Source organism: Ambystoma mexicanum, chromosome 9, assembly GCF_040938575.1.
Source record: "Ambystoma mexicanum isolate Mex_15411 chromosome 9, UKY_AmexF1_1, whole genome shotgun sequence".
Taxonomy (NCBI): Eukaryota; Metazoa; Chordata; class Amphibia; order Caudata; family Ambystomatidae; genus Ambystoma; species Ambystoma mexicanum.
Window position 1 is genome coordinate 1,509,000,811 of NC_090931.1, and position 144,179 is coordinate 1,509,144,989.

A 144,179-nucleotide genomic window follows, 5' to 3' on the forward strand; every position below is an offset into this window, starting at 1 on the left:
GATGTAAAGAAGAGAGTAAGCATGGTGATGTGATATGATGGGTTACATGTTCTTCCAAACGTTCCATGCACTCCAAACTATTTCATGTAAGTCGCGCAATTCTATGCGCTCAAATCCGCTCCATGCGCTCAAGTCCGCTGCATGCGCTCCGCTCCAGTCCGCTCCTCACACTCCAGTCCGCTCCACATACTCCAGTCTTCTCTATGCACTACAACCCGCTCAACGCACTCCAATCCGCTCCGGGCACTCCAATCTGCTCCACGCACTCCAATCTGCTCTACGCACTCCAATCCGTTCCATGCATTCGAATCTGTTCCATGAACTCCGATCCGTTTTGTGTATTCTAAGTTGTTTTATGCACTCCACCCACGTATTTCACCTGTACCATCCACATACTTCATCCGTTCCATCCACATATTTCACCCGTTTCATTCACATACGTCACCCGTTCCATCCACATACGTCAGCCGTTCCATCCACATACGTCAGCCGTTCTCTTCACATACATCATCCGTTCCATACACATACGTCACCCGTTCCATCCACATGCGTCATCTGTTCCGTCCATCACTTGTTCTATCCTTATACTTCACCAGTTCCGTTCGCTCTATGCATTCCGCGGCTCTACGCTCTCGTCCGCTCTAGGTACTCATCCGCTCTACATGCACTTCCGCACTCATCCGCTCTACGCACTCATCCGCTCTACGCACCCATCCGCTCCATGCACCCATCCGCTCTATGCACCCATCCGCTCTACGCACCCATCCGCTCTACGCTACTCATCCGCTCTACGCTACTCATACGCTCTAATACGCAACTCATCCGCTCTAGTACGCAACTCATCCGCTCGAATACGCAACTCATCCACTCTACGCAGTCATCAGCTCTACGCAGTCATCAGCTCTATGCATTCATCCGCCTTATGCATTCGTCCACTCTAGGCATTTGTCTGCTCTAGGCACCCATCCGCTTTATGCCCTCGCACGCTCCACGCATTTGTCCGCTTTATGCTCTTGTCCGCTTTATGCCCTTGCATACCCTACGCATTCACTCACTCTACGCACTCACATGCTCTACGCACTTACACACTCTATGCACTCACACGCTCTACGCACTCACACGCTCTTACGCACCCCTCCTCTGCGCATTCTTTCGCTCTTACGCACCCATCCTCCCTGCGCACTCTTCCGCTCTGCGCACCCATCACGTTCTGCGCACCCATCATGCTCTGCGCACCCATCACGCTCTGCACACCCATCACGTTCCCTGCACTCATCCACTCCCCGCACTCATCCACTCCCCGCACTCATCCACTCCCCACACTCATCCGCTCCATGTACTCGTTCTTTCCACGTACTCAACTGCTATATGCACTCATCAGCTCTACAAAGTCGCTCGCTCATACGCACTCATCTGTTCTATACACTCGTCCGCTCTATACACTGATTCGCTCTATACACTCATCCGCTCTGCACATTCATCCGCTGCTGCGTTCTACACAATCCACCGCACTTACACACTCATCCGCTCTACACGCTCGTCTGTTCTACACACTCATCCGCTCTGCACATTCTCCAAGATCTACAAGGTCGTTTGCCCATACGCACTCATCCTCTCTATACTCTCATCTGCTCTATACTCTCATCCGCTCTGCACATTCATCTGCTTTAGCGTTCTTACACACTCTTCTGCACTTCCGCGGTCTTCCAGTCTACACACTCGTCCGCTCTACGCACTTATCCGCTCTCCACTCATCCGTTCTGCATATTCATCTGCTCCCGTATTCTACACACTCCTCTGCCCTTATGCACTCATCCGCACTACACACTCGTCCGCTCTAACCACCCGCCTCACTGCACACTCATCCGCTCAACATATTCATCCGTTCTGTACAGTCGTCTGTTCAACGCATTCATCTTCTAAGCGCCTTCATCTGTTCCGCATGCTTCATCCATTCTAGCGATTTCATCCACTCCATTCATTTTATTCCTTCATCATTCATTACATCCATTTAAATAATTTAAGTCTTGTTACTGTTTTCGTACGATTTATTCTTATCATCCATTTCACTGCTCTTGTCTATTTTACTCGTTCTATTCTGTTTGTCCTTTTAGTCTATATTTTTGTTTATTAGATGTCGATTTCTCACATCTTGCAGTTTGTTGGGTTGGTGTCATTCAGATGCTGTTATTCTGTTTAGGTTACTTTGCGTACGGGTTGGTTTTAGGGGAAGAGCCAGGTTTTTAGTAGTTTGCGGAAGGACATTATATCTTCAGTTAGGCGGATGTGGGATGGGAGTGCGTTCCACAGCGTGGGGGCCAAGGCTGAGAATGATGATCTGCCTAACCTGACAGAGTTTCTCTTAGGCTTGACTAGGAGGCCGGCTGTGCTTGATCTTAGAGTACGTGACGGGTGATAAGGTTTTAGTTTGTCTTGATGGTATTGAGGTCCGGTTTTATGCAATGCTCGAAGGGGGATGCATAAGGTTTTGAAGGTCACCCTTTGGGCTACAGGAAGCCAGTGCAGAGACTTAAGGGCTGGGGAGATGTGGTCTCTTGGTCCGAGCGCGAGTAGCAGTTTGGCTGCGGTGTTTTGTGCCCTTTGAAGTTTGTTCAGTTGGTAAGCGTGGACTCCGAGGTAGAGGGGGTTTGCGTAGTCCAGTCTTGCTATAACAATTGATTGGACCGCTGAGAGTCTGTTGAGAAAGGAGAGATATGGGAAGATGCGCCTTAGGGTTTTAAGGTGGTAGTGGCATGACTTTGAGACGTTGTTGACTTGGCACGAGAGTGTTAGGTCAGAGTCAAGGGTGCATCCAAGGTTTTTCACTGAGTTAGAGGGGGTCGGTGAGTTGCCCATGGCTATGGCCAGGGTAGTGAGTGTGGAAGAAGTTTGGAGTTGCCACTTACCATGATTTCAGTTTTGGAGGGGTTTAACAAGAGGTGGCTTTGGGTCATCCAGAGCTCTATGTCAAGGAGACAGGAGGCGAGGTCAGGTCGGCAGTTGGGTTTTGAGTTCTGGAGTTTCAGAATTAGTTTAGTGTCAACAGCGTTGTTGTAACACAGGATGTTGTGAGAGCGAATTATTGGTGGGAGGGTGATCAAGTAGAGATTGAACAGGAGGGCAGATAGGCATGCTCCTTGTGGGACTCCCGTGTCGACTGGTCGGGCTTGGGAGGAATAGGTGGATAGTATTGTTATTTGGTACCTATCTTTGAGGAATGAAGCTATCCATTTAAGAGCGGTTCCACAAATTCCTAGGGAGTTGAGGCGGTTAAGGAGGATTGAGTGATTGATTGTGTCGAAGGCGGCGGATAAGTCTAGAAGGATTAATGCGGCGCATCCCGCGGAGTCTGCTGGCGTTTTAAGGTCATCCCAGATTGAGGTTAGGGTGGTTTCAGTTCCGTGATGGGCTCGGAAACCTGATTGTGCGGGGTCTAGGAGATTGTTGGCTTTGCCAAAGGCATTTAGTTGAGAGTAGGCGGTTCGGTCAATGAGTTTGGCAAGGAACCTGGTGTTTGAGATGGGGCGGTAGTTTTTGGGCTCGAGGAGGTCGAAAGATGTTTTTTTTATTAGAGGTTTGACATGAACCGTTTTGAATGCGTCGGGAAAGATACCCGAGGAAAGGGAGTCATTTATGATGGATTTTGCGTGTTCTCCTGCGCAGGAGGAAGCAACAATTTCTTTGAGGGTTGTGGCCGGGCAAGGGTCCAGCGGAGAGCTGGATGGTTTGCGGGCAGACAGAAGTTTGAGAAATTTGTCTGGTGATATTGGACTAAAGGATTCGAATGTTGGTTGCATAGTAGTCGCAGGCAGTGGGTTGGCTGGTATGGGGGGAGAGTTACCTGGTTGATGTAAGAGAGCCAGTTTGGTGGCTAGAGCATTAGTTCTTTCGAGAGCGGTGGTGTAAAAGTGGAGAGAGAGTGAGCCGCACAGTGATTGTGAGGGGGTCGGGACGGTCATGGTGCATGTCGGTTTGGTGAATTACAAGATGATTTTGTGAAGTTCTTTGCTGGGGTTTTTGCAGTTTAGGATTCGGGAGTTGTAGTGGGCTTTTTTTGCTTTCCGGATTTCGGCCTTGTACTGATGAAGGTGTCGGGCTAAGGTGGCTCTGCTCTCCTGAGTTTTGTCTTTCTGCCATTTACGTTCTAGGTATTTATATAGCCGTTTAGTGGTCTTCAACTCAGGAGTGAACTATCTAGGGAATAGGCCACAGCGGGATGCTGGTTTGCAAGAGGGTGTGAGCCGCATTAGTGAGGCGTTGAGCCAGGAGTCAAAGGCGTCGGGGGTTAGTTGTTTATTGAGTTGGCAGGTAGGTGGAGGAGACTGGTGGAGTGCATCGGCAAGGTCGGGAGCGATTATTCGTTTTTTCCAGCATTTGTGTAGATTCGGTTCAGATTCGGGTATGGGAAGGGGGTCGGGTGAGCGAATGGTGAAAGCGACAATAAAGTGATCAGACCAGATGATAGGGGTGGGGGGGTTTAAATGAATCCGGTTGTGGGAGCTAAAGATGGCATCAAGAGTGTGTCCTTTATAGTGAGTCGAGCCGTTTATGTGGGGTTGAAGGTTAATTGCGTCTAGACCGTCAACCAGAGAGTGTGTCATAGGGTTGGAGGGGATCTCGAGCCATATGTTGAAGTCTCCAAGAAGTGTGAGGTTGGGATGGTTCAGTTGAAGGGTGCCAATAGAGTCGAAGAGGTTGTTTGAGAATTGTCTATCGTAGCTGGGAGGTCTGTAGATTATTAGGAAGCTGTGTGAGAAGGACGGGGAGAGGGATAGTTTAACGAGGAGTGATTCACAGGAAGGAATGGAAGGTTGGTTGTCAATGATTGAAGCATGGAAGTGAGACTTGAAGATGAATGCTACTCCCCCACCTCTAGAGGGACGGTTCAGTGGGATGAGGGAGTAGTCGGGGGGGAAGGCTTCATTGGCGATTGGACCGAAGCCGTCAGAGAACCAAGTTTCGGTGATGAAAACCAGGTCTGGTTTGTCAGAAGCGAGGAGGTGAAAGATGCAGTGTATGTTTTTTGCTATGGATCGGGCGTTAAATAGGATGCAGTTCACTTCGGCAGGTGAGTTTGGTGTCAAAGCTTGGGCAGAAGGAGGTGGGGGCGGAGAGAGTGAAAACTGGAGAGGGAGAGGGGTAGGGTGGTTGATGATCAATGGGAAAAGTGGGCGAGTCGAAAAGTTGGTGGGTTTCGCGAGGGAATGGATGGATGCGTGTGTTAGGGTGATTGGGTTTTGCCCTGGGGGTTTAGGAGGTGGGGTGTGTGCAGTTAGGAGTATCAGTTGCAGTTGAAGAGAAATCGAGGGAGAGGGGTTTCAGGAACGGTGAGGCGAGGGGGGAAGGAGGTGATTGTGGGAAAGAGGTTGTAGGTCGAGACAGGGGAGGTGAAGAGTGCTGAGAGACTGAGGGGGACCAGGTATGTTTCCTCTTTAGTGTCTTTGTTGCGATTGGAGTGTGAGAGAGGGTAGGGGGTTCAGAGGGGGAGAGGGATGAGGCTTCGGTTATTGCTAAGGCTAAGCGTGCAGTTTTTAGGGAGGGAAAAGGGTGTGGTCGAGGGGGGAAGGTGGAGGGGGTATGTGGGAAAGGCAGGGTGTGGATGATTGCAGGGCGGGGTGTGTCCTGTATGATAGAGAGGGGAGTGGGCAAGATCAACGTAGGCTGGTCGGTGGTGGGGGTCGAGGAATCAGGGTGGTTTGTTCGCCATCGTGCCCCTCTGGTTTGGTGTTTGGAAAGGGCAAGGGTAGGGGATGTGAAGGAGGGTAGTATGATTTGGGAAGGGGGCCGGGAGGGAAGGCAGATTGGGAAGAGGAGGGGGACCACAGTGGTTGTTTTCGGCAAACCCTGGCGGAGCGGGAGCGCTCATGGTTAGTACGAGCAATTAGGTGTAGTTTCAAGTGCAGTTTACACTTTATTGGACTTTATAGGTTTGGCTATTTCACTGGGTGAGGTTAGTCTTGATTTCAGGGTTCCACTAAACTGAGTGATAATTATTCACTTATTCTAGGTTTTAGTGTACTAGTTGAACTGGGTTGTGTAGAGGAGGTCACAGACATGGCCTGCACCCCTGCTCCCCATGTCGAGATACCAGTAAAGTACTCGGCAAGATATGTGACGTACGAGGAGCAGCTGAACCAACAGAGAGCTGCAATGGGCCTCTGCCCTGTGTATGTTAGGAGATCAGTACCTGTTGAAGCGCCCATAACCAGACAGCCCTGGGCAGCACGGTACCCAATCAGACAACCTTACCAGCCATTGGTACGAAATAACGAGTGTTTACAGACAGTCCATGAAGAGACCCAAAGAGCCCTAAAGGAAGGCCAGTGGAAATGACAAGGGCCTGAACAGACTCGTGAATGAACAAAAAGCGGCTATTGAAGGCTAGCACGCCAGAGCAAGTAACTACAAAATAAATGTAATGGACACAGAGAAGAGATAATGTTGAAACGCAAGGGAATGGTGCCATGAGTCAAAATGGAAGCAAACTGCCCTGTTGAATGTATGTAAATAAGCTTGAAATGCAAGATGCTAAGAAATCGATACTGCCTGCAATGCTTAGTAGAAGAGTAGAGCGGCAAGCGCCAACCATATATCTACCTCAACACAGCACAATGTACACGTGCAAACTCCATTTTGTAAAAAGCAGAATTGTACCCAGGTGGCCAGAGGCCTAACAGGCCGAGTTTCGAAACTTAACAGAGAAGGAGCTGAATCGAAACTCAGGCAAAAAGAGGCTCATGCCGGGAAAATCGAGGTCAACCAGAGAAGGGGAGGTGAGCATGAGCTCATGAGACTCCAACTTCGAAGCATGCCAACCCACCCATGAAGGTCAAGATAAGGGAGGCCCATGCAGGTGGCCAAGCGAACACAGAATTAAATACATGAATCGATGGAAAACTAAAGCAGATTCACGGTGAACCAACATGTGACCAGCCAGGCGCGAAGATGTACCACAGGCTGATGTCATCCAGAACCCGAGGATGCCATAACTTTTCCTGATAAGAGACTACAGATCCGAGGCCATACCCAGCCAACTAATTGACACATAGCCCTAAAAGCACTGATTGATGGAGAGGAGGAAGGGTGAAACTTGGTACACCAGATCCTTGGGTGTCTATTCTGCATGCTGCTAATTAAAGTGGAGATTTATGTCTAAGGGTGTAACTTGCCCAATCACAATGGACCATGTAACCTTGGGTCCTATAGGCACTGTAACCAATGAGAAGTCGTACTTACAGTGACGTCATTCATGTGTGTTGTAGAGGGATGGGCGTAGACGCCCACCCGATAAGAGTTATCCAATCCAATTGCTCTATTTCCTATACAGTTATAACACCTATACTTAAGTTACCTTTCCAGACCAATTATATTGCATGAAGATTTTTCGTAAAATTAGACGTCAGTGATGACGAAGTTTGCCCATAAAAGAGGCTGTTGTACTGAAGTTCGGGGAAGTCGGGGTGAGGAAGGTGTTCGGGATGCTGCTGATTTCTATAAGCTGATGTATGTATCATTAAACGGACTTCCCTTTGCCAATTTACTGAGTCCTGATTATTGAACCTAGCTGGAGTATGTGAATCCCGCACTCTGTCCTCGCATGGTGCAGCTATCTTGTATTACTAGTTTTCGAGGGTGAGTACTGACCAATGGGCCCGTCAGTAATTCCCTCTCCTCGTCAACAGTTGTATTGCGCTTTTATGTCCTTTTTAAATTAAGCTTTGCACAGAGAGGATATTTATGGACACTTCTAAATACAGCTTTGGGCGGAGAGGATATTTAGGCACACTTCTAAATTCAAGTTTTGCACAGAGACGCTTTTAGGCACACTTCTAGATTCAGCTTTACATAGAGGTGATATTAGACTGTTAGGTCCTCTTCTAAATACAGCTTTGGGCGGAGAGGATATTTAGGCACACTTCTAAATGCAAGTTTTGCACAGAGACGCTTTTAGGCACACTTCTAGATTCAGCTTTACATAGAGGTGATATTAGACTGTTAGGTGCTCTTCTAAATGCAGCTTTGGGCGGAGAGGATATTTAGGCACACTTCTAAATGCAAGTTTTGCACAGAGACACTTTTAGGCACACTTCTAGATTCAGCTTTACATAGAGGTGATATTAGACTGTTAGGTGCTCTTCTAAAAACAACTGTACACATAGATGATATTAGACTATTAGGTACACTTCTAAAATCAACTGTACAGAGAGATGATATTAGCCCCACTTCTAGATTCAGCTTTACATAGGGGGGATATTAGACTATTAGGCACAGTTCTAAATTCCACATTACCCGGATATGTTATTAGGTATACTTCTAAGTTAGATTTTGCACAGACCGGATGTTAGGAACGCTTCTAACTTCAAGTTCAGTGAGGCTTTGGGACACTTTAGTTTCAGCTTTAGACAGAGCGGAAATTGGGCACTGTTCTAACTTCAGCCAGGGTGGACCATTGAGTGCCCTTTTAATTCAACCAGGGCACGCTATTAGGCACATTTTTAGTTTCAACTTTGAACACGGAGGTTATTAGGCATATTGGGCGCACTTCTAAATTCAATTTTCACAGAGAGGCTGTTGGGCGCATTTCTAGATTCAACTTTCGCAAAGAGTCTATTAGGCACACTTCTAAATTCAACTTTTCACATAGAAGCTATTGGGCGGACTTCTAAATTCAACTTTCACAGAGAGGCTGTTGGGCACACTTCTAAATTCAACTTTCACAGGGAGGCTATTGGGTGCACCTCTAAATTTAACTTTCACAGAGAGGATATTGGGCACACTTCTAATTCAACTTTTCACAGAGAGGCTATTGGGTGCATCTCTAAATTTAACTTTCACAGAGAGGATATTGGGCACACTTCTAATTCAACTTTTCACAGAGAGGCTATTGGGTGCACCTCTAAATTTAACTTTCACAGAGAGGATATTGGGCACACTTCTAATTCAACTTTCACAGAGAGGCTGTTGGGCGCACTTCTAATTCAACTTTTCACAGAGAGGCTATTGGGTGCACCTCTAAATTTAACTTTCACAGAGAGGATATTGGGCACACTTCTAATTCAACTTTCACAGAGAGGCTGTTGGGCGCACCTCTAAATTTAACTTTCACAGCGAGGATATTGGGCACACTTCTACTTCAACTTTCACAGAGAGGCTATTGGGCGCTCTTCTAAATTCAACTTCTAGATGCACTTCTAAATTTAACTTTCACAGAGAGGATATTGGGCGCACTTCTAAATTCAACTTTTCACATAGAAGCTATTGGGTGCACTTCTAAATTCAACTTTTACAGAGAGGCTATTGGGTGCACCTCTAAATTTAACTTTCACAGAGAGGATATTGGGCACACTTCTAATTCAACTTTTCACAGAGAGGCTATTGGGTGCACCTCTAAATTTAACTTTCACAGAGAGGATATTGGGCACACCTCTAATTCAACTTTCACAGAGAGGCTGTTGGGCGCACTTCTAATTCAACTTTCACAGAGAGGCTATTGGGTGCACCTCTAAATTTAACTTTCACAGCGAGGATATTGGGCACACTTCTAATTCAACTTTTCACAGAGAGTCTATTGGGCGCACCTCTAAATTTAACTTTCACAGCGAGGATATTGGGCACACTTCTACTTCAACTTTCACAGAGAGGCTATTGGGCACACTTCTAAATTCAACTTCTAGATGCACTTCTAAATTTAACTTTCACAGAGAGGATATTGGGTGCACTTCTAAATTAAACTTCTAAATGCACTTCTAAATTCAACTTTCACATAGAAGCTATTGAGCGTACTTTTTTTAAAAAAAATTTGATTTTATTGGTTTTAACAAAGGAACAAAAACAAGATGGAATACATATTACATACTTTGCCATAGTAAGCATGTGGTTGCGGAACTCGGAAGGTACACATAATGTCAACTAGTAAGAGAAAAGCTTCGTAGCACATGTTACATTGGTTGTATCAGAGTATATCCATCTTAGCCTCGCAATGTCCACCCTCCCCCCACCCCCTCCCTATCATGATTGAGCACGCGTCCATTGAATGTCGTTAAAGTGTGGGAACTTCGAAAGAGTTTATTCAGATATTCGTTGTTTGGTCGGTCTGGAACCACCTGTTGCAAGGTTTACCCTATTGTTTTCTGTCAGTTTTTGCCTTTTCCTCAGAACCCAGCAGGCACCTTCAATCAGCGCTCAGAGTCTGTTGTGAGATGTTTACTTCTAAAGTCCATCCATAGGGCTTCACATTGGGCAGCTTTGCCATGGAGAGAGGCGGTTATCGTCTCCATCAAGTAAATGTTTGTGGCTAGAGTGATCCATTCCTTTTTACTAGGCACTATTGTGGATTTCTATTTAATCACCCGGAGGGCCCTGGCCGCTAGGAGTAAGTGGGGTGTCAAGCCTTTCACTCTGGTCCATTCATCCTCATCTTCTTCTAGGCCAAATAGTATTAGGTAGGGGTCGGAGTCTCTTTCAATGCCTTCTATTTCTTTATCCACCCCAGGACCTCGTTCCAAAACACTTTGATGTGCTGGCAGCCCCACCACATGTGCCAATAGGTGGCTATTTCTCCACATTTCCTCCAGCATGTTGGACTCATCGTTTGGGACATTTTAGAAAGTCTAAAGGGGTTGTATTGCCATCTGTGTAAGAGTTTGATAGCATGAAGCTTATATTGGCTGGATACGGATGTTTTGGAGGCTGCTCTGCACATTGTTTCCCATTGGTCGGGGTGTATTTCCTCTCCAAAATCTTTTTCCCATCTCATTCGGAGGGGTTCCGTTGATCCGTCTCCCGCCGCTATTAGTTCTTGTTACATCGCAGATATGAGGCCTTTCATCTCGGTTTTAGAGTCTAGAAGTTTCTCAAATGAGGTGAGGTCTCTGTTTAGTTTGTCTCTCCATTCTGCCTTTGTTAAGACCCATTTTAGTTGGATGTACTGAAATGTGGAAAGGGTGCCTATACCTAAGGCCTCCGTCAGGTCCGGTAGAGTGATATATACGTCCTTCTTTAGCAGCTGCCCTACCTTCTCCAAGCCTGCCTCATACCATGCTTGGAACCTGCCCACATCTGCTATGTGGTTGTTCATGCCGGGTGACCATAAGTGGCTGAGCGGGGACGGCCAGGTGGTGATTCTGCGCATTTCTTTGCCTGAGCGCCAAATACTGGTTTATAGTCATTATATCGAAAACAATAAAGTCGAAAGTCAAAATATAGAAAAAATAATGCCGAAAAAAAAGGTCGAATTTTTCTTCAATACGATTTTTATTCAAAAAGGGGGGTTCCCCCCAACCCCCCTTTTTTCTATTTTTTTTATTTTACCCTTTTTGTTTACTTACTAAACCCAAAAAATACATATAAATAAAAAAATAAAACATTTGACTTTTTTTTAGGACATTTTGTTTTTAGACATTTTTGTCATTCGACTTTATTTTTTTCGACCTTTTGACTGCACACCCCAAATACTCCATATAGTGCTCAAGATGGGGTGGCCTTTAATTTTCCGTTGTACCCTTTTGTGCGGGGTCCATAACCATTCCCCCTTGGGCAATGTCCCCCTTGTTAGCGGCGGCTCCTGCTTCCGCAGCGTCTGTTGACATTGTCGTTTTCTGTTCAGGGGCCGGGGAGGACGGGGCATAGGTATATTTGGCAAGCTTACTTTTTGCGTTCATAGGGTGGCTCCTTGGTCAGAGGAGGCACACGCCCCGTAGTCAGGGGCCTTACCCTCTTTGTAGGAGCGTAGGTTGGCGGGAGCAGTGCTGGTCCCTGCGTTCAGGCCTTTGCGTGGTTCGTGACGGGGCCGGAGAGGCCCCTGCGGGGTTCAATAGGTGATCTGGTGTGGAGGAGGATATGTCTCCAGGGGGGCTCATCCGAGGTTGTGTCTCTCAGGGAGGGCGGGTGTACCAATTCGCCGTTCTGTATAAAGTCTATTCGTGGTTCAGTTTTCACTGGTTGTTAGTGCTCGTGGGTTGTAGTGGACAGCAGGTAGTCTGGGGTAGCACCACCGATGGAGGCTATTTGGTTGCTGGGGCTGGGAACACTCCTTAGTGCCTCTGATTCGGGGTAAGTCGTATCCACGTCCTTCTAGCAGGTCACTCTCCATAATGCAAGGGTCGTGGGACAGCTCATTAGAGTAAGGTAGCTCGCGTTAATTTTGTTCTGTAGAGCATGGGCTAGGTGCAGTGCCTCTGAGCGAGTCCTGGGTGGGGGATCCCCCAACAAAGTGCCCCATCTGGTGTAGATGTTATTGTGGGGTTACGTGCAGATGCTGCCTTCTAGAAGTAAAGATGCACTAGGGAGGGTGTCAGGAAGTATGGTAGTGCAATACTAGGGCTCATATAGTCACTGTTTGCCCTGACGCGCAGTGTCTTGTAAGCAAGGTAGGTGCCCAAATGGTAGTGTTTAGGGCCCCGGAGATTGAGGCCTATGCCCTCTGTTGCCTCTGTTTGTAAACAAGGTAGGTACTCGAGTGGTAGCGTTCAGGGCCCCAGAGATTGGGGTCTATGCTCTCTGTTGCCTCTGTTTCTTTCTCTGTCCTTTCCCTTCTCTCTATTCTCCCCCTCCCTCCCCTTTCATTTCTTGACTTCTGCCTACTTGGGCAGTATTCAGAGCAATCGCACATTTCGGGGAGTCTTGGAGGGAGGATGGGTCCTCTGCTCACATGCAGGTCTCCTCCTGCTCCTCGGACTCTCCCTCAAGTGCAGGCCCCCGGCGCCGCGCCTGCAGGTCCACCTGCATATAACGCGATCCTCCGGTGGAGGGGGGGGGGGACTGGCATGCGGGTGCCCTGTTCAGCAGGCGCCGGGGTAGCTGGGAGGTCGGGTGGTGGCGCAGGGTGATCCTGTGGTGCTGCTAGTGGTGATGGGGGAGGGGGGGCGCTGTGTACCTTCTCCCTGTGGGCCAGCGCTCCCTGTGCTCCAGTCGGCTCCTACGTCAGCGAGAGCAAGGTGGATGCAGCGCCGGATACAGCAACGGTGATTCCACCGGTCCCTCCACAGCAGGAGGCGGATGCCTCGGGGGGAGAGGCAGGGCAGGCCTCACGAACTCCGCAGGACCAGTGTTTATTGCCGGCCGCCTCCGACGTATCACAGGATTACGGAGCGCCACTGGGCAGTCACGCGTAGGCTCCGCTGGAAAGGCAGTTTTCTCAGCCTTCCACGCTCCGTTTTGTGTCGGATTCTCCACGGTTGTTGAGCGTACTTTTAGAATCAAAAGATTTACAGAGAGGCTATTGGGTACACTTCTAGATTCAACTTCTAAAATGCACTTCTAAATTCAAAATTCATAGAGAGGCTATTGGGCGCGCTTCTAATTTCAACTTTTCACAGAGAGGCTATTGGGCACCCTTCTAAATTCAACTTTTCATAGAGAGGCTATTGGGCACAATTCTAAATTCAACTTTCACATAGAGGCTATTGGGCCCACTTCTAAATTCAAAGATTCACGGAGAGGATATTGGGCGCACTTCTAAATTCAGCTTTTCACAGAGAGGCTATTGGGCACACTTCAGAATTCAGTTTTGACAGAGATACAATTGGGCATAATTCTAAATTCCACTTTCACATAGAGTTTATTGGGCACACTTCTAAATTCAACTTTTGCATAGGGTCTATTGGGCACACTTCTAAATTCAATTTTTACAGAGAGGCTATTGGGCGCACCTCTAAATTTAACTTTCAAAGAGAGGATATTGGGCACACTTCTAATTCAACTTTTCACAGAGAGTCTATTGGGCGGAGCTCTAAATTTAACTTTCACAGCGAGGATATTGGGCACACTTCTACTTCAACTTTCACAGAGAGGCTATTGGGCGCACTTCTAAATTCAACTTCTAGATGCACTTCTAAATTTAACTTTCACAGAGAGTATATTGGGCACCCTTCTAACTCGACTTTGTCAGCTAGGCTATTGGGTGCACTTCTAAATTCAACTTCTAAATGCACTTCTAAATTCAACTTTCACATAGAAGCTATTGGGCACACTTCTAAATTCAACTTTTACAGAGAGGGTATTGGGCAAACTTCTAATTCAACTTTCTCATAGAGGCTATTGGGCACACTTCTAAATTCAACTTTCACATAGAAGCTATAGGGGGCACTTCTAGATTCAACTTCAAAATGCACATCTAAATTCAAAAAATCACAGAGAGGCTATTAGGTGCACTTCTAAAAGCAGCTTTTCACAGGAATGCAGCTATAACACAGACCTGTTCGTAAATGCACACTTCTAAATGTAATGCTAGCTCAATATGAGGATGTCTAGGTTGAGTGGTAGGGTAGTATGGTCAGAAGTAATTGTTTCTGACCCTGCGCTTGCCACACTTACTTGTTGTTGGCTTCTTGCTCTTCTCCTGCGGATACCTGCAGATACAACCTGGAGCCGTCACTGAAGGGGCCGTCCTTTGCCTCTGGTCCTTAGCCGATGGGGCTGCCGGGCAGAGGGCTGCCCTGGGCGGATTGGCAATGAATGGGAGTCCTCTTGTCAGGACCAACAGGTGCTGGATGGGATGGTGCAGGGACGGGAGGAGAGCGACCAGGAAGCTGAGAGCGAGCTGGGTCTGATGGGAGGGGAATCAGGGGCTGCAGGCAGTGGGGAGCGTGGTTAGGGCCTCAGGTGGGCTAAAAATGGGCAATTTACTTTAAATTCACTCACCAGGATAGCGGGAACAAGTGAGGGCCTCACGGGTGCAGCGGGTCTATGTACCCAAATACACACAGAGAATTAGCCAATCAGGTGCTGGAGGGGGCGGTGCAGATTTGACACCATTCAACAACCTATCTGATCAGAAAGGGAAGAACAAAGCAGCAGGTTCCACTGAGACACAAGAAGAACAACCTAAGATAACAAGAAGAAAGAGGGACAGTGTCAGGATTTCTCCTGTGGCTAATGTGGGTTTGGGACATTTGGTGCACACTACGCATAATGGGCAACAGTCTGGACTTGGAAAAAGCAGGCTGTGGTCCAAGCGTCCGTATTTCAGGACCTTGTTGTGTCCCTATTGTAGGAAGCAGACCTGGAGGCAGCAGAATGCAGCATTCGGCATTAGAACTGGAAGGGACTTCATCTCCCAGCATGCGCGCGTGCTCGCGAGCAAAAGAACTACTTCAGGACAACGCCCGAAGATCAGCGCATGCGTGCTATGCGCGCAAGGATCCCTGCTTGTGCTAAAAGCTTTGGACCGGAGAAGACGTGCGGATAGAGGGCTCCTGCAGGCAGCGACCCGCGGGGCCACACCCCGCCTGCGGAAAACTGCAGGCCCCGCGCACCGTGACAGATAAGTGCATTTTATTTTGTGGGCAAAGCAAACTAATGCGAACAGGCGTTCGCTTGTAGTGAAATACAAATACTTTCAGCGTGTGCAGGAACACGCCGATTGGAGTCCGACGCTGTATGTACACGTCGGAAGTGGGGGGAGCCCCGACAACCTTGGGTGGGATTCTAAAGGCTGAATTGATTGATTACTTACCCAATGCCAAAAAGTAGTGTGAAGTAACACAACTTGTCTGACTTGACACGGAACGCATGAACGTGTGATTGTGCCGTGTGAGGAAACACGGTTGTAGACATAAACTCACATTTGTCTTTGGTTTTCTTGTAGCGGCGCTCCACTGTAGTGTACAGCAAGAACTTGTATCGGCGCCGTTAGTGTTACGGCAAGAACTGGGGTACAGCTCGCATACCTTCTAGCAGCATCACATGAAGCTAAGTGCCTTTTGGGTTATTCCAATTGTTGTGTTTGTTATTACTTGTTCCAGGGGGCATCTGTGTGGGAGGATAGAGGGTTGAGACTGCGAACAGCCCAGGAAGAGTAAAGGGAACGCTTCCACCAAACAGTAAAGTGTTATGTGCATGTACCATTATCATGATAGATTGAGACGAAGCAGGTCTCGGAGGTCATTGTTTGCTGAATGTAAGAGTGAGTGTCAGGGCGGAGTACTAGACGAATCTATCCTAAAACCCCCTTACCTACCCATTATCTCTCCCTTACCCTTTTCCCGGTTACCCTAATTCCCCCTACCTATCCACTCCAACGGACCCTAACCCTCTTTCCTGAGTTATTACCAAGCCAGGCACCAAAACCCAACGGAGAGGCAGGTGTACGTGCTACCTCCGCGCAAGGTTGAGTGTCTGACAGACAGTAACATCTACTCAGAGTTTGGAAGGTATCCCACCACATTTGAGACTCTTCAGCAAGGTGTATGTGTTTTTCCCCTCCCTCATGCTTCCTGGGGTGCAAACGGCAGCTAACACGAAATGGATCCAGATTACGCGTTATGAGCTGCTTCAATTGGCTAAGGCAATTGAAAATGGATTAAATGCCGTCTTAGAGGAGCTTAGAGCTTTGGATTTAAAGGCCATCCGGAACTATTTTATATTGGACCCTATGACTGCTATGGAAGGGGGCGTGTGCCATAAAATTGGTAGCACATGCTGCACAGCGACACCCACAAATGATGCAGCTAACAGAACCCTTACAGATGCTGTCGAGGAGATACGAGCAATACATGAAAGAATTACAAGGGAAACACAAGACATCACGTCAAAGAACTGGATGGACACCCTGTTTGCCTGGGACCTGGACTGGCTGGCAGCAATATTCAAAATAACTGTCCTTTTGCTTATCAGGATGCTTGTCACCACTGCATTGGCTGGTGGGTCATCAGCTGGTGTAAGTGCCAGCAAAGAAGAAATTGTTATATTATGTCTGTAAACAAAATAGAACTCAGTAAAGTGGTAGGTGAGGAACCCCCAAGTGCAAGTGAGAGTGAAGATGAAGTGGAGGTAATGTTTACATCACCCCCACAGGACTTACAAAAATACAAGGCTCTATGGAGCGAGTGCTCACACCAATGGGATGAAAATACTGGTACTTGGAAAATATCTGAAAGAGTATGAAGAGCAAGGGGACATAAAGAGGGTCACAGGGCTGTCGGTACAGAAGGAAATGAGTGGAAAAGAGATGTCAATCAAAAGATCGATCGAAGGGGGAATGTATTGAAGGTGCTGATCCAGCGCCAGATAGGGGTCGGACCTACCACCTGCGAGATTAAGCAAGGAAAACGAGGCACCATCTATGGGGTAAAACACAGGCATACAAACAAACTGCAGTCACACCATCGGAGAAGGACATGCAGGGAATTGCAGGAGTAGGGATGCATTGGGTGTACCATTGGCCCAAGGAACCTATGTATAATTAGCACATGATAGGGAAGAACTATAGAGGGAGGTCTGATACAGGTGCTGCAGCTGCACCCTTAATATTGTCTAAGAGACCCTCAATCTCATATATGTACAAGTTTACCTCTGTTAAGAGTGCAACCAGGCAGGCCACTTTGTGTGAGCCACTGACAGGTGAAATGTGTGGTGAAACTTAATGATTCAACATCCTCTTTGAAGTAAGATGTAAAGAGTATCATAAAATATGGAACCTAGTCAGTGTGGCACGCCCGACGGGCTTAAGGGGCAGCTTTAGTATTTCTCTCCCTGTGCTGCTCCTAATGATGTCAAATCTTTATATAAAAGCAGATGCACACCATAGGCCAGTCCCACTGAAGTCGAGATGGGAAAGATATGATAACATGATTGTACTGCAAATTCACATATATATTACAAGTTAAAAGTCAGTTGTGATTGATGGAGCAGGTCTCAGATCACACTATAAATCTGTAGCTGGGTCAAGATGGCAAGAAGAATAGTTAAAACATTTATTTTACTTCAGAGTACTTTTAACGGTATGTATAGAAAACATACAGGCTCACAGGCGTTCAGCCCTTCACACTGTGAAGCAGACCGCATCACCCTTGTTTCACTGATATCTAGCGTCTTTTGGTGCAGGGTGGATTTGGCCAAAAGAATAGCAAAGTGGTCGCACAGGATCCTGTGGAGGCGGCAGACTGCCTTACCCCTGTCCCCGGGCTTCACCAATGGCTTGATATGCAGTGTTCTTTGGAGCAGGTTGGGCAAGGCCAACAGAACAGCAAAGCAGCAGGACGGGTTAAAGTGGAGGCGGACTGCCTAACCCTTGTCCCTGGGGTTCGCCAAAGGCTCGATAGCTAGCATCTTTGAAGCAGGGTGAGCAGGGCCAACAAACAGGAAAGCGGCAGTACAGGATGCTGTTGAGGTGGCGGACTCCCGCAGACTGCCTTGCCCTTGACCCCAAGCTTTGGCATGGGCTCGATATCCGGCATCTAAATTTCGGCAGCAGTCGGGCAACCTGCTGAGCTATCATAATGGGAATGGTGCATGAACCATCCAGGTTATAAGTAGACATTCTCTGTGGGTGCTTAACCTATGAACTCTTTCTATGCAACATATTTATAATATGCAACATTCACCCAAAAGGTACCCTGGCGCTGAGTGCTTGGACAACAGGAGAGCGCAGCAGCGCTGCTTATGCAGAAATTCCAAGATTCCCAAAAGATCAGATTATCATCAGGAAATGAACAGTAGTTGGATGGGAATTCCACTTTTTGGCCTCCATATAACCCGTAGCCTTCAGATGGAGCACTTGCAGAACTCTTAGGAATATACACATTTCTTTTTGCAAAATATATCTTGATTTTATTTCCAATAAATAATGCACTGTTGTCATGGAAGTCCTTGTCCGACATGCACATGGCTTTTAATGATATGAATGAAGATTCTCTCGCTCTGTAGTTTAGTAATGCCGGTCTCTAGTATGTCACCTCAGTTGCCTTTAAAGACATGTATTCTGAGTAAAGCTCTTCTCATACTCTGTACACTGTTAGGGTTTCCCTCCGATGTGGGATCTCTGATGAGTCATCAGGTTTGATGCACAATTAAAGTGCTTACTACATGCTGCTATTTTTACCCACTTAGCAAGCCCTGCCCACCTGGTGCCTTCTTGGTTGCAGCTCTTTTTCCCTAGTTAAGGAGCCGTCCAGCCTCTTTCCCTTTGCAGATGGGGAGCAGGTGCCAGTGGGTCTAGGTCACCTGGCCTAAGCCCTGCCACCTTCTTAGCCCTGCCTCTTCCTTTCTGCTCTTAACTCTTAGATCAAGGGCGTCTCTTGCCCGGGCATCCAAAGCAAAGGGCAGATGAAGACAAGGGCAGATGAAGAAAAGGGCAATTCCGCTTTGGGCCTGTTTGGACCAGGAGGACTCAGGGCCCAAACCCCTGCTCACACAGCAGGTAAGCATGCACCAACATGTGTTCTCTCCCTCTGGTGACACAAGCCATCCCCACCCCCTCTGCTGCCCCCTATGATGTTCCCTTGTGCCCCCTTCTACCACACAGGTGTTGCCTGTTGTGCTTGATTCTTCTACCCTGCTACCCCTTCCCCACCTCCAGCCTACTTCTGCAGGAGTCTGTCCTGATATTTTCTGGTTTCACCATCACCGTCTTGTGGCCAATGCTGCATTTGACTTTTATGGACTTCATTCATTCATGGTGCGTCACCCTTTCTCAACTCTCATGCTGGATTTCCTTTGAATCTTGTACTCACGGTGGCCCTGAATCATGCTGTCCAATCTTCATCTTGTATCCTGGCTTGCAACATGATGTGTCACTACTGACTTCTGCAATTGTTTTCACTCTCACCTCTTGCTTCTCCACTCTTTGTGACTGCTTACTCTCTGTTCTCTCATCCTCTCCCTTTTCCTATCTCCTCCCCTCCTTCCCTTACTTTATTCTATGCACTTACTCTATCAGAATTGTCCCTGGACCTAGTATGATAGCAACCTTGTCTGTCTACCCCCATACCCTTGCTTGTTCCCCCCCAACACTGTCTGAAATGTCATCAGGCCTAGTACGATAGTCACTTGTTTTGTTCCTCCCCTCCCTTTCTGCACCCCTCTCCCTCACCTTTTGTTTTTCTCCAGCTCTACCAGAAATGTCATCAGGCCTAGTACGATAGTCACTTGTTTTGTTCCTCCCCTCCCTTTCTGCACCCCTCTCCCTCACCTTTTGTTTTTCTCCAGCTCTACCAGAAATGTCGTCAGGCCTAGTACGATAGTCGCTTGTTTTGTTCCTCCCCTCCCTTTCTGCACCCCTCTCCCTCACTTTTTGTTTTTCTCCAGCTCTACCAGAAATGTCATCAGGCCTAGTACGATAGTCACTTGTTTTGTTCCTCCCCTCCCTTTCTGCACCCCTCTCCCTCACCTTTTGTTTTTCTCCAGCTCTACCAGAAATGTCGTCAGGCCGAGTACGATAGTTAATTTCACATCCTTACTGTTCATGGCCTGTAAGAATGTCATTGAATCTCATTACAAGTTTGGCGCCAAACTTGCACATTGTTATGGCACCTGGCAATGAAGAAATACAGGGCCATTACAACCCTGGCAGACCCTGTATTTCCCCATTGCCAGGAGCCGGAATGCATTGCTCCCCATTCCCATTGAGCCCCTTAGGGCCTTAGCCCTTAGGGCTCAATGGGAATGGGGAGGTCGGATGCACCGGCACCATTCGTGAATGCTGCTGGTGCATCTGACATGCTCTGCTCGCGGGTGCCGGTACGCCCGCCGGGTCAAACATTGCGGGCGCAAAGGAACCCGCGAGAAGAACTCGTAGTTTGCCGGTCTGGTAACTACAGTACCAGCAAGCTTACGGGTACCGTAGTTACCGGACCGGCAAACTTGTAATGAGACCCATTGTATTTTCCCTTATTCCCTCCCTTGCCTTGAAGCGCATTGAAACACATAGTGAATAGGCGCTATATAAACTATCATAACATATCACTATCATATCCTGTCCACCCATAGGGCTTCTCCCCAGTATGTATCGTTTGATCATGCTCAAGGCTGAGTAGTCATTGGCGCTTTTCTTGCACTCTGTGCACTCATACGGCTTCCCTCCTGTATGGATCCTCTGATGCCGGATCAGAATCGATCTATGAGTGAAGTTTTTCACACATTCTGAGCACTGGTATGGACGCTTCCCAGTATGTACCTTAGTATGGCTAGTCAGAGGTAATTGGCGAGTGAAGCTCCTCTGACACTCTGTACACTGTTATGGTTTCAGTCCAGTGTGGGATCTCTTATGATTCATTAGGCTTGATGCAAGTTTAAAGTGCTTACCACATTATGTGCACCCATAGGGCTTCACTTCGGTATGGATCCTCTGATGCTGGATCAGAATCGATCTATGAGTGAAGTTTTTCACACATTCTGAGCACTGGTATGGACGCTTCCCAGTATGTACCTTAGTATGGCTAGTCAGAGGTAATTGGCGAGTGAAGCTCCTCTGACACTCTGTACACTGTTATGGTTTCAGTCCAGTGTGGGATCTCTTATGATTCATTAGGCTTGATGCAAGTTTAAAGTGCTTACCACATTATGTGCACCCATAGGGCTTCACTTCGGTATGGATCCTCTGATGACTGCTCAGGGCTGAGGGGTCACTGAAGCTTTTCTTGCATTCTGTGCATTGATAGGGCTTCTCTCCTGTATGGATCCTCTGATGACTGCTCAGGGCTGAGGGGCCACTGAAGCTTTTCTTGCATTCTGTGCATTGATAGGGCTTCTCTCCTGTATGGATCCTCTGATGACTGCTCAGGGCTGAGGGGCCACTGAAGCTTTTCTTGCATTCTGTGCATTGATAGGGCTTCTCTCCTGTATGGATCCTCTGATGACTGCTCAGGGCTGAGGGGCCACTGAAGCTTTTCTTGCATTCTGTGCATTGATAGGGCTTCTCTCCTGTATGAATCCTTTGATGAATGAAGTGAAGCTTTTCACAGACTCTGCACACACTCTGTACACTGGTATGGTCGCCCTCCAGTATGGATCCTCTGATGCTGCTGCAGATATTTTTTTTTTTATTGATTGATATACTTATAGCACAAGCTTTGTATAACATTTCATATAACACAGATTAAAATTCCATACATCAGCAAGAGGAAAATAAAAACATATACACATTCAAATTTTATTCAGATATTGGCACATAGAACATGGTACCTGTTATAAAAAACAATTAAAAATCTGTACAAGATGCATGTAGAATCTAACAAAGAAATATATTAAGTTAATATCATCACCTTGTAAAAATTCTTCCCATAATTTAGGGATGTCTGTCACCTTAATAGCATTATTGTAAGATTTAAAATAATTCATTCGTAAATAGTTAAGACTTTCACATTCTATGAATAAGTGCAGTAATGTTTCTTCAATGAAATTACGACATAGTCGACAGTATTTGTGGTCGTATACTCCTTTGTTCATCCAACTTTTTGGTGAAAGTGCAACTGATACGTTAAATTTAAGCAGGAGGTACGTGTGAAAAACATTTGGACTAGGGTATGCCAGAATGTATTTCGGCATGAATTGACGATGCCATCTCTGCTGGCAGTATTCAGTGGCAGACGTTAGACTTTCAAGATGGCGCATATTTGATAAAAAGGCAGACTCAGTTATTTTCTTTTTGAGCCAATATTTAATGTCGCCTGAGACATATGGGATGCTGCTTTCATACAGCCACTTAGTGTGGGTACGCTTCAAGGTCTCAATAGTGCCTATCAGAGAGATAACCTCAAGATTTAAGTAAGCATGTGTAAATGGGGTGATTATCGTATCAGTTGGCACCGTAATCAATCGTTGGTAGAACATTACACACTGGGTTATGTATACATTCCAGATGCCCTTTATATTGAACTCAAGGTATAAATATTCTATGCTTATGCATGAAGGGAGTCGAAACAAATGCCTTAATAATTTTGCTTCAAATCTTATTAGCACTTTTTGGAATGTATGGCTCCAGATGGCAAATGCGTATGACAGCATTGATGTAATCTTTGAATTGTATATAGATAGAACTGCAGAAGCACTATAGCCATTGTTCCGACCAATGAATGCACTTGGTGCATTTACCGAAGTCTCACATTTCAGTTTTACCTCTGACCAATGCAGGTCCCATTTAAGCTTATCATCAACGATAACACCCAAATATTTGTAGAATGAGACTTGTTCTATTGGTGCATTCGATAGAGACCATTGAAAACATCTCAGCCTCGATTTCTTAGTGAAAACCATGATTTTGCTTTTGGAATTATTTATCGAAAGGCCATTTAAGGATGCATATGTGGCTAATGCATTCAACATCAGTTGTAAACCAGCAGGCGTATAGTCGAAAAGTAGAAGGTCGTCGGCGTAAGCAAGCCGACCTATAGCCACACTCTTGATCGTAATAGGGTTGGCAGCATGGATGTTAAACGAAGCAATCATGTCGGCCAAATATAAATTGAAGAGTGTGGCGGCTATCATACATCCCTGCTTAACGGCACGTTTGGTAGACATTGATTGCGAAAGTTTACCCAGTGCGTTAAGACGGCCACTAACTGATGTGTCTGCGTGAAGAAGCATAAGCATTCGGAGCAAACCTGGAGGGATCCCCCATTCAGCTAATCTGCACCATAATTTATTCCTACATACGGTATCAAAAGCGGTGGAAAAATCAATGAAAGCACAGTAAACATCTAAGTTCCGCCGCGCCCACGAATGTTCAATTGATGAGCTTAAAATAAGGAGATTGTGTAGTGTGGGAGGAAGAATCTTATTAGTGTCAATCCATAAATTCAATTCATGGAGGAAGACTTTAGTGAATATTTTTGAAGTGGAGTCGAGCATGGCCAGCATGCGAAAATTTGATGGAGCGTCCCAGGCCCCCTTCTTATGAACTGTCAAAATGTTACTGGCTTTCCAGGATGGTGGTAAAATTCCATGTGGGCCAATAAGACAATATAATAAGTGCAGGGCAGCGCCCCATAATGATGGGTCCCTTTTTATGACTAGGTTGGAAATGCCATCAGGGCCAGCAGCACGGGAAGATTTCAAGTGTTCGATGATGCATATCCAAGATAGAGGCTTTACATACCCACGGTATCTCTGGAATCGGCAGGGCTAAAGAAACAGAATCGTCACTACCAAGTGTCATAGCTATATGTTTTGCCCATGACTCCTCATTAATGCAATTTATTTTTAATAATATATGCAGATGTGAGCTCAGAGTAAAGCTTTTATCACACTCTGTACACTTGTATGGTCTCTCCACAGCATGGATCTTCTGATGCTGGTGCAGAAATGAGCTCAGAGTGAAGCTTTAATCACACTATGTACACTGGTATGGCCGCCCCCTAGTATGGATCTTCTGATGCTGCTTTAAATTTGAGCTCTGAGTGAAGCTTTTATCGCACTCCATACACTGGTATGGCTGCACCCCACTACGGATCGTCTGATGCTTCTGCAGATCTGAGATCTGAGATCTGATTGAAGCTTTTCTCACACTCTGAACACTGGTATGGACGCCCCCCAGTATGGATCCTCTGATGCTGCTGCAGATGTGAGCTCACAGTAAACCTTTTCTCACACTCTGTACACTGGTATGGTCATACCCCAGTATGGATCCTCTGATGCTTGGACAGAGTTGATCTCTGAGTGAAGCTTTTCCCACACTCTGAGCACTGGTAGGGTCACTCCCAGTATGGATCTTCTGATGCTGGTGCAGATTTGATCTGTCAGTGAAACTTTTCTCACACTCTGTACACTGGTATGGTCGCAACCCAGTATGGATCCTCTGATTCTGCTGCAGATTTGAACTATAAGGGAAATCTTTCTCACACTCTGACCACTCGACAGATCTTTCCCCTGTGTGGGATCTCTGATGCATTCTCAGCTTTGATGTCGGATTAAAGTGCTTATCACATTCCGTGCACTCGTAGAACTTCTCCCCAGCATGCATCCTCTGATGGCTGCTCATTCTCTGTTGAAAGAAGCAGAGGTACCCTTTATTATTTATACTTTTTTAATTTTTTACCATTTAGTTTATGCACCAGAGTAGTACAATTGAAAGGACAAGCCACTGTTAATTATAAACAGACACTCTAAAACAATCCAAGAAGGGGAAAGCAGAAAGAAATGAAAATAAGAGAAAGAGAGAGAAATCTAAAGTAATGAAGTAAGGGAAAAAAGATAAAAAGAGAGATGGGAAATATATACTTTAAAATACTGTGAAAGTTAACATACGAATACATTCTATATTACATTATACTTCATATATAACCTTTTCACAAAACAAAATGTAAAAACACTTCAGCTTAAGAAATCCCTCTCTGATTAAGGTCTCATTGATTTAAAACAATTTAAATATTTCTTTGATAAACTTTGTTAATGCAAAGATCAGTTTAACATTTTTCCCCCAGCACAAATGATCCCACAATTCTGATGTGCTTCTAGAGGGTATTTCTTGTACAAACTCCCCCAAGAAGTGTGTTCTCAGTTTTGTTATTGCAGGGCAGTTCTCCCCTGATGCCACAGCATGGATTACCGCCTTCCTACAAGGCAGAACCATGCAAGTATTCTCTGACTTAGCCTCCGCCTCACCCACCATCATACTCTGTGGTGTGCCCCAAGGCTCCTGCCTCTCCCCCACCCTCTACAACATCTTCACATGACCCCTCTTCCTCATCCTCGACGCAATGGGTATCTCCTACACCACCTACGTGGACGATACTCAGATCCTCCTCACCCTCACTGGCAACTATGACACTGACTCCCTGACCCTTAACAACCTCTACAACACCATCCAAGCCTGGATGGCAGACAATGGACTAGGCCTCAACTCTGACAAGACCAAATTCCTCCTGGTAGGTTGCCCCGACACGCTATAAAATCTAGACTCCCAATTTAGTCACTTCACCATCGATGCCATCAAAATTCCTGTCTCAGACTCAGTCAAAACTCTTGGAGTCTATTTGGATTCCAACCTATCCATGGACAGACAAGTCAACGCAATTGCCTCCTCAGCCGCATATCATGTTAAACTGATCAACGCAGACAGGCCCTTTCTCTCCAAAAAGAACTGCACAAACACAGCCAGAGCCATCACTGGCTCCAGGCTAGACTACTGCAATGTACTCTTTCTAGGAACATCCAATAAAAACCTGGAGAGGCTACAGGTCATCCAGAACAGTGCTCTCCGTGCAGCACAAGGCATCGCTAAAAGGGAACACATCTCGGAGGCTAGAAAACTAGCCCACTGGCTCCCAATAAAGGAAAGAATCGTCTTCTAAGCTCTGACACTGACCCACAAGTGCATTCACCTCACTATTCCTGATTACCTCTCTCAAAGGATCCACCCCGTCTCCTCTACAAGACCAATCATATCACCCTATACCAACATGCTCTGTGTGCCACTAGTAAAAAGAGCCAGAGCGGGCGGATCCAGCTTCCCATATCTCGCACCCACGCACTGGAATGCCCTACCTCCCACAATCCAAGGTGAGGCCTCCCTCTTCGCTTTCCGTAAAGCAATGAAAACCATCCTCTTCTCATAAGGTCCCTTGTATCAGCATGAATACTATACATATGACCCACTGCATAAGCTGTAAAGACCAATTGCATAAACTGTAATGATAACTATGGGCCTCATTACGAGGCTGGCGGTATCCTTTTTTTCCACATTACCGGGTCATGCCGAGTTTGGTGGACCCGGTAATTGCCCATTCGTGGGTGCCGGTAGTAAGGGACTCCCCATCCCCATTCGGCCCCATAGGGCTCAATGGGAATGGGGAGGGTGGTAGCACCGGTACCGTTAATAACGGTACCAGTATTACCATCAAGTTCTGCTCGCGGGTGGCGGTATGGCCACCTGGTCAGACCAGGTGTCTGCAAGGGCCCCCTCGAGCAGAACTCGTAGTATGGTGGTATGGTAACAACAGTGCCGGTAGCGATACCGGCACCGTTTTTGCCTTTGCCACCATACTCGTAATGAGGCCCAATGTCTGTATTGATTTATAATGTGCCAACGACTGCTACCATGCCAGTACCTCTGTAACTAAGCTCTTGCAAGTAACAGCGCCTCAATGCCCTTGGGCTGTTTGCGCGCTATATAAATATAAATAAATAAATAAATAAAGTAGAGTGTCAAATGTGTCAGTGTTTCTTTGTGGGGTTTAAAAAGTCTACATTTCTGCACATTTCTCTCAGCGCGATTATGAGTTTTGAGGATCTCTTGCGTGTGTATTAAATTCATCCTAAATCTCATATAAATGGCACACTGGGGGTCAATATGTCCCTGGCAGTAGCCATGCCTGTAGTACAGGCACGGCTACCAGCAGTATCATTTTTTTTTCCGGCGCCCAGGAATGGGCAATTACCGGGTCATTACGCCCTTGCCGGACCCGGTAATCACCCATTCCGGGGGGCCGGAAAATATTCTTCTCCAGTCCCATTTGAGCCCCTTAGAGCTCAATGGGAATGGGGAAGCTGGATGCACCGGCACCATTCGTGAATGGTGCCGGTGCATCCTACATGCTCTGCTCGCGGGTGCCAGTACTCCCACCAGATCCGACCTGGTGGGTGAAAAGGCACCCGCGAGCAGAACTCGTAGTTTGCCGTTCCGGTAACTATGGTACCGGCAAGCTAACTGGTACAGTAGTTACCGGACCGGCAAACTTGTAATGAGGCCCAATGTTTCGGACTGGGACAAAGTAGGTATCTATGCAGTGTGTTCAGAGCCTTTGGTTCCTTGCCAAGATGCGCAAAGAGCTTAAACCTGGATTTGAGCGCTTCAGTAGAGATGCAATCCCACTCCCATATTTTATTTTTAGCTGCGTCCAGGTTGGACCACAGCAGTGCTTCATTGATGCCTGCCCCACACAGTATTGTGGCACAGCGCTCTCGCCAAAGTTCTATGACTCCAATCCCCTTGTTCCCATTTTGTTTGGGTTTCAGTATCTTGAAATGCAGGGGAGTTTTCACGATCATTAGTGTTCGGTATAGCAATAGGGACTTCGAAGCCACTATGACGTATATTGAAAGGAGCCCTAGCTCATGTCTTATTATTGGTATTGGTATTCCTCTGGGCAGGTGGAGTACTTTTTTCCAGAACAAGTCTTCCAGCGTTGGCCAGATTGTCCATGGCAAGCATAACAAGGCTTCTGCTCCGTACACTATAATGGGGATAACATTTTGCTAATACAATTTCAGCTCCAGTACTAGTGAGAATTTACCAAACGTATTATGTATACTGTGTAGCCACGTTTATCATCTCTAGCATTCAGTTCCAATTTGCCTGGGTTGTCATCTAGGCTTCCCATATAGCTAGCCTTTTTGGGCTGTCCGCCCTTTCGTTCCCCAGTAACCAGGTGAATATATTACTTTCACCGCCCTTTCGGTTTTCCAGAACCAATATCTTTGATTTTGATGCATTTATTTTTAGACCGTTCTTGTTTACATAGATCTGAGGGTGTCTAGTTTTCTTTGCAGTCTGATCAGCGTTTGATCCAGAGCGACCAGATCGTCCGCATATAAAATCCAGCCTATAGGCTCTCCATTGATTTTTGGCGGAAATGCACCGCTAGTCTCCATTGTGGCCGTTAGATCTGATATAAACAAGTTGAACAACTCTGGCGCGATTGGGCAGCCCTGTTTCAGACCGCTTGCTGTGGGGATTTCTCTGGATAAAAGACCCTTCTGGGTTAATCTAATCTGGATAGATGTGTTTGAGTATAATGCTCTTATTGGTGCCAGACGATCTTTCGGGCAATACCACACTATCATTTTGGTCCAGAGTGACTCCCGATCCATACTATCGAATGATTTTGCAAAATCGATAAAAGCAATATCAATTTTCTGTTGCTTTTGTATGGCTCTAACCTTAAGGATATTCAACAGAAACAAATTCAGGCTACACCCCACTTCCTGCACAAATCCTGTCTGTCTCACATCGTAATACCCAGAGTCCATAACCCAGCGCTTCAATCTAACCAGACTAAGGGATGCAAAAACCTTCCCCAGGACATCAAGAAGAGTGATAGGGCGATAGCTCTCTGGATCCGTCATATCACCGTTCCTGAATATTGGTACTATCACTTCCGTTTTCCTTGTAACAGACACCCTTCGCCTGATCATGATCTCCCCAAACAGATTCATGCAGAAGGATGCCCACTCTTCCGGTGGCTGTTTAAAGATTTGGATTGAGAGTCCATCTGGGCCCGGGGCTCTGGAGTTGCTAGCTCTTTTTATCAGCCCAATTAATTTGTCCTTTGTTATATCCAGGTTCCACCCTACTTCTCCGATCTTGTACCTCTGATGGAGCTCCTTTGCCTCTGTCTTACCCAGTAAATTTCCATAAAAAGCAACTCAAGCCTCCTCCCGGACAGCCGTTCCCTGGAGTGCCGACTGCGAGCCAACCACCTCATTTAACACATAAGCTCCTAGCATTGTTAGCTACAATGATCTTCAACATGCTCTCCTCATCTTGGAACAAAATGTTTCTCTTGCAGGAAGGTGCAATTAGTTCTGAATGTTTGACTGAATGTTTGACTTTCAGTACTTAAAATCAGTGCTCAGAATGTGCACTCACTGAGTCACCGTACAGAAGACAATACATCTATTACCACTCTAGCTACTTTAAACTATAAGGAAGCTATACTCCAGGCAAAAAAGTCACTTATAATAAACGCATTGAGCAAGCCAAATCCAATACCAAAGAACTCTTCAGAATCTTGAAAGAATCGGAAACCCCTGTCACTGCACCTGACACCTCATCAAAGACAGCAGCTGGTGCTCGAATATCCAAAACGCTCTCCTTGGTAAGATAGCCACTCTTCAAGACAAAATCAACAATAAACAGACTAGCCTACAATCCAACTTGCAACCTAACTCTCTCCCCACTATAGACTACTCTATCCCAGATTCATTGACTCTGTTCAGTTTCTCACCCTTAACTATCACTGAAGTAGATAATATTATCAAGAGCCTCAAACCTTCTAACTGCCAAGGGGACCTCTGTCCAGCGCCCATCATCAAGGAAGCGGCCCACGAGCTAGCTCCCTTCATCACAACTCTCATCAATTCCTCATTCAGCACAGGGACTGTACCGTACCCCAGTACCTGTACAATTTGAAGGATGCCTGGGTTATCCCGCTCCTATAAAAACCAAACCTGGATGCCAATATACCCACAAACTACAGGCCCATTACCACAGTGCCGTTCCTACTAAAAATCCTTGACAGAGCAGCCTACCTACAGATTCAAGACTATCTTGAATCTAATAAACTCTTGGGTCTAAAGCAATCTGGATTTTGACCCCGCCATGGAACTGAAACTGCCCTTATCAACCTCAAAACACAAATAGAAGATCTAAGAGATAAGGGCAAACTTGCTCTACTACTTCTTCTAGATCTCTCGGCGGCCTTTGATCTCGTCAATCATCAAATTCTGTGTCGGCACCTTAAACTAGCCGCTCATTTTTCTGATAAAGCCACAGCCTGGATCGCCTCATTCCTGGACAACAGATCGATGCATGTCTTCTCTCCAATAGCAGCAGCATCGCCGGCACCCGTCACCTGAGGGGTTGTACAACGTGTTCACAAAACCTCTATTTGATATTTTGGACTATCTGGGTGTCACATATACTAATTATGCTGACGACACCCAGATACTCATCCCCATCTCTGGAGACTATGTTGCCGACTCTCTCTCTGTGAATGCCATCTACCTAGTCATCCAAGCCTGTATGGTGCAACACGGACTCTGTCTGAATGACAAGAAGACAGAGCTCCTCATTCTCGGCTCCCCTCAAAAATTATCCAAACTGGCCCCTGAGTTCAACTCCTTCATGATCGATGGTAACACTATCAAAGCAACCAAGGACACCAAAACGCTAGGGATCTATCTCGACTCTACTTTATCCTTGGCCAGACAAACAAATGCAGTTTCCTCTGCAGCGGCTTACACCTGTAAGCTTATTACAGCTAGCCGCCCATTCCTATCACCAGCCAATTGTGTCACATTTGCCAGGACTCTTGTGCTGTCAAAAAGTGACTACTGCAATGCCCTCTATCTGGGCACTAACAAATGTAATTTAAACATGTTACAAATCATCCAAAATAACTCAGAGCTGCCCTCAACATCCCTAGGAACCAACACATCTCAGCCACCAGACGCAACTTATGCTGGCTCTCCGTCTCCCAACGAATTACACTGAAAACACTCGCCCTCACCCACAAATGCCTTTCTAACCAAGCACCACTTTACTTGGCCAATTGATCCACTCTACACAACACTAACAGACCCCGCAGAACTGCTCAGACTAACTGCCTCGCTATACCACGCTTTAACCTGCAAAGATCTGGCGGAGCCAGCTTCCCAGTTATGGCGGTGAAACTGTGGAACTCTCTTCCCAACTTGATAAGATCTGAACCGTCCTTCCACAGTTTCAAAAATATGGCTAAAGCCTGGCTATTCAAGACCCATCACCCATCTACCAATCACCTCCCATGCGTTTACCACCTATCCTCACTCATGGTACATAGGTTATGAGGTTATGTCCTTTCGCTCTCCCGTAACTGCTTTTTGTAAATATGTATGATTTATGTATATATGTCTATAATGTCTTTCGTAATTTCTATTTTGTAACATAAACTGTAAAATTGTATTGCCATGTTTGTCTTATCATGTTGTAACTAAAACATGCACCCGGATGCTCTCGGTCCTGGTGCACTCTATAAATAAAATAAATACAAAATACAAATTGGCTACTGATAATACTCTCTGTGTATGTGTAGAATTAAGGTGGCAAGTCAATTATTATGGCTGGCTAGTAGCATGCAACATGAAATGTTTCCACCCGCTTAAAATACTACTCAGTTTTGTAGATCTGATTGACTTTCACATGATACATGAGAACACAAATCACATGCTAAACCAACTGGAAATATTGATAAAGAAATCAATACATAACCATTTGTATCTCGTTTTCTCCATCATAAATGGAAGATATACCCAAATACCAGAATCTAAATTGATGTATGCCTTAAACATTTAATTTAGGCTACTACTGTACTTTTAAAGTAGTACGTATTAGTACACCCAAAGGGCATGATTCATGCCCTTTGGGTGTACTACTACTTACTACTGATAACATACTTGATCAATCCATGTCCTCCACCTTACCCAAACCTCCATCTGCCTAGTTTGAGGACATATAAATCATTGACTAGTTTGAGAAACCTGAGGGTATTCTCCCAGTAAGACCCCGGGATTCCCTTATCCAGCTGGCCAGGACACGGCCATTGCTGCTGGATCCAGTTCCTGGGGGTGGACCAGTGGGGGAGATCACCTGAATAGGGGAACCCGAGGTTATGCTTGGGAGATTGACCCAGGTGAGACGCAGTATTACATCGGAGAAAGGGATGAGGAAGATGAGGTCCCTGAAGAGTGTGTGGGATATATCAACTCGACCTCCCTTCCATTCGATAAGCTTCCTTTTAAAGAATCCCCTCTGCCTCTGATGAATCCGCCGCCTTCAGAAAACCATCCTTCTTTGAATCCTTGTTTTTACATTTCCCATCAGAATACTCCCAATCATTCTTTTTAGTGTCCCTCCAATTATTATTTCCCATATTCCCAACCTGCTCAGGTAACATACTACACTTTCCATAATTTCCCTTGTTTATTTCACAATCCCTTCTGTTCAGTTTTACATCCGGTCACTCTTGCTCATTTCACCAACCGTCCCTATCCCGTCCCTTAAGATACTCTGGAACTCCAAACCCCCCCTTCTGTTACATGAATACTGTTTCACACTCAAAACTGCAAACTAATGTTAAACCTATGTACCTGACATGTCCCATCCTGAGGGTCAGTCAAAGTCAGGCAATTGACTCAAATCACACACACACCTGACTGCCCTTCCCTTTCCCCACATGGATAAAAGGTGGAGTAGGAGAGAGCAGTACGAGCAAGGCAAGAAAGGCGAGCATAGCAGACATCAAGACGAGACAGCTACCAAGCGGCAGTTCAAAAGAAGGAGAACGGCAGTAGGAAGTGAGAGGGTGGCGAGGACGAAAGTAACCTGCCCCTTTTCGTCCAAGTCTCGCAGAACCTTCAATGATGAGACCGTGAACAATAGCACAAGCAGAAGCGAGGGAAGCTACCATGCCCGTTCTACTGGCCTTGACTCCGAAGATGCCAAAAGCCAAGAGGTTCAGCACAGCCGGTGAGTCAGGGGAGAACCGATAAGAACTGGGCTGTGTTGAGTAAAGATCACAAAGTGGCAAGATTGAGGCATATGGCAAAAAACTGTATATGAACTGTAAAAAGAGGCTTAAGGGGAGACCAGCAAAAGAGGGAAGCAGGCACCACATGAGTGCTACCTCGAGAGACTCTGGTTGCAGCCCTCTAGAAGCGAACTACGGAAGCCAAAAGGCCAAAGAAAAGGCTGCCAAAGGAAGCAAAGTGTTCTTCAGAGAGGGTTGAGCAAAAGCCCTGTACATTCAAAAGATTTTGATCCGGAAGTTGACTAGAAGTAAGGGAAGTGAATCCTGCATGGTGAATGAAAGAAAGGGACGTGAATCCCGTGAACCAATTTGAAAGCACCACAAAGGCAATTGTGTGTCCGAAGGAGGGATGGCCGAGAGAAGGGATGAATTCTAAAAGTCCATAGAAACAGATTTATGACAAAGGGGAACCCAGAAGAGGGGTGTCTACCGAACTGTGTGAACAAACATTAAGAAAGTAAGGGAATTGGATCCCGCTACATAGAGGAGAAAGCCATAGAAAACCCAGAAAGGGGAGGCAGAAATCCAAGAAGGGTCCGAGCCCGGACAAAGGAGATTCGGGGTGAAGCTAATACTCAAACACTGACAGTAGAGAGAGGTCCGAGCCCAACCGAGGGAGATCCGAGGGTGAAGTCGTCACCCAAGTGCTGGCAGATAGGAGAGGTATCACCCAAAGTTTAAATAGAAGAAAACAGAGTTACAGAATAAGAAGGTTCAGCCCCAGAAGAGGGGGACTCGAGGGTGGAAAAAAACACTCTGTGTGAACTGTAGCTTAGAGCTAATAAGTGTCGGCCCTGGAAGAGGGGGACCCAGAGGTGACCCAATATCACCCAAGAGAACTATCATTTGTTAAAGGAACATTTGTCGTTTTCTAACACCTCTGGCCCGCAAGGGGAAGTGACTTTCTAAAGAAACAAGACTTGGCCATCAAAGAACTAGAAGCTAGAGACCGTACTGTGCTACAAGCTCCAAGCTCCAGCCTTACCCTTTTTGTTAACCATGGGGAAGGGAGACCCAGGCTACCGCCTCCTGACTTATTATTTGAGAACACTTCTTTCTTTCTTGAAACTTATCATACACCCTTTTGCATCTAGCGTAAGGAATTGGCAATTTGTTTGCTTAGTATAGGTCTTTTAGTTTGACACAACGCCAATAGGACCGCCTTATTTTAATTTTATGGTCGGTGTTTGTCCCCATCTTAGATTTAGATCAGATTAGGCATTTTTCCAACCTGCATACACCTTTCATTGTTCAAATAAACACCCTGGAACTGTGATCATTTGTGTCTGTCTTACTTGTTGTCACCATGAGTTCCTTACAGTAGAGATGTTGTGTTTGATGGAAATAAATCTACAAAGTGTGCAAATCCCTGTAGCCTTTATAAAAACATGTTGTGTTTAATCTGGCCGTTAGGTATCATCATCAATAATTAAGATACCATGTTTCCGTCTACATTTAACAGTGGTATTAGCAAGTGACACGCGCAAAGTGCTTTGACCTTCCTTTCTTCCTGAAACACTATTTTCCTGCTGGGAGAAACTGATGTTATTCAAACACTGTTAAAAGATAAGGTTCTTTTAAGAATTCACAGACACACAACGGCGGCCATCCATGTGGGAGCGAGAGTCCATGCGGCTGCCCGAGCCTAATGCAGGAATTGGTTGTTTGGAGTCAGACTGGCCTATAGAGAAATCAGGTGATGTACACAACTGGTTGGTGCTGAAGAAAAGTAGGACACTGGCTAAATTCTTGCTTCGCCTTTGGAATCTTTAACCCCAGGTTGGTAACTTCTTCAGCAACCATTTCATTGTGTGATCCTGGGCAAGTCATATGTGACGTTGCCCGCAGTGCCTGAGTTCTAACGTTTGTTACCTAGAATTCAAGAGCACATAGATTCCTATAGGGCGTGCTTATGCCAAAACTAATCTTCACCAAGGCACAATGGAAGTCAGTCCCAAAAGGCTGCCGCCGACTGGAGACGGTGTCTGCCGAGGAATCCTGAAGTGAAGCACCTGGACATTGAAGTTCATTATCATCAACCAGGGTGCGGAGGACCGCCGTGACCACTAGAAGCCGTCACGTCAGGTTGCCCAGAAGCAGGGACAGCTTGACGCTGAGCTGCCGACGACCGGAGCCGCAATGCTCCACCTGTGCCTAAGACATTTGAAACAAAGAACTCCTTTACCATCACCGTTGACTGTTATGTCCCACCGGAGAAAGTCGAGGTCATCGACGAACTGAGGAGAATCTGCCAGTGGGTTTCCCGCCACCCGAAGTCCACAAAGACCAATGAAGATCCGAAAGCCAGCCGTAGTTGAGTCACGATCATCGATGCCGACATCCGATGCCTGCTGTCAGGCCTACGTTCTTCATCGAGTCATCTTTGCAGCAACAAACTGTTGTCCTCAAGGTGCACCGCACGCTTTGCCTTCACAAGACCTCCATGACTGATTGTCGATGAGCACCGCAAAGGTCGAAGCTGCTATCTAGACGACAGTGTTCATATTTCTTTGAGGACTATCAACGGCTGTGGCTCCTGTTTTAAAGGGAGTTCACCCACGAGGGATCCGTCGATGAACTGTCGAAGAAACTCTGCTAAACTCAGGTACATTGGGGTAGTAGAACATTTTAGCAGGAGACAAGACTATTTTAGACATATATGGACTGGAAGTGTTGATACACTTTATTTACAGGTTGACCAGGTGGTGGGGATCCTCACACAGAACTGTGACGTAGTAGCTAAAGTACTATTCTGCCATTGTTTAACCTAACTTGTCTTCTTTCCTATGTCTGATGTTGATTCCCAATGCTATTTGACTTGTATGCAATTGAAACTGTCAGCAGTTGGTACATTTTAAAGGAGTCAAGAGTTAGCTATGGTACCACATAGACATTGTACATATTTACCATATAGGATTTGCCAAAGCACAAAGATAATTATTGATTGTACATATCAAGAGCCCCAGGTCCAGATGGCTTGTCAAACGCAGTGCTAAAAGAAGATCCAGGAAAATGGGCAATTTTCTGCGAAAGACTCAAGAGAATTGTGAAGCGAGGCCAAATACCAAGATCATGGAAGTTGGCTATCATCGTTCCTATTTTTAAAAAAGGTAGTTAATAGGATGGATCCTAAAAATTACCGACCAATCGCCCTGCTAGATTGTGTTGGAAAAATGTTTGCCGCTATTTTGCTAAAACAACTAAAAACCTGGATCAAGGACTCGAATACCTATGATAAAAGACAATCAGGCTTTGTCGAAAATGTGGGGTGTAATTTAAATCTCCTGATTCTAGGACTGATGAAAAGAAGGGCCTACACAAACAAACAAAAACTGTATATAGCCAGTATTGATCTACGACAAGCCTTCGATAGCGTGAATAGAAGTCGGCTCTGGGAAAAATTGGCCTCCAAAGGGTGCCCCTCTGATCTCTTGAAAGCGATCAAAGAACTGTACGCCGAAACTTCAATAAGAATTAAACTAGATCAAGGTGGAAATTTATCTGAGGATATAAAAACAGCAAAAGGCCTTAAACAAGGATGCCCGCTAGCAGCCACTTTATTCTGCTTTTATATCGAAGACCTGCAACAATGCTTTGAAAACATCAGGACTTTTCCACTGAGATTAAACTGTAAACCAGTCAACCATCTGCTTTATGCTGACGACCTGATAATCTTAGACCATACACAAATTGGTCTGCAACGTGCTTTAAATCAGGTTGAAAAATATATAGAAAATAATGACCTAGAAATAAATGCAGATAAAACCGAAATATTAATAATCGGTGATAAAAGATGGAAAAAGACCAAAAATGAAGAATGGAAAGTGAATGAAACCTGGATAAAACCATGTGATGAAATGAGATACTTGGGTTTACAAATAAGCGGAAAAAAAATGAAGAGCCCTGGAAAAAGATGCTAAAGACAAAAACTAAACAGCTAACAGCCCAAGCAATCATCATCAACAAAAGATACGGAAAATTCTCTCTCTGCCCAGTGATAACATTCTACAGGCTCAAAGTAATTCCTACACTAATATATGGAGCAGAAACTGGTACAAATATCCCAGAGAAATTCTGGACCACTTTAGAAGGTCTTTTTTGGAAAACCGTCCTCCCAATACCAAAAGCAATTCCAATCTCGGTAATTCGCCATGAACTAGGTCTAACATCAATATATATACACATCCGCTACAATCAATTGATGTTGTATAGAAAAACAATGAATAATCTAACACCTCCCCAATTTGAAATATTGGGCAAATCCAACAACTATGAAGAAAAAGCAGTAGAAGATTGGAAAAACGGAAATGAACAAACCCTGACAGAATTTGGCCTTAAAACCCAAACACTAGCGGAGAAACCAACAGCTGTAAAAAGAGCGCTTTGGGCTGAGGACTGGTCGAATACTGAAATAAAACGAGCTTTGTCAAAAACTCATACACTTCTGAAATCCAATTGTGGTGTGATGTCTATCTTACCAGACTATTTGAAAAAGTTCCCAAATTTGAAACAAAGAGATCTGTTATTATGTTTCAGACTGAATATTCTACAAAACAAGACAACAAAAGCAAGATATACGAAAGAGGAAATATGTACAAAATGCATATTGTGCAAAAGAAGCGAAGAATCTCTAACTCACTTAGTGTTATTCTGCACAGAATTAAGATACCTGCGAAACTTGTTTCTAGCAAGTAACATCACTGACTTATGCGGTCTAGATGCGGAGAAATGGTGCAGTCTAATCTACGCTTGCCAATCCCCAAAAATAAACTTTGCAACGGTCAAATTTCTAGAAAATACCCTAAAAAGGCTAGACCATATCGATGAGGGAAACGCATCGTAAACAATGAATTTGAACGACTGAAAGGATGTGTTGAGTTAATGTTAGATATTCACTTGTTACTCCAAACCATTGATCTAATAATTTTATCTTAATTAACATTGTTGGTAATCAAAACTTATTTTAAGTTCTCCACTCGAACCCGAATGGGGTTTTAAATTAGTTTAGCCTTCTCCGGTTTTTCTAGTTATTCTTCAGTTAATTTTTTAGTTATCTTTTTAGTTACCCCTTATCTTTTACTTATTCTTTGGACCGTTGCTTTGTCTAGTTTGATGTGATTTCATTACGCAAGATCTCTTTATGAAATGTAATGTTTTACTGATCGTGAAAGGTTTGAAATAAACCAAATACACTTAAATAAAAAAAATAAAAAAATTGTGCATATATGTTGAACCTTATTTATATAAAGAACTGTGTTATCACATAATATAGTGTGTGAACATTCCTTTGTTGGGGGCTTGGGGACTCCAGTGAAATTAAGAACCAGCCTGCATCACCTCCTGAGAGCTTAAGCTTGTATTGCTCGTCCTTCGCTACCCTAAACAAATTCTTGGCTGGGGTGCTCTGTGCTTCTACTCTACCATATAGAGGGCAGGAGAACAGACACCCCTTTCCAGTCTTTACACGCTCTTTGCCAGCAGTAACAAGAAGAGGGGCTGCATGCCCAGCAAGTCCTCGACAGGCACATACAGGGCCTTAGATAGGGGCCTGCCGGTGTTGTCATTGGATGTATCAGGGCAGCCCTGGCCAATGCCACTGCATGATGCAGCTGGGTAGAACAGAGGGGTGTGGGAATACTATAGCCTGATGCAAGCAGCCATCTTGGAAGGGCCTCGAGGTGGTGGGCAGCTTGAAGCTTTGTGTAGAGCATGGAACTTAATCTATGCAAGCGGTGCTTCTGAGACACATAGAATGTGTTCAAGTCAATGATTGCAATTCTGCAGTAAAAACCGCACAGATGACGAATTATATAAAAACATTATTTGAATTTCCCTTACAAATGTGAGATGCAGACCGCTTGCCTCTCTCATCGAGTGTGCAGGTCCAGATGGCGTGAAGGGGTAGAAGGAGTCTGTTCCTCTGTGGCTCTCTGATGAAGAAGTGAGTGACAGGGATGATACCACAGCGGCTGCTGCTTCTCCTCCCCGCCTTGGTCAGTTATGCAGGAGGGCCTTTGGTATCTCCGACACACAATACAGGATTCTTCAGCCTGGTTTCCAGGCCTTATACGTTCTGCCTCAAAGGTTTCTTGAAAGTAACAGCGTCTTGCCGGAAAGGTCAAGGACATTGCCTTCTTATAAACCCTTCTTGGTTTGCCGTCTTTCTCCCCTCGCTCAGCAGCCGACTCAAAACTGCTGTTTATTTGGGGGCTTTGCCTCGCTCAGAGTGTGCTCTTTTATCTGTGCAGGGAATTTTATTGGAAGTCAGGTGTGAGTGATTGTCAGTAACTGCCTGACAGTGCCTGACCATAGTAGCAGGACATGTCAGATCCACTGCTCGGGTGTGAGTCTGTTTTCTCCCAGAGTGGGCTATCGATGTGAAAGTGTTAGAGAAGGGAACGGGGTGGGGGTAAGGTTCCACCATATCTTACCTGGAAGATGAGGTAAAGGTGTTACAGGGGAGGGATACCGTGTCTCACCATCCAGTGTCCCACTTCCACTCCCCGAATACCCCTCACCCAGGTGATCCTCCCGCATTGGTCCACCCCCGATAACTGAATCCAAAAGCGATGGCCGAGTCCTGGCCAGCTGGATGACAGATCCCTGGGGACTATCGGGTGAGACACCTTCTGGTGTCTCACACTAGACAGACAGTAACCAGACCACCCTGTTGCCTGAATGCATGAATAAGGAATTGTAAACATAGGAAAGAGGTATCAACGCTCTCTGGTAAAGCCTGCTGGAGGAAGAAGAGGGTTTCTGTGGATTAATAGGGAGACGTGGAAAGGACGGGTGTCATGGTAGTAAGACGAAGATCCAAAACCAATCAATTGTCGAGTTGGACCCAGGCGGAAATGCTGAAAATGTCAACTGACCTGAGTGTCCAGCTGCGTGTAAATGGGGAAGAACTACGCAGTGTGATGTGAAGTACAGAACGAATTCAGCTTGCTGGTGAGAGCCATCAGGGAAGATGTAGACATAAGGATAGAAGGGAAAGAGTAGGAATCCATTAAAGTAGAGAGAATCACAAGCCTAAGGGCAGGAAGAGGGTACATTGAGAAACTATTGCAAATTGGACAAATGATGTGGAGGTAATTCTGAAACCTATCAGGTTTACGGGAGAATCTCAAGTACTTTGGAAGGTGATCCGTCACAAGATCACCAAAATACTGAGTTGGATGAAGCTTCAAAAGGGTTCCAACAAAACAAGTCCATACTGCAGAGTATGGATGTCTATGAATATAATAAATGGATGAGCCTTGCAGATCCTATACTGGGAGGAGATCAGTGGCACACAGGGCTGCAGCCAAATAAGTAAGACTATCTCCTCTTGCCTGACCATCCCCCAATGGGTCCCGCATAGTGCAGAAAAGATGTAGGGAGGAGGAATGTATGCAAGGGCAAATCAAGGCATTACGAGCAAGCATTAGGTAGAAAGCCCCCACCCTTGAGAACAAAGATCCCAACCTCGTCAAGCACCCTGCCAGCCGAATCACCATGGGACATTGGAGAGACACCCCAACCTCACTCTACAGAGACGTCCCCAAAAGCATGAAACCCACAACCACAACCACTCAACCCCCAGCCCAAGCAAGAACCATTTTAATTCAGTATCCCAACCCCTCTGGAAACTCTGGCAATCCACTTCCCATCTCTCGAACAAGACCCTGCAAAGCTCCCTCACTAACCCCACTGGGAGTATCTCCAAGGTATGTCCAGGGGAGAGGACTTCTGACATTCCTCCGCTCTTAACCTCCGAACACCTACGATGACCATAAAGTACAAAGGCCATCTTAGTTCATCCACCTGACAACCCAAGAAGTGCCTTTCACCTAAAGTCCCAGATCAAGAGTGTCAGCAGGACACTTCCCATTCTTTGTTGGGCCTTCTGTGTGAAGGTGCTTGCGAAGGAGCCGAGAAGCAGCTGCAGTGATCACAAGTGCTTGCCCCAACCACTCCGAAAGACCGGAGAAAGGAAATCTGACTATAATATAATGAATAGAGGAACGTTTATGTGTGCAAGAAAAAGGGTTAAGAGGAGGGCAAAGACAGAGGAGAAGAGAACACTCACCACACTGAACCATGGGGACAGAACTGCTCCCCTTGCAACTGCTGCGATGGCCATCTTGCTTCAGGCCATACATAATATATATCAATGAAAAAACTTTGCTAAAGGGACGTTATGGTTAAGTTGCACTAATAAAAAACCTATGCAATTCAATGAAAAAACATTGTTAAAGGGGCGTTATGGTTACAAGTAAAACCAAAAAACCCCTGAAATTCACCAGTTATGGTAAGCTCAGCAATCATAACTCACGCCACCACGTGCACTGCTAAGAATAACACCCATGATATCAAAGATGACATCACAAATATCATTGATGACATCACATTTCTATTTACTTTTCATAGGAAGTCCCTACAAGGGGTTGTGAATGTAATGTTGACAAAGTGTCAGGGGTCATCTGAAGATGTGCAATGAACTACATACTTGATTATGCACTGAACCCCCTGTCCCATGCTAGTGGTTGGAATGTCCGCGGACTGTGCAAATGTCCGCGGACGGACTAGGTCAACATCAACACAGTCCAAGAGCTCAGGGGGCATCTTACATTGTTGTATCATACAACAAACACACTGAACATGTTCAAAGAGCAGCATATAAATAAAATACAAACTGTATATGAAAGACACCAACAGTCCAATTACATAGCATATGAAACATAATGGAACATACCAAAAAAATAACACATACTTCCAGCAGAATTACCTCACTGGTGCTTTATACAGAAACTGCAAAGCAAATATCAACAGCACACCTACAAATCAGTAACAGCAAAACTGAAAAACAAACTGGTAAGTACACTCCATGAATTCCTATAGTTATAGACATTCTTTAGTAGGATACACTAAAGAATGTAACACTGTCTTAGAAAGCTGTGTGTGCTCTGTGTGCTTACTATTGTTATCATTTCTAAGGCAAGATCAACTGACAGATTCTATGTAAAATGCCCAGAATGCACATAGACAAAGGAAACTGCATCTACATCCTATGCACAGTTAACAGAAAGCACTATTACTGCAAAAGCAAACAAATACATGTCTACATTGAGAACAGTGCCATTAACACACATATATACTAACTTCCTTATTTCACAATTGCAGTGAAGAGCACACTCCTGAAAACCAGCAGCGTCTGAATTACAAGAGAAAACCCAGGAGAAACCTACTCTTTGCATCCAACAATGTAAGTGCAATACTGCCATAATGTTCTGTTACTCAAACACTGTAGAATTCTAGTATTGTAGAACAAACAAGTGTATTAACTCTACAGCTTTAGATTCAGTATTACTGATTGCACCTCAACAAAAGCACACGTTGTATTGTTATCTCAACACCAGTATAGCAACACACAAAAATGAGAATAGCCTTCCCAACCTGAAATAGCCCATTCAACAATCACACACCTCTACATACATACCTACCATCATACTCAGACACTCATGCACAATGCACACATACATTGCACAACACCTCAACCCAGACCTTATTTTTTTCTCCATCAGACACCAAAGAAAGCCTACCAAAAAGCAACTCCATAGAAAGCAACGCAGAAATAGAGCAAATCAAAATAAAAGTGTACAAAATAAGCATCCACCTCTAGCAGAATTTATACAAAAAGTTCAAATAAAACAGCTAATACAGTCGCTAAGCGAAACTAAAGCAGCTTCCAGTAAAGAAACTTTGACTCCTTTTCAAAATGTAAAACTAAACAGAAAGTTATTAAAAAAGACTGCAGCTACCACTAGTGCTTACACTGCACCTCTAAATCTTGATGTTGCCACAAGTAAACATACCCAATTAATTATTTTACAAAAAATGTTCCGCCACAGAGTCCTTCAGAACCTTATAAAAACAGGAGTGAAATGCTGCTCAACCCTTAAAACCTACCGCAGAAAACGAATCCTGGAAGCTCTCATAGACAGTGCAATCCTTCTCAAAAGGAAATTATTTATTTTAGTTTTAAACAGAATGAAACCACTAACAAAACGAACTACTGAACTACAAAAAAGACATCTCAACAAACGGAATATCAACAAAGATAGCTTCGCAAACATCTGTGGAGGTGAGTGGAGTCACACCACGAGCAGAGAACCACATTTCAATGAAGAAGTATACAAACAAAAGCAAAGAAACCCAATTGCCATACATAGCAGTGGACACGGGTATGAAAAAGTTAACCAGAATCAAACCACTACCAAAACGAACTACTAAACTACAACAAAGACATGTCAACAAACATTATTTCAACAAAGATAGCTTCGCAAACATCTGTGGAGGTGAGTGGAGTCACACCACGAGCAGAGAACCACATTTCAATGAAGAAGTATACAAACAAAAGCAAAGAAACCCAATTGCCATACATAGCAGTGGACAAGGATATGAAAAAGTTAATAATACCATCATGGAACAAGAAATGCTGCTCACACAAATATCTCCAGCAAACTTAGTATCAACTCTCCATGCCACTGAACCAATACGTCCAGTCAACAAATGGCCGTGCACATCAATGTGTAACATAGGCAAAAAATCTTTCACATTTTTACGCCAGTTCCTCAATCAGCATGTGAAAGGCAAAGACAAATTGAAAATAAAACTATTACAAATTATGGACTCCTGTCCAGTGCGCAAATACACAGGACTACAAGGACATTCATTATCCTGCATTTCGGGACCTATTTGCAAAAGCACCTTCAACAAAATCAAAATGATAGGAACGGTGTCCTGTCAATTGGTCGACTGCAATTTGGTCGACTGCAATTTGGTCGACACCATTTGGTCGAATGCCAAATGGTCGAATTTTTTTTTTTATTTATATATTTTTTTTGTGGGTTTTCGTGTGGGGAAAGAAAAAAAAAAGAAAAAAAGGGGGGTGGACCCCCCCAAAAAAACCAAAAAAGGGGTAAAAAAAAAAAAAAAAAAAAAATCGACCATTTGGCATTCGACCAAATGGTGTCGACCAATTGTCCTGTCGACCATATGTTTTCGACCAATTGACTGGTAACCGATAGGAACACACCATTCAACTGTAAGAAATTTCATTCATAAACTCTGCTATGCCAAACGTCCTGCTTTAGCACTGGCCAATTTAAATAACATTCTACTACATGGTACAGCCAAAGAACTACTCGAAGAAATAGAGCACATCCAGAGAAAATATTTTGGAAGTGAAAGCCACTTACAAAATTCAATATCTTTACAGCAACAACTTTACAGGGGGCAAACTTCTACTACACACATACAAAAAACCATTGCGCCAGTTTGGGAAAACCATCAACTAGTGTTAAATCCAGCCTCAAATGTGCTCAGAGGAAGACCCATGGCAGGACTTATAACAGCTGTAAAAAGCACCAAAGATCTCACTGTCACCTTCTGGGCAGCCCCAAGTAATCACATACAGTTAACTCGACTTACCATTCACAAGAGACAGATAGCCTGCCTGAACTTATACTGGAATCATATAGCCATTCGAGATGAACAATTTTTTAAGTGTGTAGAAAAATGCCTGGACCTCATTGCCGCAGACCCTGATATAGATCACACCATCTTAGCAGGAGATCTTAATATGAACTGCTTGAAGAAATCAGGCAACAAGTACCAAAACTTAATAAAAAGATGGAGTCTCCTCATGAAGGAGAGAGGCCTCTACATGGTAAATGATTCTATAGACCATGATGCTCCTCCGAAAAATACTTGGAAGAGAGGCAAGCAAGCATCCTTGATAGATTACATCTTTGTTGATGCCAGTCTTCTTTCCTCCCTAACATCCTTTAATGTGATTGAACAACACATTAGTGATCATGACATCTTGGAAATGATCTGGGAATGGTCAATATCTCCGTTAATAATCCTACCTGAAAAGTATAACACCCAGATTGCAGTTGCATCAGCAGGTTTCAAATATAAATGGACCCCCACAAATCTGAATGAATTACTTCAAATCATCTCCTTTCCTCCAGACATTCTATGTCCCGACATCATCATCAGAGATGGAACTTATGTTGCAGCCCTACGGACTTTTGAGCAAAGAACAAACACAATTATGAACTCTGCTAATATAAAGAAAAATCATAAGCATACTTGGGATGATTTAGTTAAGAAAGAGAAAGCCATAATGAGAAAACAAATTCGAGACTTAAAATATCTGTCATTAGACCAAAGAATTTTGCAAAAAAGAAAAATCAAAAACAGATATGCCAACTGGCTGAAACGGCATAAAGCTAGCATGCAACTAAAAGATGCACAGTTAATGCTGCGAACTATAGCTTCAAAAAGCTCAGCCATGATTTGGGGCTTAATCAAGACCATCTATACCCCCCAACAATCCATTGTACAACTTAATGCAGTATCTGAGGAAGTGTGGGTCGCATATTATAGTTCATTCTATGCAGACTTTCCATGGACCAACCAACCCACCTATATACCTCCACATAACTTGACTCATTTAGAAATAAATCCTAGCAATATATTAAGGAACATAAAAAAACTCAGTATGTCTAAAGCTCCAGGGCCAGACGGTCTATCTAATGTCATGCTAAAGTCACAGCCAGAAGCATGGGCTAACATATTAAGAGTCATTTTCAATCAAATAATTATATCTCAACGAATACCTCAGTCGTGGCGCAAATCCATTATTCTCCCTATTTATAAAAAACATAATAGACAAGATCCCAGAAGCTATAGGCCGATAGCGCTACTTGATGTGCCTGGAAAACTGTTTGCCCGACTAATCCTGGCCGAATTTGTTGAGTGGTCAAATAAATCCAACACTAACGATCCATACCAAACAGGTTTTATTGCTGGCCTAGGAACATCTGTTAATTTACATATTCTGCATGCCATCAAACACAAAGAGTGGCAATTAAAACAACCAATATTCATGGCCTTTATTGATCTAGAAACGGCATTTGACTCAATTTCCAGAAACCTTCTCTTTGACAAACTGCAGAAAAGCATTTGCCCTGTTCATCTTCAGCATTGGATACGAGAATTTCACACTGACATCTCAATCCAGATAAGACTCTCTATGGATGGAAAACTTTCCAAATGCATACACACATATAGAGGATTGAAGCAAGGCTGTCTGTTGGCTTCCTCTCTGTTTAACTTTTACATATCTGATATAATGAACCATTTCATGAACATAACATCTGATTCTCCTCGATTGCTAAATTATACGATACCTTATCTATTCTATGCTGATGACCTCGTACTTTTAGCAAAAACAGCAAGAGGACTTCAAATGTTATTGGATCAATTACACGATTATGTTACCAAGAATAAACTGACTATAAATTTGGAGAAATCTAAAATTATGATTGTGGCTACTAACAACGCAAAGCGAAGAATTCGGCAATTGTGGTACATGCAGAAGAAACCTCTGGAGATTGTATCAGAGTATAAGTATTTGGGCCTAAATGTGAACAACGTTATTTCTGATGCACCGTACTATAATTAAATTAGGACCAAAATGAACACAGCCACATCACAGGCAAGAATACTAAACCACAAATATGGCAAATTTTCCATGAAGCCAGCTTTGATCTTTTATTGCCAGAAAACCATACCGACGGTGTTATATGGCTCTGATACAAGAGCATGGCGTGATTCTTCATTCTGGACAATCATAGAAGGCTCGTTCTGGAAAAAGCTATTGCGTTTACCCAAATCTGTACCAATGTGTTTGATACGATATGAACTAGGACTAACGTCCCTGTATGCTATGTACATGCGGAAGATCTGCAGTCTCTATCGGAAATGCATTATAGCCTCAAAAGAAGGCACACTACTCGACATTTTGTCTAAGTACAAGGAAGAAACCACTCACAAAAACATGAAAGAATGGCAATTAGAAACTAAAAAGTATCTACTTGAATCAAGTGTCACTGAGGAGTTGCTGATTAATAATCCTGAAAAAGCTAAGGAAAAAATAATGCTTTCAGATTGGATTCAAACAAGATCTCAATGTCTTGCAACTAAGCACTCAAAAGTTTTTTGCACTTTAATTAAAAAAGTCAGAACACCAGAATCGTACTTATTGCAATTTCCAAATGCGAGATTTCGAGATCTTTTCATCAGATTGGATGTTTGGCATACAAGGGCAACTCTGGCTAAATGGAAATTAATTTCACCATTGCAAAACATCTGTCGCTTTTGTAAAAATCCAAGTGAAACAGAGACATTACCTCATTTAGTAACAAGTTGTCCTATGCTGCTAAATCATCGCATAAAACACTTTAAACATCACTTTGAGGGTTTGCTTATTACAACTGCTGAACAATTATGGCTTACCTTGTATAATACGTCTCTTAATAAAAATAGAATTGCAATTGTAAATTACTTAATAGCACTTGATTTAGAGACATATAGTACAGAAGATTCAAAGAATGTGTGAAACAATGTCAACAATATTGACAAATTGTTTGGTAAAAATATGTTGGCCACGTTGTCATTCCACTGGCCTTGTGAAAATTGAGTATAGTTCAGCATGTCAATTGTTTTTGCTTTTCCTTTGTTGTATTTATTTTTTTATTTTCTCTCTAACTATTTAAATAGTGATCATGGTGATGTTTTTCTAAATCTTATGTGATGTGTATTTTTATTTCTATATATCATGCCTATGCGAGATACATGAATTGTTCTATTTTTAATGCTATTGTATGAAATTCTGATATATTTTTGTATTTTATAAATTAGAAATATTGAAAAGTTGTATTCCAACTATATCAATAAAAAAAAATAAAAAAAAATACTAATGTTTAAAAGTGCATCTGCTGAAGTACCAAACCATGTGTGTGTGCGTTGCCGCAGGATTTTTAATACAAATAGCACAAACACTGTAGACATAATGTACAAAATAGACGACAATGAAGATTCCAAGTGGTTCCAATTAGCTCTCTATCTTGTAGCAGAAAAATAATACGAAATGACAAACCCCTCAATACTTTGCAGCTACTGCACTGAAAAACTTGACAACCAAATACCTTTACGTGCTATCACTAATAACTTAATTATTCCCACTACCAAAACCACTGCAACAACTTAACCTGTATCAGAGCATTATAATTTAAACAGTGCACCCATTTCAAGCAGTAATACTCCTTCAACCAAAAACAGCAAAACTAACTCCCTCTGAATTACTAAAAGGCATTTGTGACAAAGTAGTTTATTTGCCATTAGATCTCAAACAAAATGTACACACTCTGGGAGTGCAACGGCCAATAGATCAATCTTTGATTATCCCAGTAAATGGCGTACCTACAAAAGATTTAAAAAATTGGCAGCAACTTGTGGACTTACATAAAGTTAGAGAAGCCCTGCAATATCTATAAGACAACAATGAATACTACAAAGAAATAGACATTGATGAAAACCTGAGCGAAACCTCACCAAAATAATTCAAGACTCCTCAGGAACTGCCCAATTTGAACTTCTAGATCCTACAACAGAATCCAATATTTTAGACCACTGTACAATTCATCCATTGCACTCTAAAGACACCATAGATGATGGACTGGAAACTTACAAAATGCGGCAAGCCAAAGGATCGCCAATCAGCATATGGGAAAAAAGTGTAGAAGCACAAGCCTTTCCTCTACTCTTTCCTACTGGAAAAGGAGGAAGGTACAATGAAAGACCCACACAAATAACAGCATCAAAATACTGCTCTTTACGAATGTATTCTGAAGACCCAAGATTCAGAAAAAACATGGAATACATATTCCACCTTCTCTTTGAAAGTGAACTAGCAACTCTATGCTACGGAGTTGCACACAAATTGAAATCAGGTACCAATTTTCAAAATATGTCAGCTATGCAATTACTACAAAAGGTGCAAGAAAAAGATTAAGTTTTACAGTCAAGCTTTACAAATCCTTTAGCAAACAGGCGTGGTACAAAGGAATACTGGTTCCGATGTCGTGCAGATGTATGCTGTATAAGAAACCTTGACCCACCCACAAAGTTTGTTACATTAAGTTGTGCAGAATATGCAATATGCATGGGAAGATTTGCACGATTTCCTACGCATAGCAAACAAAAACAAAACTAATATAGATATAAAAACACCAGGAGAACTCTGCTCTCTAGATCCTGTAAATGTATCAAAATATTTCCATAATCGCGTTATTGCTATGCTACACTTCATTTGTAATAAAACAGTACCTCCCCCCAGAGAAGTGCAACACTTCTTTTGGAGAAAAGAATACCAAGCCAGAGGAGCACAACACATCTACATGATTTTGTGGATTAAAGATGCTCCTACATTTGGTCAGGAGAGGGATGCCACTGTTTTGCAGTTCATTCAGAAATATGTCACATCTAAAAACCCTTGACAAATTACACATAGTGACCCACATGCACACATTTTACAATTTCAAAGACACAAGTGTTTGAAGTATTGTCGGCGCAAATATAAAAACAAAGGGAAATACTACAGCAAATGCTGCTTTGGTTTCCCTAGACCAGTTTCAACAACAGGTCAAGTGAACAACTTCATGTCTTCAGTTAGACAGAGTGACAAAGGTAAATCACCTAAGAACGCATACTTCATAAAAAGAACAGAAGAATCAAAGTACATCAATGATTACAAAGCAATCATTGCCTTCCGATGGAATCTGAACATGGATGTGCAGTACATTGCAGACAATTCCACTGCAGTTGCACGATATGTCACAGCCTACTTAACCAAAGCAGAAAAAACAGAGCTCAAAGACCTCTGGGACGACATACCATCTGACAAAACACAGTCACAGAAATTGTACAGCTTAGGCATACAAATGCTCTCCCATACAGAATGTGGCTGCTACGAAGCCGCAGACCGTTTAACCGGTACTGCCTTGTATGGAAAATCTGAAAACATAGTATGGCTTAGCCTAGGGCCTGCTGCATCCAGAAAAAAAGAGTTCTCAAATCATATGAAGACATAGAAAAAATAGCCAAAAATGATCCCAACAGCCAAGACATTTTGAAAAACAACTCATACTACCCAAACAGGAGTACTACTTTGGAAACCATGTGTCTATACCACGTAGCCCAAAATTTCACATACAAAAATAATACTAAACCAGATGAGAAGAAAGGTAGATACAGAGTGAAGGAAGCTAGTGAAACTTACCAAACCAAGCTTAATTAATCATATGAAATTGTCATTAAAAACTCCTCAACATAAAGAACTGTATTACATGTCTATACTACACCTTTTTAAACCATGGATAAACAAAGAAGATGTATTAGATACCCATGACTCCTATGAAGATGCTTTCAAAGCAAATGAAAGCACTATAACAGACATAAACATTATGTAGTACAAAACAATGTTAGACAATGAACAGCAACAAGAAGAAGAACTCCAGGCACAACTAAATGTAGACACTCCTGACAGCAGTCAACCTTCTCTAACAGGAAGCCAAGAACCACTTGGAACCCCACTCATAGCAAATGAGGCAGAATAAGCCATGACTGAAGTAGAAAACACCATGTGTCAGTATGAGCAATCTGCAGAAGACTTTGCTCTACTGAAATCATAACTAAACAATGAGAAGCGTAGCATTTTCCTAAAAATAACAAAACAAATTGAACATGGTATGCAGCACAAAACTAAAAATTGTACCTGTCAAGAATACAAACCTATACTATTCTATGTGAGTGTTCAAGCTGGTTCATGGAAAACATTCTTAATAAAAATCATCAGCAAGTTCCTCCAACAATTGACAAACAACAAACTGTCAGCTGTTGTAACTGCCCCCAGAGGATTAGCCGCCTACAACATAGGTGGTGTCATTTTACACCAATTACTACTCCTTCCAGTAGAACACCAAAACAAATTAGATTACTGCAAACTTTCTCCGGAAGCTGCAATGGAACTGCGCAGAGTTTTGAAATAAATGAAAATGCTGCTAATAGATGAGGTGAGCATGGTTTCCAACCTAACGTTAGCTTTGATTCACCTCTGATTACAAGAGGTCATCAAAACAGACTACGAAGAACTCTTTGGAGGAAAACACATGGTTGTTTTCAGAGATCTTCTTCAATTAACACCAGTTAAAGGTGAACCTATTTTTAAAAACTTAGGGCACAAACTATGCCGTAAAACTCAGCATAGGAAATGTCAATCTTTGGCAACATTTCCAATACAAAGAATTAACTGAAAACATGTGTCAGTCTGCAGACCTCACCTACACCAACATTTTAAAAAGTATTAAAGTTGGTGTACTATCTAAAGAAGCACAATGTATATTAAATACCAGGCACATCCATGCACTCTGCGGCCATAACTCATGTGCTACTGATGTCATGGAACAATCAGCACACAAAAATGTAAACTGTATGTCCTTGATGCCAACTCTTGCAATCTGTGCATAATTCAATGAAAAAAAAAATGCAACCAATAGTTCAAAATTGCTCCACAGTCAAACTGGACGTGCACGGTATGACACTACCCATGTGTGAACAAGCCACAGCACGATACCTTAGAAAACTCTATCTCTAATACAGCTGGGTTGGAGAAAATATTAAAATTATCTATAATGTAATCCTGTGACTTGTTTGTAAGTGACTCAAAGGGTTCTTAACCTTCTCCTGTATGTAATCTGCTAAGCGTTTACTCCAATACTATTCCAATTCAATCGGATTTTATGTACACTATTACATTGATAACATTGATTTCTTACCTTAGACTCTAAATGTGTCTAGATTCAGCATAATATTCAGTTGGCAACATAGAACTGTTTATTTATTGTTATCTTTTCCTTCTGTTTTTTTCTTGTTATTCATCATCAACTATCAAAAGCTCAATGTTGGCTTCTGATGAAGAGGATTGCCCTCAAAACACGATACTTCATTGAATCTGTGATTTGTTTGTTTTTTTTGCTCGCCACTATATCTGCTCATGTATACACAATTAAAAAATACTTGCTACCTTTTAAAAAAATATATATCTTTAAACTGTAGAATAATACTCAAACGTCACCTTGACGTGGAGCAAGGACTAGTTGATGGAGCACTTGGTACATTTGTTGGCTTTCAAACATACCCACGTGACAACATTCAGTTTGTCAATATTCACTTAGACAAACTGTCAGAAGTTAAAAGGATAGGATGCTCAACAGCCCGATTCCTTCTTTTCAAAGACATGTATGCACGCAGAGAACAATTTTCTCTATCTATAGCATACGCAGTCACCATTCATAAATCACAAGGTCTTACCCTAGATCAATCATTGATATATATTGACAGCACAGTGTTTAAAGAAGGCATGAGCTATGTAGCACTATCACGCCTACATACACTTGAAGGACTATTTCTAGTCAACTTTGATGCAAGTAAAGTAAACGCTGATATTCCTTGCATCGTAGAATACAATAGACTACGTGCACTCTACACACCCCATCTCAAAGCCTATACTGTTCCTCAAAAAACACATTTTTTTAAAGAAAACTAGTTCATACTCAAATTATACAGGATCTCACAACAATACCTCCAAAGAAATTAAAAGAAGCTAATACTTCATCAATGACCACAACCAAAGAAGGATCTACTGCACAAACAAAACCAACTACCTCTTCAAAGAAACAACGCACACTCCCAACAAATGACTTAGACACAGAACTGTCTGGTCCATTCAAATTTTCAAATACAACTCGTGTAAATTGCTATGCAAATGTAGCAATCAATATTCTACTCCAATTGCCACCAATTGTAGGAAAACATTTACTTAAACGGTATGGACCAATTATGTTTGCAGATGTTGGTCCTTCACAGAAATGCAACCAACAATCCTGACAACACTTACAGTGTTTCTGGAATAAGGCAGGAATTGGACTACTGTGCTGGAATGGTCAGATTCACTATAAACACACAAGAAGATCCACAAGAATGTCTAATTTACTTACTACAAGTTCTGGAAAACAAAAACATACCTATAAATGAAATCTTCCAGATGTCATACATGCACTCTCTGCAGCCATGTGGCACAGGAACAAGCCCCTAATGAACGCTTCATGTATGTATCCATACCTAACTGTGAATCCATTCCATTTCAGCAACTTGTACACAATGCAAACAATGGCAGATTATGTACTACTTGCAATTCCGCTAATCGTTCCACCTTACAAATACAGTCACATGGTGAATACGTAATAGTAATGCTTTTGTGTTACAATGCAGATGGTACCAAAAACAACTGCAAGCTGACTGAATTCACACATGGACAAGTACCACTTGGTAAGAAAACCTTCACAACAGTAGGCATAATCTACCACACAGGAGCCACAACCAATGCAGGTCACTACACTGCATATATTAAAAAGAAATGTGGATGGTTTAATTAAATGTGATGATACTTCCATTGCTCTGAAGCAGATATCACCAGCAAATCTTGTAAACGCTTACTTAATATTCTTAAAACCAAAATGTATTCACTAATCTGAATATAAACATCTACAAAATGCCCTCAATGACCGTTAAATCCATAAAATAATAGAATAAGACAACATCTATCTAACAGTGAAAAACTATAAACAGTTAGAATACGCCAACTGGTATCTAACTATAACCAGAAAATGACAATATACATTTTTCTAAGGAAGCCCTGCAACACTTCTTATGTATAAAAATACCCTCAACAACTTCAAAACCAACAACAGTTAGAATACGCGAACAGGTATCTAACTGCCCCAAAATTCTGCAACAACCAAACAGATAAATGAATACTGCTAAAATGCAACAAGAAATAAACAATTAGTATATGCCAACTGGTATCTAATTGCAACAATACTACCACCACTTCCAAACCAAAAACCATGCACCTATTACATTACATTACATTACATGGTATTTAAATAGCGCAACTATGGGCCCGCAGGCATGGAGGTGCTAAACAGAAGGACAGGACACACAAGACAATTATGGCTACCTGTGAACGCAGCTTACTCTTCTAAAGACCAATTAAAGCTTACCTAAGATCTGGCTAAAAGGGGTAAGGCATACAAAGGCACTACCCCTAGAGCTGATCTTAGGTAAAAAGAAAGGTTTTAAGCGATTTCTTGAATGTTGCAAGGAGTTTGTGTTTACGCAGGTGGTCTGGTAATTGGTTCCACACACAAGGCGCTTTGAAAACAAAAGCGCCGTTCTCTGCCTTGGCAGTTCTTGGCCCGAGTTGCTCAAGAAGATTTTGAGATCCTGATCTTAACAATCTTGTATTTACTTCACCTTTAATGTAGCACTGAAGATAAAGCAGCATCATTTGCGTTCTACATTTAAAGGTTATCACCAGGGTTCTGAACTTGATTCCTGACTCCACTGGTAACCAATGAAGCGCTCGCCTAGCTTCCGATACATGTTAGCGTCTTGGAAGGCCCTCCTATTAAAATCAACCACAGAAAAATATTGTGCCATAACGTAGAGAGCTTTTTAAAAATCCTGCATTGATTTTTTTTCCTACAGACCCAATGATTTTACGAACACACACAGGAACTGAGCAAATAGCACAGTACAGTGGTTTGAAGCATAGTGCTTGTAAAGTACTAACTATGAGGGTTGACAAAGTACAGAAATGTCTACTATACAATGCAATAACTCATTACAAACTACCTAGACTAATGTGATATTTTCTTTCATCACAGAGAATGAAAAAACAATGTCTGCTCCAATTCCCCATGTCATGAAAAAACTGCATACAGCCTCAACAAAGCAAACAGTAAGTATATAATAATTGGAGTCACAAACACTGCAACATAACACACCCTTGCAAGCAAACACCTGACCAAAGACCACAACCCAAAATGTTTGCTTGCATGGGTATCTTATGCTGCAGTGGTTATAGCCAAGGTCTACAGTCTTGACTGCATGGCCTGGCCAAACTCTGCATACAGCCTCAACAAAGCAAACAATAAGTATACAATAAAGTCACAACCACTGCAACATAACACACTCGTGCAAACGAACACCTGACCGCTAACTACCACCCAAAATGCCTAAAGTCTTAGGTACCAACATTCTGAACACAATCCAACAAACCAAATTACCACACATCATGTCCACTATGCTATAAACACTATTACACTACTGGCAAACACTACACAAACCTTTGAAAACATACCCCCTATGCAGCCCACATACCACAGTCAAAATGTTTGCTTGGGTGTGTTATGCTGCAGTGGTTGTTGCCAGGGTCTAAAGTCTTGGGTGCCTGGCCGAAGGTCTTCGGCCAGGCACCCAAAACTCTAGGCCCTGACACAACCACCGCAGCATAACACACCCATGCAAGCAAACACCTGCCAACTGACCACAACCCAAAAACATAACACAACCACCTCAAAACCTATCCACTTCAATTAACATTCTAAAACAAAAATGACACCCAATGCACAAATTCTTCAATACATACCCTCTTCACCCACTACTGTACTAACTACCCAAAACCAATACATCAGAGCATAGTAAAATACCCAGGAGTGTGGCCAGTGTTTAGTATATCCGTGGACAACTACGGTGACCGCGGACACCGGGATCACATCACGGCCTTCTCCCACCTGACCATAGACCACAACCCAAAATGTTTGCTTGCATGGGTGTCTTATGCTGCAGTGGTTGTAGCCAAGGCCTACAGTCTTGACTGCATGGCCTGGCCAACTCTGCATACAGCCTCAACAAAGCAAACAATAAGTATACAATAAATTCACAACCACCACAACATAACACACCCATGCAAACGAACCCCTGACCACTAACTACAACCCAAAATGCCTAGAGTCTTAGGTACCAACATTTTGAACACAATCCAACAAACCAACTACCAAACATCATGTCCACTATCCTATAAACACTATTACACTACTAGCAATCCCTACACAAACTTTTGAAAACATACCCCTATGCAGCCCACATACCACAGTCAAAATATTATTTGCTTGCATGAGTGTGTTATGTTGCGGTGGTTGTGGCCAGGGCCTAGAGTCTTGGGCGCATACCGCAGGCCATGTAATAAGAGCACTGCTTTAAAGCACTTGATGTGAACAGATTTGATAAGGGGGGATAGACAGGTTCCTGGGAGTTTGCCAAAATGCCACAGTGCATTTGCTCAGGCTAATCTAAGGATGATTTCAAAGGCTCCACTGTCGATCACTGTATTTCATTTGGGTATTTAGAGGGAAATAAGCAATAGCACATAGAGGTCTGTGGTCTAGGGCTCAGGGTGAATTCTCTTTCTAACCTATAAGAACCACTGCTCGTGGTAGATGGAGACCATAAACAGTAAAGGGTGTTTTAAGAACAACTTACACATGTGTATTCCCATATTTAGCTCAGTAGAAGGCCAAGGTGGGAACTTTCAACACATGGAACTTCAACAGTACAAAATGCAGAAGGGCAGGTCTGGGATGAAGAGGACCAGCTCACAGAAGGACGATGCCATGATATGCAGAAGGGCTGCTCCATGATGAAGAGGACGAGCTCACAGAAGGACTATGCCATGATATGCAGAAGGGCTGCTCCAGGTTGAAGAGGACCAGAGCACAGAAGGACGATATCACCATATGCAGAAGGATGATGCCACCATATGCAGAAGGGCTGCTCCAGTATGAAGAGGACCAGCTCACAGCAGGACGATGCCACCATATACAGAAGGGCTGCTCCATGATGAAGAGGACCAGTTCACAGAAGGACAATGCCATGATATGCAGAAGGACTGGTCCATGATGAAGAGGAACAGCTCACAGAAGGACGATGCCACCATATGCAGAAGAGCTGTTCCATGATGAAGAGGACCACCTCACAGAAGGACGATGCCACCATATGCAGAAGAGCTGTTCCATGATGAAGAGGACCACCTCACAGAAGGACGATGCCACCATATGCAGAAGAGCTGCTCCAGGATGAAGAGGACCAGCTCACAGAAGGACGATGCCACCATATGCAGAAGAGCTGCTCCATGATGAAGAGGACCAGTTCACAGAAGGACGATGCCATGATATGCAGAAGGGCTGCTCCATGATGAAGAGGACCAGCTCACAGAAGGACAATGCCACCATATGCAGAAGGGGTGCTCCATGATGAAGACCAGCTCACAGAAGGATGATGCCACCATATGCAGAAGGGCTGCTCCATGATGAAGAGGACCAGCGCACAGAAGGACGATGCCACCATATGCAGAAGGGCTGCTCCATGATGAAGAGGACCAGCTCACAGAAGGAAGATGCCACCATATGCAGAAGGGCTGCTCTATGATGAAGAGGACCAGCTGACAGAAGGACAATGCCATCATATGCAGAAGGGCTGCTGAAGGATGAAGAGGACCAGCTCACAGAAGGACAATGCCACCATATGCTGAAGAACAGCTCCATGATGAAGAGGACTAGCTCACAGAAGGACGATGCCACCATATGCAGAAGGGCTGCTCCATGATGAAGAACAGCTCACAAAAGGACGATGCCACCATATGCAGAAGAGCTGTTCCATGATGAAGAGGACCACCTCACAGAAGGACGATGCCGCCATATGCAGAAGAGCTGCTCCAGGATGAAGAGGACCAGCTCACAGAAGGACGATGCCACCATATGCAGAAGAGCTGCTCCATGATGAAGAGGACTAGATCACAGAAGGACAATGCCATGATAAGGGCTGCCCAATGATGACGAGGAACAGTGCACAGAAGGACAATGCTATGATATGCAGAAGGGCTGCTCCATGATGAAGAGGACCAGCTCACAGAAGGAAGATGCCACCATATGCAGAAGAGCTTTTCTATGATGTAGAGGACTAGGTCACAGAAGGACAATGCCACCATATGCAGAAGAGCTGCTCCATGATGAAGAGGACTAGGTCACAGAAGGACAATGCCATGATAAGGGCTGCTCAATGATGATGAGGAACAGTGCACAGAAGGACAATGCTATGATAAGGGCTGCTCAATGATGATGAGGAACAGTGCACAGAAGGACAATGCCATGATAAGGGCTGCTCAATGATGATGAGGAACAGTGCACAGAAGGACAATGCCATGATAAGGGCTGCTCAATGATGATGAGGAACAGTGCACAGAAGGACAATGCTATGATATGCAGAAGGGCTGCTCCACGATGAAGAGGACCATGTCACAGAAGGATGATGCCACCATATGCAGAAGGGGGTTCCATGTGTTAATATCCCTGCAAAAATATAGCGATACAAAAATATCGCCATGGACCCTGCGGGAAGGCAGAGTCGATCACTGGAACGAAAGAACCGAAGACGAGCTGAACGAAGACGATTGCTGCAACTCCTGGACCGTTGGTTTGCCCGGTGAAACCCTGCTGCATGTCCGAATCTCCAAGTTCTCATCGACAGAGAAGCACCTTCAAGGACGACTTCTTCCCTTGAGTTGGTTGGACCAATCAACTCGTAAGCCACCTGGACACCGTCTCAAAGCTGGTTGTATTTTCTGCAGAGTGCTGTAGGAAACCGAATACCCAGGGAGAAGGATACCAGCTTGTGTGCTTGAAGGAACAGCCACCCAAGAACCTCTTCAATGCAGTATCCTAACCCCTGCCATCCACTTCCCATCTCCCGAACTACACCCTGCAAAGCTCCGTCACTAACCCAACAGGGAGTGCCTCCAAGGTATCTCCTGGCGAGAGGACTTCTGACATGCCTCCACTCTTAACTTCCCAACACCTAGGATGACCATGAAGCACAAAGGCCCAGTATGTCAATGCTGTCAGTGTCGTCCCTTTTCCTAACCTGAATCTTCTTGACTTGAGGTAGGCTCCTTGTTTCTCCCTTTCTTCTTTCTTGAGGATCTTTTCTTCTTGAAGAGATACGGCCTACCTCAAAGGGAATCCACTATGCCTGCCTTGTGCACTGGAAAGCTAGTGGGCCCTTCCCCGAGGTAGCCATTTAGGGGAAAATCCTGTGAAGGCAGAAAAACCCCTGAGGATGTAGTCCACAGGAAGAGATCCGCTGGAAGTCCAAAATAGCAAGGAGTGACAAGGTAGCCGGAGAATCACAGGACTGAATGAGAGCCCACAGAGGAGGGGCCAAGCAAGGGGAGAACCGCAGCTTGAGACTCTGAGAACCGCAGTATGAGACTCTGAAAAGCAGCCGTGGAAACAGTACAGACCAGCCCAAGGGATGAGCCAGTAAGCGGACAGCAAAGGCGAAGGAGAGAGAGGCAGCCACCTAGCAAGCGGCAAGTAACAGGGGAAGGAAAGGGGGGAAAGGCAAAGGGAGGAAGCCAGGACAAGACCGTGCAAAAGGAAGAGCGAAGGGACCTAGACAGAAGGGCTGCTCCAGGATGAAGAGGACCAGCTCACAGAAGGACAATGCCATGATATGCAGAAGGGCTGCTCCATGACGAAGAGGACCAATGCATAGAAGGATGATGCCATGATATGCAGGAGGGCTGCTCCAGGATGAAGAGGACCAGCTCACAGAAGGACAATGCCATGATATGCAGAAGAGCTGCTCCATGATGAAGAACAATGCACAGAAGGATGATGCCATGATATGCAGAAGGGCTGCTCCATGACGAAGAGGACCAATGCATAGAAGGACGATGCCATGATATGCAGGAGGGCTGATCCATGATGAAGAGGACCAGCTCACAGAAGGACGATGCCATGATATGCAGAAGGGCTGCTCCATGATGAAGGCTGAGAAAGTGACTGCATCATGAATCAGCGCCTCAATGATTGGAATGTGCATGGAGAGAGCTCTCCACAGAACTGATCGTGTGCCCTTCCAGAAGAACACTCCTTTGCACATGCCCAATACAATAAACAGAAGTCCTCCATTTTGCTATGTTTGCTGGTAGTCTTTATTCCAAGCACTTCCAGAGTTGCAGCTTGCCTGTGCAGTAAACAGCATTTCAGTCCAGTGCTCCATCTGTGTTCTACTCTATGCGCTAGGCACCAATGCGCCGCTCGTCCCTCACTTCTCTGATCTCCATGTTGCTCATGTCACAGGCCACTCTCTGCCACAGAGGTAGGCTGTACCCGGGACACAACCTTAACCTTCAGCCATGATATCATTCAACCAAGGTAGAAGCATGGCTCACACTACACTGTTGTAAGGGGGCTTAGCCCTTGCCTCTGCAGCATTGAGTTCCGGCGTGCAGACTCCCCTTTATTTATCATACACCATGACAAAACCAATATGAGTGAATTACCGCCACTTTTCCCGCTCTGCCATATTACAGGTAGGGTCTTGGTCCCGCTCTGCCATATTACAGGTAGGGTCCTGATCCCGCTCGGCCATATTACAGGTAGGGTCCTGGCCCCGCTCCGCCATATTACAGGTAGGGTCCTGGTCCCGCTCTGCCATATTACAGGAAGGGTCCTGGAATTACCGCCACTTTTCCCGCTCTGCCATATTACAAGTAGAGTCCTGGAGTTGAGTATTTACCTTGAGAAAAATGCTGGAGGTAAATCCTCCAACTCTCGGTCAAACAATCAGCAAAATTGGCGCAATTACACTGTATTACTCATGTGAAACAGAAGATTGCAATATACGTAAAGTCCACTTCAGAGTGGGCCAAGCCCTAACACCAACCTGGAATTCCTATGGATGTAATTATTAATCGGAATCTGACAAACATTTCGTCTCATGTAATCAGAGCAGACCATTGGATCTCATCAGGGGGGAAAGGAAACCTGGCAGAGAAGCAAACCAGGGATTCTTGGCTGGGGAGTACACCAGGTCAATCAGGCCTGGGCAGCTCATAATCGTGTCGGATTGTTTCTTCTTTCGCTGGATCCAAACAGAACCTGCACAGGTTGGATTGGTTCGTGCCTCGGATTGCCTTAATCTCATTTGTTTCCATCAAATTGAAACCTATTTGCATGAAAGTTTCTCTATGTGATCTATTTGGAAACTTCAAGAGGTATGGACATACTTGGTTCAGCTTTGTGTGTACAGTTGGTATGTCTCTAACAAGTTTGCAGGCTTCAGCCCTATCTAAGGTAGTTATCCAGTCCAGCTCTAGAAATGTTCTTTTCACTCTCAAGGGGTTCGTTCTTAAATCGTCTTCTGAGCAACCTAGATTGTCCAATTTCTTTTTGTTGTTGCTGACCCATTGCGTCAGCTGGTATGAGAATCCTTTCATTATCTCTTGGTTTATGATCCTCAGTACCAGCAGGGGATTCAGCAGAATGATTTTACGAAAAAGGGCCAGCCTTTTCCATTTGACAAATGCGTGAAGAGATGTAATACTCAGTTCTCTGCTAATTATTGCCATGGGAGTTGACTTCGGCAAAGTTAAGAATCCTTTTCCAGATAATGGCCTCCAGACTCGGCCATATCTTCTCAGGTATGGCCAGAGTTGCCTCCAGACGCCGCCATATGTAAGTGAGGGCACCACCTTTCCCTTATAAATGTAATGCTGCTACCAAAGAGAAGCACCCACATTTCATGTCCATAAGCTTGGCTTTCGTGGCCAGTGTCTTTGCTCTGTCCAAAAGAGATTCTTGCAGCGGAATCTCGGCACAGCTGTTGTTTACCGTAATTCCCAAGTACTTGAATATCTCTACCTTTTCTATTGCATTTGTCCCCAACGTCCAAGTAAAGGGATCTTTTTCAGAAGTGTGTTGCTAGAAGCACATTATTTTTGTTTTTGATTGGTTAATCTCGAGCTGGTTGAGGTTAACATATCGCTGTAAACTGTCCAACTGCCTTTGTAGACCTATTTTGGTCTGGTTGATTAAACGGAGGTTGTCTGCATATAGCATTTGCGTGATCTTCTCCTCCCCGATTGTTGGTGGAAAGGTTCTCAGCTCAGGATCAAATTCCTGAATATCCGATTTAAAGAAGTTGTAAATAGACAGAGCCAAGGGACACCCCTGCTTTACCCCTTGTGATGTAGGGATAGCGGAGGAGAGTAGTCCTGCACAATTTAGGTGAACTCTGATCTGTGTGTCAATGTGGAGGGCAATTAGAGGCTCCATTAACTCACTAGGGCATTGTCTTTCCTCCAATTTTGCCCCTAGCAGTTTACGGTTCACTCAATCAAAGGCTTGGTCAAGGGACACAAACGCGATAAATATCCCCCCCTTCCTTGATGTGATTTGCTTTTGAGGATGCCGAGTAGCATGATGCTTACCGAGGTTCCAACTGAATTAACAAATCCAGTTTGGAAAGGATCTATTGTGTCTGCCGCCATTGTCCAGTCCACACATTTCGCCAATAAAAAGGACCCAAAATGTTTTCCTATCACGTCAAGTAATGCGATAGGTCTAGAATTCTGTGGGTTGGTCTTATCACCCTTTTTTGTAGATGGAAACTATTGTGGCTAGCTTCAATGGGTCCAGAATTTTCCTTTGTATTGAAATGTTCTTGAAGACTGCTTGTATGAAGATCGACCATTCCTCTGGGTGTTCTAATAGCATTAGGTTGGTGAGTCCGTAAGGACCAAGGGCTCTTGATCTGTTGAGTTTTTTTATCTTCTCTCGGATATCTATCACCTCGTATTCACAATCCCACAGTTTATCTTCGTATCAGGGAATCCGTGGCAGGGTTTTTTATATAGACCCATGATACAGAGATAGGAAGTACTCTTTCCAGGCTTGGTTACTCAGGCAGTTTTGTTGCGTCTCGTTGCAGACCTATCTCTGTGTTTTAATGAAAGTCCTTAGACTTTTTTCCGCTTAGAGTTCTTAACATATTTTCCGAGTCTTGTTGGAGTAGATTGTGCCTATAGGAGATAATCCAGGATTTATACTCTTGAATTGCTTTAAGGGCTTGAGCCTTGAGGTCAGGATGATTAGACCCAGCTGCCATTCTCTTCAGACGTCTCATTGATCTCCTTTTTTCACCAGAGTAGGATCGTAACTGTGACAGCCAGTTTCTTTTATTGTGTTGTTTCCCAACTTCTTGGTACTGAAGGGTTCTAAGAGCGGTCTAAAATCGATCGTCCTCCATGGCTTTCCGTCTCCTTCCTTTCCCTTGGTGTAGACTTTTGTTAGGGCTACTTGGTCTTTTGACTTGAGTCTCAATCGGTTCCACCCGTTATTCACTGCTACCGCAGCCTTCATATGTTGATTACAAGGTGATGTTTCCAAACTAAGAGTCATGCTCAATAAGTTGTGGTCACTGTTTGCTGTTCTGATGACTTTGTAGCCTCGAATATACGGGAGTAGTTCGGTAGAGACAACGATATAATCTAGGTCAGCCATTTGATCCCCTCGTTCCCAAGTTGGAACAACCTCTTTCTCCCTTCCCTCTTTCAGTTTCATTTGATGTAGATCTCTGGTTTTCATTAGTCTTGTTCATGATTTACCCCTTTTCAGAGCTGTTGAATTTGACCTTTGATTGTTTCCTCTCTTCCTAGTCAATGGGCAGATAGTGTTAAGGTCACCACAGATTATTATATGTGCATCGATATTATTTAGCAGGACAGCGTCAATTGTAGTTGTAATTAGTTCGAGGAAGTTAGCTTCTGTCACAGCCTGAGGGTTCCAGTAGCAAGTAATTATAGCCATCTTTTGACTTCTGCTTTCACTGCTGTTTTCTGGGGTGTTTTGCCAATCCACAAGGGTAGCCAGGCAGTAAAGGTCTGAGTGCAGGGTCTTTCGCGTGTTCATGACGGATCCTGATCTTAAGGCTATCACTAGACATGAGGAAGGATGGCCTTTTTCACCTTTTGCAGCATTGGCTGTGATTACACGAAAACCATCCAAATGAGGGGTCTTCAACAGCCAAGTTTCTTGTAGGCGTAGGATGTCATATGCTCACAAGTTCACATCGCTAGGTCTCGTCAGGTGGGTAAATCCCCTGATGCTCTATGATGCCATGATTATGCCTTGATTTAAGTGTGTTTCTGAAGGTAAAACAACTTTTCGAGTTGTCACTTCCTCATAGAACTTCTTCCAGGATGGCTATTCTTGTGCCCCTGATAGTGCTTCTTTTATCCAGGACCAGTCCTCCCCCTGTAACCCTTTGCATTCCAGTTCAGATTCTTCATCGTTCGCCGAGGGTCAATTTTTCGTGTTGTCTACTTCAAAGATGACCTTTATACTGGTGCTTGGACCACATGGCTTCTTGGCAACTTGCAATGGGTCACTATATTTGGGCGGAGTCTTAGATAGGTTTTCTGTTGGAACTGGCAAGCTCTTTTTTTCTCTTGAATGGCTCGCTCTCTTTTTAACTTGGCGTTGTGACTCTTTTTCTCTCTGCCTCTTTACAGTCTGTTCATTCACAAAGCGTAAGATCAAAGCCTACAGTGCGTAGATTCTCTATAGCATCTCTCAACATTCCTTTGGCAATTGGTGAAGGTATGTGTAGGTATACGATGTCTGTTCGATGTTTTATTCCAAATTCGACAATCCTTATATCTTCTGACTGTATTTGTCATAAATATGGAACAGAGTGAAGAATCTGCATTACGGTGCTCCTATTTAGAATTAACTTATTTTGTTTCTCCAGCAGACATTCTAATTTGAATGTGCAATTATGTCTTTGATCTTTCCGATCTGAGGTAGAGCTTTTTTGATGGGTCTGTTTATCTCTATGCTCTTTTGGAGGATTTTCTCTCCTTTGCTCTTCTCTTCTCACTTCCTCTGCCTCAGTTTTAGACCTCCTTTTCCTGTTATCTGGTGAGGGCCTGTTCCTCTCTACCGATGTAGTCTGAGTTTGTGGGATCCGATCTTTCCTATTCTCTTTTCTTTCTAAGTCCTTTTTGTTCTCTGATGACTCTCTCTGCTGTACTTCGAGAGACTGACTGGACTTTAAGTTTTGGGAGATGCTCAGGGCCTTTCTGTGATCTTTTTCCTTTTCTCTGATAAAGTCAAAAAGGGGGGTGTACTTTAGCTTTGTACAATTTTGAGAAGGGGGCCAGGGCGATTGTGACCGTAGACATAATTGACATTAGATCTGTTTTCCTTGCTGCGTCGTTCGGTCTTGATTCCTGGGAGTCATGCGATCTTCTCTCTCCTATTTTGGTGGACATTCCGGGGGGTCATGACTCCTACGCGGTTGATGATGTGGCTCTCTAGACTTTCATCTGGGGGTATCTATTTCTAGTGATCTCATTTGTGGTGGATTTATCCCTCTGGACTCCGTTAGTTCATCCTCGATGGTCATTCCAGCTCCATGCGATCTCCCCCTCTCTCTAAACGTAATTGTCGTACTGTTCATGTGGTACGGTATTCCCGGCACTGTGTCACTTGGTATTTTACTTGGCAACAAGATTCTAATTACATCGGATTCTCATTTGAGATTAGTTATTTCCCTCCCGATCCCGCCATAGACGTCCCTGGGCCATTTCTAGGTGAGCTGTTACTATTGTTCCTTCGAGGGGTTTTATCAGTTGCTTCGACACTTGGCAGTTGAGGCGGAGCTTGTATCTCGGTATCCAAAGCCTCACGTGCACCCTCTAGAAGCCCGGTGTCTGAAATTTCGTGGGCTGATTCCTTAGATGACTCCTCCGCATGTAATTTCTTTTTCAGAAAGAAAAGTTTCAGACTTTCAGAAAGAAGCTGGCCCTTGGGTTTGATTTTTCTGTAGGTTCTTTTAGTCGGTCTGGAATCTCCCGTTTAGTTTGATGGCAGATTCATTTTTAATAGGGCTTTTTCGGTAGGTATCTTTTCCAGTACTTTTGATGTTTCTTGGGTATTCACCTTTACTTTCGGCTTGCCCTGACTGCCCGCGGGTCTAGACTTTTGTTTTGGTGACTTTATTTTTCCCTTGCGATGTTCTGGATTTTCTCACATAAATTAATGGAGCCTGGGCCGGGGCTGGGTCTGTATGGGCCAACTTCCTCGATGGCAATGGAGTTGCCTTCCTTCCCTGGTCTACGGTCACTTTATCATTCATGACCCCCAATGTTGTTTTTTATTTCGGTTTATAGATTTTTTATAAACGTTGATGATGATGATATAGATGATTTCTCTTTCTAAATCATAGATATATTTGCTTTGAATGGATTGCAATGAATTGTGTATGTATTGTTATTTATTTTTTTGTAATCTGTGTAAGGTTTGCTGCAAACCAAAACACAAACAATATATTCTGATATGAGAATCTCACTGTAAGATGCACAGTCCTGTACACTCCCATTGTACTGTAAATACCGATCTTAGAATGGCTAATGGGACAAATGGCACTAATGAGGGATCCTTGCTGCTTTACAAAAAAATAAAGGGAATTTCGAGAACATATGAATGACTACAGAGCTTTCTCTTTGTCAAGTATCTCTGTAATATGAGGGTTTATGCTTGAACCGCCACGTACATAACACACAATGGACTTGGTGTGCATTTCATTTTTCCAGACGCTCACCCATACATTTAGGTGTTTATAGCCCTGAGCCATAATCTCTCATTCAGAGAGCCTCAGAGTTTGGCTTTGCTGGTACCTGGCTTTGGCATCTGCTACTCAGTTGGGGTAGCCATCCTTCTCGCGTTTCTTCTCCCATGTTAAGAGGGCCTCGCTATGTTTGAGAGACACACAGAATTCTAGAAGAGGATAGGCCGGGTCTCAGGCTATTTATGCGTGTGCATTTGGGGATCTGTACATGCACAGAAATCCTCAGAGAATGATACGCTTAAGATGAGAATGCACACACAGTTAATGTGTTACAATATTGCTGGACAAAAGAGGCTTAGATTTTGGTTTTATTGGGAATGATAAACCTACTTTTGGAGGACTGCTGGAGTGCCATATGTGAGGGTCACTGCCAGCAGAGAAATGTGGCATGTGCAGTGCTCAGCACAGCACCCCCCACCCATCTCCTTGGTGCTGCCCTGCAGAACGCCTGAGGGTGTGGTTGCCAGACAGTGCATTTATTGTCATTATTAAAGCCAATAGCAGAGGCTGGGAGACAGTGTTTTGTTTCTGGAGACTCACCTGAGCTGCAGGAGACATGTAGGTTTGCTTCAGTACCATCATCCCTCCCTATTAATCCCCAACTTCACCTTCAATTACAGGAGATTATAAGTAAGAATAAATAATGTTCATGGTGTACTGGCAATCTATAATGCCCCTTGCCCAGGTTGTCCACTTGTATTTTCCTCCTGTGCCACCTCCATCATTTCCTGCTCACTATTCACTGCCATTGTAAAGTGCCCTGTTAGACCATTGCTCCACTCACCAACCTTATAATGTATGCACCGTGTTTCTGATAGAAGCACTCAGCTTCCTCTTCCATAAATACAATTATACGTGCTGCACACCTGGAAACAGGCCCCATTTCATAAAGGGCCCCTCAGCCTGTCCCGTTTGTCTAGACAACATCACGCTGCAGGTTGGGAATATTAACACGTAAAGGACGGTAATTAACGTGACACCTGAAACTACAACTCCCAGAATGCCACATTGTTGGCTAAAATGCCTGGGATGGCTGAAGATGAGCCCCATGACATGGGTCCAGTTGGCAGCAATGGCCCCTGTCCCTAAAGAAACAACCCTGGAGGCAACTCACCTCATCTGGCTCTTTCCCAGCCATTTCTCCAGAGTGATCTTGGGTGGATTCCCCTCCAGTGATCTTGGGTGGAGTGAGCTTGGGTGGATTTCTATCCATTGATCCTGGGTAGATTCTTCTCCAGTGACCTTAAGCGGATTTATCTCCAGTGATCTGGGATGGATTCCTCTTCAGTGATATGGGATGGATTCCTCACCAGTGATCTTGGGTGGATTCCTCTCCAGTGATCTTGGGTGGATTTATCCCCAGTGATCTGGGATGGAGTCCTCTCCAGTGATCTGGGGTGGATTCCCCTCCAGTGATCTTGGGTGGATTCCCCTCCAGTGGTCTTGGGTGGATTCCTCTCCAGTGATCTTGGGTCGATTCCCCTCCAGTGATCTTGGATGGATTTCTCCTCAGAGATCCTGAATGGATTACTCTGCAGGGACCTCTTGCAGGATTCAGAGCAAACCCACTAAGGAAGAGAGGAGCGTCCTGGGAGACCCATGATGTGGAGGGTCCCAGGACTACACTGAGGCTGCGCAGAACAAGAGACACTAATCACCAAGGACAAGAGACACTAATCACAAGATCAAGAGACACTACTCTCCAGAGCATGCGCAGAGACTGTCACTACTGAAGTCCATCAAGCCCATGTTAATTGGCTCCTAGAGCACCCCACGCCCCTGTGGCCCCTCAGGAACCACTCTGAGAAAGAGTGAGAGTGATCTCATTGGTCAGATATCGGTTAAATGCCGCTTTTACGGGCCGGCTATTTCGCTTCCTCTCTCTCTCTTTCTCTCTTTTTCTCACCCCTCTCTCTTTTGCTCTCTTTCTCTCTCTCCCCCTCTGTTTCTCTTTCTCTCGCTTTCTTTCTCCTTCTTTCTCTTTTTCTTGCGCTCTCTCTCCTGGGCAAAGAGACATGCTGCTTATCTCTAACCAAGAACTCCTCGGGCAGGTGCAGGTGTGATGTTTGAGTAACAGTTCCCAAGCAGTTCTAAGCATTTCCCTCCTACGAGCAGTTAATGTATTCTTTAAGCATCAGGAAGCTGCTCATACAATGCTCACTGACTGTTTATTCCATAGCTCTCCAACTTGTATGGCCCTTGGGTGGGTGAAGACCCCCGGGTGAAAGCCCATTGATTCCTATGAGAGCTTGGAGGGTGAAAGAGCTGCCCAATTGGCAGGTGACACCCACAAAATAACCTGTGAGTTGAGAGGTATGTTATTCCTTAGCATGTATTAAACACTTACAAAATGGGCCTCATTACAACTCTGGCGGTAGCCGTGCCCTTATGCCGGAGTTGCATTTTTTCCAGCACCCACGAATGAGCAAGAACCGGGTCATGCCGAGCTTGGCGGACCCGGTAATTGCCTATTTGCGGGTGCCGGAATTAAGGGCCTCCCGATCCCCATTCTGCCCCATAGGTCTGAATCGGGATGGGGAGGTCGGATGCACCGGCACATACAGAGTTGTGCCGGTGCATCCGACTTGCTCTGCTCACGGGTGCCGTTACACTCGCCAGGAAAAACCTGGCGGTTGAAACCATGACACCCGCAAGCAGAGCACGTAGTATGGCGGTCCGGGAACTACGGTACCGGCATGCTTACCGGTACCGTAGTTCCCGGACCGCCATGCTTGTAATGAGGCCCAATGTGTATTAAATTATAAAATCATACAGGGCCTCATTACGAGTTTGGAGGCAGCCATGCCCTTAATAAGGGCATGGCTGCCTCCAAACTCGGGTCCGGGTCTGTGGTCCCTGAATGGGGAAATACCAGGCCTTTCCGACGTTGGAGGGCCTGGTATTTCCCCATTCAGGGAACCCAGACCATCCCCATTCCCATTTGAGCCCCCATAGGGCTCAATTGGAATGGGGAGCATGCTAACAATGGGCCCGTTGTTAGCATGCTAGTCCCCTCGCGGGACCCGCAAAGGACGTCTGGTCTGACCAGACGTCCAGAGCGGGTCCTGTGAGGGAACCTCGTAATGAGGCGGTAGCGGGTTAACGGCGCCGGCACCTTTACCAGTGCCGTTAACCCCTTACCGCCTCACTTGTAATGAGGCCCACAGTCTTATTAACTGCTTCCTTACATAGGATTTGATAATAGGCAGTTGATAAGCAGTTGGTCTCGCTATGTGAGAGAGGGTATGCCCAGACGTGGGTCCCTTGCTCACTGTGACATAGGCATAGCTCCCAACCTTTTTTGTCACCAAATTTTCTTTTGGGCGGGAGAGGGGCCCATAGAAGTGAATGGGCGTATGAGGGACTTGGCGGGTGATTCATCTGCTTTCAAGGCGGGTGACACCGGCCAAAAGCGGATGTGTTGAGAGCTATGCCATAGTGAACAAAGCTGCACCTCACTGTTATGTCCTGGCCTGGGGGCACCCAGGCCAGGCAGACCAAGGCTGGTGGCAACCAACCGACATACTGGGGGCACCCAGCGGACCATGGGCTGCAGTTACGCAGCGTGTTGAGATACAGGGATCACCCTGCAAATGTCGGGAGCACCCGACATAACATCCAGGCTGGGGACACCCAGTCCACCTGTGGGCACACAGGCTCCTCCCAGGCCTGGGGGCACCCAGGCCTGCAATGCCAGATGACGCTAGTTTTGCCCGGCAGAGTCACCGGCTCCCAATGGTAGAGTTGCCCGGCAGGGGATCTACAGACATGGCTGGTAGCCAAGGCTGGGGGCACCCAGCTGACATACTGGGGGCACCCAGCGGAGCATGGGCTGCGGTCACGCAGCGTGTTGAGATACAGGGATCACCCTGCATATGTCGGGAGCACCCTACATAACATCCAGGCAGGGTACACCCAGCAGACAGCTCAGGACTGGGGGCACCCCATCCACCTGTGGGCACACAGGCTCCTCCAAGGCCTGGGGGCACCCAAGCCTGCAATGCCAGATGATGCCGGTGTTGCCCAGCAGGGGCACCGGCTAACAAGGGTAGAGTTGCCCGGCAGGGCCTCTACAGACATGGCTGGCAGCCATTGAGGACAACGTTGCCCTGCAGAGGCACTGTCATGGTGAAGGACCCTGCAGGGCAGGCCCTCTGTCAGCTACGCAGCACCAGCTTGGTGCTGCACAATAAAGACACGGGACACCATGGTTGCATACTCGAAGACTGAAGAGCGGAATGCCGCTCATTGCCTTTATTGTTTAAGTCACGTGATTAATGACAGCACAAGCCCTGGGCGATACCAAGCTCCCAGGAGGGGGGACTCATTACACTCACTGAGGAAGTCCAACAAGGCCAAAACATGCAGAGGGTTGCTTGTGTTTCCGTGCAGAGGGGACCTGGCCTAGCGGGTCAGGCAAGCCTGCTCCCATCATAATTATAATTGTTTTTTTATAACGTGCTTAATACCAAAGAGGTATCTAAGCGCGGATCCGGGATTCGTACCCGTGTTCCTCTGCGTCATCTTGCTTCCAAGACGAGCGTGTTGCCACTTAGATATACTACTGTTTTGCCTTCCTTTTTCTCAGTAGATTAAAGATATCTTTTTTACTTAAGGGGTTCCCCTCTGCACTTAAAAAAAGACTGGAAGGCAATGTGCCTTTTCTTGAGACACAAGAATTCATTCACACTTCATGTAGATTTTTCAATAGACCTGAGATTAAGATTAGCACAGCAAAATACTAATAGAAATAAAGCAGGAATACATCAATGTTAGCATTTCTCTAACATTTTTAATCTCTGCCAAGTCTTCCCTGGAAACCACCAGGGTAGGAGAGAGAGTCACTCGACAACGGGAACAGGCTGTAGGAAGCACGTCTGCTTCGGTCAGCCCAGCCGGAGTTCTAAGTGAAAAGTCAAAAGTGACTTGCTCTTTCTCTGTCTGTGTGATGTCTTTACCTCAATATGTAATCTGGTATTTTTCCAGAGATGTTTACGGTCAGTAGAACCCCACAGCTGTGTGGCCGTTGCAGCTACTGGACTCGACTGAATATATTAATGATTTCCGGTTTCTCATGAGAAGCCAGCAGACCTTGCTCTCCGCTGCTAAAAGAATGCAAAACAAGCTTTGTCTGAACATATAAACAAGCTGTCTTTCCATGACTCCAGCACATGCACATTGTGCTCAGAAATGGGCTTCTCTTTAAGCCTGAAATCTAATGTTCACGGGTGTTCCCAAAATGCCTCTCATCTTGACTCTACATTGGAATCAAAGCGAATACATTTTTTAAACAACTACCCATGCCGATTGGTAGCAGTACCTGACTACTATTGCTGGAACCCTTTTGCAATGGTGCAGACAGGCTAAAACAGTGTAGTGTGGAATCTTGCCCAGAGCAATGCCAGTGGTTCAGATTAATTCAAAACCTTCCACCCACCACTTTTTTGGTTTCAATAGGCAGCTTCAAATATTTACTTGACATTTTTTAAATAAGCATATAAGCATTACATTATCTAAGTTACTTTATTTTGTGCCCTATACTTGTCTGGGTAGGGCTTAGCAAATGCTTCTATTAGACATTCTGTTGACAGATACACCAGAGTTAACACAAACGGGAGTACGTGTGTCTTGAATGTGTGCTACACATCTGGGCTGATAATAGTGTTTTATGTCCTGCTCCCAGAAGAGTGGCTATGAAGAAACATCGCCATCTTCATCCGTACATTTCGTGTCACCTTCTTGTCATGATGACTGCAGCTGTGCAACCTTTTGCTTCCTTATTGGGAAAGGCTGTCATTGTTGACCCTTCCTCGTGAGGGAGGTGGTGGCAGCTGAGCTCTGCCCGCTTTGTGTGTTCTTTCACCTGGGCACTCCTCAGTATGAGGCAGGGTATAGCTGCAATAAGAACGCTGTCACCTCTGCCAGTCCATGGGTTCTGCCAATCCCAAGTATTCTTATTAGTCTGATACCTGTAAGATTTGTTTGCGTCATTTTATTGAGTAGCAGCCTTGAATTATTCACGCACGTATTTCATCCTCTTTGTTCAGAGGAGCACAAGTGAAGGCAAGTTGTCTCAAGTGCGCATGAAACACATCCAACATCTCCCCTTCATAATGCTAAGCATCTCCACATGAACCATGTGACTGAACTAGTTACTCAGCCCCACTTTCACAGCTTGATATGAGTTGTCATGGGTTTCAATGCCTTGAAGATCCCGTGCACAGCAGGACATGCTGAATACGAAGGGTGGGGGGCTGCTTAGCACTATCATTCATCCCTTCCATGGCCTCAAAATGCATCACTAGGCGCTCCACACAGACAGCCATTCTTGGCCCTTGGCTGTATGGTGCACCCAGAAGGTCAAACTCCATCAAAGGGGCCAAAGACCCCTGTTTGGGTGCCATTGCTTGGCCAGAAGCACCCCCTTCTTCATTCTTGACACACCATGTAATGACACACTTCTTGTAATGCTGCACAATCGTCACACTCTTCGTACAACATCAAGTGGGCATTAACCAATTAAGGGAGATGACCCTGAGACTAGCGAGTTCATGGTGTGTGACCAGCCAGGCTTCCTCGGAAGCACACTGATATGTCCTGTGTCTCTTTGCTCTGGCCCTGTATGGATGCTTGCCTGATGGAATGCCTGTGGAATGTTAGCTGTGGAATGTTGCGGTGTGAGTGCCCTGTGTGTTCCATGACATTCAGTCAGAGTGAGCTGCCAGTGAGAGTGGAGGCCGGTGGATGTCTTCCTATGTGTCCTTCTTGTACCTTCTACTTACTTACCCATGAACTTACCTCTTGTGTCATCTTGTAACCCGGAACCTAGTAAAGAAGCTTGTCCCTACCTGTGGCTCTGGAGTACTTCTTACAGCACAAGAGTCCACTTAACAAACACCTTTAGGAATTGCTCGGCTATCCTGAGTTTTCTTTCCTTTCTCCTTTCATACAACCCCTGCAAGGCACACAAGCACTCCCTTGAGGAGCTGCAACCTGTATCACAGAAATCTGCCCAACCCAAGTGCAGTACAAGGAGTCTTATTGTACAAAGTGTCTAGGATGCATGGCTATAACGGCATGCCTCCAGATCTGAGTCAGACACCGTTGGGCTGTGGGCTCATCGTGTGTGTGTGTCACACCACTTTGCGGGCTGCGCTTAGCAGGGCTCTTCAGCGTCAGAACCTCAGCAGGTGACAGAAATCCTCCCCCTCATCGCCAATGTTGCAAAAGCTGGGTGTCTGTGGTTCACGACCCCAGGCACCTGTTGCTGAACAATAATGCATGGGGGTCAAAAAAGACACTGGTACAGGTTTGTTTTACTATCAGCGTCTGCTCGTGCTCTAACTGGCACGCGTCACGTGATGCTCCTTGTATATTGTGAACACCATGACGTACACGGACATTCTTTTAAAGCCATATAAGGTATCACAGTCATTTAAGGGACCTTTTACAGGTCAGTCGTTGGTCACATCACATTGGGTATAGTTGTTTGCTTTCTCTCCTTAAACACTATGGAGTTCATTTTCCGAAAGGTGTTACGTAAAGGTAATGCATCTTGGACCGACATATGAAATCAAGTTGTGTCCAAAGGTATCATCCTTGTGGCAGTACCTGGGAGGTTAGTGCACTGTGAATGCCAGATTCTCAAAAAGGGGAACTACAGGTCTGGGGCGCATACCTGCTCACCTGAAGGTGGGTCATGCAGAGCAAGACCTGGTAGGATAGTGAGCCAGGGTTTTGCTGGAGCACTATGGGAAAGGCCAGTGGAAGGGAGTCATTCCCCCTGGTGGTGTATTGAGAAAATTGTGAAAGGCCAAGAGAGGAGAGCCATACTCTTGGCATTGCAAACCTGAGAGAGAACCAGGGGAAGGGAACCAGACCCTCTGGTGTGTTTCTGGACATTGTGAAAGGCCAAGAGAAGGGAGGCATTCTCTCGGCAGTGCAAGAAGCTGACTTTGAACTTTCTTTTTCCCAAATTGGAATTTTGCTTTGACCTATTTGGAAAGAGACGTCGACCTGGGGAAGGGAGGCACTCCCTCCCGGAACCAGTTCTCTCATATATGGAACTGTGCCTGTCCAGAAGAAGAGACTGCTTCTTCTGGACCAAGAGGAAAGCAAACCCCTTTTAGTTTAGTTGTCATTGTAAGGGTAGGAAATAGGCTTCTGACACAGGACGGTAGACTCTTCTTAGTTCTTGGACATTCTGAGGCTGTCCTTTAGTTTTATTGAGGCTGGGAAACCCCTCTTAGACTAAGGGCAAAATAGGGGTTTCTTTTAATTTGATCACTCAATAATATATGATTTGGTATTTGTAACGCACCTCTACACAAGTGTTTCTAGGCACGACAAGACAAGAGAGGGGAGACAGAGGGATGACAAGACAAACAATCTTACTAGGCCTTGTGACATTCAGATCGTGCAAATGCAAGCCAGAAGTGCAGGGGAGAGGGTGATGGGAGAAGTGCAGGGAAAGGGTAAGGGGAAGTGCAATCAGGGCAGCAGTGCTCTGAGTAAGTGTGAAGATGGCAAGGACTACAAAGGTGTAGTCCCAGCCCGGAGTGCTGGATGGGCCAGAATAGCACAACAGTAAACCAACAGTAACACAGAGGTAGGAACCTAGAGAGGGAAAAAGACCTAGAGAGCAGATAGAGCCTAGTTGACCCCAACAATACTGAAGAACCTAGAGGAGAGAAAAAGGCCTAAAGAGCACAACAGAGCACGACAAAGGCAGAGTGTAGGGTACAACCGGGAAGGTCACACCTAGAGGGAGAAAATGAAGAGAGACAGCGGGAACACAATGTGAGGCTAACTGTGGGAAAGGAAAGCCTAATGGGTGCATGGAAAGAGTGTTCAGGCATTTAATTGGAAGTACGTGCTAAGTCAGAGTAGTTTAGTAAAGAACAGTAGTGGTTGTTCCCCCTACCGCACCTTTCTTACTTGTGGTCGCTGATGGTTGATGACTGTGCTGTGCACTCACAATCTGGGTTGCACCCCCTTTGTCGCCAAACACCTGCATGGAAAGACACCACGCCCCTGGCCTATGCAGACTTTTCCGCAGAGGGTCCGGTACTGAGTTCTTAAAGGATCTAATTCATGTACGCAGCGCAATGTGCTATTCATCAACGGCCAGCGTCTCCTGCGGTCCTGTGTCGCACAACACTGCGCCTTGGCCTACATGGTCTTTGCCACAGAGGGTCTTGTCCTCGGTCTGTAAGAGATCTGATGCATGGACATAGCACAACATGCTACGTATCAATGGCCAGCATCTCCTGTGGTCCTATGTCACAAACACCCCACACTTGACCTACGCGAGCTTTACCGCCGTGGGTCGGGTCCATGGTTCTTAAAGGATTTGAAGCATGGACATAGTGCAACATGCTACGTATCAATGGCCAGTGTCTCCTGTGGTCCTGCATCTCACAACACCACACCCTTAGCCTACGCAGGCTTTGCTGCAGAGGGTCCGGTCCTCGGTTCACAAAGGAACTGATGCGTGGATGTAGCGCAACATGCTACGTATCAATGGCCAGCATCTCCTGCGGTCCTGCATTGCACAACACTGCACCCTTGGTCTACGAAGGCTTTACCACAGAGGGTTTGTTCCTTGGTTCTTAAACAATCTAATGCTTGGACTTATCACAACGTGCTATGTATCAGCGACCTCCATCTCCTGCGGTCATGCATCTCACAACACTGCGCCCTTGGCCTACACAGGCTTTGTCGCAGAGGGGCCGTTCCTCGGTTTCTAAAGAATCCGATGCATGAACGTAGCGCAACATGCTACGCATCAACGGTCAGCATCTCCTGTGGTCCTGCATCACACTGCGCCGTCGGCCTATACAGGCTTTTGCCAACCACTATGTCCCCACGGTATAACGTCCCTTCATCGCCAGGCTTTTTTGCGAGTGCATTTTAAATGTGTACAAAATAACAAAAAAGGTTATTGACATTTTTTGGGGGGTGGGGAAGGGCAGATAAGGGTTGGGAATAGTTAAAATAGGTGGTGGATGGAGGTTTGTACACGTTTAAAAAGCAATCGGAAAAATGCCTCATGATGAAAGAACATAGAACCGTCACCACTGTGTCGGAGCCATACATCTGCACTCTTACAAACAGTTGCTTGCTTCACCCCAGCGTGTCACAGATGTGCATTTCATCATATTCATCACATTCCGTGGAAGTGCGCACTGCATTGTACTCCCGACGTTCATTTCTGATAACAGGAAAGTTCATCAAAGAGTTGTTTCAGTTTATCTGCAGCAGCAAAGAGGACAGGTGTTCAGGCCCTCCATGGAGTGGAGGTACCGCCAGAGGATGACTGTCTAACAGGACATCAGGACCCCTGGCAGTGACGTAAAGACTATGGTCCTCATTACGCGTCCGACAATAACCCGGCCGGTGCTACCGGTCGGTTGCTGCCAGACTTGTGAAATTTTACTGGTACCTATCTTACCAGTACCACCTGGACAGTACAGGTCCTGTCGGACCGGCAAACTAGGTGCCAGTTAATCTTGTGCCCCATTCCTTTTTTCCATCCTTTGTGTTTGTACATAGGTATCTTCATATGGAAATGTTCTCCTTGATCGCCATCGTAGAGTTGCCCATTTTACTTCAAATCGCCCTATGGTTGTGCACGCTGCTCATGTGCAAGCATTTCTTTTGCAATAAATGTTCTTGCTGCGTTCATGGCGTAGGGGATGAGAGAACATACGTAGACGTTTTCATACACTTTCATATGACGTTCTCTCCCCCACCTCCTTGATGCGCTGATACCATAAATTATAAATTAACTGAATTATCAAGATATGTATTTCCTCACCAGCATTTCTTTTAAGACGAACAATTGGTTAGTAAAGACAGGAAAATAAAATCAGGAAAAATGCTGCTCGTGCTTTTGTTAGGGATCATGAGAAATGTTTCATTATTACCCACTGTATCTGCATTTTTAACTATTATGTGTCTAAAATGCCATGATTATAAAGAAAAACAGTAACATCATAATACATAAGAAAAGCCTAATTATTATTCCAGAAAAATTCAGATTTTCTTGATGGCAGTGAGATACTCACACGCTGAAACCTTCCCATTTTGTTTTGATTCAATATGTAACTTTGTTATCCCGTTTTGTAAATCCTCCTTTATATCAAAAACTGCAAAACGACTGCCCAATAATTCAGAAAATATTATTGTTATTTTTAGGGTTGCCAAAGAATGTCACTATGTTCATGTGTCTTCTATTCAAAGCTGGGTAAGACTGTAATATGTAGGTGAAAACAGCACACAAGAAGGTGTGTAATGCTATTTCAATTGGCAACATAGAAGATGCAGTGTTGCTCCTGGTCTTTGAATCAGGTACATTAACAAATTATTTGCTGAACCTATCAAAAAAAGTTTCAGGATAACTGTAAGTCCATTAATTCCTTATTCATTTTAGAAAATGTTGATCCTTAATTTAATGTGTTTTTGTACGCCATGAATTCTTTATCCTTGTTCTTGGTCATCTGGTTCTTGAGCTGTTGCGACATGAAACAAACACGTGCAGTCATTGTTGCTAGGTAATCATGAATTTCATCACCTAATGTCTTCCCTACACTGTGGGCATCAGTTTCTACCCTAGCCGGAGGAGCAAGAGGTGTTCTCATTCCACGTCCAGTCGCCAACTCATGAGGAGTTAAGTGGTGATCTGAGCTAGACTGATTTTTCAGCGTAAATAGCGCAAGAGATAAGGAATGTAACCACCCCTTCTTTAATGTAATTTTAATGTTAGCTATCATCTCTTTAAGAAATCTATTCAAACGTTCACAAATCCCATTCACCTGTTGGTGATAGGCAGAAGATAACTTGTTCTGTATCCCTAATAAAAGAGTGACATGCTCGAATAATTCATTTACAAAATGTAGTCCATTGTCAGACCACCATAATCTTGCACACACCCCGTCTTGGAAACATCTCACGCATAAGAAACTTCGCACAGCATGTCGCATCAGGGTGCGTGCATGGACTGTTAGGGAACATTCTCTTATAAGGCTGATTTCCCAAACCTAGTGAGTCCCCCAGCAGCTTTACTGGATTTTTTTATTTTCTCCTGCCAAGAGTGAGACTCTTTTACTCCCACTTTTAGACATGATTTGAGAGTGTCCTGTGACTGTGAATGTGTTTTATGGGCTATGGGGTCTTTTACTCCATAGGGTTTCATGTGTTTTTGGTATTTGTGTTACACAGCACCCTCAGTGCAGTAACACAGGGGTGTCATTGTGACTCCCAAACATAGACTCCATACCCTGGGACTGACTACTGTCTCCCAGGGCATGTAAAGTCACCATTGGCTTTACTAGTCCAAAATTATGAACAGAACCAGTACAAACCATCATATTGTGGAAGTACTGGGTAGGGGTAATTCGATTGCCCCAGGGTCTGTTTTCAAGGGGGAACTGTCCAGCCCCCCTTGTCGAGTTTCTGGCTGGTGGCAGTGGTTACCACACAAAATATTTCTCTATGGGATTTTCCCATTGATTTTAAACGCACCACTTTTTGGTGCAATGTTAAAGATACTGCCGGTTTATTTATTTAATATTAATTCCCCAGTTGGGTCTTTTTGCCAGAACTCGGTTCCAAAATGGCGTTTGTGTCCGTCTCTGTAACTCTGACCAAGGTCGAGCCCTTTGTTCCACGATTTTGGCGGGCTTCTCCACAGAAGCCCTCCAAGTGGTGCCACTCTGTCTGGGTTTCACAGGAGGGGTGGAGGGGGGAATAGGCACCCTGAACTGCGTTGCCTTGGCAACCCAAGTTGCACTCTATTCTGATTGGCTCAGTGGTGAGCCGCCCGGCTCACCACTTAGCATGTGTGATTGACAGCTAGGCTGATGAATGGGGGTTTTGCTGCATAAAAGCAGGTCCTTTGGGACTGGAACTTCAGAAGTCGCCACAGGACCTAAGAATCCGAAGAGGGAAGAAGCTGAGCCATCTATAACGACGACACCACCGGTGGAGCCCTGCTGTAAACCATCTCGCCACTTTCCCAACGACAAGAGAAGATCTTCTGTTGGAGAGTCTTCTTCCTTTGAGCTGGTAGGACCAACCAGTTCGGCCTTTTTCGCTTCCAAAGATGTCTCTTGGTCAAATTGCCCGTGCCAAGCAACCCGGTGGCCGGATAGCCAAGCTCACCACTTTTGACCGTGAATAAAAGGATCGCACCTTGTAATCGGGAACTCCGCGGCTGGTTTCATCCCTGTACAGTGCAACGACTCCAAACCTCCACCTATACAGGATCCTCTCTTCCCCTGGCTGAAACAATGAACTGCAACCACTGCCAGGAACAACTGCCTCCGCTGGAGCTTCCTTCCCATTTAGTGTACTGTGTCCTGCCTGGCCTCCCTTTCTACAGATTGCTCAAGGTGACCCTTAAATCCTTGACTTCTATACTGGGTTGGCTCCAGACCTCTAACTATATCATTTGAATCACCCCAACCTCTTTTGAACATTCTGCAAAGACTTTTAGTGCACTTTAAACCGTGTGATCCTGGGCACATTTCGCTTTGCTCCATTTAAAGTGAGCCTGGCCTATGAACTATGGCTCTACAGTATAACCTGCCTTTCTTCCCTTGCTCTGAACTCTTAAAAGTGTTGGGAACTGTGTTATTCTTTGCTCTGCCTTTTCTCTCCCTTTTTAACCTAAACTATTGGAGTGCCATCTAGGTTAAGCGCTCACTCTGTCTTAACAAATAGTAGTGCTTTAACCCTGACTTGTCTAATAGTTATCTAGGGAGGTGTATATACTTTACTTGACTGTGTTTTAACCTGATTTTACTTAAGAGTGCTAGTGTATTGCCTAAAGTGTGTTTTTAATAAATAACTCTATACTTTTAAACAAAGCTCGGGTCAGTGTTTGTTTGCTCTACTGTACTTTGGCCCTATTGTGTATACTCTATATACTGCTTAACACTTCTTGAGAGAGGTCTGACTGCTCAGCCACAGCTACCAGGTAAATCTGGGAGGTACAGACTGCTACCAATTGGGTTTACTGCTTACTCCTGTAGTCTTAATCTTTTTGCAGTGCTCCCTAAGGGAACTGCACAGGATTCTGCCTAACACTGGTGGCAGCGGTGGGATTTGTATTGAGTATACATTTTAGAGTGCTTCTGATACTTTAGTGCAACTAACCACAAAGCTTAGCACTGTAAAAACTATTGTTTAACAAGTCAAGCTATGGAAAGTTATAGCCAGGAATCGTTGTCTGAAAAAACAGCTGATTGTTTGAGAATCCTTTGTAGACATAAGGAACTTCCTGTTAAAGGCACGAAAATGGAATTGATAGAAAGTCTTTTAGCAAACCAAAGTCTGGGTGGGGGTTCAGAGGAATCTACCCCCCCAGCAAATGTAACCAACAGTAATGAGAGTGATATGAATCAAAATCTTGATAGCATTGTTGTAGAGTCAGATGAGGAAGGTGAGACTAATGTAACTGCCCCCCCTGGCCCTCTGCCTGCTCTACCACCTCAAGCTGTGGCTACTGGACCTATGTCAGGTCCCACACTAAGTCCTGAATTCATTGAACTAGAAAAAATGAGACTTGAACTAGAATTCAAAAGAATTAGTGCTCAATCTGAACAAAAGCACCAAGAACTAAGGCTCAGAGAAATAGAGCTCAAGCATGAGCTAGAGATGAAGAAATTGTCTGTTGAAAATTCTTCTCTCCCCGGATCCTCTAGGAGTTCCAGTCCCAAAAGACCCCGGATGCCTAAAGAGATTGTGGGTATGTATGACCCTAAATTGAATGTGTTAGATTGGTTGGCTATGTTTGAATATAATCATGGGCTCCAGGACATCACAGGGAATCAGTTGCTTCCTTGGTTGTTCTCTAGGCTCCCCTCTGTTGCATCTGATGTGGTAATGGAATTGGGGGAGGTGGATAGGATGGATTATGAATGTGTGAAACTAGCTTTGATAGCTAGATTCAGGAAGACCCCTTCCCAGTACCTTAAGAGGTTTAGGACCCTCAAAAAGAATGATGGTACCCCTTTGGCTACCTGGGTGTGTCACGGCTCGCTCCCTTCGCTCCCGTTCCCGCCACTTGGGGGCATGTTTTGGGGTTTATTCCCTACTGGACATTTCCTTCGAACCCTATGCTACAGTGTTCTGATGAATTGGGAGCGTTAAAACCTTATATTCCAAGTTACTTCCCTTCCGGATCCATTCCGGGTTTTTGGCAGCCAGCATGCTACTTAAATCAAATGACTATGCTTCCCAGAATGCCTTGGCTCACTGCTTCACCTCCTGCTTCCCAGAATGCCTGGCTCACTGCTTCATCTCCTCCCTGGCAGCCAGCATGCTACTTAAATCAAATGACTATGCTTCCCAGAATGCCTTGGCTCACTGCTTCACCTCCTGCTTCCCAGAATGCCTGGCTCACTGCTTCATCTCCTCCCTGGCAGCCAGCATGTTACTTAAATCAAATGACTATGCTTCCCAGAATGCCTGGCTCACTGCTTCATCTCCCTTGCAGCACAGGGCTGGGTGGAGGATAGGCAACACCTGTGGCTGCAGGTGCAGTAGGCGGCACGCCTGAGGGGTGTGCTCGTTTAGCAGCTTTAAAAGCCTCAGTTTGCTTCAGTCCGGCGCTGGTCATTGTAGCAGTGTTCCTGTTGTGACTAGTCTCTGTTCTTTGTTCCTAGTTTCTGTGCTTGTACCTAGTTCCAGTTCCTTATTCCTAGTTTCTGTGCCTTATACCTAGTTCCAGTTCCTTGCTCCTAGTTTCTGTGCCTAGTATCTAGTTCCAGTTCCTTGTTCATAGTTATTGTGCCAAGTACCTAGTTCCAGTTCCTAGCTTTTGTGCCCAGTTCCTAGTTCCTGTATCTTGTTCCTCTGTCCTGGATTTCGGATTAATGTGCTTAATTGATTTATGCTTTCTGTATTTCCCTTTCTGTCTTCCTCTGTCTGCAGACAGCCTTTCTCTGTGCTTTACTCTTTGATGCAGCCCAGTTTGCCGGTGCTTTCTGTCCCTTTATGCTGTCCTGGTTACTGAAAAGCTTGATGAATTAACCTTTACTTTTGTAGAATTAGTTTACTGCCTTTTCTCCTTGGATGGTGGGAAAGGTTTCCTTTTGTGATATCATTTTCCCTGCTCCCGATCCTACTTTATTGAGATTCCATTCCATGTTTTCCATTGCACTTCTGCATTTATTTTCCATTGATTATTAGGTGTGGGTGTTGTTGTAACTAGTTCCAGTGTGTACCCCCTTTTGTTTTCCTCACAATTATTATCACAATTCATACTTGCCCTAGACTAGGGTTTTATGTATTTTGTTATCTTTAACCCTTTGCTTTTACAGCCTTCTGGGTCCCTGTTTGATCTACAGGGTTCGTGAAATTACTGACATTCAAGTGGTCTTTCCGGTCCTCGTGAGTACTGTTTCTAAGTTCCTTATTCAGTATTTTACAGAGTGTCAGTCCACAGAATCTGTCCTTGCTTGCCCGCTACGTGGGTTTAGCGCTGTCAGTATCTGTAATAGCATAGTGGGTAAGGAGTTTGCTGACTTTCCTTTCAGTCAAAAGGAGGTCCTAAGTGCTTACCCCACATCCCTTTTTTCATATATTGGTAATATTGTTTTACTTTATTTGCACTCCTGGGTTTTATATATACACAAGTCTTGGGTATTATATGCACGTTGTTAGATTCAAAGTTGTTCATTGTGCAATTCTGTGCACTTTTCCCCTTGCCATAGTCAATGCCTTCTTCCTTTCTTAACAGGGTGAATGAAAGTTTGAAAAACTTAGAGGGATGGATTAAGGGTTACAGAGTGAACACTTATGAGGGAATGAGAAATCTTGTTATGTTGGAGTCAATTTATGATGCCTTCTCTCCTGAGCTCAGACAGCACTTGGCTGATTCAAAGGAAATAGATCCTAGGAAGCTAGCTAAGGCTGCTGACTTGTGGGTTGCCAACAGGGCTACACACAAGGATTCAGGGGTCACTCAGAAAAAGGATGAGGGAAAGCAGCCACCAAAAGGGAACCAAGAGACTTCTAATACCTCCCATACCAAAGAGGGCCACAAACAACAAAATAACCAGGGTAAGCCACCAGGGAAACCCCATCAGGCTAGTGTACCTTCTGGGCCCAAACCAGAAGGAGGTCAGAACAAGCCACCATTCCAGAGAGCATTTGGAACATGCTATGTCTGTGGGGCAACTGACCATATCAAAGGAGATCCCAGGTGCAAGGGTAAGCCTGCAGGGATCAGCACAATCTCCTTGGCCTTCAACCCTGAGGAAGAAGTCCAAATGGCTAGTGCTCACTTTGAAATCTTTGCTGAAGAACCCTTGGGTCTTCAAGCAACTGTATCTATAAAGTCCATGGATCTGGTTAGCTCCCAGAATAGGGTTGTGTATGACTCCCTGCCAGAAAACTCTAAAGTATATTATATGGACAGTGTTCTTGTCAATGGCCAGGATACTCCTGCCAGGAGAGACACTGGGGCCAGCAGAACAGTAGTGGACGAAAGCTTTTTCAACCCTGAGGATGTTGCTAAGGCATCCAAAGGTCCCACAAAAATATCTGGAGGCCCTGTCCAGATGGTTCCTATCCTACCAGCCCTCATTCAGTGTAACAACATGACAGTGAGGGTCCCTGTCAGTGTTCAGACTGCGGTGCCTGGGAGAGTCCTGTTGGGAAATGACCTGAAAACTCTTGGAGTAGTGTCACATACCCCCAGGCCTCCCAGTATGGAGAATCAGGACCTAACCAAATTGGCTAGATAGGCCACCTTAAGGGACCACTCTAAGCCTGTGGGAACCTCTACAGAGACCCCCACTACAAGCCCTGGTGTTAGTAAGTTGACCTCTAACCCAGGCAAATTCCAGGCTAGTATGTTAGGGAAATGGGAGCCCCAACCAAGCTACATCATTGTTCCCCTAGTTCCAGAGTCTCTGACTCCCCCTGCTTCTGAGGAAGAGGTGGATAGACCAACTAGGCCCCTATCTGGACCTGAGAGAACTGGTAATTCTCAGTGCTGGTGGAAAACCAGAAAAGAAAAGTCTAAGGCCAAGAACCTTCAGACTGTTGGACCTTCTACAGAAGACTCCAACCAAAATCCTAATGTTAGGAGGTAAACTCCTAAAGTAGGTGAGGTTAGATCTAAGAGGAAGGGGAAGCAGGTACATTGCCTAACCCCAACCCCTCCAACCAAGAGGCCTAAGACCCAACCTGCTCCCACAAGAGAGGGGGTGAGGAACCTTGGGGGCCCCTCTAGATCTAAGGGAATCCTTTATAAGGACCCCTTGAAAAAGCCTAACACAGGTTCAGAAGTTGTACCAACTTCTGAGGGACTGGTCAACCAGATCCCCTATAACTCTAAAAAGAAAGATGTTTCTCAAAGGGTTTGTAGGTCATATAGCTTACAAAGGAAAACCTTTGAGTGTACCCTTGACCACAGGTCAGGATGTCACCACCAAAATTCTGATTGTCTCTCTAGGATGTTTATAACCGACTAGAGGTATGAGATTCATCCAGGAGTGGATTCAATCCTCCTGTCCCTTAGTCTGGGGGGGGGGGCGAGTGTTAGGGAGAATGATCTTATAAGGCTAATTCCCCAAACCTAGTGAGTCCCCCAGCAGTTTTGCTGGATTTGTGGGGTTTGTTTTTTTCTCCTGCTAAGAGTGAGACTCTTTTCCTCCCACTCTTAGGCATGATTTAAGATGTACTTTTGGCTTTGTATGTGCTTATGGGCTATGAGGTAGCCTTTTAACTCCATAGGGTATCATCTGTTTTTCCTATGTGTTTTACACAGCACCCTCAGTGCAGTAACACAGGGGTGTCATTGTGATTCCCAAACATAGACTCCATACCCTGGGACTGACTACTGTCTCCCAGGGCATGTAAAGTCACCATTAGCTTTACTAGTCCAAAATTATGAATAGAACCAGTACAAACCATCATATTGTGGAAGTACTGGGTAGGGGTAATTCGATTTCCCCCTGGGTCTGTTTTCAAGGGGGAACTGTCCAGTCCCCCCTTGTCGAGTTTCTGGCTGGTGGCAGTGGTTACCACATGAAATATTCCTTCGGCATATTCTCTATGGGATTTTCCCATTGATTTTAAACGCACCACTTTTTGGTGCAATGTTAAAGTTATTGCCGGATTATTTATTTAATATTAATTCCCCGGTTGGGACTTTTTGCCAGAACTCGATTCCAAAATGGCGTTTGTGTCCGTCTCTGTAACTCTGACCAAGGTCGAGCCCTTTGTTCCACGATTTTGGCGGGCTTCTCCACAGAAGCCCTCCAAGTGGTGCCACTCTGTCTGGGTTTCACAGGAGGGGAGGAGGGGGGAATAGGCATCCTGGACTGCGTTGCCTCGGCAACCCAAGTCGCACTCTACTCTGATTGGCCCAGTGGTGAGCCGGCCGGCTCACCACTTAGCATGTGTGATTGACAGCTAGGCTGATGAATGGGGGTTTTGCTGCATAAAAGCAGGGCCTTTGGGACTGGGACTTCAGAAGTCGCCACAGGACCTAAGAATCCGAAGAGGGAAGAAGCTGAGCCATCTACAACGACGACACCACTGGTGGAGCCCTGCTGTAACCGTCTCACCACTTTCCCAACGACAAGAGAAGATCTTCTGCTGGAGAGTCTTCTTCCTTTGAGCTGGTAGGACCAACCAGTTCGGCCTTTATCGCTTCCAAAGACGCATCTTGGTCAAATCGCCCGTGCCAAGCACCCCAGAGGCCGGATGGCCAAGCTCACCACTTTTGACCGCGAATAAAAGGACTGCACCTTGTAATCTGGAACTCCGTGGCTGGTTTCATCCCTGTGCAGTGCAACGACTCCAAACTTCCTCCTCGACGAGATCCTCTCTTCCCCTGGCTGGAACAACGAACTGCAACCACTGCCAGGAACAACTGCCCCCGCTGGAGCTTCCTTCCCATTTAAGGTACTGTGTCCTGCCTGGCCTCCCTTTCTACAGATTGCTCAAGGTGACCCTTAAATCCTTGACTTTTATACTGGGTTGGCTCCAGACCTCTAACTATATCTTTTGAATTTGCTTTTGCTCCATTTAAAGTGGGCCTGGCCTATGAACTATGGCTCTACAGTATAACCTGCCTTTCTTCCCTTGCTCTGAACTCTTAAAAGTGTTGGGAACTGTTTTATTCTATGCTCTGCCTTTTCTCTCCCTTTTTAACCTAAACTATCGGAGTGCCATCTAGGTTAAGCGCTCACGCTGTCTTAACAAATAGTAGTGCTTTAACCCTGACTTGTCTAATAGTTATCTAGGGAGGTGTATATACTTTACTTGACTGTGTTTTAACTTGCTTTTGATTGAGAGTGCTAGTGTATTGCCTAAAGTGTGTTTTTAATAAATAACTCTATACTTTTATACAAAGCTCTGGTCAGTGTTTGTTTGCTCTACTGTACTTTTGGCCCTATTGTGTATACTTTATATACTGCTTAACTCTTCTTGAGGGAAGTCTGACTGCTCAGCCACAGCTACCAGGTAAATCTGGGTGGTACAGAATGCTACCAATTGGGTTTACTGCTTACTCCTGTAGTCCTAAATCTTTTGCAGTGCTCCCTAAGGGAACTGCACAGGATTCTGCCTAACATGGACCTGTCTTGATCCATCTAGAAAAAGGGCATACCATGACCAGCATATATCTGTAGCTGTTGCATGTCTGTAGCATGTCTATATAATATATATGTTGATGCTCAAATTATATGATATGATATTGTATTTACAGAGCACCCATACACAAGTGTTTCAAGGCCTGATGAGGCAAGGGATGGGTACAACGGAGGACAAGACAACGATCTTACTAGGCCCAGTGACATTGAGAACACACAAGGGCAGGGGAGAGGGAAGGGGGAAGTGCAAGGGGTGGGGGAGGAGTGGAAAGTGCTGAACATGTGATCAAAATAAACAACAGGTAGTACGGCCAGCAGGCAAGTGCAAGAATTAAGCGCAGACAACGGGTGTCTAAAAAGTGCATGTAAGGGGGCTGTAGGGATGCAGATACAGATCCAAGTGCAGGGGTTGCCAGGAGGCAGTGCGGGTATGCAGATGGGTAGGCAGGGATCTGCACCCAAATTCAGAGAGTAGCCAGGTGCCCAGTGCAGCAACAGACAGAGATCAGCAAGGGAGAGGAAGAGAGAAGGCAGAAGCAGAAGGACCCTTCATCACGTGGTGGCGAGCGCAGGAGCACCCACCAGCCTCTGGAGCCCCTATTGTCAAATGGAGCCGACTGCAACAAGCCGCGTTGCCCGCTATCTCCGGAATCTCTTAGAACCTGATCTTAGGAGATCTGCAGCAACCAAGCTGCAGTGAGGCCTTGTGCTCTTGAAGCACCCTGGGCGCCCACCTGGGCTTGCCAGACACCTACACCCATTTCCGCAAGCAGGACCGTGTCCCCATCTGCATCTTATTAGATTGCCTGTTCTCAAAATGTCAGATGCGATGCGGTGCCATATCGAGGCTCCACCTCGTCAGCTGCCTAGCAACCGATTAGAATAATTTTAGCAGCATCCACCGACAGGTGGAAGAGACGGCCACGACGAAGGCCAGATACAGGCCCTGTTTGCCTGTCTCACCCAGAAGCGCCTTCATCTTGTGGTGGCGAGGGCAGGAGCCCCCACCAGCCTCTGGAGCCCCTACTGCCATATGGAGCTGACGGCTGTTAGGCAGAAACCTGTGCAGTTCCCTCTGGGAACACTGCAAAAGATTTAGGACTACAGGTGTTTGGCAGTAAACCCACTTGGTAGCAGTCTGTACCACACAGATTCACTTGGTAGCTGTGGCTGAGCAGTCAGACTTCCCTCAAGAAGAGTTAGGCAGTATACAGAGTATTCACAATAGGTCAAATAAACACAGTTGAACTAGCGAACACTGACCAGAGCTTGGTGTTAAAGAGATATAATTATTTATTTAAAAGCACATCTAATAAACACACAGGCACTAAGGGTTAAGCAGTTCAAAAACACGGTCACTAAAAGATATACACTCCCTTTTAAAAAGTATTAGACAAGTCTAAAGTAAAGCCCCACTTATTTTCAGACAGCGGTGAGCGCTTAACATAGATGGCACTCTAATATCTTAGGTAAAAAAGGGAGAAAAAGGCACAGCAAAGATAGAAACAGATCCCAACACTCTTTGAGGAACACAGGAGGAGAGAAAGGCAGGTTATAACCGAAAAGTCAATGTTCAAGTGGCCGGACCCACTTTAAGAGGCTCCGGTCCAAAATGTGTCCAAGATCACACGGTTTAAAAGTGCACAAAAAGTCTCAAACTTAGTTCAGGGAGAGTTGGATCAATAGAAAGGGACCAGTTAGACGTCAAGGCGGCCAGCCCAGTCCAGAAGGTTAAGGGATTATTATTACCTTGTAGCAATCTTTAGAAATGGACGCCTGGCGGACGCGGTACCTTAAAAGTGGTAAGAAGGCTCCAGTGGTGGCAGTTGTTCCAGGCAGCAGGTGCAAGTCGGTGCTTCGTCTAGAGGAGGAGAAGATCTCATCGTGGAGGAGAGCAGGAGTCCGTTGCACTGCCAGGGAAGAAACCAGCCGCGGAGTTTCCCAGATTAAAAGGAGCAGTCCTTTTATTCGCGGTTCAGGGGTCAAGGGCTATCCGGTTGCCGGGGTGCGAGGCACGGGCAATTCGACCTCGAGGCGTCCAGGGATGCGAAGAAAGAAGGAAAACTGGTTGTCCCCACCAGTCAAGGGAAGAAGACTCTCCAGCAGGGAGATCTCCTCTGTCGTTGGGAAGTGGTGAGTCGGTTCAGCAGGGCTCCACCGGTGGTGTCGTCGTGGTTCGTCGGCTCAGCTTCTCCCTCGTCGGATTTTCAGGTCCTGTGGCGACTTCTGAAGTTCTAACCCAAAAGCCCTGCTTTTATGCAGAAAACCCCCATTCACCCAGCCTAGCTGTCACTCAAACATGCTAAGTGGTGAGCCGGGCGGCTCACCACTTGGGCAAATCACACTAGAGTGCGACATGAGTTGGCAAGGCAACTCTGTCCAGGGTGCCTAATCCCCCTCCCGCACATCCTGTGGACCCAGACATAGTGGCACCACTTTGGAGGGCTTCTGTGGAGAAGCCCGCCAAAAGTGGAACAAAGGGCTCAACTTCGGGTTAGAGTTACAGAGGCGAACACAAACGCCATTTTAAAACCGAGTTCTGGCAAAAATTCCCAACCGGAGAATAAATATTAAATAAATAAACCGGCGGTGTTCGAGGCTACCGTAATTGAATAAATAAAGGTAGTAGCCTAAAACAATGGGAAATCCCATAGGGAAATATTCGCGGTCGAATATAAAAAGTAGTTTCCACTGCCACCAGCCAAAACTCGATCAGGGGGGACGGAGACGTGCCCCCTCGACTAACAGACCCCGGGGCAATCGAATTGCCCCGGCCAGTACGTCCACAATATGATGGTTTGTACTGGTTCTGTTCAGGATTTGTGACTAGCAAAGTCAATGGTGACTTTACATGCCCTGGGAGACAGTAGTCAGTCCCAGGGTATGGAGTCTATGTTGGGGGGTCCCTAGGACACCCCTGGGTTACTACCCTGAAGGTGCTGTGTAACCCACATTACAAAAACACATGAGGCCCTATGGAGTAAAAGACCCCATAGCCCATTCAACACAAGGAGAATCAAAGTAACATACCAAAAACATGTCCAAGAGTGGGGGTAAAAGAGTCTCACTCTTGGCAGGAGAAAAAAATAAACGCCAGAAATCCAGCAAAGCTGCTGGGGGACTCACTAGGTTAGGAAATTCAGCCTAAACAGAGAATTTTCCCTAACACTCGCCCCCCCCCCCGACTAAGGGACAGGAGGATTTAATCCACTCCTGGATGAAACTCATACCTCTAGTCGATGACATACATCCTAGATAGTCCATCAGCATTTTGGTGGTGACACCTTGACCTATGTTCAATGGTTAAATCAAAGGTTTTCCTTTGCAAGCTAACTGACCTACAAACCCTTTGAGGAACATCAGTCTTTTTGTTATAGGGGATCTGGTTGACCAGTCCCTCAGAAGTTGGTACAACTTCTGAACCTGTGTTAGGCTTTTTCCAGGGGTCCTTATAAAGGATTCCCTTAGATCTAGAGGGGCCTCCAAGGTTCCTCCCCACCTCTCTTGTGGGAGCAGGTTGGGTCTTAGGCCTCTTGGTTGGAGGGGTTGGGGTTAGGCAATGTACCTGCTTCCCCTTCCTCTTAGATCTAACCTTCCCTACTTTAGGAGTTTCCCCCCTAATACTAGGATTTGGGTTGGAGTCTTCTGTGGAAGGTCCAACAGTCTGAAGGTTTTTGGCCTTAGACTTTTCTTTTCTGGTTTTCCACCAGCACTGAGAATTACCAGTTCTCTCGGGTCCAGATAGGGGCCCAGTAGGTCTATCCTCCTCTTCCTCAGAAGCAGGGGGAGTCACAGACTTTGAAACTGGGGGAACAATGATGGAGCTTGGTTGGGGCTCCCATTTCCCTAAGGTACTAGCCTGAAATGTGCCTGGGTCAGAGGTCAACTTACCAACACCAGGGCTTGTAGTGGGGGTTTCAGTAGAGGTTCCCACAGGCTTAGAGTGGTCCCTTAAGGTAGCCTCTCTAGCCAGCTTGGTTAGGTTCTGGTTCTCCATACTGGGAGGCCTGGGGGTATGTGACACTACTCCTAGAGTTCTTAGGTCATTCCCCAACAGGATCTTCCCAGGCACCTCAGTCTGAACACTGACAGGGATCCTCACTGTCATGTTGTTACACTGAATGAGGGCTGGTAGGATAGGAACCATCTGGACAGGGCCTCCAGACATCTTAGTGGGACCTTTGGGTGCTTTAGCCACATCCTCAGGTCGAAAGAAGCTTTCATCCACTACTGTTCTGCTGGCCCCAGTGTCTCTCCTGGCAGGAGTATCCTGGCTATTGACAAGAACACTGTCCACATAATACACCTTAGAGTTAAAAGGTAGGGAGTTATACACAACCCTATTCTGGGGACTAACCAGACCCATAGGCTCTAAGTTTACAGTTGCTTGAAGACCCAAGGGTTCTTCAGCAAAGAGTTCAAAGTGAGCACTAGTCATCTGTACTTCATCCTCTGGAGTGAAGGCTAAGGAGACAGTGCTGATCCCTGCAGGTTTACCCTTGCACCTGGGATCTCCTTTGATATGGTCAGTAGCCTTACAGATATAGCATTGTCCAAATGCTCTCTGAAAGGGTGGCTTGTCCTGACCTCCTTCTGGTTCCTGACCAGAAGGTACACTAGCCTGTTGTGGTTTACCCTGGGGCTTACCCTGGTTATTTTGTGGTTTGTGGCCCTCTTTGGTATGGGAGGTATTAGAATTCTCTGGATTCACTTTGGGTGGCTGCTTCCCCTCATCCTTTTTCTGAGTGGCCCCAGAATCCTTGTGAGTAGCCCTGTTGGCAACCCACAAGTCAGCAGCCTTAGCTAGCTTCCTGGAATCTAATTCCTTTGAATCAGCCAAGTGCTGTCTGAGCTCAGGAGAGCAGGCATCATAAATTGACTCCAACATAAAAAGATTTCTCATTCCCTCATAAGTGTTCACCTTGTAACCCTTAATCCATCCCTCTAAGTTTTTCAAACATTCACTCACCCAGGTAGCCCAAGGGGTACCATCATTCTTTTTGAGGGTTCTAAACCTCTTAAGATACTGGGAAGGGGTCTTCCCAAATCTAGCTATTAAAGCTAGTTTCACACATTCATACTCTTGCCTATCCTCCTCCCCCAACTCCATTACAGCATCAGTTGCAACAGGGGGAAGCCTAGAGAACAACCAGGTAAGCAAAGCATTCCCTGTGATGTTCTGGAGCCCATGATTATATTCAAACTGACTTAACCAATCCAACACATCCAATCTAGGTTCATACATACCAATCAATTCCTTAGGCATCCGGGGTCTTTTGGGACTAGAACTCCTAGAGGAACCAGACGAGAGAGAAGCATTTTCCACAGATAACTTTTTCATTTCTAATTCGTGATTAAGCTCTATTTCTCTGAGTCTCAACTCAGTTTGCTTCTGCTCAGCCTGGGCATTGATTCTTCTGAACTCTAGCTCTTGATTTCGTTCAGATTGGGCAATAAAACGTTTGTATTCTAATTCAAGCTTCATTTTTTCATGTTCAAAATAAGCAGGATTACATGTAGGACCTGGTATAGGCCCAGTAGGTACAGTAGGTAAGGCTGGTAGAGGTCTAGAGTGGCTAACTTCATTAGGTTCATTTTCCTCTTCAGACTCATCATCAAGACTTTGATTTAGATCAATACCATTACTGTTTTCTACATTTGCTGGTGGGGGTAGATTCCTCTCCACCACCCAGACTTTGGTTTTCTAACAATCTTTCTACAAGTTCCATTTTCTTGCCTTTATCAGAGAGATTCTTATGTCTACACAATACTTTTAAGCAATCATCAGTTTTGGCAGACAATGATTCTAAGGTATAACTCTCCATAGCAGACATAGTTAGAAAAACAGCTTCTTAGTGCTAAGCTTTGTGGTTAGTTGTCCCAAAGTGTTCACAAGCACTCTAAAGTGTATACTCAATACAAATCCAACCGCTGTACACCAGTGTTAGGCAGAAACCTGTACAGTTCCCTCTGGGAACACTGCAAAAGATTTAGGACTACATGTGTTTGGCAGTAAACCCACTTGGTAGCAGTCTGTACCACACAGATTCACTTGGTAGCTGTGGCTGAGCAGTCAGACTTCCCTCAAGAAGAGTTAGGCACTATACAGAGTATTCACAATAGGTCAAATAAACACAGTTGAACAAGCAAACACTGACCAGAGCTTGGTGTAAAAGAGATATAATTATTTATTTAAAAGCACATCTAATAAACACACAGGCACTAAGGGTTAAGCAGTTCAAAAACACGGTCACTAAAAGATATACACTCCCTTTTAAAAAGTATTAGACAAGTCTAAAGTAAAGCCCCACTTATTTTCAGACGGCGGTGAGCGCTTAACATAGATGGCACTCTAATATCTTAGGTAAAAAAGGGAGAAAAAGGCACAGCAAAGATAGAAACAGATCCCAACACTCTTTGAGGAACACAGGAGGAGAGAAAGGCAGGTTATAACCGAAAAGTCAATGTTCAAGTGGCCGGACCCACTTTAAGAGGCTCCGGTCCAAAATGTGTCCAAGATCACACGGTTTAAAAGTGCACAAAAAGTCTCAAACTTAGTTCAGGGAGAGTTGGATCAATAGAAAGGGACCAGTTAGAGGTCAAGGCGGCCAGCCCAGTCCAGAAGGTTAAGGGATTATTATTACCTTGTAGCAATCTTTAGAAAGGGACGCCTGGCGGACGCGGTACCTTAAAAGTGGTAAGAAGGCTCCAGCGGTGGCAGTCAGTTGTTCCTGGCAGCAGGTGCAAGTCGGTGCTTCGTCTAGAGGAGGAGAACATCTCGTCGTGGAGGAGAGCAGGAGTCCGTTGCACTGCCAGGGAAGAAACCAGCCGCGAAGTTTCCCAGATTAAAAGGAGCAGTCCTTTTATTCGCGGTTCAGGGGTCAAGGGCTATCCGGTTGCCGGGGTGCGAGGCACGGGCAATTCGACCTTGAGACGTCCAGGGATGCGAAGAAAGAAGGAAAACTGGTTGTCCCCACCAGTCAAGGGAAGAAGACTCTCCAGCAGGGAGATCTCCTCTGTCGTTGGGAAGTGGTGAGTCGGTTCAGCAGGGCACCACCGGTGGTGTCGTCGTGGTTCGTCGGCACAGCTTCTCCCTCGTCGGATTTTCAGGTCCTGTGGCGACTTCTGAAGTTCTAACCCCAAAAGCCCTGCTTTTATGCAGAAAACCCCCATTCACCCAGCCTAGCTGTCACTCAAACATGCTAAGTGGTGAGCCGGGTGGCTCACCACTTGGGCAAATCACACTAGAGTGCGACATGAGTTGGCAAGGCAACTCTGTCCAGGGTGCCTAATCCCCCTCCCCGCACATCCTGTGGACCCAGACATAGTGGCACCACTTTGGAGGGCTTCTGTGGAGAAGCCCGCCAAAAGTGGAACAAAGGGCTCAACTTCGGGTTAGAGTTACAGAGGCGAACACAAACGCCATTTTAAAACTGAGTTCTGGCAAAAATTCTCAACCGGAGAATAAATATTAAATAAATAAACCAGCGGTGTTCGAGGCTACCGTAATTAAATAAATAAAGGTAGTAGCCTAAAACAATGGGAAATCCCATAGGGAAATGTTCGCGGTCGAATATAAAAAGTAGTTTCCACTGCCACCAGCCAAAACTCGATCAGGGGGGACGGAGACGTGCCCCCTCGACTAACAGACCCCGGGGCAATCGAATTGCCCCGGCCAGTACGTCCACAATATGATGGTTTGTACTGGTTCGGTTCAGGATTTGTGACTAGCAAAGTCAATGGTGACTTTACATGCCCTGGGAGACAGTAGTCAGTCCCAGGGTATGGAGTCTATGTTGGGGGGTCCCTAGGACACCCCTGGGTTACTACACTGAAGGTGCTGTGTAACCCACATTACAAAAACACATGAGGCCCTATGGAGTAAAAGACCCCATAGCCCATTCAACACAAGGAGAATCAAAATAACATACCAAAAACATGTCCAAGAGTGAGGGTAAAAGAGTCTCACTCTTGGTAGGAGAAAAAAATAAACCCCAGAAATCCAGCAAAGCTGCTGGGGGACTCACTAGGTTAGGAAATTCAGCCAAAACAGAGAATTCTCCCTAACACTGGCAATGAGCCACGTTGCCCACTATCTCTGGAATCTCTTAGCACCTGATTTTAGGACATCTGCAGCAACCAATCTCCGGTGAAGCCTTGTGCTCTTGAGGCCTCCTGGGGGCCCACCTGGGCTTGCCAGACACCTACACCCATTTTCCTGCTTTTTGCAAGCAGGACCGTGTCCCCATATGCATCTTATTAGATTGCCTGGTCTCAAAATGAGGGGCACGATGCAGCACCATATCGAGGCTCCAGGTGGAGGAGCCAGCCACGACGAAGGCCAGATAAAGGCCCTGTTTGCCCCTCTTCACATCCTGGGCGCATGACTACTTTCTCTGCCACTACGTTCTACAAGGTATTTCTCTACTCCTGCCTTATACTGACCTACCCTTTCCCTAGACTAATGCTACTATCTCAAGACTACATACTTAAGACATTTTACCAGAAATCACTGTCTTTGTCCAGGCCCTATTGTGTGGCACTACCACTACCGAAAGTATGACTGATCATATACTGTACATACTGCTGTAACATCCTGTGCAATTAATATTTGGTCTTGCAGACATTGCTTACACGACTGCCTGCCTCGGTCCTTTGCACAACCAGCAATAGGACTAATTTTTACCTATATGCTCCTATGCTACAGCGGCAGGCACGTTATCGCCCCTGTTGTCTTACTATGCTGTGCCAACACAATTGAGCACTATTTGTTTCTATTGTATTACAACACGCCATGCACTCATAGTGCCCAGCACTGCATCCCAACACTATGTATGGTGTGACTATATATTGCTTTGCCTAGCCTAAGTACACGCAAGTAAGCTACTTGTGTTGCTGTTTCTGCACGTTCCAAGACCTCCCTTGGTTAAGGTCAGCTGCCCCTGTCATGCCACTGGCCACACCTGCTAACATTTGCTGCTAGTATATGTATTTCAGTCCTTTGCCGCAAGCCCCTCAGCATTGCCTCTGACTGTATACCACCACTTGTCTGGAACCTGGCGCAGTATCAATTATACTGCCAGCATAGAGATCCCTTCATCCATAACCATTCTCTATGAATCCTCTCAACAATATGTATGCCACTACCTACCTGCTGGCATATTTAGTGTACATCTCACGGCCTGCAACTTTAGAAAGTACTATACACTCTAATCACACTACCCGGCAATACTGGACCATGACTAATCTAGCTGAGACTCACATGGGAATCAAACCTATGACGTTCCTCCCCCAGCTCCAGCAGAATAGCCTACCTCAACCTATCAAACCTACCAGGTTCCTACCTAAGCTGAACCCCCCTATCAGAATCTCTAATGAATCAGAACACCAACCCCATGGCCTCATTTAACCCTAAGATTACCTTGGATCCGATCAAAACTAATATACCTTGCCTCACCTTAGTGAGAAATAACAGACTCTGCTCTAGACTAACTAGGCTCCACGAGCTACGTACCCAAACCCAACCTAATATGGTGCACAACCGGAGTTGCCCACAGAGGACGACCCTTAACATTAGCCTTAAGGCTAACAAAAAAAAGAACAAGGCAAAACTTCAAAACAGAAACATCGACCCACCCACTGATCACCAGCCATCAGATCAAAGTTGCCTTAATAAACGCTAGATCTATGGTCGCTCGTGCTATAGACATAGCCGACCTACTCAGGTCCAGAGACCTAGATTTCCTTAACATATCAGAGACATGGTTACATGCCGCAGCTGGACGTCACTATCACTGGCCATACCTGACATTAGATCATTAGATCTAACAGATTAACCTTAAAAGGAGGCGGTATTGCCCTGATTTCAAAATCCAACTTAGGTCTTAGAATTGCTAGTCCCCCCACGGTAAAATCATGTGAAATACTCACCGCCAAACTTGCCACCTCTAACTCTAGCACGCTAACCATTCACCTAATTTATAGACCTCCAGGGCCTATCGATTGCTTTGAGGAAGACATCATGACCTTACTGTCAGATACTAAACCTAATTCACAAATACTCCAATCTAGGTTTCAGTGACCCCAACGACCAACCAGCCAATACTCTCTCTGAGACCCTTACCGAACTAGGCCTCAGGCAAAGAGTCAACCAGCCCACCCATGAGAAAGGTAGAATACTAGATTGGGTCGCAGACTTAAACTGAGAAACAGAAATTACATCTGTTGAACCCCAGTCATGGACTGACCACTATTTAGTCTCCTTCAACACACCTCGGCCACACGCCTACTAGTCAAAAATATGCCAATGGCCCCACCACTCACAACTAGGAACAAGAGAGATATCACAGTGGATAATGTCATGCCTCTCCTGATCCCTGAACTGAATGCTGCACCAGAGTCCTTAGACCCGACTGCATTAGTAGACCTCTGTAACTCTTCCATTACTCAAGCTTTAGATACTATTGCCCCTGTCAAATTACACAAAGCTAAACCTAGAGCTCATCTCTATTCTTGGTTTATACTTCAGCTTAAATTCCTCCGAGCTGAGAATAGAAAAATGGACGTCTTGTGGAAAAACTTGCCATCTAAAGAAAAAAAATGAAATCTGACTAAAGTATCCACTAAATACAAAACATACATTTTACAAACTAAACGTGAAATGTACAACAATAGGATTTACAAAGCTAGTCCCAGTACCAAGGAACTCTTTGTGATCCTGAGGGAATTGGAAACTCTGATCCCATCAAAGGACGTGTGCACAAAGGACAAAGTATGGTGTACTAACATCCAAAATGCCTTATCTAACAAAATTACTTCTCTACAAAAAAAAATGGCGGCAAAGAGATGCAATCTCACAAAATAAATTACTAAGGACAACCCACAGAAATGTGCCCAGAACTCCCTGCCACAATTTGAATTCTCTCAAGTCACTACACAAGAGGTGGCAACGATCATTGCCTCACTTAAACCCTCGAGATGCCCAGCACAAATTATCAAAGAGGCTGCCAAGGATCCAGCACCATTCATCACTAAACTAATAAATGCCTCCTTCCGTAACTCCAATGTCCCAAACAACCTTAAGGACGCCTGGGTGTTGCCATTGCTAAAGAAGGCCTCACTGGACCCAACTCTTCCTACGAACTACAGGCCCATAACTACTGTCCCATTCCTGCTTAAAATAATTGGCAAAGCTGCATATATCCAAATTCAGTCATACTTAGAGTCTAACAATTTATTAGGACTATGCCAATCGGGCTTCAGACCTCTCTATCGTCCAGAAACTGCCTTGATTGATTTAAAAACGCAAATTGACCCCCTAAAACACAACAGACAATGCACCCTACCGCTCCTTTTGGACTTATCAGCAGTGTTTGACCTGGTGGACCATGAAGTGCTTTGCAATCATCTGTCCACTGCTGCCAACTTCTCTAAAAAAGCTACTAACTGGATCCAATCCTTCCTTAACAACAAGACTATGAGAGTCTTTTTTCCTTCGGCCGCTACCGATCCTTCGCCCATTACTTGTGGCGTACCACAAGGTTCATGTGTCTCACCAACCATGTACAACATATTTACAAAGCTGCTGTTTGACGTTCTGGACCATCTGGGTATCACCTACACTCATTATGCAGATGATACTCAGATACTCCTACCCCTGACGGGTGATTACGACTTAGACTTGGCTCTAGTCAATAACATGTTCTCAGTCATTCAGGCATGGATGGCCACACATGGCCTCTGCCTGAATGACAACAAAACTGAGATATTGATCCTAGGTGCCCCAACCAACCTTAGCAAACTTGGATGTCAATATACGTCTTTCATCATAGACAGAACTGTCATCAAAGACGCCAAGGAAACAAAAACCTTAGGTTTCTTTCTGGATTCAACTTTGAATTCAGGGAAACAAGTTAATGCTACAGCATCAGCTACAGCATATACGTGCAAGTTGATCCGGGCTTGCAAACCGTTCCTGTCTAACAATAGCTGCATCACACTAGCAGGGGCTTTAATCTCGGACAAACATGATTACTGTAATGCCTTTATGCAGGCGCTAATAAACAGGTTCTGAAGAAATTGCAAATCTTGCAAAATAACGCATTAAGAATGGCACTAAGCATCCCGAGGAAGCACCACATTTCTGAAGTGAGAAGAAACTTCAAGTGGCTATCTATAAAGTACAGAACCCAGCTCAAAACTGCCTCCATCGCACATAAATATCTGAACAATGCTGCCCCACAATATCTAAGTGATAAAATCACACAGAAATCCTTGTCACGACCTACCAGATCGGCTAACTCAAACTGCATCATAGTCACTAGATTCAGTATGCAAAAGGCTGGAGGCACCAGTTTTCCTGTTCAGGCTGCCCAATGTTGGAATGCCCTCCCAACACACCTGCGGATGAATCAGACTTTCCTTAACTTTAGGACTAACTTCAAAAAATGGATAGTGTCAAATGACCATTGACTGCCTCCGTTACTTTGTCTGCTATATGAACACTGTTGATCTTGCCCAAACTGTCACTATGCTTGTTGTCTTGTTCTGCATTTAGCTATTGTATTAAGACCGTTTGCTGTTGTCTATACATGTAACTCAAGACTTGTACCTTCTTACAAATGCACCCAGATACCTGCGGGTCAGGTGCAGAATATAAATAAAACAAACAAACAAACAAAGCAAAGAGGAAGGTCTTGAGGTGCTTTCGGAACCGATGATGGTGTTCCTCAAGTTTCAGAGAGGCAGGAAGGCTGTTCCAGAGGGAGGCCCCAGCTGAAGAAAGAGATATACCACCAAATCGCTGCTTGGAGAAGCGACTAACCATAAGGGAGGTGGAGGTGGAGGAGCGAAGAGCTTGAGTAGTAAGGTATTTGCGAAGGGAGAGTTGAAGGAAATGCGGCCCCAGGCCCCAGAAGACCTTGTGGACAATGCAGAGGGTCTTGAACTTAATCCTTGCAGCCACTTGGAGCCAATGAAGAGATTTCAGGGCTGGAGAGATACCATCCCTTGGTTTGAGGCCAAGGACAACTCTCGCAGTCATGTTCTGGATGAGTTGCAGATGGCGGAGAGTATTAGCAGGCAGATTTAGAAAGAGGCTGTTGCAGTAGTCCAGCCTAGAGAGAACCAGAGCTCTAGAAACAGTGAGGTTCTGGGGGAAGGTGAGGAAAGGAAGAATTCCTCTGAAGATGTGCAGTTGGTAGTTTGACTTCTTAGCAACATCAGAGATATGTGTAGAAAAGTAAAGCATAGAGTCGAAGATAACACTGAGGTTCTTAGCCTCACAGGTAGGAGCAGGAAGAGGGCCAAGGGAGGCCGGCCATAGAGTGACAGGAAAGGAAGGTGCAGGAGTGCCAATGAGGAGGATCTCTGTATTGCTGACATTAAGGCAGAGGTCGTTGGTGGCACACAACTCTTGGATTGCAGACAGGCAGTCACAGATGAGAGAGGGAGAAGAGGTGGCAGAGGGGAGCCTGAAATCGAGCTGAGTGTCATCCACATAGCACTGAAAGTTGGAGCAGAGAGTAGCAATGCGGTGGGCAAGGGATCCCAGTTATTGGTTGAAAAGCCAGGGAGAGAGGTAAGACCCCTGGGGAACACCACAGGTGGAGAGTGAGATAGATAAAAAGGAAGGACCCACGTTGGACCTGAGAAGGTCGATAGATGAGGAAAGAGGTCAGCCAGGCCAGGGCCTGATCTGTGATACCCAGGTTATCACAGTATCACAGAAGCAGTTGAGCAGGATGGCATGGTTGACCGTGTCAAAGGCAGAAGAGAGATCGCGTAGGATGAGAACAGAGGGGAGATTAGAATCAAGGTTGGAGAGCAGGTCTTCACGGATGTTCAGGAGAGCAGTTTCCATGATTTTGGCTGCTCTGAAGCCAGACTGATGGCCCTGGAGACAAACAACAGAATCAGTGTGTAGGTTAAGCTGGGAGATGGCCAACTTTTCCAGGAGTTTTCCCCAGAAAGGAATGTTAGAGATCGGGCAATAGTTAGGAGGGGGCAGGAGGGGTTGGCTGAGGGTTTCTTGAGAAGAGGGTGCACAAGAGAGTGCTTCAGGGGGGAGGGGAATGCTCTAGAGGTGAAGGAGTGGTTGCAGAAGTCGGCCAGGCCAGGAGCGAGGCTGTCAATGTGGACCTTGAAGGTTTTGGATGAACAGGGAGGAACCTTTTTTGACGAGACTTCATAGATCAGACTTGTCTAGAAATCTTGTCTGGGGAGAACAGAAGAACGGAAGAGAAAGAGGGAGGAGAGGCAGCTGAAGGGGGACCGTAGGCAGTGGAGAGTGAAGTGGGAAGAGGAGGAGAGGACGAGAGGGTGGACAGGGTGTCCTTGGTTTTAGAGATGAAATGAGAAGCCAGAGCCATGCAGAGGGACTGGGAGGGGACAGGAGAAGTAGAGACTGCAGCAGGATTGGCCAGTTCCTTGCAGATTCTAAAGAGTAGGGCCGAGTTGTTAGATGCCGCAGAGATGCAGGCTTGGATGTGGACTCTCTTCTTAGTGCGGACAGAGAGCCAGTATCGCCTTTGAAGCGGGTGGCAGGCCAGTTTGTCAGAGGATGCACAAGATGACAGAGAAGGTAGGTGACAGTGCTGGAGCTGGCTAGGCCTGGGAGGTAAAGAGGGAGAGATGGGAGGAAAGGAGAGATTGATTGCTCCAGGAGAGAGGAGTGGTGAGAGGGTTATAGAGGGGGAGGTCAGAGGAGATGAGAACATCCAGATGTGCCATGCAGAGTGAGTCGGGCAAGAGGGAAGAATAGAAAGAGAGAGAGGGTCGCAGAGGTCGCAAAAGAGTCCAGAAGAGGGACAGGGAGCATCCAGGTGGATGTTGAGGTCTCCAAGGAGGAGGAATTGAGTAGTCAAGGCCAGAAGGGAGGAGGAGAGGTCAGCCCACTCAGAGAGGAAAGAGGTAGTGTGACCAGGTGGCCAATACATAGTAGCAATGGTGAGAGAGTGGCCAGGAGAGAGAGAAAGCCTGCAGACAAGTCATTTGAAGGAGGAGTAGGCCTGCATAGGAATCACAGAGGCAGGAATCCATTCCGGGAAGATCAAGGCTGCACCCCCACCAGGACAGTTGCATCCAGGCACAGAGAGGATCTTGTAGCCATCAGGGAGGAGAGTGTCAAAGCTTGTGACAGAGCTGGTCGTGAACCATGTCTCGGATAGACTGAGGACATTGATGTTGAGTTCTTCCAGGAGGCAGCAGAAGTCAGAGGAGTGTTAGCTGAGTGATGTGTTGAGAATGGAAAAATGGAGAAGGTTGCAAACCTTGAAAGACTTATGGGGAGGTGTACAAATCAGAGGTACGTCCTGTGGAGGTGTAGAAGGAGCCCGAAGGTGGCAGAAGAGGAAGGAGGAGAGGGCAAGGTAGTGTCATGTTCATGAAGTCAGGGGCACAGGCATGCAGGGGTCGCATGCACAGGAGACCTGGGTGGACACTGTCCTGGCACCTTTGGCACGAGGCTCATGAACAAAAGTAAACAAGAACATCCATGTAACACCAAAAAGCTTTTATTATGGACATAGCACTTCAGATGTATTAACCTTGAACATTCCATCCATTAAGCAGGATGCATTAACCTTGAACATTCCATCCATTAAGCAGCCCCAAGTGTATTCTTGGGTGTAGCTGCTAATGGATAGCCGTCGCACGTGCTCACTCTCTAGGAGTGGCAGGGTGTGGCTGGTAAGCCGGCCCTAATGGGCGTGCCCACGATCTCAGCTATATAAGCTGCCCCGATCCTCAAGACAGACGCTTCGCGTTATTCTTCACTTGCAAGCAACGTAACGCTCACCGTCGCCTGAGGTCAGACTTACCTTTGAAGATCCTGCTTCTTGGACATGCTGCTTCCTGCCAGCATACTTACCAACTGGGGGAAGCTGTTCTTACCTGTACATCTCTTTGGCGAACCAAGTATTCATCTTTACACTTTCCGGAACTCCTAAATCTTCATCTTGGCACCGCAGCACAACACGCTCCATCGTCGACAGCAGCGCCTGCAAGGAAAAACAGAAGACAAGGTTAGACATCGAAAAATCAGTTTAAGGTTGCGCTTCGCCATACTTTGCCCTTTTCCTTAAACCATCACTTACCTGCTGTTGAACATTGCGGTAGCATCCATCTTCCATCCGGACGCGTCTCGCGTCTCACAGCTGCATTGAGGCTGCATTTCCATCTAAGGGAAGAAAACAGAAGAGAGACATTATTGCGGGCCTAAATAGAAGCAACATATGAAGACATTAAACAGAACGAACAGCATCACAAGAGCTCAAGAAAGACCTACCAATCATAAGGAGAAGCATAGTCGCAGCTAGACTGGACTAATCCTTATCAGGGATCAGTGAAGGAACTAGATCCCATTTGATGCGCCCCTGCCAGAAGTAGCAGGACGGAGAGCTTATCTTCCATAATTCACAGGTGAGCTTTATGGGCCAGCGTATGCTCACAGAAACCGTACTTTGGGGAGAAGGGTTTGAGAGGTACAACAATAACAGATTGGCGCACGCACACACTGTTATCTCCACGCAGGAGCAGTATCACCACGTACCACCGCACACAGTTTTTCTACTGAGGGAGAGGCCTGAAGGGGGTGATTCAAGTTCAGGGAGGGCTGCAACCGTGCCCCAACGCCTCCGCAGAGACCAGGTGAGCGTAACAGGTAGCCAAGGAGGAGGCAGAGGTGGGAGGCAAGGAAGCCGGAGAAGAGAGTGAAGGCACAGCAGGAGAAGGAAGGAAGTTGATGAGGCACAGGAAGCATCTAATCAAAGAGGAGATGGTTGGCCTGAGGGCCTTGGACCAGGATGGTGCCATTAAAGGGAGAAGAAGAGAAAGGAGAGAGCACAGAGACCATATGAGGAGTCCATCAGTCTGGTGAAGGAATGAAAAAGAGGATGTCGGTGAAGGTCTGTCTGGAGGATGCGCTGTTGTAGGTATCGGCGATAGGGAGACCTGGTTATACACCAAGATATCCTTTTTGGACTTCTTCCTACCAGACTTAGTGAGAAGGGTAGGATAGTCAATGGAGAAACATTTAGAGAAGATAGGAGAAACAGAGAGCGCCTTAGGAGATGTGGAGGAGGGGGAAGAGGAGAGATAGGGGGTGGGAAGGAAGTTTGGAAAAGTGCAGAGGGGGTAGGAACACTAGGGGAGAGCGCGAGGGTGGTGCATCAGAAGAGGCAGAACAGGGCAGGAACAGCAGGACAGAGTAGCACAATGCAGTCACTGGGCACAGCCAAAATCAAAATCATCAAAAAGTGTGAAACACAGTACAGTCACAGGCCATAGCTAGATTTGAAATTTAGCAAAAAGGTGAAACACAGTACAGCCACAGGGCACAGCTAGATTTGAAATTTAGCAAAAAGGTGAACCACAGTACAGACACAGGGCACAGCTGGAGGCAATAAGAGTGGGGGTCCAGGTGAGATGGAATGAGGGTGGGACAGCCAGAAGGGTAGGAGCATTTATAGGTAGAGGTGACTAACCCATGGTGCAGTGAAGTGAAAGTGTCACGCTAGTTCCAGCTTCTCCAAGGAGTGTAGGAGTGCCAGCCCCAATGCGCTAGTGAGAGGTGCAGGTAGACCTCCCAGGCCCGACCAGGCAGCAGGCAGGGAGCAGACAGGGCCTTCGATGTGGGCCTTTGGTGGATGGGCTGGCTCCCACCTCCCGGTTACACTGGTTGGCTAATGTGGAAGGAGGCAGCCAAAGTAGGGGGACCAGGCTCAGGCCCGAGGATGCTTCCTGAGGCCTGAAAAGAGGGCAGCCATCTACAAAAAGACCGCAAACAGCAGGGCCAATGCAGGTAAATGGGAAAATCCCTTTCAGAGGGCTATTGAATGGGCCATTGGGTCTAGGGATTGCTAATCTGACTGTTCGCAAAGTGTACCCTTCAATACATATCTGGCACACAATGCAATTCACAATAAACGGTGCCACATGTTCTAATAAATTTGGTGAAAACCAAGTTTCTGGAATTGTAGCAGCAAGACTCTCTTGATTCATTTGCGCTGGGTGGTGAAGCTGCTCCAGTGCCACCTTCAATTATGCTAGAGGCATAACTGACTTTCCAGTGCTATCTTAGCTCCAAATTGCCTCAGTAGGGGATAAAGAACACCTTAGCTTTCTCCACAGGTCTTGCTCTTCCTGTTAGGCTTGGCATTGTATCTCAATCAATTTAACAATATACAGCATGTTAAAGCACTTTTTTACCAGCGTGCACCACCCTGTCATCCGTTTAGCACTCTTTATTTCAAAATCAGAAATATTTGAAAAATATGCTGCCTTTTTGGCTTCTAAATTTGTGGCTTTGTTTCCATGAGAAATGGCGTCTGTTCTTTTAGTGTGTGCTGCGCATTTCACAACATCGATATCCAATGGGAGCCTTAACACCTCAATAAGCTTATCCAATAGTGCTGCATGTTGCACTGGAGTACCGTCTGCACAGAGGAAGACCCTCCTCCTCCACCGTGACAGACCTGTGTGTACAGTTGACACCACATAGGCGGACTCTGAGTACATTGTCCCTTCCTCATCCTCGTGTCTTTGGAGGGCGGCAATGAGCTCCACTAATTCTGCAGCCTGGGCTGAACAATGCGAGTGCAATCTCACGCATGTGATTACTTCAAATTCACCCTCTAAGTTCAGCTTTACTACTGCTGATCCACTATACCTTCTGCCAGTTATTTGATCCATTTTTGAAGAACCATCACTATAGAGAAATCCCCCACACCTCTCTGAGGGCTTTTTCTTTAACACTTGGAATATCATGATAAAATGATATGTTGTGCAATCATGTACATAATCATCCTCCACCATTGGTTCTGCTATAAATGTTGCTGGATTCACTGTTCTGCACCTAATAATTCTGATCGCAGGGTTCGAAATAATAACCTCATAACCTAATGCTCTTTGTGTAGTCAATGTACTTTTGGCCTTTTCTAAAACAGCAAATAATGCATGCTCAACAAACAATGTTACTGGGAACCCCATGGTAATACTTGAAGCTTTTTCAATTTAAAATGCAGCAGCAGCTCAAGATTGTTCACAAAGATAATGCCCTTTCATAACTGGATCCAAAATCCCACTGTAGTAGGCCAATGGTTTGTATCCATTTCCTAAAGTAATTTTCTGCGTGAGAACTAACTGTTGACATTACTTCTCCATTTCAATGGGAAAATAAGTAAACTATTCATGATAATCTGGAATCCCTAACACAGGGGCTGTACTGGTCTCCTTTATTAATTCCTCAAAACCTTCAGTCCTTTCATCTGTCCATGTTATTTTACTCTTGTCCACCTGTGCTTGTTTAAGTCGTTTTAAAAGTGGTTAAATATATGTACTGTAATCGAAAACCCAGGCCCTACAATAATCACATAGGCCTAAAAACTGTTGCATTTCCCTCACTGTTTTAGGTTCTAAAGTCTCCATTATTGCTTCTGCTCTTTCAGGTGTCACTTTTCTCCCTTCTTGAGAGATTCATTGTCCTATATACTGGACCTCTTCCAGACAATATTGTAGCTTTTCTTTATCCACTTTGTATCCTTTCTCTGCTAGTACAGTCATGAGTCGAACTGAGTCTTCCCTGCATCTTTCTTCTGTCTCAATGCACACTAAAATGTCATTCATGTACTGAATAATTGCACTTTCGAGTTGAACATTGCCCAGATCCATCTGGAGGTCCCTATTAAAGATTGAGGGGGACTTACAGTACCACTGGGGCAAACGAGTATGTTTCAGGCAAAAAATGAGGTAAAATCTTGTGAGTCCTCAGGAAGGGGAATTGAAAAGAATGTGTAGTGGGGCAATTGTTGGCTAGAGAGCAGGTGCCCCCCTGCCTTCCCCAGAAAACACAGAATTACAAAATCAGAAAGAAGACATTTGAAGCTGCACCTTAACATCACCTGGAAATGCAGCTGGTACAAAGAATAGTTAGTTTCGCTACACAAATAGGGACAGAGGAGGCATTAGCTTGCACAATGACTGTGTCTTTTTAAATAGAATAGACTAGACGACAGGTAAGCGTGTACCAAGGATGAGGGACTCACATCACTATTAGGGCAGCATTTCTATAGGTAGGGATGAGGCTGAACGTACCCATATGTAGAAATGTTATGTGCCAGGCATGCACCAGACGTCGGTAGGCAACAAATAAATGCAGAACAAATGTGTCCTGCAGAGGAACAGAAGTTGCCATTTTAAATTGCACCAGCAGCAGAGAATTGAGCACAGCTGCTTTAAGAAAAGCACAGTTAAGCACTCTCCAACAAATACAGTTAATTCAGGGAAAATGCTGTAGCCAGCTAGATGGTAGCTACATTAAAAGCAATTTCAACATCCCAAGGCCTTCGGTAACAAGAAATGATTGTGTGCGGTCAGCTGTCAGATAAAATGAGTTGCAAAGACACGGCAAACTGTTTCAAGTTTATGGGATGAACTAGGCATCCCAGAAAGTTAGAAGTTGGCAGATTAATGTTTCTGCAGTCGGCTAGGCGTGACAGAAGGAGCAAGAAGTGACTAAAGAAATAACAACTAATTACAGCAATAAGATCTTAGCAGGGTAAAAGCAGGATGACTCACAAAATATTTATTCATAAATATGTCAAGAGCAGGATGGCGATCACGGATTGCGAACAAGGCCTTGAGCCTCGGCGACTCATGGCATGGGAGGTAACATGGGCTATTTGATTTAATTAAAATAAGGCGATGATCTTGTCTCTCTCGCTCTCTCACCTACATAAATGTGTCATCATGCAGCCAGTTTATGGATAGTGTGACCACATCCTGACCGATAAAGTACAAGTTTCTTTTTTCACTGCAGAAGTAATTTTCTGGCCTACCAATTAATTTCCCGATATGATGAGGTAGCACTTTTTAGGGGAAGGTCCATGGGTGGATTTTAGTTAACGATTGTCCAATCCGTAGTTGTACACAGATAGGATTCCATATGTAGCTTAGTAGAGGGAGCCAATTACCAGGAGTGATATGTTTTCATAGCTGTGACATCACAATGGCTCATTTGTAATATATAAACTCCTGCTGTCTGTTCAAACATTAGAGAATGTTGGAGTGAGAGCTTAGCTTTTGATCTTGGTTTTTCACCAGTCTAGTTCAATAAACTGGTTACCTTGCATTTGGAATACCACAACCACTCTGTGTTGTCTCTTTTTTGACAAACACCAGTTAGAGCGCAATTTGGTTTTTTGAGACCCTCTTTTCATCTGTGTTTTTTTAAATCTATAACTGTAAAGTAGTTGGTCCAAGATGGGATATTACATAATATTGTAGCAGGATTTGGAATTAAAGGGAACTCTGCTTCAACAATATTGTTTAGGGGGCGAAGATCCTGAATAAATCTCTACATCCCCCAGTCGATTTCTTCACTGGATACACAGCCATGTTACATGGGGACTCAGATGGCAGCAATATTCCTTGCTTCATTAAAGTGCAAATGGTCTCAAATATACCCTCATCCGCTTCTCTGGACATTGGATATTATTTTGCTCGTGGCAAAATTGCTCCTGGTTTAAGCTTAATTTGAACTTCTCCTATTCTTTTCAATACACCAACATCGTATGGATCGGTATTCCATAGAAGGCTTGGCACTTTCTCCAAATCTACCTGAAAAAATGACGGTTTCTTTTTTACCATCGCCATTCTTTGCAGTATTTCTCTATTCTCCACTTTGATCCAATAAGTGAGACTTATGAAAACACAAATTCATCATCTGAATAATCATCCCTAAAAAGCTCTTCATCTGTCACGTCTGTCAATCTATATCCTTCACTGAGGGCTATCACTTCTCTCCATCCCCTCGTCATCTGTTCCATGGACACCACCCTCTCCTCTCTTACCACTGCTGCCTCTAGCTGTAGGGGAATCACTGGTCCTTCTTCATCATCCATAGGTATTTATGACCTAAACAAAAACTTTACAGGTATTCTCAATATGTTACCTACCAACTTGGGTAACCACGATAGTAAAACAGTCACTCCATACAAGAATACTTCTGGATTTAAAGGTACTCCTTGCAATGCCTTCAGGCCTGTAAAGGCCAATATAAACTCTTTCAAATTCATGTAATGTATCCCTGGAGTGAAGCACACTATCCCGTCATCAGTAAAAGAGATTGGGCCTCATTACGACCCAGGCAGTAGAGTGATAACGGCGCCGGTAGAGCTGACGGCACCGTTATCACTCTACGATCTCATTACGAGGTCTGCTCGCAGGTGCGGGACTGCACATGTGGTCTGGCCAGATGTGCATACCGGCACCCGCAAGCAGACCAGGATGCTAACAACGGACCCACCATTAACGGGTCAGTTATTAGCATCCTCCCCTTTCCTATTGAGCCCTATGGGGGCTCGAATGGGAATGGGGATGTACCGGGTCTGGGTCCTGAGAATGGGAATTACCGTGCCCGCTAAAGTCGGCATGGCCCGGTAATTCCCTATTTTTGGGACCCAGACCCGGTACCCAGTTTGGGGGGAGCCATGCCGGTAAGAACAGCATGGCTACCTCCAAACTCCTAATGAGGCCAATTGTCATGTTAAGTTTTGTCATCAAGTCATGTCCTAATATGTTAACTGGCGTCTGCCGAGAATATAATTATGGCATAGTCATGTCATGTTCTCCCATAGAGATTGGTAATTGATATGTAAAAGGAAATAAGCTCATCGCCCTAGGACATCCCTATGCATTCATGGCAATGCCTGACTTTGGGTATCTTCCTTTGTGGACACACGGACAAGCTGCTCCAGTGTCTACGAGAAACAAAAATGTCTTGCCTCCTATTGTCACCTTGACCTTTGGTTCCTCTTGGGGGTATGGTGTCACTGATAGTACTGAACACATCAGGTCACCCTGTGAGCTGTCTTATTGTGGATAAAATTCATCCCTGTACCTGCAAAAGCATTTCCTCCCACCACGGTCCCACTCCCTAGTCTAGGTGTGGGTGCTTGAAATACTCCTGTATTCCTGTTCCATTGTGGTACCATGGCGTGTTGCGATGTGTCTGCTGGGTTTGTATCTGTTGTGCTTTCGTAGGCACTTGCTGTGATTGCCCTTGTGGAAATTGCATTTGTAATGGAGCTTGCAGTGTTTGTTGTGGTTGCAGCGCACATGCCTGATTCTGTGAGTGATCCTGGGCATAATACACATGTGGTTCTGCATTATATTGTGGAACATAGCCCATCCCCCTCTCAGAGCTTGCCCATTTTGCTGCATACCCTTTCTACTTCTACATGTTTTTGCTATGTGTCCTATATTTCCACAATTTCAACATTTTGGCAGCTGTCCGCCATTAAATCCTCCTCCCGCCTGAGAGTTCTGTAATCCATCTCATCCTCCCCAAGTCCATTCTGTCTTCCTCTTGGCCAAATGTTATACTCACTCTGATCCATAGGATATACTAAATTGCTTTGCTGCGCTGGTCAAATCTCCTGTATCGTCTCACCTTCACCACTCGCCAATACTGCTCCCTCTATGGCAAATTTTGACAATTTTTTCTGGACTAACTTTGCTTCCTCCTGCTCTCTTCTCTCGGCTTTCTTCTTATTCTCCTGTAACAATCGGAAATGATGCATGATAGTCAATTGGATTTCTGACCATGGCTTTGCTACCATCCCAGTCTCTTCATTTGTCTTTGCTCAGGCATTCCACGACATAAAATTTGGTAAAATAATGCCACCGTTGTGTCCCAAGGCTCTCTTGTCTGAAGATGCCATTGCGTTTGAATATCTAGAATAAAAGCAACAGGGTCTTCCTCCTCTCTTATAATCACAGCCATGTCTGATTTATTGGGAGATTGTACCCTGAGCACACACCCTACATCTGCTCTGCAATTATTAAATGGTGCTCCATCGTGTGTTGTGTTTTGTGCACTAACACCTGCATATCCTGCTCACTTTCAAATGTCATCAGCCCTCTTTCCCAGCATGGCTGCTAACAAGCCTTTTGCGTCACCTATAGATAACGTCATTCCTGATATCATTCTCTCTAGCTCATGAATCCAATTCCCTGCACCTGAAGTCAAACTAGGTAATTTACTTTTCAAATTATCCTTATCCATTTGTGGCCACGGAATATATTGTAATCGCCCTCCTCCTTTCTCTAATAATGGGAATTGTGAAACCCACAATCCATAATCATACCCACGTACACTTCTTGTTTTCCAAGAGTGGCTAGTTTCACCCATTTGTTGCCATCCTGGTAGTGACCTCAACCTGCTTACATAAGGTAGGGATACATCCCCTGCGCTGTGTGATGGTGTTTGTGGTAGCTCAGTATATGGAGTTGGCTCTGGTGTTTCTTTCTTTAGGGTCCTCTAGATATGACAATTTTACCCCTTTTTCTACACTTGATTCTTTCGAAAAGCCGCCTGCATCCTATCTTCGCGCTTTCTTGTTTACTTCCCTTTCTTCATCTGACATCATTATGCCCCAACTTGTATGGCTATCATCCCTCTCAATATCATTGAGGCTATCATCTGACCTACATCCTGTTTCCCTTGATGAACATTCTTTGACATTCTCTTTGGTTCTACATCCATCTTTACCCTTATTCTCCTATATAAATCCCCAATCCTCTTTCCAGTGTTTTCTGCATCATGCTTGTCAGCCCATGTCTGTATTCTTGGTATCCCTTGCAGCTTCCTGCGGGGCAATTGTGACCCTCTTTCTTCGTCAACTCGTTCTTGTGCTTCGATCGGGATGATACTCCTATTAAATAATCTATCTTGTCATCTTTGAGTCCCCTTCTTCTGTTCATCTCTTCTTCCTGTGAGAAACCAGAAGGTGCCTCACCCACTCGTCCTCGGGATCTGTCATCCAGGTGGCCAGGACACAGCCATCGCTTTTGGATCCAGTCCCTGGGGGTGGATATGTGCTGGAGGATCACCTGGGTGAGGGGTCTTCGGGCGCTGGAGTGGGATGCAGGATGGTGAGACGTGGTATCCCCTTCCCTATAATAGCTTTACCTCATCCTACCAGGTAGGATATTTAGGAACTCTACCACCTACCCCTTTTACTACACAAAAACTTTCTCAGACAGCCCGCTACGGGAGAAAACAGACTAACACCCGAGCTGTATACCTGACATGTCCCAATACAATGGTCAGGCGAGTTCAGACAATTACTGGCCATCACACACACCTGACTTCCATTAAGCTTCCCCACACGGATAAAAGGCGGAGCACGAGAGCACACTCTCAGTGAGGCAAAGCACACCAGGAAACCTATGTTTTAGGATAGCAGCTGAACGAGAGAGGAAAGATGGCAAAACAGAAGGGGATCTCAAAGATTGACGTTCCCTTGACCTTTTCGACAAGGAAGCGTTACTTTCCCGAAACCTCGAGAATAGAAAGTGTAAGACCAGGAAACCATGCTGAAGAATCCTGCATTGTGTGCCGGATGTAAACGGAGCCCTCCTGCGTCAATAATCAAGGCAGGGAGAAGTGCCAGCCGCCTTGGTACTGTCCTTGGCTCCAAGAACCAATCAGCGTCAGTCAAATCAACACAGCCAGTGAGTTTGGGAGAACGATACAAGACCGGTCCATGTTGAAGCCGAGGTTGCAAGCAGCAACAATGTATGGCGAGCGCTGCAATGAACATTGTTAAAACGCTTGTGATAAGAGACATACGTAAAGTTGAACTGCTAATGAGTGATTGAACTTTAAAAGCAAGATACAGTACATTTGAAAGAGTGGTCCAGTACCACGTGGGCGCTCTGTCGAAAGTCTCTGTAAGGTATCCAGCTGAGAATTGACAAGTGAAAGTAAGAAAAGGTTATATCAAGAAGAGAACGAGTCATTGTAAATCGAAGTGGTTCTGCGACGGGTCCAGTAAAATCCTGCATACAGTCGAATGTCTTCGATTTTGATAAAGTAGATACATTTGGTCCGAGCTCAGCAGAGGGGGACCCAGTGTGAACAGTAAATCACCTGCGAAATTGTACATGTGAAATATTTCCGAGCCCGGCGGAGGGAGACCAATTGAAGATTTGTGTCAAAGTGGGTCTGAGCCTGGCTGAGGGGTTCCCGGGGTGAACAGTAAATCACCTGAGAAGTTGTATGTGTGAAATCCTAAGAAGAAATACACTTGAATGTTTGTCATGTTGCATCAGGCCCTCTGAAATAAGAGACTTTGAATGGCAAAGAGACTTTGGCACAGAAGGGCCTGATGTGGAGGTTTTTGAACTGCATCCTTGTGCTAGGGAAGCCAGAGACCGTGCTAAGCTTGGGTGCAACCTTGTCCCGTGCTAAAAACGTGGGGAAGGGAAGTCAATGGCTTAAATATCCTGACATATCATTGCTTGAACATCTTTCTTTTGCATAACATTGTTTCCGAAACTATTTGTATTTAGAAGTAAGGATTGGCAATGGTCTGCTCATGTGTTCAAAAACATAGAAGCCTGGGTGCGCCTTAAGGTAAATGATGCATATTTTTACAATAGACATGGTTAGTCAGCCACCCAGTACTGGACAGCTACGAGGTATTTCAACAAGCAGCTAAAACAAGTGGGACTCGTAGACCAGCAAGTGGGTTAATTTCGGCAATCCAGACTGGTCATGGCCTGAAAGCGGCCGCAATACCCAACCTCTCTTACGGGATCTTGGCCATTCAGCTACTTAGCAATGATCCTTCACTTTCATTGCTCTTGATCAACATCTATTGGCATAAGGGCGTGGCTGATTTGGATGTCTTCTTGCAGTACATTCAAGAATGTATAATTGAATGGAATATTTTCAACAAGAGTGAGCAGGTTTTGGTTGCCAGGGATTTAAATGCTGACTGGCCAGACACTTTCCCTGGTGATGACTTATGGGAAGTAACCCCCCAATCCATCCCATCAAACCCAAAAGCCCTAGCAGGCCTTAAATGGGTAGCTACGTTGACATTGTTGGGAATACATAGGCGTAGCCATGTTGATGTGAATCTGGGTAAACAAACTCCTACTTGGCACAGAAGAAACACCCATTCTACACTCAACTATGTTTTTATCGACAATGTGTTATTCTGGGCCTGTTCATATCTATCTATATTAGATAACAATTGGAGCGACCGTAGTATGGTGAGCGCAAAGTTTGTATTACAGTATAGTAAATTCGCACATATCTGAATATGATCTGAATGGTGGGGGGAATAGGCTGAGATGACCGCCTAGGGCCGTATGTAAACTAAATAGAGACCTGTTCAATCTTTTGCAAACCACCACATATGAATGGAAACCAGACTGTTTGACTGGTGCAATTTCAAACAAACAATTGCTAACTGTATGCATAATATCTTTGTTCATAGTTCATAGTTCATGTTCATAATTCAGTCTAAGGGAGGAAAAGAAAGGAAACCCATGCCCATTAGTACAATGAAAATCTAGTTATTAGGAGAAGGGCGATTAGGGCTATAGAGCACAGTTCAGAAGACCAAGCAGTGAAAAGTTGGAAATGTAAACTATTAAAGCAAAATTATAAGAACTTTGGCAGAAATTATAGAGCTACCCTTTTACAGGGGGATGCAGAAATAATGCTTAAGATCTTGATTGAAATAGATGCCTGATCTTTCTGGGCTACAGTGAACTCACTGACACCCCCCCAACCTCTTGGTCAACTGAACGCAGTCTCAAAGAATGTGTGGGTAAAGCACTTCGAGAAACTGTATTGTAGAAACCTTCTATTTCCTGTTAAGATAAAGAGAGACTAAGTGGAAATTGAATGTGGTAACCATATTCCAAACCTCTATCCCGAAACAATTTGTGGCTTGATAAAGAAGTCGAAGGCTTTGGGGGCACCCGGTCAGAATGGCCTTACAAATGATGTCCCAAAGAAAGATCCCAGTACTTTGGCAATGATTCTCTCTCTCCTATTTTCCAGTGTGATAGACACAGAGTGCTTCCCAGAGTCATGGAGATCTTCCTACGTGGACCCAATTTATAAGAAAGGGGACAAGCTGGACCCCAACAATTATAGGCCAATTGCACTCCTAGACGCGGAAAGTAAAAAAATGTCAGCAGTCCTGCTATGACAGTTGGAGTACTGGGCTACGTCGACGGGGAGATTGGATAGATTCCAAACCAGTTTCCGCAGAGGGCATTCAACGAACATCAGTGGCGCAGTTGTCACGCACAGACCTCTTGGCGGCTTTTCACAGGGTTGTCCGAGGCAGATACTTTTTAAAACTAGAGAAATGGGGTCTCCTTCGGCTGATCATTGGCCTCCATGAAAACCTGTGAATCTATGTCCATTTGAACCAAGCTGAGGATCTCTCTCGTATAAGTACTGACTCGGGACTAAGGCAGGGATGCATTGTAGCTTCCTGCCTTTTAATCCCTATGTCTCTGACATAGGGGATACCTTGAATCCAGCTGCTCTCATTGCTCCAAAATGTGGGTCAATGAAAACATTGTGGGTGGCTTATGGGGATGATTTCCTCCTCGCTGATGGCTGCAGGATTGGAATGCAGAGCCTCCTTTGCGCTTTCTCTACCTATGCGAAAGAAAATGGTTTGATAATGAACCCTTCTAAAATAAAACTCCTGGGGCTATCGCAGGGGAGGAAACCAGGGTTCTGCTTGCGGCAGCTCCAAAATCAGTCAGAAGGCAGTACACCTAGCCTAACATATTTGGTAAGCCATATTACAGCCTATCCCTCATTGAGGGATATACAGGCAATGCTCAGTTTAAAAGCGCAGAACCGGACTAATCAACTAACAATGATTTCAATAAAGGCAACCACTAAATTCTAGGAGGGAAAGGTTATCCCTAAATGAATATATGGTCCGAAGCTTTGGCCCACCTAACTGCATTCTTGGTTGGATACGATTGAGGGCAGGATGTGGAGACGTGGACTGAAAAGTTCCTAATGTGGTGCCAGTGGCTGCAATGAGATACGAGCTCAGGCTCTTATCTCTTAAGGTTCAGGTTCAGTGGCTGACCTTGTCTCTATATCAAAAGATTGTTACTTCTGGCACTGATACCTTGTATTCTGAAGCAAATTCTGTTCTACGGGATGAAGCCCGAGCTCGCCCGGTCTCTTGTAACTTTTTAGGAAAACTGAGAACTTACTGTGAATCTCTTTAAAGCGATCTTGAAATTGATACGGACTCATTGGCATTAAGACCGACGAAAGACAAAGAAGCGCTACACAAACAGGACTGGACTAATCCCATTGATTTGTTCCATGGATCCATCCCTTCAGCACCTATCCCTTGAGTACGAAACCAGGGATACGACTGCACCTTATTTATTATTGTTTCCAAACTTGTATTATTGCTCTCGCATAATGCATCTGCGCTGGAAGGAGCTACTTCTAAAGATGGGGCTGATCGATCTATCAGAATCTGCTTGCAGGTTCTGTATGAACGCAGAGGTCCTTGAATCTGCTAGACACTTGTTTATGGAATGTCCAGCCATGCACTCCAAAAGTAGAGTATCATACTTTAATTAAGTATTAGGGGTGTCCAGTTGATTGGACGCAAAGGAACACTGGAACAGATGTTTGTATAGAATACTGCCTTCCGAAGCTTTAGCGGTGGCAGCTTTTCATAACATCTTGGGGAATTGCCAGATGATACAGCAAGGGCTCCCTAACCACAAATTATTAAGAATTGTTCAAATACTTAGTAATGCATTAATAATTCAAATGTTTTTTATGAATCAATGTTGTATTTGCTTTTAACATTGTGTGTTTTTATGATGTGCTCTTTTTCTATGGCTGTAAAGGTTTGAATAAACCACATACAAAACATAATAATAAAAATAATAATAATAATAATGATGATGATAATAATAATAATGATAATAATAATGATGATAATAATAATAATAATAATAATAATAATAATAATAATGATAATAATAATGATAATAATAATAATAATAATAATATTAATAATGATGATAATAATAATAATGATAATGATAATAATAATAATAATTATTATTATTATTTTTATTAATAATAATAATAATAATAATAACGATGATAATAATAATGATAATAATAATAATAATAATAATGAGTCGTTTTCCTCCTGCCAGCTTGGGATGTGGATATAAGCTTTGCACGTGCAGGATCTTGCACTGATCCAGAAGAGGACTGGGGGTCTGTGTTGTCTTGCAATAAGGCGCCATAGATGGTAACATGTCTATTTCTCTCATAGCTGGAAAAAATGAACAAACCAACCATGTGGGCCTCATTACGAGGAAGGAGGTAACCATGCTGCTTTTTGCGGCATGGCTATCTCCATTCCGGGTACTGGGTCCGGGTTCCCTGTATAGGGAAATACCGGGCCATTCCAACCTTGGAGGGCCCGGTATTTCCCATTCAGGGAACCCGGACCCGGTATATCCCCATTTCAGCCCCCATAGGGCTCAATGGGAATGGGGATGATGCTAACAACGGGCTTGTTAATGACGGGCTCGTTGTTAGCATCCTGGTTTGCTCGCGGATGGCGGTATGCACGTCTGGTAAAACCAGGCATCCTTAGCGGGTCCCGCAACCAGACCTCGTAATGGGGCGGTGAGGGGTTAACGGCTCCGGCAACTTTACTGGCGCTGTTAACCCATTACCGCATACCTCGTAATGAGGTCCCATGTCTCTCATAGCTGGAAAAAATGAACAAACTAACCACTGTGGTAGATGACCGCTAATCTAACAGTGGTTTTAAAACTATTTTCACCACAAGAATAGTCATCTGTAAACATATTTTAAGAACAGGATAGACGCCTCTTAGTCTTGTTACAGTTATCAAAGAATATTTCATTCTAGGTTCACAAGACTATACATTTATACCTCAATTTCTGTAACAGAAATAATACATGCATTTCATTAACAAAACAAAGGTTCATGATTCATCATCGTTCTGTCTTAAAACAATGGTTCAGAATTCACCATGATTTTGTCACAATGGCAAGTTTTTTGGGGGAAAAGACTTTACTGTTTTGTTAAAGCCCAGTCCATTCATCAAGACCAGTCACCTCTAGTCCTTACTCATTCACACTTAAGCAGAAAGGCCCACAAAACACCCAGGGGAATACATCAACTTCTGACCACCTAGTTACCCTACACGTGTTTCAACGTATACTGGGGTGCTTAAAGCCCAGTCCATTCATCAAGACCAGTCACCTCTAGTCCTTACTCATTCACACTTAAGCAGAAAGGCCCACAAAACACCCAGGGGAATACATCAACTTCTGACCACCTAGTTACCCTACACGTGTTTCAACGTATACTGGGGTGCTTAAAGCCCAGTCCATTCATCAAGACCAGTCACCTCTAGTCCTTACTCATTCACACTTAAGCAGAAAGGCCCACAAAACACCCAGGGGAATACATCAACTTCTGACCACCTAGTTACCCTACACGTGTTTCAACGTATACTGGGGTTGCTTAAAGCCCAGTCCATTCATCAAGACCAGTCACGTCTAGTCCTTACTCATTCACACTTAAGCAGGAAGGCCCACAAAACACCCAGGGGAATACATCAACTCTTGACCACCTAGTTAGCCTACATGTGTTTCAACGTATACTGGGGGTGCCTAAAGCCCAGTCCATTCATCAAGACCAGTCACGTCTAGTCCTTACTCATTCACACTTAAGCAGGAAGGCCCACAAAACACCCAGGGGAATACATCAACTCTTGACCACCTAGTTACCCTACACGTGTTTCAACGTATACTGGGGTGCTTAAAGCCCAGTCCATTCATCAAGACCAGTCACCCCTAGTCCTTACTCATTCACACTTCACACAAAAGGTCCCACTCCACCATCAGAAAACTCCAAGACTCGACAAGAGTAGGAATTGGCTTGTCGAGGGAGGAGAAATCAACCACGGTCTCACATCTTACAGTACCTGTCATCCTTATTAGACCAGAACAACCCCAAAAGATGTATGCTTTGGAAGCCTGTATCTACAGCGGTGCAATCAGTAATTACATAGATATGAAAGTGGTGCAGAGAATCAGCATACCGGGGCAACGAAGGAAGAAGGTGGACAACATAGTCTCGGTAGATGTGCCAGTAACGCAGTGTATGAAAGAGGTTGAACTATTGTGCAGAGATGGCCACGAGAGCATATACCCTTCGACCTGATTAATGCCCCACAATTCCAACTTATACTTGCCATGCCTTGGTTGGAGTACCACAATCCTGTTATTAACTGGAAAAAGCATACGGTAATCTTTCTATCCGCGTGCCTGCGCACCTTTTACACCATGCGCACCATGTGTACCGGTTGTGGCCAAGGAGCCAGCGTGTAATCCACAAAAGTTTGGGACTGTGATACAGCCCAATGGAGAGAAAAATCTACCTGTCATATACAAGGAATTTGAAGACGTGTTTCAAAAAGAACAAGCCAATACCCTTCCTCCTCATCGGCCATACGATTGCAAAATCCATTTGATGCCAGGCTCGCAGGTTCCATGTAGCCGCATTTCTGCTCTTATGGAAAAAGAAACCCAGCACTTGCGAGAGTACTTGGGCCAGTTCTTGGCAAACTGATTTATTCGACTGACCAAGTCCCCAGCTTCTTCAGCTCTCTTTTTTCATACCAAAGAAGGAAGGGGACCTCAGAACTTGCATTGATTATAGAGGACTCAATAAGATAACCGTGAAGAATATGTATCCTCTAGCTTTCATTACTGTATTGTTGGACCAAGTTAAAAAGGCAAAGATATACACCAAATTGGATCTGCACAGGGGTTACCATTTAGTCCACATAAATGAGGGGATGTGTGGAAAACTGCTTTTCTCACCAAATTTGGGTTATTCGAATATACAGTGATGCCCTTTGGCCTGTGTAATGCACCGGTGGCCTTACAGTTCTTTATGATAGACATTTTACGAGAACTCCTGGATGTTTGTGTCATGGTCTATATCGATGATATATTGATCTACTCAGCCACCGAAGAAGCACATATGCTTCTCGTTAAAGCTGTACTAGCAAAACTCTGCAAATACCGTTTGTATGCAAAATTGGAGAAATGTTACTTTCATTTGACCACAGTGGAGTTCTTAGGAATCTTCTTAACACTGCACGGCATCCAAATGGACAATCGCAAGGTAGAAGCAATCTTAAAGTGGCCCTCGCCTACATCTGTGAAAAACGTGCAAAGTTTCTTAAGATTTGCTAATTTGTATAGGCGATTTATACCTCATTTTCCGAACATTGCACACCCCATCACGTCATTAATGAAAAGGCACAAAACCTTTATGTGAACAGATGAAGCTGAACAAGCGTTTAAACAACTCAAGGCACAGTTTACTTCTGGGCCGATTTTGAAACACCCAGATCCTGAAGTTCCATTCATCGTTGAAACTGTTGCGTCCAGCGTGGCGATGGGAGCTGTATTGTCACAACGAGATCCGACCACTAATGAATTGCATCCTGTGGCATTTTGGTCCAAGAAATTCTCCCCTGCGGAACTGAACTAGACAATAAGTCACAAAGAGTTCCTTGCCATTAAAGCTGCTTTCAAAGAATGGCGTCATATGATATGATATGATATAATATGGCATTTATAACGCGCCTATGCACAAGTGCTTCAAGGCGTGATGAGGCAAGGGAGGGGAAACAAAGGGAGGACGGACAATGATCCTACTAGGCCAGGTGACATTCAGATTGCGCAAGTGCGTGGGAAGGGGGCAGGGATAGTGCAGTACAAAATGATAGTAATAAGTAAGAGACGGCCAGCATGTGGCAAGTGCATGGGTAAGTGCGGACATCAGGGGGCTGGTAGGGGGACTGTAGAGATACAGAAACAGTCGCCAAGTGTGGGGGTTGCCAGGTGGGCAGTGCAGGTGTGAGATGCTGGCGGGGAGGGACCTGGGCCCGAGATCAGAGGGTGTCCAGGTAGCCAGTGCAGATCAGGATACAGCCAGGAGGTCAGCAGAGGAGAGGAGGAGAAAAAGCAGAAGCAAAGAGAAAGGTTTTGAGGTGCTTCCGGACCAGAGATGGTTCTCCTCAAGTTTAAGGGAGGCAGGGAGGCTGTTCCAGAGGGAGGCACCAGCCGAGGAAAGAGACCTACCACCAACTTGTTGCTTTGAGAACCGACTGACCTTGAGGGAGCTGGAGGCGAATGAGCGAAGAGCATGAGAAGGAAGATATTTAGGAAGAGAGAGTTGAAGGTATTGAGACCCCAGGCCCCAGATGGCCTTGTGGACGATGCAGAGGGTTTTGAACTAAATCCTCACAGCCACTGGGAGCCAGTGCAGAGATTTCAGTCCTGGAGAGATACGATCCCTGGGCTTGAGGCCAAGGACAAGTCTCACAGTCCTGTTCTGGATAAGTTGCAGAGGGCGGAAAGTAGATGCAGGCAGATTTAGAAAGAGGCTGTTGCAATAGTCCAGCCTAGAGAGAACCAGAGCTCTAGAGACAGTGAGCTTCTAGGGGAAGCAGAGGAAAGGAAGAATACCTCTGAGTAGGTGCAGCTGGTAGTGTGACTTCTTAGAGACTTCAGAGATGTGAGGAGAGAAGGAGAGTGTGGAGTCGATTATGACCCCGAGGTTTTTAGCCTTGCAGGTGGGAGCAGGAAGAGGGCCAAGAGAGGCCATCCAAAGGCTACAGGGAAGGAGGGGGCGGGTCTGCCGATGAGGAGAATCTCAGTCTTACTGGCATTAAGGCAGAGGTCATTGGCGGCACACCACACCTGGATAGCAGACAGACAGTCAGGGATGAGGGAAGGAGAGGAAGAGGCCGAGGGTAGCATGAAAATGAGTTGGGTCTCATCCGCATAGCACTGAAAGCTGGGGCAGAGAGTATTGGTTGAACAGCCAGGGAGAGAGGTTAGACCACTGGGGGATACCACAGGTAGAGAAAAAGATAGCAGAGAGGAAGGACCCGAGCTGGACCTGGGAGGGTCGGTCAGAGAGGAAAGAAATCAGCCACGCCAGAGCCTGACCAGTGATACCCAGATTATCACGGAGACAAATGAGCAGGATGCCATGGTTGACAGTGTCAAAGGCAGAAGAGGGATCAAGCAAGATGAGGACACAAGGGGTGTTAGAGTCAAGGTTGGAGAGCAGGTCTTCATGGAAGTTCAGGAGAGCAGTTTCAGTGCGTCTGGCAGCTCCGAAGCCAGACTGATGGTCATGAAGACAACCAACAGATTCAGCGTCATCATCTGTTAGGCGCAAAACATGCAGTTACTGTCTACACCGACCATCGCAATCTACAAAATCTGCGAAAAGCACAGGCGCAAACTTCCCGTCAGCTTAGATGGGCCCAGTTCTTTTCGGAATATGACTTTGTCACAATCTTCCGTCCAGGAGTCAAAAACGTAAAGGCTGATGCCCTATCCCGCATCGGATGGAATCTGGAGGGAAGAGATGCTTATGCAGTTCCAGACCCCATGGCTATTATCCCAGGAAGTAAATTGTTGGGATTGACAAGTTCAACGCTGCCTCCTTTAGATCAGCTGTGTATTGTGATTAGGCAATATCTAACACCAGAACAGTTACAGGTTTGGGTTTCCCAAGACCCTCAACAAATCATAGAAGATGGCCTACCGTACTATCGAGGGCGTTTGTATTACCAGAGCCGACCATGCAAGACAATGTTTTACACAACTACCACAATGCTTTAACCATTGCCCATCCTTGAATCACCAAAACCATAGTGAAAATTCTGCAACATTTTTGGTAGCCTACGTTGCGAAAGAACGTCATCCAATATGCAAAGACTTGTGATGTGTGCGCCCGCAACAAGACTTCAAAAACTAAAGCATCAGGATTATTTAGACCATTGTCCATACCACCTGCTCCATGGCATACAATATCACCAAACTTTATTACCGATGTACCTCCTTGTAACGTCTACAACACCATCCTGGTAGTAGTAGACCTCCTACGCAAGATGGCACATTTTATCACGTTGAAAGGCTTACAAAATGCAGGGGCTGTTGCGCAAGTTTTCCTAACAAACATTGTACGATTACATGGGATTCCATCCGTAATCATCTCGGACCCAGGGAGTCAATTCCTATTCAAATTTTGCAAGAGTTGTTGTGATAAGGCTCAAATTTAAATCAGATTATCCACCAGCTGTTAGGCAGAATTACATGCAGTACCCTTTGGGAACACTACACACAATAAAGACTACGGGTGTAAGCACAATCTCACCTTTGGTACAAGCCTGTACTACACAGTTATGTGGAAGCAGTGGCTGAGCAGCCAGAATTATCTCAAGAGGGATGTGAGCAGTACAAGGTGTTACAAAGGACTTGCAATCACAGTGGTTTAAACAAACACTTACTCAAGGTTTCTTGGTAAAACAATATACATTTATTTACACATTTAGTTATAAAACATTCCACTAGTAATAAGCAGCTCAATATCACACACTAATACACTACAGTACTAAACCAATACATTTCTGAACAAGTTAGGATCCCTGAAGTGGGAGCAAAATGGCACTTCAGTAACTTTCAAAAGGGTTAGAAAGACAAAGGTTATAAAAAGGCAGGGCAAATAGTTTCAGTTCACTACAAGAGGCAATTCAATTCAACAGGCCTGGGCCAAAGTCAATGGTTCAGTGTCTTGGATAGGATAGCACAGTTCTGGTAGTAAACGGTTAAGTCTTTGCCAATGCTCTTAGAAGTAGTTTGCATGAAAAAGAGTTATATGTCGGGTTAGGAGCAAACAAGACTCCAAAGTTGGGAAAGTTTCACAAACTTTCACTGCGGCTAAGAGGATTTCTCTACCACATTTGCACAGTACCTTTTGAATGAAGAAAAGATGTAGCTGAGGCAGTTGTTCCTGCAGATCTCGCTGTTCCTGAGCTTCAGTCGTGGGGACAAGAGGGAGGACGTCGGGAGGTTCCTGCACCGCACAGGGAAAAAGCCACAAGCTTGAAAAAACATCAGTTTGAGGTGTGAGTGCCTTAAAGTCCACAATCTTTTATCCTTCTCACTGGCTATCTGGTTTTCAACAGCACTCTGAAGAAAATTCGACCAGTACGGAGATGGCTTCCAGGTGGCTTGCGAGTTGGTTGTTCCCACCAGCTCAAGGAAAGAAGTCGTCCTTGAAGGGGCTTCTCTGTCGAGGGAGTTACAGGCAATTTGGGCATGCAGCAGGGCTTCACCGGGCAAACCAATGGTCCAGGAGTTAGAGCAGTCTTCTTCCTTCAGCTCGTCTTCGGTTCTTTCGTTCCAGTGGCCTTCCAAATCCCAGAGAACTGCTTTAAACAGTTTTCTCCCATTCATTCCAGCCTAGCTGTCACTCACCCAGCAGGGTGGCTGTCCTTGCCGGACAATATGCCAGCCAATCCCGCCAGAGTGCATTCAGGTCTCCTAGGAGACTAAGCACAGGGAGTTTCGGGCACCTCCCTCACATCCTGTCCACCCCAGAGGATCAGGCGCCAGAGGGGGTCTTCAGTACAGAAGCCCACCAAAGGCAAACGAACAAAGGGACCAAACCTGGTTTGGCATGCAGAGACAAACACTAGAAGGACCCTTTCAAAAAGAAATGGCAAAAAAGTCGAAAGGAACCTGTTTTTTCAGAGGGGGCTCAGACGCCATCTTGAAAAACATGGCTCAGGTGAATTTCAGCTACTGGAGCATTTAAACGGGTCGCGGTCGGGGAAATCATGGTAATACCACTGACACCAGCCATTCTGGGAGGAAAGGGTAGCTTTTGAGGGCTACATGAGTTTTCTAGGCATAGGGAACACTAGGTATTCCCCCCAGCACTCTGCTGTAAGGCAGTGTGTGCTGGGTCTAGCAATTTAAAAAGACTAGTAAAGTCAATTTAACTTTACATGCTCTGGGAGACAGTAGTCAGTCCCAGAGAAGGTATTTAAACCTTGGGAAGTCTGGAAGACATCCCTGTGTCACTGCACTGAGGGTGCTGTATGACACACAAGAAAAAGATGGTGCCTACGGAGTTGTCTAAAACTCCATATCCAAAGAAAATAAACACAGAAAACAAACAGAATTAAAAAGTACAGAGTCCCAAAGTTCAGAAAAAAAGCTGGGGGTCTCTAAGGTAGGGAGGAATTAGCACATTTTGAGAATCCTCCCTAACACCAGTCATCATCCACAAACCGATGGTCAGACATGGAGAACTAAGCAAACGCTTGAGCAATACCTGCGTTTCATGTCTACCCAGGTGGACAGTTGGGTTAATCTGCTCTGGGCAGTGGAATATACATACAACAACAGTATTCACTGTGCCACAGGTTTTTCACCCTTCTACTTTCTACATGGAAGGGATCCACGTACCACAGCTGTCATTACCACTACCACTTTGGAAATGGCAGTTGTAACGTCTCTGCAAACTAGTATTACAGAAACTTTAAGAAAAGCTGCCAGAACCCTGCACGATACCAAAGCTGCTAAGAAACATTTTGCCGATAACAAAAGAAGAAATGCACCAGTTTATCAAGTCAGTGACTAAGTCTGGCTCTCCACCACACATTTTCGGTTACAAGGCCCCAAAATGTTTCACCCTAAATTCATTGGTCCCTACCCCATAACAGCCATCATTAACCCTGTTGCACTTAAACTGGGGCTACCCCCGTTATTGAAGATACACCCTGTCTTCCATGCATCATTACTGAAACCAGTACACCCCGGCACACGAAAGTCCATGTCTAATCCTCCCCCAGTGGAAATTGTAAATGAGGAGACATAGTACGAGGTACGGGAAATCTTAGATTCCAAGATTATTAGATGAAAATTACATTACATGGTCGATTGGAAGGGGTACAACGCTTTAGATCGGACTTGGGAATCAGTAGAAAACATTCATGCACCCCGTTTGTTAGCCCGTTACCACCATAATCATCCCACGAAGCCAGGACCTGGGTCGGACGTCCTTGGGGGGGCTTTAGGGGGGGAAGTGATGTTATGATTCCAGTGCGGGTACAAGGCAGATGGGTCAGGGCCAGGAGGATCTCCCCTCATGACAGTGTAGGGAAACAATGGGTTTGTGGGATGGCTGGCTGGCAGAGGCGTATATGGCACAAGGCGGTAACCCATCCCAACATGACTGCCAAAGAGGAACCCACAGTGGAATCCAAGATGGCACTGCATAGATACATGGATCTGACATCCTTGGTGGGCTAGTGCTGACAGGTCACGGTCCACGGCTATAAAACCACGCTACAGACCACATCTTGTGTTTAGCATTTCGTCTGCTTCCTAACAGAGCAGTGTTACGCTTACCGCGCCCGTTTATTGGCACCTACGCATGTTTGCAGCATTCTCACCCGGAATTGAACAACTACTTGCCCCGGCGGGATTCTGCTTCGTGTTCAGTCTTGATCCTTACCTTGACCTCGGTACACTTGTGACGTCCCATCCTGGTAACCCAGTGTCTCCGGTTCTTCGTCTGCAGTACAGAGTAATTACAGCTCCTGGGAACATGAAATGAGAAAACAACAATAGTAAGAGACTGAAATACGACGTACTTCCCAGTTCCCGCCATACCCGGTTTAACTTGGACTCACTTGCATACAAGTTCCAGTTTCTTCGCTCTGCTCTGATTCCAGACAACTTGCCGGTGTTTCGCCTAGAAGTGACGAAATAAAGAGACTATTAAATATTCAACAAAGCAACAAAGCCATAGTACATACAAGCCATGTTTCACATTTAGAAGTGGGCAAGATCTAGAATAAGTTTTCCAAAAAACTCTTGGCTATGGCGGTTTGGTCTAACTTGGCGACATATTCTTGCTGGTTTTATCCTTATATTAGAAAGTAACTGTGTTGTGTGCAGACGGTCGCGTCTCACCGGGTACTAGGGTTTTGCCAAGAAAAAACCCAAAAAGGAAGAAATGTAGGTAAGGTTAGGTAACCCGGAAGGAGACTGCGCCCAATATTCAAAGCTGAAATATATTTATTGTTATACAAAGTGCCCTTTTATGATGACACGTGTTTCGGTCTACCATGAGACCTTTTTCAAATCAGGGCTATTATCCTATCATAGCACCATATGTTAATAGTAACGGTAGATATACATGAAAAGAACAAAGTATACAATGGTTCACATATGTACATTTTAAGTGCAATCCATTTCGAAGATCAAAGAACAAATAACAAAAATGCCAAGAAAAATAAATAATGGTAAGAATAAAAAATAAAAGTAGAAATAAAAAGCCAGACACAAAGAGGGTGGGGGAAGGGGATGGATAAGTAAGGGATACAAAAGTAGATGCAAACAGTTAATTAGGTTTGTGCTAATTATTATGCATCCATTAAAACTTTAAATTAGTGTTCAACATTTTACCTTCGAAGGCCTCTAATGCCCCTGTATAGTTTTGGCAAGTTTGTTCCATATTGAGTTGGGTTAGATCCCTATGAATAGGAAAATTTTAAATGTCATTTCTTTGACCCATTTGTATTTCAAGAAGATATATACGTGTTTCCATCACATTTTCCTATCAGACTGTGGAGTGTAAAGTAATCTTTCAGATTTTCTTCTGTAAATAGACAAACTATTATATTGATTTATTCAAATTCGTAAGAAAATTGAAACTTAAAAAGTTCTTTGCTACCAAAGCACCAGGGAATTATCAACAGCAATTAAGGAACATACCAAGTGACTTAAGCATCAAAAAAATAGAAGAAATACACCTACTCGGATCCATCACAGAACCTGAGGATTATGACATCACTGATGTATTACGAGATCTATCTGTGAAACCAGATCTACTACCAACTAAAGAACTGAAACCAGCATCTAGATTTGTACCACAATTTACAACAGACAATACTATTGATACCTTCTACAAGGCGGTATCACAAGACCTCTATCGGATAGACCAAAGAAGGCAACAGCCGGAAGCCAAACATAATCTCACCAGGAAAGAACAGGAAGCCCTATGCAAACTGGAGACTGACCACTCCATAGTAATCAAAGAGGCGGACAAGGGGGGCAATATTGTTATTATGGATAGAGAAAACTACATTGATATGGCTATGAGACACTTAAATACCCCGGGTTGCTATGAAACATTGTCCGGAAACCCGACCAAAGAAATAATACACAAATTGGAATTGAAAATCTATGACTGGCACCGAAAAGGTCTTCTTAAGGATAATGAAAGGAGTTATCTCCTAGTCAAAGACCCTACTACACCAATTATGTACTTTTTACTAAAGGTTCATAAGGATTACTATTCAATACCGGAAGGCCGACCGATTCTCAATGGAATTGGCTGGGCAACGGAAAATATTTTGCAGTATCTAGATAACATCTTGAGACCTAGAGCCATGAAATTGAAAGCGTATCTTAAGGATACAACTGACGTACTTATCAAGCTTAAATCTTGGAATTGGGAAAATGATTGTCTATTAGCGACATTGGATGTAAAAGCACTGTATACATCGATCCAGCATACATGGGCACTAAAAGCAATAGACCATACCTTTAAGGAGGACTCTGCATCAATGTATCACCAGATCCAAATGATAAAGGAAATGTTGGAATCTTCTTTTGAATGTAACATCTTTAATTGCAATAATACATACTTTAAACAAACAAAGGGAGTTGCAATGGGCACCAAATATGCCCCTGCCCTAGCTAACATTTTTATGGGCCTATTTGAAGACACAATTATTTACCAGGACAAAGCATACCAAAAAGAACTTGCGCATTGGTTTAGATATATAGATGATGTTCTAATACTATGGAAAGGAACAGAATTGACGTTCATAGAATTCCAGAACAGGATCAATCACAATGATATGGGAATTGAATTCACAGGTGTCGGTGATGCAAAAAGGAATTAACTTTCTAGACCTTACAATCTATATAGAACAGAACCAAATCAGAACATGTACATATAGGAAGCCCACTGAAGTGAATTCCACGTTACACGCAGCAAGCTGCCACCACAGACCAACCATCCGGAATATACCATCAGGGGAATTCTTAAGAGCAAGAAGAAATTGCCAAACAAATGAACATTTTGAACAAGAATGCAAGTTACTAAAAGCAAGATTCTTGGATAGAGGATATTCGGAACAATGTGTCAGTAAAGCCCTGAACAAAAGTTTATCGATAACACAAGAGCAAACGCTATTACCAAGGAACAAAGTGTCAGACCAACCAACCATTGCATTTATAACTAAATACAGTAGTGACCACAGGATCTTAAAAAGAATTCTGGCCAAACATTGGTATCTTCTAAAATTAGATGACAATATTTCTAACTATGTTGATGATAAACCTAGGATTACCTTTAAAAGAGCGCAAACTTTGAAAAATAAATTAAGTCCATCAAACTTACCGGCGGAGCCAGATATGGAGGAAACATCTAATAGGATAAAAGTAACAACTAACGGATTCAGAAAATGTGGGACATGCACAATGTGCAAATATGCACATCCAAAAATGGATCAATTTTGCAGCACCAATAACAAGACCTTGAAGATAAGACAATCCATCAATTGTAGGACAAAATATGTGGTCTATGGAATCATTTGTGTGTGTAATTTGGTCTATATTGGCAGCACGATCAGAGAACTTAGAACCCGAATTAGAGAACACTTGGCGAAAATTGGGAGTCAAGATCCAAAACTACCATTAGCATGCCATTGGCAAGAGAAACATCAAATGGACAACAAGGCAGACATCAAGTTTATTGGTCTACAACATGGGTGCACAACATACGGCCCGCGGGCCAGTTGCGGCCCGCCATGCTCTTTTGTCCGGCCCGCGAGGCACAAAGACTTTCCTAATGGAGGGCGGCCCGCGGCCGCCCTCCATTAGGAAAGTCTTTGTTGTCTTCCGGGCCGGACAAAACACTGGCCCTCATTGGCTCAGCAAACACACGCATCACGTCGCTCCTACGAGCCACGTAATGCGTGTGTGCTGCACCAATGAAGGGCCAGCACTACGGCTGGCGTGGACCATAAGGCTTGATGCCGGAAGGCATTTCAGCCTTGGACCACGCCAGCCGTAGTACGAGTCCAGCGTTCCTGCTTACCTGCCGCTTACCTGCCTGCCTTCCAGCACGTCTCCGGTAAGTGGTCTATTTGTGTTTGTGTGTCGGGTCTGTTTTGCTTTGTTTGTGTGTGTATGTTGCGAGGGGGTGTCGGATGTGTGTCGGATGTTTGGATCTGAATGTATTTTGTGTGTATGTTGAGATGCGGGGGTGGGGGGGTGTCGGATGTGTGTCGGATGTTTGGATCTGAATGTATTTTGTGTGTATGTTGAGATGCGGGGGTGGGGGGGTGTCAGATGTGTGTCGGATGTTTGGATCTGAATGTATTTTGTGTGTATGTTGAGATGCGGGGGTGGGGGGGTGTCGGATGTGTCGGATGTTTGGATCTGAATGTATTTTGTGTGTATGTTGAGATGCGGGGGTGGGGGGGTGTTGGATGTGTGTCGGATGTTTGGATCTGAATGTATTTTGTGTGTATGTTGAGATGTGGGGGTGGGGGGGTGTTGGATGTGTGTCGGATGTTTGGATCTGAATGTATTTTGTGTGTATGTTGAGATGCGGGGGTGGGGGGGTGTTGGATGTGTGTCGGATGTTTGGATCTGAATGTATTTTATGTGTATGTTGAGATGCGGGGGTGGGGGGGTGTTGGATGTGTGTCGGATGTTTGGATTTGAATGTATTTTGTGTGTATGTTGAGATGCGGGGGTGGGGGGGTGTTGGATGTGTGCCGGGGGTTGGGGTTTGGGACTGTATGTTTGCATGTTTGAGAGTGTGCTGAGTTGGGGGCTGGGGGTTCGGGTCTGGTTGGGTGCTTGTGTGTGTGTGCTGATTTGGGGGGTGGGGGTTTGGAGTTGGGGGGGTGGGGGGTTCGGGTCTGTATGGGTGCATGTTTGTGTGTGTGCTGATATGGGGGTGGGGGTTTGGAGTTGGGGGGCGTGGGGGGTTCGGGTCTGTATGGGTGCATGTTTGAGAGTGTGCTGAGTTGGGGGTGGGGGTTCGGGTCTGTATGGGTGCATGTTTGAGAGTGTGCTGAGTTGGGGGTGGGGGTTCGGGTCTGGTTGGGTGTGTGTGTGTGTGTGTGCTGATTTGGGGGGTGGGGGTTTGGAGTTGGGGGGGTGGGGGGTTCGGGTCTGTATGGGTGCATGTTTGAGAGTGTGCTGAGTTGGGGGGTGGGGGTTCGGGTCTGGTTGGGTGCTTGTGTGTGTGTGTGCTGATTTGGGGGGTGGGGGTTTGGAGTTGGGGGGGTGGGGGGTTCGGGTCTGTATGGGTGCATGTTTGAGAGTGTGCTGAGTTGGGGGTGGGGGGTTCGGGTCTGTATGGGTGCATGTTTGAGAGTGTGCTGAGTTGGGGGTGGGGGTTCGGGTCTGGTTGGGTGTGTGTGTGTGTGTGTGCTGATTTGGGGGGTGGGGGTTTGGAGTTGGGGGGGTGGGGGGTTCGGGTCTGTATGGGTGCATGCTTGAGAGTGTGCTGAGTTGGGGGGTGGGGGTTCGGGTCTGGTTGGGTGCTTGTGTGTGTGTGTGTGCTGATTTGGGGGGTGGGGGTTTGGAGTTGGGGGGGTGGGGGGTTCGGGTCTGTATGGGTGCATGTTTGTGTGTGTGCTGATTTGGGGGGTGGGGGTTTGGAGTTGGGGGGGTGGGGGGTTCGGGTCTGTATGGGTGCATGTTTGAGAGTGTGCTGAGTTGGGGGTGGGGGGGTTCGGGTCTGTATGGGTGCATGTTTGAGAGTGTGCTGAGTTGGGGGGTGGGGGTCGGGTCTGGTTGGGTGCGTGTGCTGATTTGAGGGGTGGGGGTTTGGAGTTGGGGGGGTGGGGGGTTCTGTATGGGTGCATGTTTGAGAGTGTGCTGAGTTGGGGGGTGGGGGTTTGGGTCTGTATGTTTGAGTGTGTGCTGAGTTGGGGGGTGGGGGTTCGGGTCTGGTTGGGTGCTTGTGTGTGTGTGCTGATTTAGGGGTGGGGGTTTGGAGTTGGGGGTTAGGGGGCCATGGAGCATAGTGTTTGGTTGGGGGTGAGGGACATGGGGCATAATGTTTGGTTGGGGGTGAGGGAGCCATGGGGCATAGTGTTTGGTTGGGGGTGAGGGGGCCATGGAGCATAGTGTTTGGTTGGGGGTGAGGGACATGGGGCATAGTGTTTGGTTGGGGGTGAGGGACATGGGGCATAGTGTTTGGTTGGGGGTGAGGGGGCCATGGAGCATAGTGTTTGGTTGGGGGTGAGGGGGCCATGGAGCATAGTGTTTGGTTGGGGGTGAGGGGGCCATGGGGCATAGTGTTTGGTTGGGGGTGAGGGGGCCATGGGGCATAGTGTTTGGTTGGGGGTGAGGGGGCCATGGGGCATAATGTTTGGTTGGGGGTGAGGGAGCCATGGGGCATAATGTTTGGTTGGGGGTGAGGGGGCCAAGGGGCATAGTGTTTGGTTGGGGGTGAGGGACATGGGGCATAGTGTTGCACTCCAAGAGTGAACCCAATAATAAAGCTAAAACAGGCACAGTTGGGAGATGTTCATCTTTGGCTTTTTGAGGAAACCTGACTCAATGAAGGCCATACTCCTCTTGGGCAACCCAAATAGCAAACTGTAGCAGTCCAAAATAACGGCATGTCCAATCTAGGGTCAATAAAATATATATAAGTTAACTAAACATGCGAGATACAATAGCTAAATAGAAATAAATTATAACAATGGAAAATGTGTAGTACAAAATGTAAGTTTGAAATGCAAATAAAAATCGTTACCCCTCAAAAACATTTTTTCCATGTGTTTGGTAGAAATTGGGGGTTTAAAAAGCCTCCTGCCACGCCCCGCCTACAGCCCCGCCCACATTTACTTTTCGGCCCACTATAGCCCTCATGTAAGGTACTTTCGGCCCTCTGTCAAAATCAGTTGTGCACCCCTGGTCTACAAAGAGTGACACCAGGAAGACGAGGAGGTGACAGGGAAAAGAAACTGAGACAGAGGCGAAAATAATTTGTAAACTGAATGCTACGATTCTTGGTCTTAACACAGACAATGAAATGGTGTCTTTTCTTTAGAAACCTGAGAAACTACTATGTAATTATAATGTATTAGAATTATATGTCCTAATGCAGGAATATATACTGGTAATCAAATATGCATCATTTTGGACATGGATTTGAGCTTTGAAATTATTATATTGTTATCGTGAATACGTACCAAACTTGAAGAAGGGATAGAGATTTGCCCTGTACAACATTTCTCACTATCACCTTAATAGCCCATAGACTGGGGCTTTCCACTAACACTAATGTTCATATAACACCCAGTTATTTCATAAATCTCATTCTAACACGCCCGAGTACACAGGTACAGAGGAATGTTACCTCACTTTTGTAAGCACACATTGCAGAAAGGGAAATAGTAACTATAAAAATACATTTTAAACAGATAAGGCGCATAAGTTATCTCAAAATAAAATTTGATTAATAAGTGTTAGTACATAATTTGGTATTTACTACACTGTCATTATTAGAATCCATTAGTTTGAATAAGGGATGGAATAAGGGCCTAGATTCGCCCTCTAACACTTGGTACTATTCATCATAATAGCCTCCAGACTGTGGCCGAACATTCATTAGAAATAGAAAATAAAATGCTGTATTAAGCACCAAAAAGCGCAACGTTCGCATCCTAAGATATTCATGAATGTATATATAACATCTAGCTTTTTCACAATCTTAGCGTAATGCGCCTAAGGACATAGGCACTGAGGCTTGCCAATTCACTTTGAAGCACGTATTACAGAATCTAAGTAGTAATCGTTTATTTCGAACTTTAAAAACAGTATAGATGCACAATTTATCTTGACATTAAATGGACTACTAATGACCAACATTCAGTGATAATAATCAAAGTACGATAACGTGAATCATGTATACTGTGCTAGGTTTCAAGGCAAACCGAGTACAGTACAACATGGCCGCCATGTTGTCCCTCACTAAAACAGAGACAAAGGACTTTATCAGAGGTCCGCTACCATAGTAACACTGAGTTAACCAATATATACAGAGAGGACGACTACATGGCGCCCCCTCGAGATTTTTGCGGTACGCGATCAGACGCGGAGACTTAGTCAAGGTAAGAGACTGTCTAACAAATCAAGGCTCATATTAGAACTAGGCAAAAAGGTACCCGGCACGGGCACGCGTGCAGTTAACATTTGGCGGAGTCCGCACCGCGATATGACGTATCTTTGGAGATCTATCGTATTGGTAGTGACACTAACATTAATAGTTCGTCTATTTACAGAAGAAAATCTGAAAGATTACTTTAGACTCCACAGTCTGATAGGAAAATGTGATGGAAACACGTATATATCTTCTTGAAATACAAATGGGTCAAAGAAATGACATTTAAAATTTTCCTATTCATAGGGATCTAACCCAACTCAATATGGAACAAACTTGCCAAAACTATACAGGGGCATTAGAGGACTTCGAAGGTAAAATGTTGAACACTAATTTAAAGTTTTAATGGATGCATAATAATTAGCACAAACCTAATTAACTGTTTGCATCTACTTTTGTATCCCTTACTTATCCATCCCCTTCCCCCACCCTCTTTGTGTCTGGCTTTTTATTTCTACTTTTATTTTTTATTCTTACCATTATTTATTTTTCTTGGCATTTTTGTTATTTGTTCTTTGATCTTCGAAATGGATTGCACTTGAAATGTACATATGTGAACCATTGTATACTTTGTTCTTTTCATGTATATCTACCGTTACTATTAACATATGGTGCTATGATAGGATAATAGCCCTGATTTGAAAAAGGTCTCATGGTAGACCGAAACACGTGTCATCATAAAAGGGCACTTTGTATAACAATAAATATATTTGAGCTTTGAATATTGGGCGCAGTCTCCTTCCGGGTTACCTAACCTTACCTAAAGATCTAGAATAAGGCCTCACCAGAACTTACCTGCTGATCATCTGTATCCAGTGCGTCGCAGCTGGTCTCGACCACTAGTCTTCAGTGAAGTAACTAGAGTCGGATACCTACCAGCTAACCTTGCCCTTCAGTCCTCAGTTCATTACAGTGAGCAAAAGCTGCAATGTGCCAGCCAGCCACGTACCTCAGGGAAGGGGAGAGATGGGAGGAGGGAGAGAAAGCAATAGAAACCAATACTAAATACATACACTTAACTTTAGGTTATCCAGCACCCCCGAACACCATTTTACAGGAGAACCAAGTTCATCCAGGTCCCTCCCAGCCTCATCGTCCTCTGGAGGTTACACCACCAGTAGACCGCTGGGGAAGAGTGTGGCTGGGGTTTTCTTCAGTGCACAGTTAACCCGAGTGAGGGGGCAACACGTCAGAACAGTCCGGACCAGGCACTCCTGCAGGGCACCAGAGGTAAGCATTACAGTTTTGCAAGTATTGTGGCATTGTACTGTGCTTCTGCATAATTGTGACGGTAGTTACGTACCTGTAGGCATACTGTAACTGCTCATACTTTGGAAGTGTTTGAGGATATGTTTATAGCACAGTGGTTGTTGAAGGTTCAACTGGGTTGTCGTAATGCTGCAAATAACATTGTAGTATTATGGTTTAAGTTACATAACAGGTAGTGTATTCTAACTGTTTACAGTGTCCCATTCCTGTAGGGTAGGCTTACAAGCTTATGTATTCCTGTTGCTACTTTCACATCTGTGTACATTCTGAGGTGCTGGTGTACCCCTAGGGGTTTACGTAGTGATAGTTGCATATGTATAGCATTTGTATGCGTATTTTTACAGAGGTGGTGACTGATTTGCGTACTTGGTGGTTTCAGAGAATACTGAGGATAGTTTTGAATCCTCATATTTAGTAGTTTCCCTTTTAAGTATCATGTAGGAAATAGTGCTACTGTCATGCCTGTACACATATTGTTTGTCTGAGTGTACTCATTGGGTTTATTGGGTATAGGATTTTCCAACACACACTTTAATGCATTTCGTGAATGCGTGCAGTATGCTAACTTGCTTTACGACGACAGTGTGGAAGGTCATTCTTTATTTGTGCATTTACGAGGGTACTGGTTGGTACTGGGGAGTAAGGTATAGTAGTTTTGTACATCAATGAGTACATTTTGCTTTCAACAACAATAAGTAGGCATTTGCAAGATTTGCAGGTAATCTCAGCTTTGGAATGATGGAAGTATCATTGCAGTCCCACCATGAGCATTGTTTTCTAATGTATGCGGTATAGTGGCCTCCACAGGTTGTGTCGCCGGTGTGGTAGATTATGGCTACTGTTGTGAAGGTTTTCTTGCCAAGTGATACCTGGCCATGTGTGAAGGCGGTACGTTTGCAGTTGTTGTTGGTTCCAGTGCCATTGCATTTTAAGAGCATTACAATTACATATTGACACCGTGAGAGCATATGTAGCATCGACCGATTATCAGAATTGCACGATGTACACAATATACTATAGTTTGCATTGTGCACCAGTTGCTGAAATGGAATGCAGTCACAGTTAGATATTGGTACATACACAAAGCATTCGTTGGGGACTTGCTACTGAATGAGATGGTTGCAGAGACTTCATGTATGTTTCCACATGTAGGAAATGTGAAAGATTTCATTTATGTGTATGTTTTTCCTTTCCAGTATTTGCAGTAAGTACATTACAAATTCCTGTGGATCTTCTTGTCGGTTTACCGTGAATTTTACCATTCCAGCACAGTAGTCCAATTCTTCCCTTACTCCTGAGACACTGTAAATGTTGTCAGGATTACTTACTGCATTTCTGTGCAGGACGAGCATTTTTAAACACCACTGGTCTGCGCCATTTAAAGAAATGATTTGCAGAATTGCTGGCATTTAGAGTAAAACATTTATTATGACATGTGCTTAGCAATTAACACCTGTTGTATTAGACAATTAGTATGGACTAGTTCCTTCTGTGTCTGAGTACTTTGTTTGTTTGTTTGTTTGTTTGTTTATTTATTTGGTAATGCGCTCCGAGCCCGTGGGCATCTAGGCGCAGCAGTACAAGAGGACTCGAAACTTAGTTACAAAGCCTGACACAGGCTAACACAGCAAAACAGTGGTCACTTACAGTGGGTGGTACAATGCATATAAAATAACAAGGGTTAAGCGCATAAGAGTAACATTTTAGCAGGTTGTGTCGTTTCCGCTAGGGTGAGGGTCGTTGCATGTCATTGTTGTGCAGCCATTTGAGAGCGTAGGATCTGAATCTTGTGTAGGGTAAGGGGCATCTAAGGTCAGATGGGAGTGTGTTCCATGATTGTGCAGCTCTAACTGGGAAGCTAGCACCGCCCGCTGTGGTAAGTTTGAATCTGGGGACTTCCAGTAGGAAGGTGTTGGCAGATCTCGTCAGTCGGTTAGAGGGTCTCCAGTTGATTCTTTCCGCTAGGTAGGGGGGTGCTTGATTGTTGAGGCATTTAGAAGTGAGGGAAATAGTTTTAAGTAGGATTCTGTCCTTTATTTTTAGCCAATGGGCTTCTGTCCGGTGTTTGGAGATATGTTCTCTGCATGGGATGTTCAGTGCTGCTCTAAGAGCGTTATTTTGTAATCTCTGGAGTTTGTCAGTGACCGACTTGTTGGCACCTGAGTATAAGGCGTTGCAGTAGTCCAGTCTGGACATGACAAGGGCATTGGCCAAGGTGAGGCAACTGGCACTGGACAGGAAGGGTCTGGCGGCCCGGATGAGTTTACACGTGTAGGTGGTTGAGGAGGCAAGGGAGTTCACTTGCTTTTTGAGGGTGAGAGCTGAGTCGAGGTAAAAACCCAGGGTTTTGACCTCGCGCATAACCTTGATAGTGTTGTTATCAATGTTAAATGAGGTATAGTCCGGGGTGAGTTTGGATAATTTGTGGTCTGAACCGAGGAGCAGGATTTCAGTTTTATCGTCGTTCAGGCAGAGGCCATGTGTGGCCATCCATGCTTGAATGAGGATGTAAATTTTATTCACCAGAGCCAAGTCCACTTCATAGTTGCCCGAAAGGGGTATGAGGATCTGGGTGTCATCTGCGTAATTAGTGTAGGTGACGCCCAGTCTGTCCAACTTGTCGAACAATGGCTTGGTGAAGATATTGTACATAGTGGGTGAGACACAGGAGCCCTGTGGGACTCCACATGTGATTTGGATAGGGTCAGCACACGTGGAAGAGGAGAACACTCTCATAGTCCGGTTGGCTAGAAAGGATTGGACCCATGCTATAGCGTCTCCTGTGAAGTTGGCAGCCAGCTTGAGGTGGTTGCATAAGACTGCATGGTCCACCAGATCAAAAGCTGCTGACAAGTCCAGTAGGAGTAGCAACGCTGTTTTCCCATTATCCTTAAATTCCTCCATTTTGGTTTTGAGATCTGGCAGGGCTGTTTCCGTGCCATGGAGGGGGCGGAAGCCCGATTGGCGCGAGCCTAGAAGATGATTAGCTTCTAGGTACTCTTGAATTTGGAGATAGGCTACTCTGTCGATAATTTTTAGTAGGAAGGGTACCGTGGTGATAGGCCTATAGTTAGTCGGGATAGATGGATCGAGGGTTTGTTTTTTGAGAAGGGGAGGACCCAGGATTCTTTTAAGTTGGCTGGCACTGTGTTGGATTTGAAGGATGAGTTGATAAGCTTCGAAATGAAAGGGGCTAAGTCTCTGGCAGCGTCCTTTATTATTTGAGCTGGGCAGCTGTCGCCCTTACAGTTAGAGGGCTTCAGTGAGAGGATAGCCTTTTCAGTGTCAATGATGGAGATGGGTTTAAAGCTGAAAGGGGGGATAGTGATAGGTTCAGTTACTGGAGGCACTTGTTGATCAGTAGGAGAGAGGGTGTCTTTTTTATTCATTATTTTAAGTTGGAGGGTGGAGATTTTGTTAGATAGGGCGTTCTGTATATTAGTGCACCATATCTTGTCCTTTGGGACCGTGTCAGGTGGTTGGATAGGGGATTCCATTTCCCGGAGGATGGCAAATAGTTCCTTGGTATTCGATTTGGCATTGGTAATTCTGTCATTGAATACGTTTTTTTTAGTGTTGATAATTTCAGACTTGTAATGTTTTGTAGCTTGGGTTAGCTTGGCTTTGTTGTCGTTGGTGGGCGAATTACGCCAGATAGTTTGAAGTTTTCGTTTCTGCTTTCTAAGGTCCTTAAGCTGGGGGGTGAACCAGGCGTTAAGGTGGGCTTCTTGCTTAGCTTTGCGTAGTTTTGCAGGTGCAATGGTGTCTAGTGCGTGAGACATGGCTTTGTTAAAGGTGTCTACTAGTGTGTCTGGGTCGGTGTTGTCCTTCAGACCGTTAATAGTGGGCAGGAGGAGGGGGATAAGTTTTTCTGTAGTAATATCTTTTTTACTTCTGGTAGGGAGTGGTGGTATCATTTTGATAGTTTTGGGGCTAGGGAGGTCAAGTGTGGCAGTGAAATTTATTAGAAAGTGGTCAGTCCATATTCGAGGGGTGATGGCAGTGATAACTATGTTACAGTTGAGTTCTGAGACCCAATCAAGGGTTCTGCCTTTATCATGTGTGGGGAGAGAACTTTTTGGGTAAGGCCTTGGTCATTTAGGATAGATGTTATAGAGAGGGCATTTTTATTGCCTGGCTCATTGAAACCGATGTTGAAGTCGCCCATCAGCAGCGTTTGCGAGTGTTTTTGGGTATTGTTCGCTATGAGGGTAGTAAGGTCATCTTCAAAGGTTCCCAGGGGACCTGGGGGCCTGTAGATCAGGTGAATGGCTAGCGTGCGGTTGTTGGAGAGTTGCATTTTTGCTGAGAGTACTTCGCAGGAAGCACAGGGGTGTGAGGTGGTGAGTCGGATAGGCAAGGTGGTTTTCGCGATGATTGCTAGGCCACCGCCTTTGGCACTGGGTCTGTCTACTCTGTGGATCTGGTAGTTGTCAGGTATGGCTAACATCAGTGAGGGTCCTGCTGCCTCATGGAGCCAGGTTTCAGTTACGGCAAGGAAGTCAATGCTACTGTTGTTTAGTATGTCAGCAATTTCAATTGCATGAGCTACCATGGATCTGGCATTGATAAGGGATCCAGTAAGAGTTAGGGTGTTGTTGGGAGGTGGATGACTTGCAAGTGTATCTGTGTGCTTATTTTGACTCCGCCGTTTCTTTTGGTGGTGGTGAGTAGGAGTTGGGGTTGGAGTTAAAGGTGTCATAGCTAGAGTTTGCTTATCCATGTGTGTCTGTATAGTTGCGAATCTAGCACTTTGATGGAAGGGTACGTGGTGTGTTTGATGAGGCACTATTTGTGCTGCCATCACATTTGTGATGCATTCTTTGATGTCATGGGTGTTAGTCTTAGCAGTGCACAGTGGTGGTGCGAGTTATGGTTGCTTACCTTACCATAACTGGTAAATTTCTTGGGGTTTGTGGTTTTACCTGTAACCATAACGTCGATGTAACAACGTTTGTCCATTGAATTGCATAGGTTTTTACTAGTGCAACCTAACCATAACGTCCCTCTAACAACGTTTTTTGTGCCTGAATTACATGGCCACGGTAGTGGCCATGTAGTTATGGTTAAGTTGCTGTTTCCATAGGAAGAGCACTTTTTGGGTGGCTTATAACTTCGCTCTCCCTGGACGGATCCTCACCAAACTTTGCAAAAAAAAGTAGTTGGGTCACTCTGGATTTTTTTGCAAAGTTTGGTGAGGATTCGTCCAGGGGGGGCAAAGTTATAGGGGGGGTCCCAAAACTTTTTTTTTTTCCCATAGACATAATGGGAAAAAACTTTGCTCACGCCTACAGCCCAAACCGCTGGACGGATTTACACCAAATTAGCGGCAGGAGCGGCGGCTTGGTCCCGAAAGCGTGCTTTGCTTTATTTGGTGTAAATCCGTCCAGTAGTTTTTAAACAAATGACAAAAATGTAAGTGAAAAAGATTAGTGATATCTGTGTTCGCTTCGCGGACACACTTCCCTGTTCGCTCGGCGGACAGGACGGTGATTGGGCCAGCAGCTTGCGTGATGTCCGTGGACATCTGACGTGCTCTCTCATTGGATGCGTGAAAGCGTGCAGTGCGTCTGGCTTCAGAGACACCCGCCATCTTTGTTCCTCGCATGAGAGGCTTTGTATCCCGCCTGCACAGTAAGTCCCCCACCCCGGCTCATGCCCGTGTTTGTCTCCTGTTCTCCCCACCCCCGCTCATGCCCGTGTCTGTCTCCTGTTCCTCCCACCCCCCGCTCATGTCCGTGTGTCTTTCTCCCTCCCGCCCACCGCCGGCTCATGCCCGTGTGTCTTTCAGTCTCCCTCCCGCCCACCACCGGCTCATGCCCGTGTGTCTTTCTCCCTCCCGCCAACCCCGCTCATGTCCGTGTGTCTTTCTCCCTCCCGCCACCCCCCGCTCGTGCCCTGCTCGTCTGTCCCAACTGCCCACCCCCGGCTCATGCCCCGTGTGTCTCTCCCCCTTCCCCCACCCCCTGCTCATGCCTCGTGTGTCTGTCTCCCTACCCCCCACCCCGCTCTTGCCCCGTGTCTCTTTCCCCCTCCCACCCACCCACCCACCCTCTTGCCCCGTGTCTCTTTCCCCCTCCCGCCCACCCCCGCTCTTGCCCCGTGTCTCTTTCCCCCTCCCGCCCACCCCCGCTCTTGCCCCGTGTCTGTCTCCTGTTGCCCCCCACCCCCCGCTCATGCCCCGTGTCTGTCTCCTGTTGCCCGCCACCCCCCACTCATGCCCCGTGTCTGTCTCCTGTTGCCCCCCACCCCCCGCTCATGCCCCGTGTCTGTCTCCTGTTGCCCCCACCCCCGCTCTTGCCCCGTGTCGCTTGCCCCCTCCCGCCCACCCCCGCTCTTGCCACCTCCCGCCCACCCCCGCTCTTGCCCTGTGTCTCTTTCCCCCTCCCACCCACCCCCGCTCTTGCCCCGTGTCTCTTTCCCCCTCCCGCCCACCCCCGCTCTTGCCCCCTCCCGCCCACCCCCGCTCTTGCCCCGTGTCTCTTTCCCCCTCCCGCCCACCCCTGCTCTTGCCCCCTCCCACCCAGCCCCGCTCTTGCCCCGTGTCTTTCCCCCTCCCGCCAACCCCCGCTCTTGCCCCGTGTCTCTTTCCCCCTCCCGCCCACCCCCACTCTTGCCCCGTGTCTCTTTCCCCCTCCCGCCCACCCCCGCTCTTGCCCCGTGTCTCTTTCCCCCACCCGCCCACCCCCGCTCTTGCCCCGTGTCTCTTGCCCCCTCCCACCCACCCCCGCTCTTGCACCCTCCTGCCCACCCCCGCTCTTGCCCCGTGTCTCTTTCCCCCTCCCGCCCACCCCCGCTCTTGCCCTGTGTCTCTTTCCCCCTCCCGCCCACCCCCGCTCTTGCCCCGTGTCTCTTTCCCCCTCCCGGCCACGCCCGCTCGTGCCCCCTCCCGCCCACCCCCGCTCTTGCCCCGTGTCTCTTTCCCCCTCCCGCCCACCACCGCTCTTGCCCCCTCCCGCCCACCCCTGCTCTTGCCCCGTGTCTTTCCCCCTCCCACTAACCCCCGCTCTTGCCCCGTGTCTCTTTCCCCCTCCCACCCACCCCCGCTCTTGCCCCGTGTCTCTTTCCCCCTCCCGCCCACCCCCGCTCTTGCCCCGTGTCTCTTTCCCCCTCCCGCCCACCCCCGCTCTTGCCCCGTGTCTCTTTCCCTCTCCCGCCCACCCCCGCTCTTGCCCCGTGTCTGTCTCCTGTTGCCCCCCACCCCCCGCTCATGCCCCGTGTCTGTCTCCTGTTGCCCCCCACCCCCCGCTCATGCCCCGTGTCTGTCTCCTGTTGCCCCCCACCCCCCGCTCATGCCCCGTGTCTGTCTCCTGTTGCCCCCACCCCCGCTCTTGCCCCGTGTCGCTTGCCCCCTCCCGCCCACCCCCGCTCTTGCCCCGTGTCTCTTTCCCCCTCCCACCCACCCCCGCTCTTGCCCCGTGTCTCTTTCCCCCTCCCGCCCACCCCCGCTCTTGCCCCGTGTCTCTTTCCCCCTCCCGCCCACCCCCGCTCTTGCCCCGTGTCTTTCCCCCTCCCGCCAACCCCCGCTCTTGCCCCGTGTCTCTTTCCCCCTCCCGCCCACCCCCACTCTTGCCCCGTGTCTCTTTCCCCCTCCGGCCCACCCCCGCTCTTGCCCCGTGTCTCTTTCCCCCTCCCGCCCACCCCCGCTCTTGCCCCGTGTCTCTTTCCCCCTCCCGCCCACCCCCGCTCTTGCCCCGTGTCTCTTTCCCCCTCCCGCCCACCCCCGCTCTTGCCCTGTGTCTCTTTCCCCCTCCCGCCCACCCCCGCTCTTGCCCCGTGTCTCTTTCCCCCTCCCGCCCACCCCCGCTCTTGCCCCGTGTCTCTTTCCCCCTCCCGCCCACCCCCGCTCTTGCCCCGTGTCTTTCCCCCTCCCTCCCACCCCCGCTCTTGCCCCGTGTCTTTCCCCCTCCCGCCCACCCCCGCTCTTGCCCCGTGTCTTTCCCCCTCCCGCCCACCCCCGCTCTTGCCCCGTGTCTTTCCCCCTCCCGTCCACCCCCGCTCTTGCCCCGTGTCTTTCCCCCTCCCGCCCACCCCCGCTCTTGCCCCGTGTCTTCCCCCTCCCGCCCACCCCCGCTCTTGCCCCGTGTCTTTCTCCCTCCCGCCCATCCCCGCTCTTGCCCCGTGTCTTTCTCCCTCCCGCCCACCCCCGCTCTTGCCCCGTGTCTTTCCCCCTCCCGCCAACCCCCGCTCTTGCCCCGTGTCTTCCCCCTCCCGCCCCACCCGCTCTTGCCCCGTGTCTTTCTCCCTCCCGCCCCGTGTCTTTCTCCCTCCGGCCCACCCCCGCTCTTGCCCCGTGTCGTTCTCCCTCCCGCCCACCCCCGCTCTTGCCCCGTGCCTTTCACCCTCCCGCCCACCCCCGCTCTTGCCCCGTGTCTTTCACCCTCCCGCCCACCCCCGCTCTTGCCCGTGTCTTTCACCCTCCCGCCCACCCCCGCTCCTGCCCCGTGTCTCTCTCCTGTTGCCCCACACCCCCCGCTCCTGCCCCGTGTCTCTCTCCTGTGCCCCCCACCCCCCGCTCATGCCCCGTGTCTGTCTCCTGTACCCCCCCACCCTCCCGCTCATGCCCCGTGTCTGTCTCCTGTTGCCCCCCTGCTCATGTCCCGTGTCCCTCTCCTGTTTCCCCCCACCCCCCGCTCATGCCCCGTGTCTGTCTCCTATTGCCCCCCACCCCCCTCTCATGCCCCGTGTCTGTCTCCTGTTCTCCCCACCCCCGCTCATGCTCCGTGTCTGTCTCTTGTTGCCTTCACCCCCGGCTCATGCCCCGTGTCTGTCTCCTGTTCCCCCCACCCCCAGCTCATGCCCCATGTCTGTCTCCTCTTGCTCCCACCCATGCCCCGTGTCTGTCTCCTGTACTCCCCAATCCGCGCTCATGCCCGTGTCTCTCTCCTGTTGCCCCCCACACCCCCGCTCATGCCCCGTGTCTGTCTCCTGTTGCCCCCCACCCCCTCG

At 45.6% G+C, this 144,179-nt stretch overlaps 1 protein-coding gene and 1 pseudogene across 1 annotated transcript; both read right to left on the reverse strand.

Moving 5' to 3' along the window:
* Positions 1-20,173: 20,173 nt before the first annotated feature.
* On the reverse strand, positions 20,174-21,799 carry LOC138487546 (zinc finger protein 436-like; annotated as a pseudogene).
* Positions 21,800-21,854: 55 nt separating this feature from the next.
* Positions 21,855-67,941, reverse strand: LOC138489368 (zinc finger protein 391-like). The gene is made up of 2 exons (XM_069617084.1): positions 67,450-67,941; positions 21,855-24,697 (listed from the first exon to the last, which is right to left on the reverse strand). Exons 1-2 carry the CDS (start codon positions 67,546-67,548, stop codon positions 24,284-24,286), a joined length of 513 nt encoding a protein of 170 aa, XP_069473185.1. The 5' UTR covers positions 67,549-67,941; the 3' UTR covers positions 21,855-24,283.
* Between the last annotated feature and the right edge of the window lie 76,238 nt (positions 67,942-144,179).

What these genes read in the sequence shown, in the direction of transcription:
- LOC138489368 (XM_069617084.1), bottom strand. Translation starts at nt 67,548, where the DNA reads ATGGATAGAAATCCACCCAAGCTCACTCCACCCAAGATCACTGGAGGG. An exon ending in CTGGGAAAGAGCCAGATGAG is followed by an intron (nt 24,698 to 67,449) that starts GTGAGTTGCCTC and finishes TTCTTTCAACAG; the next exon opens with AGAATGAGCAGCCATCAGAG.